This window comes from Castor canadensis, chromosome 3 (genome assembly GCF_047511655.1).
Source record: "Castor canadensis chromosome 3, mCasCan1.hap1v2, whole genome shotgun sequence".
NCBI classification, from domain to species: domain Eukaryota; kingdom Metazoa; phylum Chordata; class Mammalia; order Rodentia; family Castoridae; genus Castor; species Castor canadensis.
This window is the reverse complement of record NC_133388.1, coordinates 53,278,482-53,400,377: the sequence shown is the minus strand read 5'-3', so window position 1 is coordinate 53,400,377 and position 121,896 is coordinate 53,278,482. Positions and strand designations below refer to the sequence as shown.

Genomic DNA, 121,896 nt, shown 5'->3' with positions numbered 1-121,896 from the left:
ATTTTATGACATTTAGATACACACATAAGGCACTGGAAGTTTTAGAACCATTTAAGGAGTTTTACTTAGTTTAAACTTAGTTTCTTTAGTGTTATTGGAAAAATACGTTAGGTTTTTGTGACTGGCATGAGACTAATTTAAACAGGACATAAAGAATAGTAAATAATCCTTAATGGTCTATGAAGAGAACTAGTCACCTTATTTTAGTTAGCAGGATCCAAGCATCTCCCAACACTTAAGGATACAGCCAAATGAATATGTTGGCTTTCCCTATGCTGGCTGGTACAAAGATGGAGAGGGAAAGAGGAGGTAGATAGTTGCCCTTTTGGGGACAGAAATACGAGAACTTTCTAGATTCTCAAAGCATCCTTCTTGAATCTTCTGAAAGCCTCAACACAGGCCCTTTAACCTGTTTTAGTCACAGGTCTGTGGAGAAAGCGAGTGGCAGGGTACCCCGGCTTCCGAGTCAACTGTTCCCTTAAGGACCAGTCTCATCCACCCCAGTAAGAGGGATTTTTTTGATGGGATGTTGATCCTGAATGTGACCCAACTATTAAAACATCAGAGCTAGTATGACCAGTACAGAATCTAAATTGTACTGGTACAAACCCATCGCTTGTGGCTAGTTTTCATATCAGGCCATGGGGTTGTAGTCAGCTTGCAAACTGAGAAAAATGGGAGAACATGTATAATTTTTAATAATAAACCAATTGAGATTAATATCTTAAATAATTAGATACAGAAACACAGATAAGGGGTTAAGCATATTACTACGCCTGGAGGGTAAGCTTTTGTTTGGTTTTGGTAAAATTTTGTATGAGTCTACAGTACCAAAAGATCTTGACAGTTATTTGATAAAACAGGAACCCATTTTTAAGTACATATTGGTAACTTAAATTTTAACCTTAGAAAACTTTTAGAGAAATTTTAAATTATGAACTTATAAGTTTTAAGACCTTAATTTGTATATTGAAATAACCTTTGTAAAAACCTGAATTTAGATAACACTGTTTTAAATAAGGCTCTTAGTAACCTTATAAAAGACTTAGGAAAAAATTAAATTAAACAATCCTTTAATAATAGCATTCTATGAGGACACATGGGTCAATAAGCCCAATTATAAATTACACTCATGATAGAATAAAACAGGCTGAGTTTATTGTTTGTAAAATTTTCTTTAGTCCTAAGGTACAGGATAATTAGGCTTGATTGGGATTAGAATTTTAGATAACCTTTGAGACAGTTGTGCATATTAACTTTATAAAAGTAGCTTAAGAACCATCCTAAAGACATCTAAACACATACGGACACAAAGATGTTATGACCTAGACACGCCAAAGATTATAAGCGTGCATAATGAGCTCAAAAAAAGTAAAAATTAAGTGGCCACCATTGGTAGAAGATAAAGATACACAGAAAACACACAGTGACACAAAACAATCACATTAATTTAGAGTGCACTCTTAAACCATTTCTTTGTCATTATTTTTGGATTAGTCAGCTCGATTCCTAAGTAGTTTATAACAGATCTTTAACATAAATACTCTTTTTGGCCCAGTCCTTAACAGATCAATGCAGTAAATTGCATAGAAATTATATTAACCTAGAGAATTTTAGCCACAAGTTAGTTATAATTTTCTTTCAGATGTCTTTAAAACCTCTACTACCCTGGGGAAGGCAGGCCCAGGAGGTTCCCACCCATTGATGAAGGAGTGGAGAGGGACACGGGCGGTTCCCAGCCAGGTGAGGGTGGTCTGCCCATCCCCAGGCAACCTACATGAGCCCCAAACTTTCCTACTTCTAGCCTGCCTCAGTACCAGGCATAAAACCTGGACAGATTTACCCTGGCACTGTGCTGCAATGTTGCTAGACCTGTGGGAAAAAGCATGGTGTACATGGGCTTAGTATTATCCAAAGTTTCAGAAATCCACTGGGGAGATCTTAGAACATATCCCCCATAGACGGTGGGGCGGGGTGGCTTCTGAGGCAGATGGAACTGACAGATTGGAAAGTTTAAAAGCAGTCCTTTATCACAAATAATTCAAAAACACCAAGGTTTAGGTAATGTCAAATCTCTTGATCTATACAGTGTCAAGTATGAAGCAGAAAAGTAACAAGTGAGCTTGAAATGGTAGATTAGACACACTGTAGGGGGCTGGGCTTTTGGTTTTTTTAATGTGATGTAAGTCTACTATGAGCTCAGAGAAATTGAGGAGACAGGAAAGGATGGGAGGAATCTGGAATATAAAATCTTCTGAGTTATGAATGTAAATTCTAGTTTTTTTTTTTTACTTATTAGCACAGATCAAACAAAACACATCCATGTGCAGATGGGTTCATTTGCTATCTTTGAGGCAGGTAGATGGGGCTGAGCTGCTCAGTTTCACTGGCCACACAGTGGCAGAGGATCAATGTTTCCTGGGTCTCAGAAGCCACAGAAATGAACTTCATGTCCCATGGATGGTGCAGGAACAGTGCCATGTTCCCATGTGACTGAGGACAATGTGAGGGATATAGTTACAACCCCGCAACTGAGGACTGCTCAAAATCGAGAACATCCCAGGGATGCCAGTGGGGGACAATGAGGACACTAAACTGATCCCCTCCCTGCCTCCCTGTGACATTTTGGAAGTCTCCCCCTCCCACATTTAAGCGTAACCAACTGGAAAAAGGGATCATGATTGACAGATCATAAAGCAATGATGACTTAACTTCTACCTTTGGCCAGGTCATATGTGGAAAGGAGGTTCAAAGCAGAAATTAGGTTCCCAGTTGTGCACTGTTTTGTATCATGTTCTCCTGCAATGGTTTGAGTGACAGGCAGGGGCCCACTTTATTTCCCATGGATGCCACAAAGAGGGTCTGCTACTGGAAGATCTGTATAGCACTGTTTTGAAAACCAAATTCCACATATTTCTCCACTGTGAGGAAAGAGTGTGAAAATGGCAGGAGGCTTTTACAAACACACACGCCATTGACCTCTGAAATCTAAAGCTGCCAGAAAGTTGGGCTCATTGGGGAAATAAGTCGAAGCCTCATTAGCAATCTAAATTATTTATTCCTACAGTCATTAGTGCAACCAATGAGGTCAGGTCTCAGGTTCCACCGAAGCCGTCAGGGAAGCTTTGCGTGATTACAGCTGGAAAGGAAGGATGAGAGAGATTGCTTTTCAGTCCGTATTTGCTAATTCTTGGGCCCAGCATCAACTATCAGGTATGTATGGAGCACTGAATTCTCAGTTCTTACTTGCTAAGGCTGCAGAAGGAATGATCCAGCAAACATGAAAAATAAAGAACAACAAAGTGTTCGGGTGGTAATGAATATAATAGGCAACATTTTATTCTTTATTGTTAAATCCTGATATAATAGCAAATTTTTATTTCCAGGGAGACTTTTAGAAGAAAAGGCGCATAGAGAAACTGCCATGATTTTTCTGAGAGAAGCTGGGCCAGCATCTCATTGGAAAATCTGTTTGAAATAAGAGTTATGATGAAGGAACTGGGAAGTCTGTCCTGACTGACAGCAATTGTACTGCTCCCTTTCTCTCTAACGTGCTCTTTCATCCTTAGAATTTATTTTTCTGTCATTGAAAAATGACCCACATAGCTGTCCAAGTCCTCTGGGAATGCTGAGCCGTAGTGAGAGGTGTGCAAGTATACAGTTCACATGGATGTCTCCCAGTCACCCACAATATTGGCTGAAAAGCGGGGAAGGGGCTGTCTGTAACAGAGAGTCCCCATACACTATGCTGTTCTAGACAATGCATGTTGCTCCTGACATTTCCCGCTGCTGCACCCCTAGCCACCACAACAGCCTCCTAAACTGGCCTTCTAGCCTCTTGCTCTCCATCGCCTACATCCTGTTGTCCACACAGCAGCCAGAAGGATCTTACAACCCCAGTCAGTATGTCACCTCTGCCTAAAACCTTCAGTGACTTTCTGTTGCACATAGAATAAAGCCCACAGCCTGCAAGGCCCCGCTATCTGACCTTCCACTACAGGTTGGACATCCCTAATCCCTGCCCCCCCAGCTCCTGCTCCCCCAAAAGTCTGAAATGCTCAAAAATCCAAAACTTTTTGAGCACTGATAAGTGGAAAATTCCACACCTGAATTCATGTGACAGGTTGCAACCAAAGTTCAGGTGCCTTAAATACACAGTATAAAATTATCTGCAGGCTATTTACGTAAGGTATGTATGAAACATGAATGAATTTCATGTTTGGACTTGGATCCCTAGATACCTCCTGATATTTATGTAAATATTCAAAATATTCTAAAATCTGGGGCTGGAGGCATGGCTCAAGTGGTACTGCTCAGCAAGTGTGAGACCCTGAGTTCAAACCCCAGTACCACACACAAGAAAATCACTGAAAATATTCTAAAATCTGATACTTCTGGTCCTCATACCTTCACTCTCTCCTCACTTAACACCAGTACTCCTTCGTCTTGCTCACTGCTCCCCCATGGACTTCCTTGACTTCCACAGCATCAGCCCATTGCTGACAAAGGGCTTTCGCTTCTCTGCCTCATTTGGGAACACAGTAGCTGCTCACACTTTATAACTCACCTTAAATGGCACCTCCTCCATGAGGCCTGCTCTGATCACATCATCTAAAGTAGCTCCTTTCCTGTTAAGCTCTGACTTTGCTCTGTGTTGTTTCCTGTCTCCCTGTTGGGTTGCAAACTCCATGAAGGTGGGGCTCATGCCTGTCCTCATCATTCTATCTCAAGTGTCTAGCTTATTACATAACAAATGCTTAATAAACATATGTTGAATGAAAGCATGGATGGGAGTTCTCTACTTTCACCCTTGATGCTGGTCTGACCTCTTCCTTCACTGATCCATTGTGAATGATCCAGGGCTTTACATGTCAAAAGCAAAGAACTTTGAAGAAAAACGTAAAGTATCTTATGTTTTCCATCAAAATAGAATTTTACTTAAAACATCTGCAGGTGTTAAGGCCAGGGTAGAATCAGGGCAAATCTGGAGGCATTCACTATCCCTTGCCTTCTACAGCTTGTAGATGAGCTCAATGGTGTGGTTTCACAGGGAGGAACCCTGGGAAGCCTGGTCCCAAAGTAAAGCCTGCATTTGGAACCCAGCTGTCAGGACAACGCCTTCTACAAGCTGGTCAAAGGTCTTCTGAGGGAGCAGACTTCCCAGCATGACAAGTATTCTTGTAATAGCCGACTCTACCTAACTCCTAGCAGCTTAGAGAAAGACCAGTTCTTGGAAATGGCCAAGACATCACAGGCTTGCACAGTTAGGGAACCTATCTAAGGGGTTCACTGGGGAGCTAGGGAACCTGCTTGAGGGGCTTAGTAGGGGAGAGGGGGAGACAGGAACATGCACAAGACATGTATAAAGCAGTTGACCTAAGGCTGACTGATGCTGGTCAATGTTATACGCCATTCATTACCTGTTTTCACATATTCAGAGGTGACTTTCTTATAAGATTTAGGAGAAGGCTTCATTTAGGGACACTACATATTTCTTGTTCTCTTTGTCTTGCCAGTCATGCCCACACTTTTCCTCCAAGTCCCACTTGAATATGAATACTGATTTCCTCTAAGAAACAGTCCTCAGCCCCTTTTCTTTCCTTGTTGTCTCAGGGAACTCATCCCAAAGGCTCCAACTCTGGCATTCTACTGATGGCTCCTTAATGGACATCTCTGAAACCCTTGTCTAGTCTCATCCACTTACTCACATTTCTTCCTGACATTTAAGCAGTGACCATAGACTATCATCAATGCAAGCTCAGCAGGTCTCATACTTGGTTTTTCAGCTTCTCCAGACTGCTTCCCTTTTACCAGCACTCCTATTTCCATATAGACATTCTCTGATAGAGTCGCTGATTCATGAACTTTCAGAGTTCACCTATAAGCCATCCATTTCTTTCTCATACTATGTTGAGTCCCACTAATTCTGTGGATTGTTTCTTTTAATCTCTCTGGACTATTTCAGTTGTGACAAATCCCTAGCCCAACCTCACTCAGTCACAAAAAGGAGTTTATTGTCTTGCATATCTGAAAAGGTGGACCAAGTTCATCATAAGATATTTTCAGGAATTGCCTGTCTCCATCTGACTGTTTTCTTCTGTATTTTCCGAGTCATGCAAGCTTTCCTCTGCAGTATCAAAGGTACATGATGAATGCTTTATGCTCCTTATATGACTAAACAAATTCCTATTCATTCCTTCTCCATTTTTTATCAATAAAATTCAGTTCTACTGGCCTCCTTTTAATGCTAAATTATGACATTCCAGAGCCCAACTTAAAACAAACAAACAAAAAAAACCCTAAATCTTCACATTTAACAAAAAAAAGAGTCTACGAGATGGGAATGTTCTCTGTCCAGTAAGCTCCTTCAAGGAGAGGGACCTTTCTGCAATACACAACTTGTTCAAAAACTCTGAGTCCATGAGATATTAAGCTGATAACATTCATCAGACTAGAAAGCTTGTTTTACTGGAAAGTACAGAAACTTTTGTGGATTTCCCAAAGTGTTATCAACTTGTTCTGTTCAGTTTTTGGAAGAATAATTTAAACAAAGAGGTTTAGTAAAACTACCGACTTAAAAAATGTGACAAGTTGTGAAAACAATCTTAAAGGTTACTTCCACATCTGGTTGCTTATCTTACTTGTATATTATCCTGTTAATGTTGAAAACGTTAACCTCTGAGTTGTCCAAATCCCTATACATCCTTATAAATATTTTAGATTTGTGTGAACCATAAGGTTTGTCTTACATCTATTCAATTCTGTCGTTGAAGCACCAAATCAGCCAGTAAGCAAATGGGTATGGCTGTGTTACAAAGCAAATTTATTTATGGACATTGAAATTTGAATTACATATAGATTCCATGTGTCATAAAATATTCTTTTCTGAGTTTTCAAGCATTTTAAAGCATAAAAACCTTTCTTATCTTCCATCTGCATTGAGTACTCTATCTAGAACTGTAGTTCCCCAGATATTCATATGACTAACTCCCTGATGGCCTTCAAGTCGTTCTTTACATTTCACCTTCTTGAGAGCTTGTTGGGAGGCTCTAGCAAGGAACTGCAGCTACTTGTATATTCTTGACCTAACAATGGTCCTCCTGTATCAAGGAAGGTAGTCTTCAACTGATTGCACCGCTTCAAGAGGGATCCACATGGTGCAGTGAGGTAGGAAGGGAGTCATTGCCTACCCAGCCAGATCAGCCGGATTAACTCTGGTGATCACCAGGGTGACAATGTTGCAGCCAGATGGCCTTCACATCCACATCCACCTTCTTAATGAGGCCTAGCCTGAGCATCCTGTCTAAAACTGCAACTCACATCATAATTCACCCTCTTACTGTCCCCACCCCACTTGTCACCTTTCTTACCTCATTATGATTTCTGAATAGTACTTCTAAAATAGTAAATAATTTGCATGTTTATTATATTATTTAGCTCCCTGTGTCAGATGGTGTGAGGGCAGAGATTGTTGTATGTAAGTTCACAGACACCTTCAAAATGCCTAGAAGTCTGCCTGACACACAGCTGACACTTGAAAACTTTGTTAAGTAATTCAATAGATGGATTACTGGTTTATCAACACCTGATTAACCGTTGAATTGGGGCTCAGATCATTTGATAATAAAAGTTGGCTTCCCCCTCTTGAAGTGCTGAGAAAACTTGGTCTTCAGAAATGGGATTGTCTAAGATTCACTTCCTGTTGTATGCTTGTTGAGGTTTGGCCAAAGGATTCCTTCAAATGCAGAAGAAAATAAAGATGAATAATATATTTAATATAAAACACTAGATATTTATAATCTGCTACACTTCTTTTCCAGAATTAATTTTATTCCTTGCTCCAGTCTGGTGGGCCCCCCTCAGTATTTTGTGTCTGATTCTTCCTTCAACCTCCTCACCCCTGTGGGTAGCCAGGACTGTAGACTAGGGACAGTCTTAAGCAGCTGAAAACTTGGGAATTTGAAACAGAAATATTAAACTAGGAGTAAACAATTTAGTTTTTTGCACTAAAGGGTCAATTTCAGAGAACAAATGGTAAGAACTTCTCTCTCCTACTTTTAAGAAGTGCATTATCTGCAATTGCACGCAGCCACCCCTCTACTATTTCACCTTCCTAACAAGTTCATTTTTGTTCTTCAATTTTGGCTAACATTCATTATATAGCTGCATCTTTGTCAAATTTTGTTGGAAGCAAAGCATTCTTGAACTGGTTTTCTTGATGCATTCTGTAAGCAACTTAATTGGAAAATATAGATTGTCTTTCAGTGTGCCTTTTAACTGTATTTTGACCTAGCAGCATACGTTGTTCTTCTCTCAATTCACTTATTACTTTATAACTCTATTTTTTTTCTTAGTGGTACTGGAGTTTGAACTCAGGGTCTCACTTTTGCTAGGTACGTGCGCTATCACTTGAACCATTCCACCAGTCCTGTAACTCTAAATTATGAGTATTTATTTACACATCTGCTTTTGTAGTTATACTTAAATTTCCTGAAAATAGAGACTACAGTTTACTCATTTGTATGTGTGCTTCACAGATGCTAACACAGTGTGTAATTACCCTCTGCTGAAGTAAAATGAATCATATATAGTTGCTTACTCCCAATATCTCTCCTCAGCTTTCTGTGAAAGGCCTTTTTTTCCCCCTGCTGGCACTAGAATTTGAAAGGTCCTTTCTTCATCAGCACCTGCATTTGTCAGTCATCTCACCAGCAGTCATTCTCTCCCTGTCCTCCAGCCCCATAAATTCTAGCCCCTTTGAGCCATGTTGTTGCTCATTTCTTGCCATTGTACATCTTCCCTCGCAATAAGGTATCATTTTGACTGCACAGTGAATTCCTCGCCATCTTCAAGCCATAGTTCATACATTTTTTTTCATGTTTCCCATTTTGGCCTTTTAAACTCCATGAAGTAAACTCCACGTCTTGCTCATTGAGGCTCTTCAGTATCTGAAAAGTAGTTAGGGACTGGATCAGAAAGGAGCTTAAATATAAACAGTCTTGATTATCTCTAGAAGGCAACGAATGACTACTAAAAGATACCAAGCAGAAAGTTATAGACAGGCTTTTGTTTTTAGAAAATCAGGTTCCTTGTAGTGTGGGGGACTGGATTAGATAAGGCAAGACTGACGCTAAGAAACCAATTACAAAAGAGTCAGCAAAAGTGATGAGCCTGAGTTGAGGTGCTATCAGTGGGGTCAGAAAGAGATTTGAGAGACTGAGACAGAATGGTAGGAGTTGGTGACCAAGTAGATGATGTGACTGAGGGTTTGGAAAAAAGAATGTTTCCCAGTTTCTGACTTCACTCAGTGGTTGGTGATATCTGAAGCTGTTACATAGTATTATCCTTGTATGTTGTCTGCGGATCACTCCCAACTAGTCTGAAAGTATCTCACTGCAGGGACCTTGCTTTTCAGTGTCTGTGTTAGCAGCCTTAGAAAGCACTTATTATATAGGAAGAACAATAAATAAACGAATACATACAAAATACAAAGCAGTGATTCTATGATCTAACGAGGGGTATAGTCGGTAGCAGAAAGCCTGCAGATTCTTTGCTTGCAGTATCAAGAAGCGAAGGACAGGAGGAAACTCTTTTCACACTTGCTTTCTGCCTATTGTACAACCAGGAAGCTGACAATAAAGTTTATTTGAGCGTCGACGTGCGCCGACGTAGCCCCGCCTTCCCAGTGGGAGTCGTGATTGGTGAGCATTTACCGGCGGCCAGCGTCCTTAAGTCATGATTGGTGCGGATCGCTGTCCTTCCGCAGCGTCCGGGCGTCGGCCCGCCCCCTCGCCGCGTCGCCGGTGCCTGCGCCTCCTGCTCCACCTCGCTTCTCCTCTCCCGGCCGAGGCCCGGGGGACCCCAGCGAGAAGCGGGAATCATGTTCCGACGCAAGCTGACGGCTCTAGACTACCACAACCCTGCCGGCTTCAACTGCAAAGGTGAGTCGGCGGCCGGGAGCCGGCCGCTGGCCCGACGCCGGCGGCGGCCAGTTCCTTAGCGCCCCTACCCCGCCTCCCCACCGGGCCCCTGGGCGGCCTTTCTCCTGGGACTCCGGGCGGCTCTCTCCCGGCCGTCGCTGCTCCCCGGTCCCGAAACCCCTCACCCACTCCTGTTTCGGCCTCGCCACTTTGTGCACTTGGCGAACTCCAGACATCCCCGCCCCCGAACACACAAAGGGGAAAGCCTTAGCCTTATCTCCCTCGGCTCCGCGGTTCCCGGGTAGTTCATTGCGCGAGACCTTGAGCACCTGCAGTGCTGGCTTCCGAGGAAGGTGCTCGCGAACTTGAAGAGTTCGGTGCCTGCTAGGAACTGGGGGGCAGGGCGGGAGACAAGTCCGAAAGCAGTTTGCCATCCGGGCACCCAGAATGAAGGGTAACGTGTAGGAATGGGCTAGGGATGCGGTTCGTGCAAAAGTTAGTAGCAGATGAGCCGGGAGGGTGCATTGTAAATGCAAAGGTGTTTGGGGTTTTACAGCATTAATTAGTGACGCTGCTGCTCACCCTTACTCAACTGTGCCCATCGCTCCCCGCTTGGCCTGGGGGTGGAAAGGGATCATCAAGCACATACAACTTGCCAGAGTACTCAGCCCATTGTGTAAGACTCTAAATAGAAAATATTCCTAAGCAGGATTGTTTTTTTGATCGTTTGTAGAAACATTCAAATGATAGTATCTTGCTTTTGTACTTTGCCTTTTAAAAAACAGATCAGGGACAATAGAGCTTAGATTTGGATTTTTTGGTTTTTTTGCAGTACTGGGATTTGAACTCAGGGCCTATACCTTGAGCCACTGTATCAGCCCCGTTTTTGTAATGGATATTTTCGAGATAGGATCTCATGAACTATTTGCTGAGGCTGGCTTTGAATCGCAACCTTGGTCTCTGCCTCCTGATAGCTAGGATTATAGGTGTGAGCCACCGGGCCCATTTGAGTTGCTGAGGCCCAATGTTCTGATCCGAAAAGTAAGAATATTACCTACTTCAAAGGGTTTGAGAAGGATTAAGAGAAACAAATATGTTAAATATTCAGCAGTCGTCACAGTGTCTCCTATCTTTCTTAGATTTCTTACTTTCCTATAAGTTTCCCCGTGCCCAGTCTCCCCCTTCTCTCTTAATATCCACTTACATAGCAAGTTTCATTTAATATTCTAAACAACTCTATGAGGTAAGCCCTGTTTTTATCCCCACTGTGTAGCTGAAGCATCTGAGATACAGAAAATGTAGGTGATTAGTTCATATTCAAACAACCAATAAGTGTCTGTACTTAGATCTTGAATTCAGGTCAGGATTTGAATAGACTATTAATGTGTGGCTCCAGAGACTGTACCTTCAATTCCTGCTTCTTTTGGCTCACTTAACTTAGTATTTTTGGGTTAAGAAAATTGCACAAAATCATTTGTGGAGAAGGAAGTATTTCATCTAGTGCTTCTGGTAATTTATGGGTTTTTTTGTTGCAGATGAAACAGAATTTAGAAACTTTATTGTTTGGCTTGAAGACCAGAAAATCAGACACTACAAAATTGAAGACAGAGGTAACTTAAGAAACATCCACAGCAGTGACTGGCCCAAGTTCTTTGAAAAGGTAAACAAAAGTACGCAGAGCTTCTCTACAAGCTATATGAAAATGAGTTTAAAATTCCTTTGTTCGTTTAAGATATATTAATATTACCACCACTGTTAGTAGAGCTGATTTGGGATTTAGCTTTTCTCTTAACTTTTTGATTTTTTTTTTTAATTTTTAGAGCACATATTATCTCTTCCTATCAAGCTTTCAGTATTTAAAAGTAGTTTCCTTCAGAAACATTGTGAAGTTTCTTAAATAGTGGTATATAGTCTCTAAATGGAAAATTGTTTATATTCATTTAGTGGCCAATGTCAGAATTTTTACATTAGACAGAAAAATGCAGCAATAAAAACATGTTTACCACTATTTTTATATTAAGACATTATTGACATGCTTGAAAACTAAGACCATGTCATGTTTATGCTTATATTGAATGTACACAGGTGTCCCTGTGTATGATAGAATTATTTCTAAAATGTGAAATATTTCCATCATGCTTTGTTAAGGTGGTACACTTAAGTGTTTCCTTTTTGAGCGTTACATAATTGCATCAAAAATTTAATAATATAAATGGCACAAGAAATTCTTAGTGATCCAAGCTCAGGTTTCTTTCAGCTCTACTATTCTTTTAGTTTTGTGATTTTATGATAATACAGTGAAACACTTTTGTTCTTTTCCCTTGACAGTATCTCAGAGATGTGAACTGTCCTTTCAAGATTCAGGATCGACAAGAAGCGATTGACTGGCTTCTTGGTTTAGCGGTTAGACTTGAATATGGAGATAATGGTACGTTTTGTGGGGAATGTCTGTTATTTTGACAAGAGAGAAGATGGGAAAGAGGGAGTGTGGAAATGTAGGAAACTTGCCAGTTTATTTCTTTTACATTGTTTGCTTTTGGTTCATTTTTATCAGGATGTTAAAAGCTGTTCTATTGTCTTTCATTTTCTTGGATTAGAAATGATGGTTTTTGGAGAAGGCTAACTGACTGTCTTCTCAGCAAAGTAACATTACTTTGGTACATTTGCCATCTTTCGGTTAAATTGTTGCTAGTGTCCCAGAATTGATGGGATTTTGGAATGTTAGTTGTAGCATTTATATCAGAGAGACTGAAAAACATGTCTAAGGCCAGTACGCATTGGTACACTGTAGGCCGAGATGTATGTTTCATGTTGAATGTTGTCTTTTCACACATTATTCTGTTAATGGAAGCTTCTGAATTGTCATCTATAGTAAAAGCAATTTTTGGTGGTACTGGAGTTTAAACTCAGAGCCTCAGACTTGTTAGGCAGGTACTCTACCACTTGAGTCACTCTGCTAGTCTTTTTTGTATTGGGTATTTTCGAGATAGGCTCTTGTGGAACCATTTGCCTGAGCTGGCTTTGAACCATGATCCTCCTGGTCTCTGCCTCGTGAGTAGCTAGGATTACAGGTTTGAGTCATGGCAACCATTTCAGTTTTGAAAGGTCCGCCATCTAAATGCAGGATCTGATTTTTCACTTTTATGGTGCTGTCATTTCCAGTCTTTTAATCATTTGCTTCTGAAACCTCGTTGATATGTTTGACTTCTCTTTCTCTCCCCTCCCAGTGATACTCATGGTCTTTTTCCATGTCTGTTGTATTTAGTCTTCTCTGTAACCACTGCTGTCATCCTATTTCAGCCTCTTGTCCCTTTCTGCTGAGATAATTAGTGTCTTTTGAGTAGTCTCCTGTTAGTATCACTCTCTGTTCTCACCTGCATGGTCCACCAACTGACTTTCTGAAATGTGAATCTGTTTTACATGAGATCAGGTGTATTCAGGGTGGTATAGCTGCAGACACATCTGTTTGAGAATACTACTTACTGTTTTCAAAGAACAGCTCCAGTTACATATTTTAAAACATCACGGATTCTCCATTTTCTACAAAGGAAATTTCAAGCTCCTTAGCCTGGGATTTCTAAACATCTAAATTCTATACATCTAAATCCTACCCAACTTTTTAAGATCCAGCTCAAACGCACCTTAGTAGCAGTAATACTTTTCTCTGACTTTTCATAGTTTTTAACTGGGTGCTTTCTAAGCCATTTGCACTTTCATTTTGCTCTGTCTCTTATTTCCCCAGTAAATTGTAAGCTTCCTGTCCTTAAGAAAGCATGGTATCTCTTAAGATTCATTTTGCTGTTGTAACAAATTAGCACAAACTCAGTTACTTAAAACACACTTTGTATATTTTTGGAATCAGAAGTCCAATATCAGTCTCACTGGACTGAAGTTGTCATTTGAGCTGGTTCCTTTTGGAGACTGTATGGGAAAATCTGTTCCTCTGCCTTTTTCACCTTCTAGAGGCTGCCTGTCTTCCTTGACTCTGACCCCTTTCTCATCTTCAAATCTAGCAGCATAGCATCTTCCAGTCTCTCTCTGCCTTCCTTTCTATTGTTACATCATTTTTTCTTTTGTTTCTCTCCTATAAGGACACTTATAGTGGACCCATCTGGATAATCCAGGTTAATATTCCCATCTCAGGAGCTTCCATTTGATCACATGTGTAAATCCCTTTTGCTATATAAGGTAACAGAAGCATATTCCAGACATTGGACATAAAACATGTCAGGGGAAGGTGGAGGCAGACATTGTTCTGTCTGCCACAGTACCCGACATGGTTTCTTGCACTTAATAGGTCCTTAGCTTCAAAAATTGCTTCCCAAAGGTAGTATCTATGAATTTTTATAACCACTTGTTTATGCCAGCAACCAGTTGCTCTTTGCTGGTGTCTAAGATTTAAATTTCAGTAGCATTACAGCAAAAATTCTAAGAAAAGCTCAATTTAAGATGCTTTATTTTCAGTTTTAGTTTAGAAACTACCTACCTATGCTTTTGTTCCTTTAGAAAATAAGTATATGCCTTGTAGCCTTGGTAGTGTTAATTAATGTGTATGATCTTTAATGTCTTACCTATCCTGCTCCAGACTGATAGGAATTGTATGTGAGCTAGTTTGCAATAAAATATTCTACCTTATCAAAAGTTTTTTTCTGTTCCAAAATAAATTCAGTCACATGTCGATTTGTCTTATCCTTGTTTATTACATTTGTTTCATTTTCATAATTCTCAATCTTCAGTGGTTGATGCCGTCCAGTCATATATCCCAACAGTTGTCTATAAGTACATACATTTATTTCTTAGTAACAGCATGATCTTTTTTAAAGAATAAAAGATGCTTGTGTGTAAAAGTATAGTAAATCTTTTGTATTGGAAAGAGAAATCAACATATAGCAAAAGGTAAGTGGTAGCAAAAGTGCATTTAAAATCTGAACTAGCGAACAAATTTTGTTTAATCTTAATCAGAAGTACAAAACTTGAAAATTGGTTAAAAAATAGTAATGCTATCCCTTTATCAGCAGGAGGCGCTGATGTTCTTTTGAGGTTTTACATTGATTACTGCCTTCTTGACTTAAATAATTTTAAGTTAGTAGAAATCATTGTGAATTTTTATTTTTGTGTGTATCTGTGTCTTATTAAAGTCTGTCACTAGCTTGTCAATTTAAGAGATTAAAATCTGACTTATTTCTTTGTTTTTTTGGTTTATAGAAAAACAAAGAATTTTCATATACCTGCATTCTGAAAATTTAACATTTTACTTCATTTCCTTTTTCTTTCTCTCTGTACATATATACACATAGATCATTTTTTCCTAAACTGTTTGGTAGTAAATTATAAGTCTTTATATTTTACTCTTAAATACTTTAACTTGGTTTTCCTAAAATATACACTAATGAAGATCAGAAAATTAACTTTGATACAATATTATTATCTATAGATGATATTCACACTTTACCAACTGTCCTAGTAATGTTCTTTATAAATCCCACCCCCCCACACACACAAAAAAGTCAACACAATCTTGGATGATGCCTTGCATTCAGTTTTATATCTCTCAGTCTTTCTAATCTGGAACAGTTCCTCAGTCTTTACTCATGACACTGACATTTATTTCATAAAATGTCCCTGTGTTTGGGTTAATGTGATACTGCCTCATGAGTAGATTATATTTGAGTTAGAAATAACACAGAAGTGGTATGTTCTTTAAGGTGCATTATGTCAGGAGGTATGTGTTGGTGATGTGTCCCGTTACTAGTCATGTTAACTTTTGATCACTTGGTTAAGGTTTATTCACAGTTTAGTTACTAGTTTCTCCTCTGTAGTAAATGAGTTACCTTTGGGGAGATAACTTGGAGACTATTTGAATATGCTTTTGCTCCTCAAACTTCCCTCACTTTAGTTCTTGTTTGAGTCAGTTCAGATAGCTGCCAAAAGTTGTTCTCATACCATCATTCCTTCTACATTTATTTATTGGCTTTATATTATGAGAACTTTTCCCTTCCCTTCAACTCATTTATTTAAATATCAGTGTAGATAAGTGGCTTCTTTTATGCAGTGGGTCATGATGCTTTTTTGTCATCATGTATCTTATCTTGATTTTCTGCTGTTCCAGATTTGGCCACTGGGAGCCTCTGTAGGCTAACTCCTGACTCACTTAAATTTTAAATCTGTTTTTTCCTCTTATTTCATTAGCAAATCATATAAGTACTACAGCTTAAGATACATCTTTGACATTAACTTTATTTATGAATTGTTTTTAGGAATTACTATGTATTTTTCAAATGAAAGTAAAAATATACCTTCTGAGTATTGAGTTTCCATGGAATAAATTTGATTTGTATACTATAATACCTTTAGAATTGTTAATGAAAATGTATTTTGGAAAGTATTCCAGTAAGCTTAATGAAAACCCTACAGTCTATCTACTGTTAGATCTTTCTATAGCAAAAAGTAATTTTGACTGTATGAGATGTCTTGTCTTATGCTTGTAATTAATTTGGCTCAGTTAAATTCAATGAATAAGCACTATTTTAAGTTACAGTTCTATAAATTGTATTTTACCTATTTTTATAGCTGAAAAATACAAGGACTTAGTACCTGATAATGCAAAAAGTACTGACAATTCAACTAAAAATGCAGAACCATTGATCAATTTGGATGGTGAGTACATAAATCCATAAAACTGATTGCTTTTGGTTTCTTAAATTTTTACTTTGTAAAATGAAGTCTAGGTTTAACTTGGCTATAATTAAGAATGTTTCATGTAGAGAGTAAACGTGTTGACATTTTATTCTCTGTAATTTTTTTTTATTGTCAGTGCTGTCATCCCTCCCTTCCAGTTTTAATATTTGAATATCATAATTCTGCTCTTTGATTTGTTCCAAGTAATTTGGAAAATTCCTTGGTGTGTAAATTTTCTCTTTAGTCCAGTGACAGTATGAAACATGTTAAAATTTTTCATTATAAAAAAATTTTTTTTCATTATTTTAAGTCCCACATGTCTTTCAGTAATTCTATGCCTATAGGGTATATGAAGATTCTAATTACCTAGATAATGATGTGTTAAATATGCTTTTCACTGGCTGATTCATTGGGACCTATAATTTATAAATTATCCTTATGAATGAATAAGCTTCTTAAACACTCCAGAGCCACTGCTTTAGAGAAAAGGTTTGGGGAAAACCGTCCATTAAAGGGATCTGTGTATTAAAATTAATAGCATTGGGAAGAAATATTAATTAAAAGTGCCACATAAATGGGCCTTGCAGACAGTTGCAGGACAAAGCTAACATGAGTTAAATTAGTCATTCATTAGGTTACTCAGTTCGGCTGATGAAATGTATTAACAGGGAAACCATCTGTCTCATGCATTTACCTAATTGTTGATAAACTACACTATATTTTTTCTGGTCTGCAGCAAGAAAAATTGAAGTGTTATTTCTGGAAAATTAAAAATGACTTTGGAAGGTTATATATTCACAAATATGTAATTACATATTTGTAAAGCTACAAGTTTTTTTTTTTGTTCATTTTTAATCTTTTATAGTAAATAATCCTGATTTTAAGGCTGGTGTAATGGCTTTGGCTAACCTTCTTCAGATTCAGCGTCATGATGATTACCTGGTAATGCTAAAGGTAAGCTTCATATTTTTGATTCTTGACAGAAACTATATATAGAAAAAAACTATTGCTATTAATATTTGTGGCTGAGTGACTATGGGACCTAAAGCAGATTGCATATTTCATCTGTTTTAGATTGTCCGGTAATAACTAATGTCAAAGTATTAACTATTCCTACCACTGTGCAAGGCGCCCTCCCAGTAAGTATAGAGGCAGATAATAATGTTCTTTACCAAAAACAAAAACATATGAAGAAACTGATACTTAAAAGGAGATAGATAAATAATGCCTAAGCAGACCGAAAATGATAGAGCCAGCAACTAAATCCAGTAGCACTGACCCTGTATTCCATTCTTTTTCTTACCTTATCCTAACTAATTAGTCCTTTTATGGATTCATGATCTGTATTCATGAAGATAGTGGAAAATACAAAATTATTCATAGTGAATTCAGCAAAAACAAAAATCCACCAAAATCTCTTTGGGAAGTGCATCTTCTGAGTACCCCATTTAGGGAGTACAGAAACCCGAAAGAACTGTTTTATTTCTGAGAGAAAAAATATACTTCATAAGATTTATAACTAGTAATTATAAAAGGTACAGTGAAGGAGGGGAGGGGTACTTTAGATACCAAACTCAGAAATTATTTTAAAAATAATGGTTGATTTTGCAAGAGATTAAAGAGCTTTTGGCTAGACCTTGTGTACAAAAATTACTTTAACTATCTTGCAATAAATTTCACTCTATCCAGAAGAGATTAAGCCATAATTTATTCTACATTTTAGAATTATATGTGTTAAAATGACAGTTTTAATAAGGGAAATACTATTCTGTTCTTAGCTTATAATTCTTTTTACTGAATCCGAATGTTAACTTGGATTTTCTCAGCCCAGATTGGATGTCAAAAGACAAAAAACTGTTCTTAGTGAAATTTAGCTGTTAAAGAAGTTGGTTCTTTATTCAGATAAGTATGTAATTTCCTTGGAATAGTTCTACAGTGGTCCTGTCAGTGTTAGTGATAATAAACCAAATGAAAGAAGAAATAGACAACATTTACATAGCCTATTTGGGGTGCTTTTGTAACACTTCTAATACCCAACAGGAAAAAGTGTAAATCAGCTACAAGAAAAAGCCTTACAAAATTCTAGTCCTTCATATATGTTTATCCCCTTTGGGTTATTTTAAGAGGGATACAAATAATATATGGTCATATGCAAAGTATTTTGGTAGGTTTGCTAGCTTTAAAAAAAAATAATATATTAAGGGTTGAGGGTATAGCTTAGTGGTAGAGGGCTTGCCTGGCATGCACAACACCCTGGTTTCAATCCCCAATACTGCAAAAAACCCATGTATTAACTGACAAAACAACAAACAGAATTTTTGGGTTTCTTAGGCAATTCGCATTTTGGTTCAGGAGCGCCTAACACAGGATGCAGTTGCTAAAGCAAATCAAACAAAAGAGGTACGTGTGTTTTCACAAATTCTATATCAGTTATTAACGAAAATTTCTCCTGGTATTGCCATGAATTTAAACTTCTGTTTAAGGTATCCATTCTGTTAGAATAGCCCAAGAAAGGATAACTTACTTGACTGTGATTGAATCTGGTTCTTAAGCTAATTGAATATATCCAATCTCTGGGGTCATTTGTATGAAAAATGAACTTCAAACTTTTCTCATGTCGTAGCTTACAGAAGCTATCAATAGCTCCTTTAGTCCACAGACTAAGGTACATGCCCAGTTGAGGTTTATTTGAAATGATTAACTCTTGTAGTATTTATTGCATTATTTTGACTTGTGGTGAAAAACAAATGGCATACTTTCTTTGTTATCAGTTCTCTTTTTTGATCTAAATCCTATCCTTGCTCTTTAGATTCTTCAGAGTAAGCCATCTCATTTTGTTCAATACACCATGACCACCTTTGCGTTAAATAAAGACTACTGGGATATTTTTAGATTTAACTGTATCAGAAACTCAGGTATCCCTAAGGCCCTGTTGACTTTGTGAGAGTGTAGAAAATGTCCTCTGGACTAGCAGTTAGCAGCTGCTAACTGCTACCTATCCTTTTCTGGATAGGTATTGCAGTGGGTGCTTTGGGCACAACCACTATTCTAGACTGTGGTTCCTCTTTGTTCCCATCCCCATAGTCTTCCATTGTCTTTTGTCCTCTGACTCCTTTAGCCAGGCCCAGCAGTGTTAAAAGTTTGCTAATGCCAGGGCAGTGTAGTGCCCTCTGACAGTCACCCAATTTTCTTCTAAAGGTTCTTACTGGTCTTTTAATTATGTATGAATCCGTCCCTGGAAATTGAATTAAAGATTAGCTTATTTCACCCACACTATAGAACAGACAGTAAATTGTTCTGGTATATTATAATGCTTCATTTATTCAGCAGAGCTATGTCTTTAGTTTGGAAGGCAGTACAAATAGGGGCATAGCCAAGTCTCTTTTGCTCTTGTTTGCAGTTGCTTTCAATGCTTGAAATCTTACTTTCAGTGTCATCTTAAAAGGTATCAGCTTCTAATAACGTTATGGAGACATTCTTAGAGTTTAGTGTTCTTTGTAACCATTCGTAACTAGTATTTGAGGCATGTGGCAATTTTCAGGGGTAGCTGTTCTTTGGTGGTCAAGGTAGACAAAAGGAAAATCCCAGCCTCTGCTACCAGATGTCATATGGAGCCGTTCAGTACAAGTCTTCTCTGTTTTGCTCACTGTATCTTCATGCCCATTGGTTTCTTAGGGTCTCAGTAGAGTCAAATAAATAGATTAGGTAAAAATTGAGCAGTGACTAAAGCATTTGGGTAGTGACAACTTGAACCATTGAAAGCAGTATAGGTTGAATTTTGATTTTTGATGTAAAGACAAATATGCTCAGAAGTAAACATACTTGAGGAAATACTAAAAGTAGTCCTATTCCATTTGCACCGTGCACTGCTGCTTACTGTTGCTAAAGTGGGACACTAGCAGCCATGCTCAGCCTCCTTCCACAGCAGTAGTGACAAAATACTGCTGTAGGAAGGATTTATTATTTCATTGCCTGGCCTAAAGAACTGGATGGATTATGAAGCTTCCGGTACATTGAAAGGCTGCTCTGTCCTAGCTTCTTGTAATAGGGAAAAAAACCATCACAGGCAGATTAAAACGAAAAATTCTTAGGCCCCTAACAGTTAACAGAAAAGCTAGCTGCTTTTTACAGTTTCAGATGAGAAAAAACTATTCTCAACTACAAATAGTCTCTTTTTGTCCTTCTTTTTCCTTTTTTTTTTTAAAAGGGCTTGCCTGTTGCTTTAGACAAGCATATTCTTGGTTTTGACACAGGAGGTAAGTGATTTGATTTTAATTTAAACTATTTTGAGACACTTGGGAAGTTCTTGGGAGATGAGTGAGTAAATGGTTTTAAATACAAAAATTAGGTATTAATGCTCTTTTCATATAAAACAGATGCAGTTCTTAATGAAGCTGCCCAAATTCTGCGATTGCTGCATATAGAAGAGCTTAGAGAGCTACAGACAAAAATTAATGAAGCCATAGTAGCTGTTCAGGCCATTATTGCTGATCCAAAGACAGACCACAGACTAGGGAAAGTTGGAAGATGAGTGCTGCAGGATGTCAACTTCTTACCTACTTAGTGTAAACAGGAACCATGTACCCTTCAGGCATGTGTTTGGAAATCAAATGTCACATTTTCAAGGGAGGAATCCCAGGAAATTGACTGTGTTCTAGAGATTTAACCACAACTGCTGTTTTCTTTTAATAAAGTTTGGGAAAGTGGAATTTTCTTTTCACTGTGTTTGTTGTATATTTGTGTGATTAATGTGCTGTTGCTTTTATGGTTAAGGTACACAATAACCCCCAATTTTGTCCTGAGACAGTATAGATCCATACATTACAAGAAAACTTAAAACATTTTATTGGAGTAATCTAGAAAACTTGAGAACTGTTACATCTTTGGTATTTATAAGTAATACTTTCAATGGGTACATCTATAGAGGCACTTATGGGATCAGAAAATATAAATTGAATCATTATAGCACCTTTTAATATAAATAGAAATACAGTGATGCAGAGGTAAAAAAAAGTCTTAGAACTTTTGTTGGGAATTTATAAATAAGTTGGTTCTTTCCCATTAGTTCTGCATAATATAGTACATCAGTGTTGATTTTTAGGATTGTATTTTTATAACTGATCACATGTGCTTTTAATTTTTTGATCAGAAAGAATCCATAGCAAAAATCAGATTTAGAGTCTTAAACTTATTGGTTCTTAGTTGAATGAGTTTTACCTTTTAAATATTGATATGAATGCTAAAAGGATGCTTTAATAAGCAACCATTAAAATTCTGTTACTTTTTTAAACTTGTCACAACCTTTGATTTTAAAAATACAGTAGTAAAGATTGAGGTATAAACTTTCACAATATATTTAGTCTTGTTGCACTAAAAATGTTCATCTTGTATGTTCAGGAACTTCTAATGGCCAGTTCCTCCATTCACTTTCTTTGCCTTTGCAGTAAGTTCTTAGGGTCAATATTCTGATTGTAAACTTCATGTCCTCCTTTACATTTCATGTTCATTTTCTTCCTGTGAGGGAAGAGGGCAGTGGTGAGTATTTTGTGACCAAGTTGCAATAACAGGTTTTCTTCATTTTGTGTGTAGGTAAGCTAGGTGGACTCAAGGTTGGAAAAACAGCAGTGATGACAGTGTTAGTGGAAGCAGGGTAATGAGGTCCCATAGGTAGCCCTCTCTCCTTTGCTAATCCAAACCTGACACGTGTCATTTACCTGTTGGGCAGTAGGGGTAAACTGCCGTTATCCCATAGAGGTGAGACCGCTGCTCCGGGAGATACTCGTCAGTCAGCTGGCCACTGTCTTTATTCACTGATATAACACCATCCCTGGAGCAGAAAGGAAGTGAACCCAGAGTTGATTACAAAATGAAAACGTTATAGTAGAGAAGAACCTCTGCCAGCCTTCTACAGTACATTTTTAGTTCATTCAACCAAATGAGTTTTGACTTGGGAAGATTTGTCTCACACCAGTTGTTGTCAAAGCAGTCCACAGACAGAAGAATCACATGGGAACTTGTAGGAAATTTAAATTACATGGCTACCCTCAGACAAACTGAGTCAAAAACTTGGGGATGGAACCCAGCAGTTTATTTTTTTTCCTGGGAGATTGGTACTAGGGTTGGAACTTGGCCTCTGCCTTGCTAGGCAGGCTTGAGCCATACTCCACCCCATTTTGCTTTTAGTTTAGAACAGGATCTTATATTTATACCCAAGATGGTCTGGATTACATTCCTCCTGCTTATGCTTCCCCCTTACTTGGGATGACAGGCGGCTACCACCACATCCAATTTACTGGTTGAGATGGGGTCTCACTAACTTTTTACCCAAGCTGGCCTCCATCTACAGTCCTTCCACCCTCACCTGCTGAATAGCTAGGATTCTAGGCACAAGCCACCATGCAAGATACGCAAAGTCCACTGGGTGATTTTGATGTCACAGGGAAGTTTGACACCACTGGTTTAAATTCATTGTTCTCAGTCCTAACTGCACTTACAGTCATACGAGGAACTATTATATGGGCCTCATGGCAGACCAATTAAATCAAAATTGTAGGGAATGGGGTAGGACTTAGTTCTTTTCTGTTTTTAAAACCCATAGATCCTCATTTAAGAGTTAAGTAGTATCTTTTAGTCTCTTAAATATAAAAAGCCCACAGTGTCATTTAAGAAAAAAAACAAAATCCTAACCACATTACACTGAAAGGTAAATCTGATGAACAGATTTAGATCAATGTGTGTTCTTTTTTAGATAGTTTATTACCAACAGCTTTGCCATGTTTAAGCTACTTGTGAATAATAACTGAACTTGGTGAGGTAAAAGGACGATTTCAAAAGCAGTAACCCTTGAAGAATGTTGTCTATTATTGAGAAGATGAGAAACAAAAACCTCAGCAGAGAGCTCAGTTATCAGTCACTTATTGACTTTGGTAAAACAAGTAGGGTACTCTCCAAAGCTGCCTTCTGGTCCAGAGTGTTGGTCTCACCTTCTCCAGTCTGTGTGGTAGAAGTGGTCTGCGTAACTGACAATGCTGAAGGGGTAGTTGAGGTTATTTTGGATGACACGCCGTCCAGTTCCATCAGGTAGTGTACACTCCAGTTTCTTGGTTCCTTAACACCAAGGGGGGGAAAAGACCTTTTCATGCCATGGAGAAAAATAAAACTGTTCTGCCAAAAAATGATGGTAGCAGATAGATTCCTTCTCAAGGGAAAAAAGGCAGGATAGGCATAGGACATCTTTATTCTAGTCTCCAGTTTGTTCACTTTTAATTTTTTAATGGAAATTCAAAAGTTTTGAGAAAAAAAGGATTTCATCTGCTGAAATCTGGCAAGTTTCAGAAATAAGCATTCTTATGATTTCAAATCTTGTTTTATAAATTGTAAATAAAACATCTGGGTAAGTGATTGCCCTTTAGAAAGCAATGTATAATAACAAAATCCTTAAATATTTTAATATTTTCTAGTTAAAACTAAAATGTAAAGAAGCAGTCTTGAAAATTTTGAAATAGCTAAAGAATTCAAGAATTTCCAATTTCACATTTCTCATGGAGAAATTTAAAGTACTTAAAAAAATGTAATGTTTTGGACAGTGGGGTTGTAAAAACTACCCATCTGCATTATAGTTCCTTTTATTAGATTATAAAGAACAGTTTCATATATCACATCTCAGTTCTAATGATGAAAAGCACACAACAAATAGACAAACCTGTGTTAGTAACCCAAATGCATTGCTGAAGGAAGCCATCCTGCCACATCGCTTAAAGAATGGCCTCCGCATCAATAAGTCTACATAAATTATAATGCTGGCCCAAAAGATAGAACAACCTCTCTATTCGTTTGTCTAGGTTTGTCAGTTTAACTGTGGTTAACATTTCTTCGTTTTTTTTGTTTGAGGCATGGTCTCAATTGATAATCTAGGCTGGCTCCAAACTCGACAGTGCTTCTGCCTTTCTAATCCTGGGATGAAGGCATGCACCACCCACTTGCTAATTTTCTTTTAACTTAAATTTGCTCATGTTGGGCTCAGGCAAGCAGTATAAACTTACTACCTAATTCAGTCCCCTCTGAATTTCCCCTGCCCTCCAGTCCTAGAAAATTCACTGTTAAGAATCACAAAATGTTCTTTAAAAGTTTGGAGACAAAACAAATAGGTTATGTACTGTACTATTATAAATTTGAACCAAAAGATGAAACACATGAGATTTGGTTTGTAGTGAAATCCGTCATAGTGCTCACACTGGCTGTAATGAAGGGCTGTCTTTTCCCGAATTACCTGCATCTGCCCAGCAGAGCAGTTTGGAGAATGGGTCAAAGGTTAATCCATTTGGTAAACCAATGTCTTTATTGACCAGAATTCTTCTGTTTTCTCCCTCTAAAGATGATGTTTCGATTTTAGGAGCTTCTCTGTTCCAGTCTGTCCAGTACAAGTTGCTGTAGATAAATTTTTTAAAAGATTGTAAAAGAATAGCTGTGTAGGGGCTGGGAGTATAGCTTAATGGTAGAGCTCCTGCCTAGCATATATAAAGCCCCTAGATCCGATTCCCCAGCACCACAAACAACTCTGCAGCTGTAGGCAGCACCTAAGATGGCCACCATTAACTCCCACCACCTGGTATTCACAGCCGAAGCAATTCCTTGAATTTGGACTATATTAAGTGTCTTATTCTAGGGAACAGAGTATGGCTGAAGTGACAGGTACCACTTCTAATATTAGATTTCAAGATACTGGGTTCTGTCTTGGAGCCCTTTCGTGTACTCAGAGGGTACTCTGAGGGAGCTAGATGCTGTGCTGCAAGCTGTCCTATACAAAGACCCAGCTGCCCAATGGCCAGCAAAGCTATAAGGTCTGCTAACAGCCCACATGACTGCTTAGAAGTGGACCCAGCTACCCTTAAGATCATTGCAGCTTGACCAATACCTGGGTCGTATTGCAGCCTATGAGAGACTCTGCCAGAGACAGTTAAGTCTTATCCATATTCCTGACTCTTAGACATTGTGACATAATGCTTGTGGTCTTAAGCTGCCACGGTTCTGGGACAATTTGTTACACAGCAATAAATAACTAATACACAGCCATATTCTGCTTTTGCCTTCATCACAAGTTTTTCTAACAATTGCAATTGTGTGGTGAAAGGTCATTATTGCCTAAGATTCTATCAAAAATCTTTACCTCTGAGATACCCTGACTCAACTGTTCAGAAACCCTTTATAATTTACTGAAATCTTGAATTGTATTGTGGGCCTAAAACTCAAAGAAGTACAGTTGTTAGGAAGCATTAAGCAATAGGAACTCTGGAACTTATAGGGGTCTGGGCCAGGGATTTGAGGGAAACCTTCAGGGAAAATACTGCATGGTACTTGTGAAGGGAAGTCTCTGTTGCTTCCACAGAGATGGAAACACTTTAGATGAGGTCTTGTACCTTTTAATTGCCTTGTTAAATATGCAAAATATTTAATGGATGATACCTAGAAAACACCTTGTTAATTAGAAATAGGTTGCACTTAAGGAAATAGAGAAATTAATGATGAAAGCTCTTTATAAATACTGTTTCATGAAAGCTACAGATGCTCTGAGTTGCTGATAGAGAACTTGAATGAAAAGAGGGGATCATGAGTTCTTCCCTACTGTGAACTTCATCCCTGATGCCTAGCACATGAGGACTTGAGAGCAAAAGCTAGAAAGCAGTCACTCTGCTATGTACAGGCAGCCAGAAGATACAGCACAAATGTCATTGCTTCATTTATGACCTGTCTCTGTCCCCAAAATGAAGTTCCTGAAAATAGCAATTCCAGAACAAGGTCATCAGAAACATTTGGGGTAAATTACTCATGGGTTTGCTGAAGGAAGAAACTGAACAGGTGAAAATCTATAGAAAGTGAGAAATACCCAGGAAGGTTCAACAACTTAGACTTGGAGCAGTTATGGCAGATTTAGTTACACGTGTTCTTTTTTAAGCTTGGGCCAAGGTGTATGTTTTCATTAAAAATTATTTTTTAAAGGTCCGTTAGCATTATTTACTGTCTTGATAAGAAAGAAAGTTCTTTCATCTTTAAACTCATGGCTGTGTGGTCTAGATTTCAGCTTAAAAATATGCCTTTTCCCCAGACATGAGTAAGGGATCTGCTCACCAGCTGGCAGCTTCCCCCCATTTCTGGTCATACACCAACAAAGACTAATGGAGCCTCAAAAGGCAAGTCTCTAAGGGGGTTATTCTAGGAGGTAGAACTCAGGAGTGAACTCAGGGCCTAACGCTTACTAGACAGTCATTCTACCACTTGAGCCACTCCTCCAGCACTTTTTCTGCTGGTTATTTTTGAGAGTCTCACTTTATGCCCAGGCTGGCCTGGATTGTAATTCTCCTACTTGTGCTTCCCTCTGTAGCTGGAATGACAGGCACGCACCACTACACCTAGCCATTCAATGAGATGAGGGTCTCATTAACTTTTTGCTCAGGTTAGGCTAGCCTCGAACCACAATCCTCCTGACCTCCACTTCCAGAGTAGCTAGGATTACAGGCTTGAGGCCCCACACCCAGCCTAAGAGGGTTGTTAAATCTTGTGGCTGAGTCAACTGGAATAGAGCAAGATAACACCTTCCCCATGTGTAGATCTCAAAGTTCAGAACCAACTTTGAGGCTTTGTACTTAGTATTTCTGAGTCAAAAAACACTTTGCTAAAAATTAAAGATGAAGGTTTTTCTTTACTGATCTGAAGTGCTTCTGTGGAATTTTGTAGACGCTCCACTTCAATATGGAAAGAGCTTCTCAAGTATAAAAATCCTCCCTGGTTCCACTAAGTCATACATGTCCCTATTGATGGCCTTAGAAATTGTCGCAGAAAGGGAACATTATTATCTTGACTTTTGCTAGAGTGAAAATAAAGCTGGAGAAATAAAATGCCCAGTGTGTGAGCTTGGCTTACCCTCACCATCAAAGGGAGGCTCTAACACTCTTGTTCCCAAGTTGGTGCCTGACAGCTAGGAACTCCTTAGTAAATACTTGTTAAGTTAGTGCATTTGAGCTTTTACTCCCTGGTTCTGATCCTTCCTGGACCGTATTTAAAATCCAGGAGCTTCAAGTCAGGATCTACAAGTAACATGAGCATTAGGGAAGCCCAGCTGACCCTCGGATTGGATCCACAGCGATGGCACGTGGATTCACCAGGTCGGTGTGAAAGAGGACCTTGCGCTTGGACCCATCCAGCTGGGCTCTCTCTATCTTATCCAGGCCACTGTCTGTCCAGTACATTGTTCTCCGGAAGTGGTCGATGGCAAGTCCTTCGGGGCTTATCAAACCTACAAATAAAGCAAAGACAGGTTGGAGCATTTGTACAAAGGGTAAACTGAAGGAGAGACAGACCTGCTATAATTGAAGAGTTTATAAAACTAAAGCATGAGAGTCCTTAAGTCCCCAAACCTGGCAACCACAGTACTGGGGCCAGGCAGCACCACAGACCAAATTCTTAACTGTGAGCCATTTCTTTTGAGAAGGGATCATCTCATCCTAAGAATCACCTTTTGTCACCTTTTTTATTCCTTACTTGTGAACAGATTTGTTTTGTTTACAGAGAAGCCAATCTTGTACAACAAAATAAAGTGACTTTCACAGAACTTAACCTTCCCTGCTAGAAGAAAACAGTGGGGAGACCAGCATAAAACAGACAAGTGGCTTACTACCATGAAATGAAATGCCCAGTGTCTGCTGAGTGAAGCACTGACCTGAGTTGATGACAGTCTCAGGCTCTGCTCCTGGTTCCAAGCTGGCACGGCTGATCGTCCGTCCAGCAACATCTGTCCAGTACATCATCCTCTCCCGGCAGTCGTAGTCAATTCCCACAACTATGGAGCCCTTTGTGGACCAGATCATACAATTAGAATCAGGATCCTTGAATTTCACCCCTCATCCAAGTTCATGCATGGTTGCAGTGAGCAACCTTGTCCTGAAACCTTGCAGGGAGCAGTGCAGAGTGGTTAGACCTATGGGCAGTGGAGACCTCCCTGGGGTCACAGCCAGGCTCAGCCACTTACTGTATGACTCTACTTAACCTCTTGCCTTCATTTCCTTAAGCAGCACCTACTTCATGTGGCTGTAATAAAAATTAATATCCCAGATGCTTATAAGGTGTCCTTGTCAGTAATTATAGTAAGTTCCTCAAGTGCTGTTAGCATCGGCAATACAAACAGTAATTTCAAGAAAAAAATCAGTCTCACCAGTGGTTATAGGACGGTCTCAGCAAAGTCCTTAGTATTGAATGGGGCAAAAACTTTTCAAATGTTACCAGCACTTTTTGAAAGTCTTTCTAAAATTTGCCAACATAAGCCAATAAAATCTACTCTCCCTTTCCTTGTGAGTAGGCCGAGATCCCTTCCCCACCTGAAGTGCGGTCACCCTTAGCTCTCAATATAAAGCAAGTCTTCAGCTGGACTTCATAAAAGAACATCTAATTTGATGGGCTGTGATCACCCAACCTTTGGCTTATGAGGTTCCCCTCCTCCCCCGTCCTTACTGCTAAATGACAGTAATGCCTGTAATACTCCTGGTTTTGTGATACTCTTTTCTTCAGCTCCACACAGGACTTGCTTCATGAAGGTTTCAACACAGATTCCTATTCTGAGAAGCCTAGCAGATGTAAAAGCCAACATCTAAAGGCCATCTGGTCATCACTGAGGTCACACCAGGTCCTGGCTTGCCTAACAAAGCTTCTTGAAGCTTGGTTTGACTTACATCTTTGAGACAGCACAAGAGACTGTACAAACAAAATTTGGCTCTTGCAGCAAAGCTGGTAGTTTACATAGGGTACCTAACATCAGTACTTTAACTTGGAAATTAAAAAGTCATCTGGGTCAGGTGTAGTGGCTCACGCAAAAGGAGGAGATGGATCAAGGCTCAAGGCCAGCCCAGGCAAAAAAGTAGCTAGACCCTATTTCAAAATCTAGCTGGTGTGGTGGTTCACACCAGTAGTCCCAGTTACTCGGATGCATTCTGAGGCTGGTCTCAGAAGTGTGAGACCCTACATGAAAAGTAAAGTAAAGCAAAGAGGGCTGTGGTTCAAGTGGTAGAGCGCCTATATAGAAGTCTGAGGCCCAGGCAATGTGCCCTAGAGAAGAATACACATTCATAAGGGCCTCCATGAACCAGGATTCTTGGAGGAAAAGTCCCAATTTAAGTAAATTTCCCTAAATTGTGCTTATTACCAGGCCTTATTTCTCTTTCAGTTCCACCATGGCCATCACCAGCCTGCCAGTTAGGGATGTGCTAAAAAATGTAATGTAGTCATCTGGTGTGGCTAGAATAAGTGATGGTTAGCTCAAATGACTAGCAACTTCTTAAGATTCCACCTCTTCTAGAGAAACTTTTATCAAACAGCATGCTAGAGTTTGCTAGGGAAAAAAAACCCCCAAAACCTTGAATCTTAAAAAGGAAGAAAAAAAAGCTACATCTTTTTCTGAACACTGGTTGCTTTAAGGCTTTTTGGAACCAAATAAGTACTTCATTAACAGAAGTAAATGTGAACATGAACACTGGTACTTATTCCCTCTTGAAAGAGCAAGTATCCTGAGTGTGAGGTTTAGAAACAGTCAGACATTTCCATTGCATGTGTCAATGCCTTTTGGGATCCCCCTTCTTTTTTTCCCACTGTAGAGAAGAAATCCTTCCAAATTGGGGTGCCTTGGCAATAGGGAGGCTGCAGGCTCAAGAAACAGCAGATATCCTAGGGAAGGTTCCATCCACTCCCAGCAGAGCACTCTTCCAAAATCTCCACAATGAAGGAGTCGGAAGTTAGGAAAGAGGTGAGTCACGGTGACATGACCAAACTGGGGCTGGGGGAGGGGACCTGCAACAGTGAGGCAGTCACAGCTGATTTCTCAACTGACCATAGAAGTCAAACACTATAGCCATCACTGCCTACCCTTCTCACTTCTAGGATGAATGGAACCTGAGAAGAACCCCAGGAACTTGGGTTAAGAGCCTGTCTATTTTCCCTAGGACCATCATACAGTCCCACATCCTGCCAACTCTGAAATTCCATTTCCACATATCTGAAATGCCACAAACCCACAGGAGACAGCAGCTGGGGTCAGACAGACATGACTCCAGCAACAGAAAGCCCCACTTCTGTAGTGGCGGCACCAGGCCTGTTGAAGATGGATTGCAGCTCCTAAGTGCCCCAGGATTTTCTATACTTGTAGTCCCCTGCCCCTAGCACCACCTGCACAGGGCCGGCAGGAAGTCATGCAGCCCCGCCCTTCAGGGAACTCTACTTTACATGCAGTGACAGCAAGGTCCTGGCCATGTCCTTCTGAAGTCTGGAGCCATTGAGGGGCAAATGGCCGATCTGCTGGCCCTGGGCATAGAGCAGGAAGGTTCCCACAGATGGAGGGGTCACATCAGGCCGGGGTGTGGGCCGAACTGTGGGTGGAGCAACCGTGGGTATACCTGCCATGGGAAAGGAGAGGAATGGAAATAAGGGCAATTGAGAGGAGAAGAAAAGAAAAGTTATTTTCTCACATACCAGGGCCTCCAAAAATACTAAAAGTTCTTCCCTCTAGACAGATGTCCCGCAGACATGCTTCAAAAGAAATTCTGAGTTCTAGAATTAGTTATGTAAATCACTACCAATTACTAGAGAGGAAGACAACAAGACACTTCCCTGAGAACAAAGCAAAGACTTTGTTGTTGTTTCTGAGGGGATGAAACCTCTTTGAGGCCCCAGGGTGACACTGTTCCCTTTCGTCAGGGCTGGGGAGGGGGAGTAATTGCGTGTTAAACTCAGTTCCAGCTATTCTAATTACAGAAACTGCTAGTGCCAAAACCAAAGTTAAATTCACATTGAATCTTGTGGGGACCAGATTATAAATCAACACAGCATATTGATGAGGTGAGTTCTTTCATTAGACCTGGTGACCCCTTTCCTCCCCACCATCGCCTACAGTGAGCAGGCATCCCTACAAAAACACATTAGTGCCACTGAGGGGAGTTTGGCCTGGACCCATGCTTACATGCAGGGGTGATGCCTGGCTGCGAGCGTGTGCCCTGGACCTCTCTGCCATCTTTGTCCACACACCAACAGAAGTCGCTTTTCCCGTGGCACTGCAGGGGGACGAAGTGGCCTAGGTCATCGCACTGGGGCACATACTGGTCATCCCTGGGTGTGCCACCATAGTGCTCCAGCAGGTTTTCCTTCCAGCGCTCACAGACGGTCCGAGGCCTCTGGGTGGGCTCTAAGCAGATGTGGAAACAAAGTTGTTGGTTGCCAGCCAAGAACAGAAGACAGCATGAAGCTTATGATCCCCACACCTGGCCTCCTGGCCTTCTCCCTCCTACTGTCCAAGAAAGATCTCTGCCAAGCTCCTGGACGCTGGGCCAAGGAAGCAGCAAGTGTGTTCTAAGGAGTTCTTGTGAAATCCAGAGATCATCTTGATGCCCCTGTCTCCCCAGGCCAGGAGGAAATGCCATTGAGGCCCAGCCATATTAGGAAAGAACAAGAGGAGGTGCAATCCACAGCCTGGAGCTCCCTCAGCCTGCAGAGGCCCATGTGGACACCTGGCCTGTGCCCAGGGCACCCCTGCTGATATAGCACTTGTGCAACTCTCTGGAGACCCAGTGGCCTATGTGATACTTTAAGACAATTGTTACTCTTTCCCCTTTGCTTCAAACTTTAGGACTTGTTGCTGAGGACATCTTGAGCCTGGCTATTGTGCAGTAGAAAGTACCATTAAAAGCCAGGCTATGCCGTGTGGCCCTCAGTATCTACCGATTGGAAAACTACATGGAGTAAAAGTTAATGTAACTAATATGCAGAGCATAGCAGAGGTGGTGGCAAGAAACTTAAAACTAACTTGTAGACAACGCAGTTTCTAGAAATCTTCAGCATATTCCCGGGACTGCCTCAACACTGAACCTTTCTCTGCAGGTTCTAGCTTCCTGCCACCTTGCTGTCCCTTCTCTTTTCTTCCTTCCTGTCCCCTCCCTCACAGTTCGCACCATGCTTAAAGTCTTGCTGACTTCTGTGGCAGAGCAGTTCCCTCTCCACTCCTGCCTCAGTGCCACTGAGGCTGTGTCCCAAACGTGTGTGGCTCTGTCTGAAAAGACTCTGCTGCCAGTTGTTGAGATAACGTATTCATTTATGATTGGCTTACCTAAAAGACTACAAGAGGAGACACTTCTGTTTTCTCTTTAATCCCTGCAGCTCAAAGCCTATGGTCTGCAGAATCACATAGTCAAGTATGTACTTGGATGCAAAACAGAAATCTCAGAGTAAAACTAACCAAAGCTGGACCCCAGCTTTCCCGATCACACCTGCTCCTCTTCTAGTCTTTTCCCTATCAGTAAATAGCACCTCCCTTTTTCCATTGCTCAGACACGATCATCCTCAACTCCTCTTTCTCTCACTCCCTACACCAAAAAATCATATCTTTACTTCTCACCACTTCCAACCATCATCTTGTGCTGGGGTCACTGCTGACAGCCTTCTCATTGGTCTTCCTGCTCCTATTCTCCCTCCCCTGAAACCCAGAAGCCAGAACGTTCCATTTAAAACTCAACCAGAAGCCAGAACGCTCCATTTAAAACTCAAAGGTATTTCCCATACCCTTTCACTCAAAACCCTCCAGCGACTTCAAAGAACAGAGCTGGAAGCTCTGGACTACAGAAGGACAGTTCCTCTGGGAAGGGAGGAAGATGGTGAATCAGGTTCTCTGAGTTCAAACCCAGCTAGCCCCACTGCAAGACTTCCCAGGCTTGGGGAAGCAGATGCTCTGCAATTTGCACTACAGTTCATGCCCCATGGAAAGCAAAGGTCTCTGAGACCTCATGGAGAAAGCAGGGCTCTGACTTTCTCTCCCAAGAGGAAGGACTGAGAGAAGGGGGATTGCTACTTCCTTAAACACTTGCCAGCAACCTCAAGATGGGATTCTCTGAGAAGGCTCCCAACACAGCTCCTGCTCTACATTTTGAACTCCAAGTTCCATTTTGGTTCAAGGGGCAACCCAACAAGGCACATCTCTTGGTGTGGAATGCAGACACACAGCACAGTCAGCTTCTGGGAACTGGGTCTCGAATCATTCATTCATGGGTGTCCCGCTCATTCCTTTCAATCTGAAGCTATTTCTCCATCCAACCATGGATTTCTCTTCTGCTTTTGATTGGCAGGGGCTTAAATATTCTAACATCTTAGACACAGAATGTCCTCATTCCCCTCCAGCTGACCCCATTATGCAGATGAGACTAGTCAGAAATGGCTGCCAAAGCCAAGCCAGCACCAAAGGGAGAAGTCTGGGTCATGAGAAAGTCTGCACAAGAGAATGTGTCCCTGTTTTACTCATTAGCTTCTCAGCCTGAATCATTTGCCCTTAACATGTTTGTTTTAATAAATTTAATAGAATTCAGAATCACCCCCTGAAGCACCTCACAATCATCTGATTTTTCCAATTCTCAGCTGGAGGAGAACCCAGACTTTTTGGGAAGGTTTTTTTTTTTTTTTTTTTTGATGGTGCTAAAGTTTGAACTCAGGACCTTGTGCTTGCTAGGCAGGCACTCTACCACTTGAGCCATGCCTCTAACCAAGAACCCAGACTTTTTAAAGAGAAGCCATGAGTGAAACAGGGTTTCTCCCTATTTTTTTTTGGACCTACAGAATCTATGCCTAAACCAGAGACAAAGGGACTAGGATCTAGCCATTACCAATTTCTACCTAGCTATAATAATCAAGATTGCTAAAGAAGGCTGGTGGTGTGGTTCAAGTAGTAAGAATTCCTTTCGAGCAAACGCCAGTGCCACCAAAAAAGATTATTAAAGAATTAACAATCTTTTGGTAATCCTTCAGCTCTGTTCACTCTCACCTGAGAAATACCAAGACTAGTATTTTTGGAATACTTCTCAATAGTGAAAATGGATTTTTACATAGCAAGCTCCCAGATACAGGAATGGTTTTGGCTAAAACAGCATTAAACCAGTTTTATGTTCTTCATAATAGAGTTCTTCCATAATAAACAGAAAAGAAGAAGAAAGTTCTACCCATCTCTGAGTAATTCAACAAGGAACAGAAAGCTGCATCAACTATAAGTATTGGCTAACCATGCCCCATCCTGACAATGCAGAAGATAACTGATGTGTTCTTCATGAGCATCTCAGACTGGGTGAACAAATTTTTGTGCCTCTTATGAAAGCAGCTGAGGCAAGAAGGATTCCCTATCACCATGCTGGCTAGGCTATAGAGGGTGGGGTTATTTGATTAAAACTAACTGGATCTGACACAAGTTTCATATTTATTTTTCCTATTAACATTAACACAGCCTTCAGACTGCTTCCTGCCACTCAGAAGTCAGAGTTAAATGAGATGCTTACATAAGAAGGCACTTTTCCTTCTGGACAAAATGTCCAAGCTCTCTCAGACCTCTCACAGTGGCCTCAACTACTGACCTAGATACTCAATCTCAGCTTCCAGCCTGTCACCCAAGATGGATCTAAGCAGCTCAAGTCCAGGGTATAACAGAGATCCCACATGTCAATTGTGTGTATCTACTGGTACCTATATCATAACCATGCACCTATCATCCAAGTGTTCTTCGGAGGAAAGAGGCTATCAAACATGGCGACCAGCCAGCCCCGTTCCCACCATCATCATCATTTTGCTTCTTGACCCCAGGCCCAAGCTGGTACAAGGTTTCTTTCTTTGTGTTCACCTGGTGCTGGTCCACAGTGAGGTGGGGTAGAGCCAGGTGGAGTCTGGGTGCCAGGGACTTCATGGCCATTAGGGTCTACACACCAGCAGAAGCCAGTGCTGCCATGGCACTGCAGTGGCAAGAAGTTGCCCTGGTCATCGCACTGGGGGATGTGGAGCCGGGACCCAGGGTAGGCATGCTGTGCCTGGGCATAGCGCTGCTGGTGTTCACAGGGCTTCAATCCTGAGGCGGAGTCTTCAGAACCAGGAAAGAGGGAGATACAAAGGGAAAGGAAACATAATTGCAGTCATCTTCTTTATCAACTAACCACCATCAAAGTCTCCTGTACTGAGGGATTTTTTGCTACAACTGGAAAACACAATGACATAGGGAAAGCAGCAAGGTACTACTTTAGACTCCTGGATTCTTATTTTAGCTTTGTCACCATCTACCTAGTTTGTCCCCAAATTCTCTCAATTCACCCTGTAAGTCCTTAGATGAATGTAGGTAGAAGTCACCCAGCTCCTTCTGCAGCTCTCAGGGGTCTACTGCTATCTAGGGAAGATGAAGAGCAACCCATGGCATCTGACCCACTCCATTCTTTAGAGAGAATGAGTCAAATCCCATCCATCATCCAGTTTAAATCTGAGAAGCTCAGGTCAATGGCAAATGGCAGTCGTGTTGCTCTGGGTTGGTAAGCATCACAGTAGGTGTTTACAGCTGGCTCACTAATGTGTCCAGCTTTTATTAAGAGGCCTTTTCTCAATGTTTCATCTAAATGGCATTCATCAAGGCAAAACAGGTCACTAGGATAGTGAACCAGAGCTGCTCCTAGGTAGGAGAAGTGATGGCTTCTACTCCAGGCGTCCAAGAATGTTAGTCGCCAGTCAACTAGAGTAGAGTCAGCAGCAGGAAGTAACTGAAGGGAAAATCCAAAGCCTCAATAATCCACACACCAGGGCCCAGACCAGGCTAACTGGAGAGCTGGCTGAGAGAAAAAGACTACTGAATGAGCTCGGAGATTCACCCACCTAATCTAATCTGACCCTTGAAACCTTACCAGGTATGCACTGAAATCCATCCCCATGATATCCAGGATGGCAACGGCAGGAGAAGGACCCGGGGGTATTATAGCAGGTAGCTGCCGGGTGACATCTGTTTTCCGCACATTCATCAACATCTGCACAGGTCAGCAATCGGCAGAGAGAGAGGAAAGGAAGGAAGAGCATGACTTCACTGTACACAACCTGTGTAACTGCACAGTCTTGATACACATGGTCCAACAAATGGTCAACTTCAGAAGATCTTTGGGCATGAGCAGAAAAATGCTAAAACCTAAAGATAAGCTTAACAGGAAAAACAAGACAAGGAGCATGTAAGTTACCATATAAGACTAAGAATGTTTGGGGTAGGAGTCAAGTGGGTGGGTAATCAGATAAAAATATCCTGGAGAGTATTTCTAGAGCACCTTTCATCTGCAGTGAATTCCAGGAAGTTATTACCTTTGAGCTAACCTTTAAACTATAAATCATTAATTTCCTTTTGGTCATATTACAATAAAGATAAATATAGGTCACAATAGGTTTTTTTTCTCCTGTAGTGTTGGCACCATCTCCCTATAACACTCACATAGAGATGTAAAGGAGCCAGATAAGGCTTATCCTTGCCTGCTGAGTACTTTGGTTTAGAACCTCCAGTTAACCAGAAATTTGCTTTACCTTCCACTTTTAGAAGACAAAAAGGAAAAATGTTGCTGGCGTTTTCGAAATAAGAAAAGGACTAAATATGTTTGGAATATCAATATAAACAGTTCAGACCCCCACACTCTCCACATGGTAATCCACCCTGAGGATTTTCATAATCACTCAAATCTGTGAAATCTGAACACTTTGAACAAAAGCCAATTCATATCCTTTATTTTATTTACTAAAATCAGCCCAGGGTAAAAACAGCAAGTCACCCATCTTGCCCCCTCCTCTTTAAAAAAAAAAAAAAGAAAGAAACTCTGGGAATAGAATTCATCAAATTAATGTCAAGTTGATGAAATAAGCTCTCTTAAGAGGACAGGAAATCTTCCAGAGTAAAAACAAACAAAGCAACAAAAAAAAGTTAATGGTGCAAGTCTGATCTGATCTAGGTTTTACAGAACAAAACAAAGCATTAATCACGACCACAGTAACAACTAACACATAGAAAAAAGTGTGATGGGAGGATGGATGTAAAGCTGGGAAAAATGTGAAAGATCCACTTGGCACAGCACATGGCAGGGATGCACGGACTGGGCAGCTGGAAGCTAGCAGATGATGTGAATGGGATGGTAGGAACAGGAGTGGCTCCTCATCCAGCTCAGCCTCCCGTGATCCATGTGAAGTCCCTTGTAGGATTATCCCTTCCCTCCCTCCCCCCTGCTCTGGCCACAATCCCACAGAGCCACCTTCCAATAACCAAGGTGCTTTCTCGGGTACCCAAGCAGACACGCTGCGCATTACCCAGGCATTCTGTCACAGAGAGGATTCTCGTATTGTAATTAGCAAATTAGCATTCTGCTTATCCTATGCTTCTGGGCATTTAGTCAACAGATATCAGTTCCTTTGAGTCCAGAAAAACCCAGAATACTTAGCACAATGGAGTCTAATTCCACGCCAGAGGCTCTTCCTGAGTGAGCCACTGGCCTCCCTGGTTACCGTCATTTCACCTACTAAGACTTCACCTGCAAGGTTAGAAAATAAGCAAAGTTTTCTGGTTAGTCAATATCATCATCTTTAATTATTCTTGTGGTTGGCTCTTTGTCTCTTCAAAAGGACAACTCCAATGTCCATGTGGGCAAAGCTGGTGACCATCCAGTTCCTTGGGCCCAGAGAATGCTATAAAACTGGTTGTACAACCAAAGCTGTAAAAGTTAACATCAAGCAGAATGTAGGAAATTAAAGGTATTGACAGTACATATGCTAAAAGTACTTCTAATGGTAACAGGAACCCCAAGCAATGACAGGAAGCAGGAATTCCTGACACAGGGCCTATTTCTGGAGGCAAGGAGCAAATTCTTTTGATTACTTTAAACTAAGGGAGAGGGGATTCCCCACAACCACTAAGCCACAGATGTTATTAAAACTCACAGCCTAACTATTCACAATAGCCAAGTTATGGAAACAGCCAAGATGCCCCACCACTGACGAATGGATTAAGAAAATGTGGTATCTATACACAATGGAATTTTATGCAGCCATGAAGAACAAAATGTTATCATTCGCTGGTAAATGGATGGAATTGGAGATCATCATTCTGAGTGAGGTTAGCCTGGCCCAAAAGACCAAAAATCGTATGTTCTCCCTCATATGTGGACATTAGATCAAGGGCAAACACAAGGGGATTGGACTTTGAGCACATGATAAAAGCGAGAGCACACAAGGGAGGGGTGAGGATAGGTAAGACACCTAAAAAATTAGCTAGCATTTGTTGCCCTCAACGCAGAGAAACTAAAGCAGATACCTTAAAAGCAACTGAGGCCAATAGGAGAAGGGGACCAGGAACTAGAGAAAAGGTGAGATCAAAAAGAATTAACCTAGAAGGTAACACCCACGCACAGGAAATCAATGTGAGTCAACTCCCTGTATAGCTATCCTTATCTCAACCAGCAAAAACCCTTGGTCCTTCCTATTATTGCTTATACTCTCTCTTCAACAAAATTAGAAATAAGGGCAAAATAGTTCCTGCCGGGTATTGAGGGTGTGGGGGGGAGAGGGAGGGGGCGGAGTGGGTGGTAAGGGAGGGGGTGGGGGGGGGAGGGGGGGGCGGGGGGGTGCACGGAGAAATGACCCAAGCCTTGTATGCACATATGAATAATAAAACAATAAAACAAAAAACAGCCTAGGAACTCTGACCAACTCTGAAAGACTGGCCATCCTCCTGCCAATGGCTGTTGCCATATTGTGACACATGGTCACAGTAGACAGCGACTGTTAAGACTGGCCAGTAAGGAGGAGAACAACCCTGAAGAGATTAATACATCACACCTGAAAAATCCTGATCCCTAAGGTTAAATAACATTAAGGCTTCCTGAATCACAGTTCCTAACTTCTTGGAGGGCCTCAGGTCATGATAGAAAACGAGTCCTGGCATCCACTCCAGAGCCTAAGCTCAGTGCCAGCGATGGCCTCTCTTGGGGACATAAACACTGAGGGGTTTGCAGGGAGCCAGAACTTCTGCATGAAGAAGGAGAATGCGTACCCATTTCACAGGATGTCATGTCAAGAGAGGAAATGTGGAATGACTTTTCCCGTCCCTTGGCAAGGCAGGGGCTTTCCTTACTGTGTACCTGGGAGGAGGGAGTGACACTTGGGCAGCGGCAGGAAGGTTCATGGACTGATGGAAAACTGAGGTCAAGACAAGAGCAGAGGAATAACACAGCCTCTTTCCCATGCAGGTAAGGAAAGGTTGCTCCTTTCTGGTACGATTTGTTCTTTCATACTCTAGTAAGCTCCTAAAGAACCTGTTTGGAAAAGTGTGTTACAAACCCTCCATTTGGAGCTCATGCTTTGGTGCTTTGATGTATTTTTCTGCTCTAGTTCTGCACAGAACCCGATGGAACTCCTTGGAAACAAACTCAGTCACTAAACACCCCCACCACCCATTCACCTTCCAGCCCAATGTAATTCCCTGGGGTCAATTAATCTTGATCACCCAGGACCCCAGAAAAAGCTCTGGCTCCAGATCCTTGCTCTCTCTCTCTCTCTCTCTCTCTCTGTTCAGTCACGCATCCTGCTGGCTACATCATGAGGCATGTGGTGATCCCCTTCAGGACCTGTGAGTATAACAGACGTCCTTCTAAGCCTAATTCTTGTTTCCTCCTGTGTCCACACTGGCTTCACCATTCCTTATCTCAGCACAGAAAATCTATAGAAAATAATGTCAGTGCCTCCACTCATATTCCCCTCCTGAGCGATGACAGCCCTGGGTAACAGGCCGTCTGTTCCCTGGCTTCCTTGACTCACACTTTGCTCCTCCCTGGGAGGGCTCCAACTCATACAGTCTGTTCTTGCGCCAGTCACGAAGATCCATAGGACAAATGTGTCTGAGAACTATCCAGCTCACACCATACAGGGTAGAAATCACTCCAGATGGAGGGAAGCTGGAGAAGATGTAACTCCATTTGGATAAAAGCCTCCTGCTAGTGACTCAGACCAGACTGAAAACCCAAATCCAAGAGTAGCTTCTCCAGGGAGCCTGGTTTTCAATAAATTATGGCTGGAGAAAAACCCACACATCCTCTTATGGTTAGTTTGATGGAGTAAAAATGTGTGTGCCTCAAAATGCACACTTCCCACAAAACAGAGCCTCCTTCAAAGATCCTTTGCTGAGACACGTCCACTGTGCAATGCCTTTAAATATAAACACAAACTATGGGATCATATTTATACGTTTATTCTGCAACATACTTTCATGATTAGCCTGATTTGTGCAGGATCTTCAGGAAAACAGCTATTCATTCTCAAGTACCACAGGATCTGAAAGCCTGGAAGACTACCACACAGTACTGGCTGTGGTATGAGTCTCCAAGATGGTCCTCAGTGATCCCTACCTCATGGTGTATATGCATGGTCTCACAATCCTCTCCCCTTGGTAACTTGTTTGTAACCAACACAATAAAGCAACACTGAGAAGGTGCCATCTTTGAGATGACTGTCATCTTGCTAGTAGACTGTGTCTCATTGACTTTAATAAAGCAAGCTGTCATGTTGGAGAAAGCCATGTGGCAAGAAATGGAAGGCTGGCAACAGCCAGCAAGGAACTGCAGCTCTCAATCCAGCAGTATTGATGCTGGTCCATGTTCAGGGAAGGTGTCTTCCCCAGAAGAGCCTTCATGGAGGTCTGTCTGCCAGACACTGGCCTGCGGCCTCGCTAGGCACCCTAAGTAGAGTGTGCGCTATGCCGTACCAAGGTCCCTAACAAATGGGTGACAGATGTGTCTTAGTTTAAGCTCTACATTCTGGGGTCATTTGTTGTGCAGCAATTGATAGTTAATACACTGAAGAAGGAAATGATGGGTCTGGCATATTTTTAAGTCTGTGGGCTCCAGAGTGAATCCTAAAAGTCGAGAACCAGAGATAAAATAGGGAGCACTGCAAGTGACAGAAAGAAGAGGGAAATAATAACCAATAATTGCAGCAATACTAAAACTCCAAACATGTAAAAAGTAGCCAATGTTGGGGGCTTCATATGACTCCAGAAGGTAATGACTTGCAGAGCAAATGGAAACCACAAAAGAAGGGAGAGAAAATAATTCTAGAGGAGATTAAAGAAGCGTCTACCTAAATTAACATTCTGCTTATTAATACCCATTACACATAGGCCCCAACTACTTTCGGGTATGTGGTTTAAACTGAAGCAGCATCTCTGCTGACCAAGCAGATTAACTATGAAATTCTACAGACGAGATCATTGTTCTCCAGGCATTCTCATTTCCTACAGCTGGAAGTGGGTTAAATCAATCTGAAGAAGTCTCACAAAGGTGTAAAAAATATTTTTTACCCTGTTGGGCTTGTGTGCCTCCCCCTGATCTCTGTACCCATAAAGGGTATCTTCTATCTGTAAAGAATATATCCCTTACAGCTAGGGTGGAGGAGTGACGACAAGGAGGAATGCTACAGATATAAAATGCTTGTAGTACATGCTTGTTCCTCAAAGCTCTTCTCTCAGAAATCTATCTTTAAAGACTTCATAGTGTTTTTTTAAAACCACTAAACTAGAATTCAGGGTTAATCATTCAAATAGAAATTTTTAGGAAATAACATGAGGTTGTTGTTTAAAGACTAGACATAACCCTTTCAGTACAAACATTCATAAAACTAGATTAGCAGTACTTTAATATGGAAGTCATTGGGTAAAGCTACAAGAACTACCGAAAGCTTTCTAAACCTACCCGTGATGTGGCATCAGACTGAAACTCAGTTTCATGTTGTAACACGCAGTTATGGTAAAATGAGACACAGGGGGTGAGAAAATGGTGGGAAAAGCACTTGGAATGGGAAAGAGGTAGAACCCTAGAGAGCAGGACTTCCCCTTGGTTTGACTTGCTGTTTGCATCTACCACCACATGCCTGGGCCCCTGAACTGACATGCTAACAGCCGTGCAACTCCTGGGTGCTTCACAGGAGATCTGAACAGCATGGCTCCCCTCACCAGATGTCTGATGGGGGTGGGTAAGAAAGAATTGTACATTGTATGCGTGAATCCCTCCAGCCTACACCAGCTCCAAGAAACGGAAGGCTCCAAGCTGGTGCGGCTCACCAACACTCCAGGGATGGCTTCTCCAGGAACAAGCACCTGTGCTGGCCAGTCCAGTCCTGGAGAAATCACTCTTGGCCTCCCTTTCTGACTCTAAGGAAACTTTTTCTCTTTGGGCAATTCCAAGGCTGGAATTTGAGTTAAAGGAGGGAGAAGGTACTGCCTATGTGGGGATGTGCATCAAGGTCCAGATCCTGGAGGCTGGCCCACAGGTACTCACCAGAACAATGGTGCCCAGTGCCGGCATAACCTGGCAAGCAGGCACAGCTGAAAGAGCTCCCTCCGTGGTGAATGCAACGGGCCTGTCCAGCGGGAGCGCAGGTGTGACTGCCATCCTCGCAGGGGTTGGCAGGTGGGGCAATCACTGAAAAGAGAAGGCAAAGCTGTCCAGGAGTCCAGACCTGTGGAGGCTGAGCCTCACTCCTCACAGCTCCACCCACAGACCAACAGCATCGACACACCTCAGACCCCACCAGAGTCAGAATCTCAGTTTTAGCAAGATTCCTACGTGGTTCACATGCATATTCACACCTGAGAAGTGCTGGTATCAACTTGTGTTTAATCTATTAAGCAAGAAAATCAAGCTTATAACTCCTTACAGCAATTCCAACACACACACACAGATACACATGCATGCACACTCACACAAAGATACACACACTCACACACAGATGCATGCACACACTCATCCAGATACACATACACACTCACAGAGATATACACAGTACACAAAGACACACATACTCAGAGATACACACACACACACACACACACTCATCCAGATACACGCACAAACACATTCACCCAGATACATGCACACACTCACACAGAAATACACACTCACACACAGATACACACAGACACACATGCACACACTCGCACACAGAGATACACACACGTACATGCTCAGTCTCTATTATCATTGCTACTTTGTTATCCCACTGGATTAAAGTATGCATTTTCTCTATTTCATCTACCTCTATCAGTGGGATGAATTTGGAATTCTGGTTCTTTTGGTCAGAAGTGTGTTTTGGAACACTCGAGAGCACGTTGTTGTTGTGGGGCTCTCCGTCTCCTTGTATGGGACAAGCACTTTTTTTTTTTTTTGAGACAAATTCTCAACTATCTCAGCCTATGTACCTCAGGCTGGCCTCAAACTTGTAATCCTCCTGCCTTAGCCTCCCAAATGCTGGGATAACAGGTGTGCACGACCAGGCAAGTCTGGGACAAGCACCTTTGAATTACAAGTCTACCTCATTCTAAGTTAGAGACTACTATTCTCCAGAGCTAAGGTGTTACTTGGGAGGGTCACAGTCTTGTCACACAATGGGACCAAAAATCCCAACTAAAGAGAACAGCCTTCCTTAACAACATCAAAAATACCTAGCTGGGGGAAAACCAAGACGATAAACAAACAGGTCTGAATGGAACTACAGTTTGGTTATTTCAATGTACACTGTCTTTTCGGAAAAAAAAAAAAACAACATAGCAAATATTCTGGACAGCACGAGTGGAAACATTACTGAATTAAGATCAGAGTTGAGCACTGTTCTCATGGAAGAGAGAAGTACTTCAGTACTCACAGATGCAAGTGTGCTGATCACTAGAAAGCTCGTAGCCGTGGTGGCACTCGCACCTGTAGCTTCCCAGCAAGTTGCTACACACAGAGTTGGGGCCACAGCGATGGATGCCACTTGCACATTCATTGACATCTAAGAAGAAATGAGACCAGAAGAATGCTGCTGAAATCAGGGGTCCTAGAAGTGGAAGGTCTGAAAACTCCATTCTCACCAAATGGGACTAGTGGTTAGTGGACAAAACACAGGATTTCTAAACATGATATACGAAGGTGAGTTGTAGATCACCAGAACTAATAAAAATTTATATCAAGTCTTTCCAGTGTCACAAGAAGATGGTTTTTAGATAACTAGCCTGAGAATTCTTTAAATGTTTAAAAATTTGATATTTAGAAGAAAAATACACTAACAATTTTTTAAATATGAAGACCTTTCTGCTGCTGCTTTTTTGGGGGAACTTAGTAGGTGAAAGAAACACAATAGGTGAAACTTGAGGCAAACCAGAAGACCTGCTTTTTAGAAAATCTTTAGTAAACCTCAGAGCTACTTAATATAGGCTCAAAATTAACAAAAACTTAAAATATCTAAGAATTATAAAAGATGGCTTCTTTTTTGAAGTCCCAATCCCAAATACCAACCTCCAAACTATCTTTTCAAACCTAACCAGACAAGGCTTTAGTTTTTGAATAAGTGCACCCTGATTAACAGCTGCTAAAATCATTGATCCATGGAGATAGCAAAGACCAGAGACACTTGTCCACAAACATAATCCTGGAGACAGCAAAGTGAAAACAAGGGCTACATGATAGGAACAGAGAATGTGTCTCTTACCCACACAACTCCGTCCGTCTCCCTGGTACCCGGGCGCACACTCACAGGTGTAGTGGACACCTGTCCCTGGATGGCACCGTGCTGTTGTGTCACACATGTGGCTCCCATCATAGCAAGGATTCACTGGAGCAGGGTCTGAATTTGCTGCATGGGTAGAGAGGGAAGAAAGGCAGAGTGTGGCTAGTGTAGAGACAATGGCAGGGAAGGAAGGAGAAAAGCCTTTGGAATTGACTATACAGTCAGCTGTGTTTCATGGCACATGTGGAGTATTAACGAATACTAAAATAATTAACTAAAGTATTAATATCAAACCTGCATCTCAGGTTTAAATTCCACAAAGGTCTTGTTTTGCCTACCTGTAACAAGTTTTCTTACTTTCAATAGGTTTGCATCAAGGGAATTAAAAATACCCACCATATCCTTTTATTTAAAAGCGCTTTTGCGCTAGCATTCTCACAATAAATCTGTGTGCTGGCTGTTGTTCCCATTGTGGGTATTCCACAGATAAGTGAGTGCCAGACATGGGAAAAATTACCCAAATCCGCAAAGTCAGGAAGTGGTTCAGCAAGAACTCAACCTCCAATTTTTCTGATTCTAAATTTGGTGTCCTCTCACTAACATTTACTGTTTGCATGGGTAAAATCCAATTAATCAGAAAAATCTTGTTTTTTCAAACGTTCTTAACACCAAATAAAAATGACTTTGCTGGTATATCCTCTTCAGGATTAATCTTGCCCTGAATCCACCCATCCACTAGGTAGTGGTGACTGTTGACGTGAGAAATCTTTCCTGAAGAAGTTTATTTCCAGATAGAATATACTAGTTAATGCTCACTCAGCATTTGTGTGCCAGGCACTGTTCTATGCCCCCACCTCTCTAAATCCTCAGAACTATGTGGCTGGAAGGTGTTATCACAGCTTCATTTGTACTAGAATACAGAGAGGCCAAGTAACCTGTCCAGGGTTATGGTCAAAAGAGGCAGATGGATCTGGGATGAAGCAAAAACCCAAGGAGTCTCATGCCATGCGTTCCACTACTTTGCTTAAACCATTGCCAGAGGAACTTTGGAAAGTGTATAGTCTAAACCAGTGTCACAGGGATAGTGGTGTGGGACGGAGCTGTGGATGTCCTTGTAGATAATGAATGGACAAACTTTGGGTACTTGTTTACTTCTGATTTCTCAGGTGTAAGCTAAAAATAAAAATCTTTATATCTGCTAGAATAGCTAAAAAAAGAAAAAGAAAAAAAAGTCCAACACAATGTGCTTGGAAGGTGATTCCCCCAGTGGTAGCATCCAGTGACTACATTCCTTCCTCCTCAGTGGGGCCACTGTTTATCCTCCTTTGAGGTTTTAGCTTTGTCTCAGTCCCTAGAATTCCAACCTTAGACTCAAAGGAGCCCCCACCCAGTCCAGGTTATATTGACTTGGGCTCCTACCTTGTACTTCTGCACCCGGGACTCTGACATGATAGGCAGCTTTGCGTGCTCTAAATCCTAGCCCCTCTCAACAGTTCTCCCACTACCCCAGAAGCCAGCACTATGGCATCAGTCCACACACTTTGGCAGTGCCACCTGCCATAACTTCCTAGCATAACTTCTAGATCTTCCATTTATAGCTCCCCACCCACCTTACCTTGTGTGAGTGAGACTTGCCCAAAGTAGCTCCCAGTCTATACCCCAAGGGCTGGTTGGCTTAGCCTGCCTCATAAACTGGGCTTCCTCCCAGTCCTTCAGGACATCTGGCTTCTCCCCAACGCTCATATACCCTACTGCCCAAGCTAAAAGCTTCCAGTTTTCTCTATTAGCTGTCATCAACTGAGATGGCCTGGCTGAGACACCCTCACTTTCTGGTAAACTTCTACCATCCACTTCATAAGAAATACCACAGGGTGTTCCTAAATCTGAATACGCCCATATTATCAATTCCCACAGCATTGCTGAAAATAAGGATGGCTATAGGTTTATCCTCAGTTCACATCAACAGCACTGGCTGGAGTAACAGAACCTTTGCCAAAACTAGAGACCAACAAGTGGCCCTTTTCAAACCTGATGAACTTTAGTCAGCATTAGCCTAGCTCCTCAAATCACATAGACATCCCTGGGAGTCCCTCCCTCTGACTTCTTGGCAGACAAGAAGCCAGCCCAGCTCTGGGGTTGTGGCTGCTGAGTTAATCTGAAAGTGTAGACCAAGTTTCTGAGTCGGTCACCAGCCTGTGTTTGAACTGAGAATGACAGGGTCATGTCCTTGTTAAAGGCCCCAAGGAAGACAAGAAACCTGACTCTCCTTCAGGGTTACTTCTCCATTTTAGGAGAAGTTTCTGTATAAAATGCCTGGCATACCTTGCCAAAGGGAGAAGTAACCTTCAACATGCTTTAATTTATAAATACTAATGCTTAGCCTTCTTATACAGTACTTTCCAGCACCACAATTTCACCACGGTACATTCCAGAAAAGATTAGTGAGTTCACAAGGATGTCTTACCACCGTGAGAGGCATTAAAAGAAAAAAAAAAAAATTAAAGGCATTCCAAAGGTGACTCACAAATTTGGACAGGATGCAGTATTGTACTTGAGGCTGAGGAGAAAATGTCCATAATTACATGATACTAATTTAAAATGTAATTAACTCACTGAGAGTCCAGGACAAAATGAAAACGCAGAGCCCCTTGTTAGAAAAGAACGAATTTTAAAAAATTAATAATTTCAGTGATAGCAGAGCATTAAACCAAGCATGGAGCCTTTCTGAGCCTCGGGCCCTATTTGCTGAACGTGGCTTCTAATAATATTTTAATAATACAGTCCTGAAACCATTCCACTACTCATTCTTCATAACTTGAGAGCTCTTCTGTCACAGTAGGTAATGAACAGCAGTACCCTTCCCCAGTCATTTCATATTTCACCCTCGCTGTCTTAAAATGCCTGACTCTGTGACAGGGGATCTGGAACTAATTTACTCATTTAATCAAGAGGGGAAGATCAGTTTCCTTAAAGGACCAATCCATTCAGTCCTCGGCATGGCCTTCTGTCTAAAGTCTCCTAGACTCTGCAGAGGAAAGACAGGAAGCATTCCTGGATCCCGCTCTATGACACCACAAACGAAAGGCAACCCACACTTAAAGCTCAAACAATTGGGACCAAGTGGTGGTGGGGAGGACAGCAAGGGCTACAGGCCTTGCTTACTTACAGGGAAGGACACGCTGACTCGGCATCTAAACCCTAAGAGACCATGTGGTCCCCACACCAGGTGCAGCAGCTGTGCTGTTTACATGCATTCCAGTCAAATGATGGCTCCCTCTGGAAAAAGCAAAAGACTTAAGATACTGCTATGCACCCAGAGGGGTAAAAAGAGGGCTTATATTTGGTGCTTCTCTTTCTTGTTCTACTTTTCCTAGGCAAGTAGAATGAATGAATAGATGAAACATGGTTCAAATGCAAAGGGTTTAAAAACACACATTGCCTCTTTTCAAACTGTGTCTAAATTATGTGACTGCAGTAAAGCCAATAGAGTCCATGTGGAGCAGTGGGGTGTGTGGAGTAAGTGGGGGCCTGCACTGTAGGCCTGGGGGGAGTCCCAGCTCACTGTTACCAGCTGGCACTTGCAATTACTTCACCTCTGCATCATTTCATCATCTGTAGAATAGAAAATGGCAATATCCCCCTATTGGGTAGGATTGTTGTGAGGATATTCCACCTTTGCCATTTATGAATTATTCTTATTATTTGACTTGGGTGGAAGGGACAGTCATTAAACTCTAAAGACAAATTAGCAACTTGGTAACTGACAGTTTCTGGCTTTCTCTGACCCTTTGTTATTACCATCTGGTCTATCTCTAGGAAAGAGAGACCCAGAGATATATCTATCCCCTAAATAATTCCAGAATCTCAGTTGACTCCATGGCCTGGGAGGTCCTTCCACTAATGGTTGTTTTCAAGGACCTAATGGCTACACCAGAGAAGGGTAGAACTGGACATCTAAAGAAGGACTTTATTTTATTTATTTTTTTTTATGGTACTAAGGTTTGAACTCAGAGCCTCTACCTTGAGCCACTTCACCAGCCCATTTTTGTGCTGGTTTGTTTTTAGATAGGGTCTTGTGAACTATTTGCCTAGGTTGGCTTGAAACCATGATCCTCCTGATCTCTGCCTCCTGAGTAACTAGGATTACGGGTGTGAGCCACCAGCACCCTGCTTAAAGGAAAATTTTTTTCCCAGTAGTTTTTGTTTAATTCTTTCCTTAAGAAATCTGCAACAGCAATCTTTTCCTTCTCAAGTTACACGTTCCTTGAAAATCAACTGAGATTTTCACGCATTAATTCACCACCTTGGAATTCTGTCTCTGGGTGCCCAATGCCTATGCTCCAATCTACTTTCCTGTAACCAAAGCAACCAACTAAACTAACACCTTCAGGATTCTCTTCTCCAGTCACTTCTGCATCCTAGAGAAGAGTCTAGTCCTCACACCTCATGAATTTTCAGCAAATTCACAGAGTTGTAAACCATCACTACAATCAATTATTAGAATATCTCATTGTCCCAAAAGAAACCCTGAACTTTTCCTGTTCCACTGTTATAACCCTACTCCAGGAAATGATTAATCTACTTTCTTTTTGCCTGTTCTGTACATTCTATATAAATGGAATCATGCACTATGCTGTCCTTTGTGACTGACTTCTTTCACTTAGCATGATGTTTTCAAGGTTTACCCATGTTTAGCATGTATCAATACTTCATTCCTTTTGTGGCTGAGTAATATTCCACTGTATAAGCATAACACTTTGTTTTGCATATATTCATCAGCTAACAGACATTTAGGTAGCTTCCTCCTTTTGGCTATCATGAATAATGCTACTAAGTTAGGGTTTTTTTTTTGTTATTGTGTCAAAACACCTGACATAAACAACTTCAGGTAAGATGTATCCATTCTGGTTCATGGTCTCAGAGGTTTCAGTACATAATCTTTGACTCAATTGATTCTGGGTCTGTGGTGAGGCAGAACACTGTGATAGCAGGGCATGTGGCAGAGGTTACTTATGTCATAGCAGACAGGAAGTATAGAGCGAGAAGGGTCCTGGAAAAGATGCAGTCCCAAAGACACACCCCCAGTGACCGACTTCCTTTAGCTAGGTTCTACTTCCCAAAGTTTCCAGCATCCCCCAGAATAGCATCACAAGCTAGGGACCAAGGAACCAAGTCTTTCACACATGAACCTGGTGGGGGGTGGGGGGGTGACATTTCATGTTTAAACCCTAATGGCTGCTATGGATATTTGTGCCGGAGTTTTTGTGAAGCCGTAAGTGTTCATTTCTCCTGAGTATACAGCAGGATACAGCAGTATACTGCTCTGCCAAATGGCACCTTTAACTTGTTGAGAGAGTGCTACTGCTTTTCACAGCAGTTGCACCATTTTACACTCACACAGGTAGTGTGGGTCTCCACACGCTCACCAACACTCATTCATTTAACCATCCATGTGAGGCAAGGAGGATCTCATTGTGGTTTTCTATTTCCCCAGTGGCTAATGAACTTGGACACCTTTTCATGTGCTCATGGGATAGTTATGTAGTTTTTAGAGATTTTTTACCCACCTTTTCATTATATTTGTCTTTTTTATTATTGAGTGGTAACAAGACTGCATATATTCTTCAAAGTATTATTTTATTTTTTTCTGGTTTTGGTTCTTTTCGGATTTTTTGATTTTTAAAATTAGGATATATTCATTGTACAGCGGAGATTCATTGTGACAATTCCAAATAGGCTTATATTGTACATTGGTTAGATCGCCCCCACCATCTCTCCCCCTGGGCCTCCTCTCTGCCCCACTTCAACTGCAAGTGTTTTCATTGTTCTATTTCATACAAGTATATGAAGTCCATCAACCATATTCCCTCACCTTAGTCTCCTTTGTTCACCCTCCCCTCCCACAAGTACTCTTCCACACACACTGTACCTATCTTACAGGCCTGTCTTTCGTTATTAATATCTAAGTCAACGTTCAAGGGGTTTCTCAACGTGTCCCCACAGTGAGCACACTTCACTTTGGTCTGTGCAGCCCCTTCCACTGCTTTCCTTACCCCTCCCTCCCACCCTCCATTTTCAACAGCTTTCAATACACATCCTTAGCGCCTACCTGCACACATGTTACGTATTGTGATATTGTGAACACGCTATCATTCCCTTTTTCCCTTCCCTCCTCCCCTGAGTTCCACAGCGTAGTTCCACTATTACAAACATGTTCTGCATATGTGTGTACATTTCCATGTTTGTTTTTGTGTATAGATTTACCTTTTGGATCTATCTTCCACATATGAGAGAAAACATACAGCCTTAATCTTCCTGAAGCTGACTTACTTCGCTTAACATGATGTCCTCCAACTGCATCCATTTACCTTCAAGCCACATGGAGTCATTCTTCCTTATGGCTGAGTAAAACTCCATATATATCTATATATCTGTGTGTATATATATATATATATATATATATATATACACACAGATATATAGATATATAAATCTCACACTTTTCATTTTTACAAGGTATTATTTTAAATACAATCAAAATATTTTCTCTCATTCCATGGGTTATATTTTCACTTTGTTGTATTTTCCTTTGAAGCACAAGCTTTTTAAAAAAAAAATTCATGACACTCATTTTGTTTGTTGCTTATGCATCTGGACATTTGTCAGAGCACCACTTGTTAAGAAGACTCATTTCCCCACTGAATTCTTTTGACATCCTTGTCAAAAAGCAACAGACCATAAGCATTCATAAGTATTTCTGGGTTCTCACCGATATTCCACTAATCTGCTAGCTTATCCATGTGCCAGGACCACACTGTCTTGATCACTCTAAGTTTCAAAATTCAGAAGCTTGACTCATCCAACTTCATACTTCTTTCACAAGATCATTTTGGCTACTCTGGGTTCCTTGAGTTTCCATTAGAACTTTAGAATCAGCTTGTCAATTTCTGCAAAGAAGGCAGCTGAGATTCTGATAGGGATTTGGTTGGATCACTAGATTAATTTGGGAAGTATTGCCATATTAACAATATTATAGCTTCCAATTGAAAACCCTGGAACATATTCCCACTTATTTGGATCTTCGCTAATATTTTTTCAAAAAAAATATGTTTCAAAGGACAAGTATTACACTTCTTTTAATAATTTTATTCTTAAGTATTTTATTCCTTTTGAAATGAGATTTCTTAACTCGTTTTTTATTTTCTCATTGTTATTATAAAGATAATTTTGTAAACTGACCCTGTACACTGCAACATTGCTGAATACATTTATTGGTCCTAATAGTTTCTAAGTAAAGTTCTTAGATTTTCTATATAAAAGGCCATGTCACCTGCAGATGGATAATTTTCCTTCTTCCCTTCCAATTTAGGTTTCATGATTGTGCCTAATTGCTTTGACTGGTCCTTACAGTACTGTGTTGACTAGAAGTGGCAGGATCACGACCCTTGTCTTGTTCCTTACTTAAGGGAAAAATATCCAGTCTCTCCCTATGAAGTATATTGTCAAAGTAGGGTTTTCATATGTGAAGATCATTTTATTTTTCCAGCCCTTAACTCTTTGCCCCACCTTGGTTTGGTGAAATTCTTCTCATTCTTTAAGCCTTAGCTAAAATGTCACTTACTGGGGGGGACATCTTCCCTGTACCTCCAAACGAGTCTATGTCTCCCTGCGCTTCTAACAATTGTAACAAATGCTTGTCAGCATCTCTCCCCGCCTTAACTTGCCCCACCTTGCTCACAGGTGTACCCCTTATTGGTATATATAATTAGCTGTTGCTACAAACCAGCCTCAAGTGCTGTGCTCTATCCCCTGACCTCTGCAGGGACACTGTTGAGGAAGTTCCATTTCTGCTTCTCACCACCTTCAGGATAGACACCTTGCTTTATTCATCCTTACATCACCCGGCAGAGCCTGGCACTCACTCACCCTCACTAACCTCTGTATTATTCCCCCCACAAAAGAAAAGACACCTTACCTTCAACAGGGCCAATATGATTGGTCACAGCAAATCTAAGCACTCCTTCATCTTCACTGTATAAGGCAAAGACGCGGTCTACAGTCAGCTGCTGGGTGGTGGGGACAGCCCGGTGTCTGGGGGCGTGACTGCACTTCTGGTAAGTCACATTTTGATGGACGCGGTAAGACTTTGTTTGGTTGACTGTACCAAAGGTGAGCGAGTAGTCTCTGGAACTTGTGGAGGTCACAGCTGCAATATTTTATAGGCAAATTAGTAAAATTTTAAAACTATTAAATACAATGATGGAGGGGTGAATTCAAATATGATATATTATAAGAACTTTTGTAAATGTCACAATGTACTCCCAGTATAACAATAAGAAAATTAAATACAGAGCTTTTCATGTGGGGTGGGTTTTTCTAGTTTTTCTTCTATTTCCTAGAACACATTCCCTTGGGAACTCCCTGAGTTTATATGGGAAACTTGCAAGAAAGGCCTAAAAACCTGAGTGGATGCAAAGCCACAGTACTCAGAGGGAAGAGGTATTACAATTGCCACTGTCATTATATGTAAGGAATAAAGGCTACCATGTGCCATGATGAAAGCTGTTATCCAGCCTGCCTCATTTATTACTCACACAGCCCAGTAAGGTGGGCACTATAATATGTGAGCAGAAACCTAGAGGGGTCCAGTGAGTAGCGTAAGGTGCAGGGCTGAGATGTGCTAGAGCCTGGATGAACATTCCAGTGGGTCTGACTCAAGACTTGAACCAGCCCAACCCATCACCGAACAGAAGTGACGGCTCCCAACGCCTGTACTTTAAGCGTGGAGCTCCTGGGAAGGCAAAGGGTCATTTCTCTCTGTGGCTGGGCACTGAGCCTGCTGGCCCTGGATTGCTCTGAACACAGTCCAGGTTTCCACATCCCATTCTCTCCCCTCCATCTCTGGTCAGGCTGCCAGTTCTTGCACCATAGGAGAAGCTGGGGCCAGAGGACAGGCGCAACTCCAGTCACACTGCCAAACTGCAGAATAGCAATTGTGCCTGTGGTAATATCTTGCATGCAGCTGGCGTTTCACAGAATACATCACACCTTATACAACTACCAAGCACGTAAGGCAGACAGAAGAGACACTCGTACTCTAATGATGAGAAAACAGACTTTCAGATGTTAAGGGATCCTTCCCACAGATTTTAAATGGCTAGTCCTGGGTGTGAATTCGTATTTTCAAACTCCAAATCTAGTTAGTTTTTTTGACACTACACTTTTAACAACTCAGTTTTATAACACTGCATTTTTAAAGCAGGTTGAAATGATCATCTAAAACAAGGTTATAGAACAAATTCCAATAATCAATATTCCACACTCCAGAGGGTAGCATGGTTAAAAACTGTATAAGATTATACCACTCCTGCCCTACCCCCACAATGCTAGGATATTATTTCTACCTGAAAGCACTGTGTAAGACTAAGGACATGCTTGGCTACAGCAGCCAGCACGCCGCTCACTTGAACTAGGTATTTCATAGCACCATACTGTGCTCTCGGACAGGCCATAGGTAGACAGTCCATGTAGGTGGGCAGTCCATGTAGTTACTCATATAACTCTTGTAACTCTCTTTGTGAGATGATTCCATCCCCGTTTTACAGACGTGGAAACTGGTTACACATACCTGAGTCCGAGTAATGGTAAAGCTCTTGGTAAGGAGCAACGTGGACTGTGAAATTTGCTGGGACGTGGGGTACCTGGCCTTGAATCATGGTCTTAATGCTCAGGTAATTCTCTGAGTCGAGCCCCTCAGCACTTTGAGTGATACGAACCCTCTCCTCTCCTGGGTAGAAAGTAACTTCAATGTCTTGGGTAAAGGTAGCACCTGGAGAGGACGAAAATTCAGCACAGGGGTGAAAAGAGGCCCCGATGAAATCATCACCAGGACTGGCTGGGGTGTGGGGTTAGAGCGCACTTGTCTAGCATATGTGAGGGCATGAGTTCAATCCCTAGCACTGCAAAATAAATTACTTCCATTATATACTTCCTCCTCCCAGCTTCTATTGCTCTTGGAGATGGTGCCAAGGGGATGATCTGCATCCTTCAGCTGTTGATCCCCTCAGTTCTCCACATTTTCAAGTATAGTCTTCCTTCATCCTGCCTTACCTTGCATTGTTCCTCTTTACAGGAGCTATATTCTGTGAGAAATAAACTCTTGGGAACATCCTGGACTCACATCTTTCTAAGGTTGCCAGAATTAGCAAAAATAAACAAGCAAGTAAAAACAAAACACAAAAATCCCCATAAACCAGAATATCCAGTTAAATTTCAGATAAACAATGAATGTATTTTTCATAAATGTCCCATGGAATATTGAGGGCATGCTTATATTAAAAATATTTATTGTTTATCTGAAATTCAAACTTAACTTAGTGTACTTATTTTTTTGCTGGTGAAACTAGGGTTTGAACTCAGGATTTCAGGCTTATGAAGTAGGCACTACCATTTGAGCCACACCTCTAGTCTATTGTGCTCTGGTTATTTTGGAGATGAAGTCTCATGAACTATTTCCCCAGGCTGGCCTTGAACCTTGATATTCTCAACCTCAGCCTCCCAACTAACTAGGATAACAGGCATGAGCCACCAACACAGCTGGCATTTTCTCTACTTTTGACCGTGGTTTCACTCAAATCTTGATTAAAGGCAAGATCCTTTAAAAAGGTGTTAAGTTCTGCAGTGGAGGTGGGGAAAGAACTTTCTCACAGTACACACAATAAAGCAAACAAGCTTTTTCAGGCAGGTATGTGAGAAACCAGTGTCCCCCACACTGGCTGTTAAAGGAAGGCCCCTGATCAGCAGCCCTGACCTCTCCTGGGGGCTTGTTAGAAATGCACTCACAGTACCCACCTCACACCTATTGAATCTGAGCTTGCATCCCATAGGCTGTCCAGGTAATCTGTGCACAGATAAAGTCTGACAAGCACTAGCCTGTATTACTACAAGTAAGGGACATGCACTTACAAGAGGAAGAAAGATACCCACCCCCATGAAGTAAAATCCTCTCTCGATGCCTGATAGGTACACCATTTTTGCATCTCTATCTGCCAGATCTGTACACCAGAACTCAAAGCCTGACAAATATGCTTCAACAAATTGGAGTAAAAAACACAAATGCTCCAAATGGAATCATTTTTTTTATTTCTCAGAATGGCTGGGAGAATACTTACACGCAATCATTTTAAAAATATCAGTTGTGCAAGGCCAAACCATTCCCAATTAACCTTGGACAGATAGCCACACATCTGGGGCTCAAGGATAAGTAGATCCTCCTTCCCTGTATAAAAAAAAACCTCCAGTCATCACCTCAAGGAGCAATACTGCAAAAGCAGTGAAGACCACCCTCACCTGTGAGACTGAAGCCGTTCTCAGAGCCTGGTTTTTCCAATGCAAAGAGCCAGCCAAACAGGCCTCCGATTGGAGTGAGGGGAAGAAGCGCCTGGGCTGCAGGCCTTGGAATGTGGCTGATAGCTGTGTAGGCTCTGCCATCATTACCCACGATGTAAGCATGCAGGTCCACATTGGTGAAATGCACGTACGTGTGGCCCACATGGAGGTGGCCACTCACTTTCCCGTTGACTCGATGAGGTGCACCTGAAAGACAGAAAATCCAATCAGCCTGGACCATGGACCAGGATGCGGATTGGTACACACAGACAAAATAACTCCACTCACAACTCCCAAACTCACTCTTCAAGTCATCTAATGATTCCCTAGCCAATTATCCAAACATGAAACAGGCCCAGAGCCATCTGCAATCTCTTCTCCCCTCTTCCTCTCTCCCTTCCCTTTTGGCTCTATGAAGCTAAGAGGCAGGAAAAAAGGAAACCTCTCTGAACCTATCTGTTCATTTACTGAGCACCTGCAAAGTGGCTAGCACTTTGATTCAAGCAGTGGAGATATAAGGCCACAAGCTGAGCTTGCAGGGGTAGCTGGAAAAAGGCAGGCCTCGGGAAGACAAATGGAGCACCCCTGCCCATCAGTCACCTTCTGGCAGACATTGCTTCCCATTTCCATAAAACCTGGACTGGCAGTGGCAGCAGAAGCCGGTGGCGTAGTCTGTGCAGAAGGCATGCCGGGAGCACTGGTCATGGTTGTGCTCACAGGTTTCCTTCCTGGCAGCATTATACGTGAAGACTGAAAAATAAAACAAATCTGCATTAGGCATAGGGTTCCAGCATCCTTGCGGCCAAGCTTCATCAGGGACACCGCCTCTGCTCCATTAAATCAGTTTGGATTGTAATAAACAAAGATTTCTGATGTTTAAGAGGCAGGACTAACATCCAACCCAAGGGAATTAACTAGCTTTGTCTTCTTGGCAAGAACTGCAGTTTCTGTGGCCATGTGGATTTTACTGCAATACTAGGGAGCTAAGGCTGCCAGTGCGTAGGTGCACATTAGGGTGAACTTCATGGAATCGCTGCTTTGGGGGTCAAAAATGACCAAATATCACCCAGGCTGTATGGTATACACTAAGAGTAATGAGCAGGTGAGCTAACAATTGGAGTCTATGCCTAACCATTCTCTTCTTTTAGGTAACCCTGGATTTTAAAAACGTAATAGGCTATAGCTGCTCTCATTACCCAGACTTTTATTTTTGAGAAAGAAGTACCTTGAAGAATGTACACACACCTATCTTAAAGGAGGAGGGGTGAGCTGGGTGCTGGTGGCTCACACCTATAATCCTAGCTACTTGGGAGGCTGAGATCAAGGATCGAGGTTTAAGGGCAAATAGTTCAGGGGACCCCCATCTCCAAAATAACAAAAGCAAAATGGGCTGGAGGTGTGGCTCAAGCAGTAGAGCTCCTACTTCACCAGTGCAAGAGTCCTGAGTTCAAACTCCAGTCTCACCCACCCCAATGCTCCCAAAAAAGGAGGAAGGGTGGAAGAGGGAGAAAGAACAGAGAATCAAGCTGTTAAAATGCTCTTCCCCCTTGCAGGGTTTGCTGGGATGGGCCCAGCAAGACATGATCTCCATGCAATGGTAGAGGGCTACAGTTATAGGCCTTCTAGAAACCACAGTGGACCAGGGCAAACCTGATGCTCCAGCCACTATTATTCACACCTCCCACTTACTCTGCCCATTAAATAAAGGAGGGGCAAGTGAGCCACTTACGCTACAGAAAAAACCCAGGGGAATTAGAGCAAATGCCATTGTCTATAGAGCAAATGGCCAAAGTGATGGAGTTATGTCAGGGGTCACAGATGGGCACAAGGGTTGCCAGGACACTAGGGAATATGCCAATCCCAAGCATGGCCACCAGGAGGCAAAATGGCTCCCTGGAGACTTTAGGATGACACAGATAAAGCTGGGATGGCACAGAATTCTAGTGCGAGCCACTATGTTCCTATGCAGTGCCATCTCCCAAGGACACCCTCCTTGTAGGAAAAATACTAGGTCATAGTTGTATTCCTGGTCCAGATCTAAAAAGGAGGAAAGAGAAGGGGAAGGAAGAAATCAAAAGATCAATATTTACCCAGCATTCCTGGAGAGAACAGAAAACAAACTAACCAGAGAAGATGTAACACCATATCCTTCACAATATGGCAGCATAAAGACTTGTATCAGTAAGTAAAAATATAACAAAGTTAACATTTAAATAGTGCTGACTAGACACTAGTCTTTCACCAGCTTTACATTTAACTCTTTTGACTCACACAAGAACCTTTAATCTCTGCTGTTCTCAGATACAGAAACCAAGGCAAAAAGAATTAAAGTGACTCACCTGAAGCCCTGGACAAAGGTGGACCTGAACCCAGGGAGTCTGGCCTCTAAATCTTAAGCGCTACTCTTCCCTGCCCCCCTGTGGGACCCAAATACATACAACAGGAGCACAAGATTAAGGATGTGATCAGGTGGTGGGATTAGCCAGCACGGGCTCTAGGAAGTAAGGTGGGAGTCAGACTTTACAAGTCAGGCTTCATGGTAGGAGAGAGATTACCCAGGTGACCATTACAGCATGTTTTCAACAAGCCCAGGTAAGAAGTAGTGAGTGTAACAGTAGCGTTAATTAATTTTTGGACAGTTATATAAGTGCTATTTACATATCCTTGAAAAAGCCAGCTGAGAGATTGGCAAGTCAAACAGATAACCTTGATTCAAGTGGAAAAATCTGAAAAGGAACCTAGTGAGAATGGAGTTAGTGACTCAAGATTTGGTATAGGGCCCTGATGACTTGGCTGAGAAACTCCACTGACTTAAAATAGAAAATCATGCATAAATTCACTTTTTAAAAAACAGAAAAGTGACAGGCATAGCTCAACTTGTTTTTAAACAGGAAAATGATGAAACTCAACACAGAGTAAAAAAAGAATGAATCATGATAAAAAAAAATTACAATGGCTTCTATCACTGTATTGTTGTGGGGTTTGGTTTGGTTTGTTGCTGGGGATGTAGGAGCTCACACATGCTATGCATGTACTTTGCCACTGAGTTATATAAACCCCCAGCTCTCAAAAAAAACATTTTGAGCAAAAAGAAATGAATGTAACAGGTGTGTCACAATTTGAGGTTCCTCCAGCTCAGAAAGTCACAACTAAGTGTAAAGTTGCAGCTCCTCTAGGGACAGTCGAGTGTCCTCACGCTCACCAGTGTCCTCATGAGACCAAAATGGGAGGAGGGGCTGTGGAAGGTCCCATGCTCCCAGACCCCAGTTCTGCCCCCTTCAGTGGCTCTGTGAAACCTGAACACACCCTGTGTCAGCTCCTCAGCTCTGAAGTCAGGGTGCCCTGACCCCCTTTTCTCACACCTGTCTTGGCAGAAATCAGTTTTCCTTACTTCCTGGCATCCTGAGCACAAGGCAGTCTGCTGCAGGTCTAAAGGGTTCTGATTTTCAGGAAATTCAGATAAAAGCAAAACTCAATGTGACACACTGTGAAATGTGCATTCCCTCTATTTCTGTTCTTTTGTGAAGACTTGTTCTCTGGCCAGTCCTTACTCTGACACTGGATTATGAATCAGGGAGAGGTGGATGGAAGAGACACCGAGGCAGAGAGGCAGGTTAACGTAAAACTACCAAACTAGGGGTGGTCATAGCTTTTAGACAAGGTAAAAGGTGACAGGCACAGCCACACAGCCAACCACTTATACAGGCTACCATGTAAAGGGCTCTAAGGAAACCAGGTATGGGTTTTGTTACAAAAATAAATAAATAAATAAAAGCTTAGGCTTGCATGAAAGCCTATTGTAAGACTCAAACTATAATTATGACGGTTAACTAGTTATTGGTAAGCTAACCTGAGGATTGTTTCTAACAGTTTTTTATGGAAAACTGTACTTTTAGGATGGAACTTACTGAGCCAAGCACACACTCACCCCTTCCAGCTCATTAGTGTGGTTAGTGAGTTTAACCTGGCCACTTAAATAGCCACTGTGGCAGACAGAATATCAGACAACGCTCTTGTACTAATTCTGGCCATCTTCCTAAAAAGTGGTGCTCCGTACTTTCAGCCCAGTTGAGCCTCAACCTATAGGAATGCAACAGGAGGATCCTCAGCACAGCAGCCAAATCCCTCCCTGATGAAGAGGGAACCCTGTGGCAACACACGTCCCACACATGCCTATCCATCCAGGGCAAGAAAAGCCAGACTTCGGGCCAACATGACATCTCAAATTCCTGTGGGAAATTTTTGTTCAATTCATTGAAGGCTTGGAGTCAAGGTCTGGGTCCCAGGGCATGAGATGTGCAATGAGCAGATGCAAACACAAAATGGCACTTTCTTTTCAGTGCAATTTGTATGCACTTTACATCATTGTTTGTATCCATTTCCACACCTTCTTCCTACTCTGGTGAGGACATATTCCATCCATTTTACAGATGTGAAAACTGAGGCCCACAAAGATTAGACAATCTTCTGGTTCAAAATCCTGCCCTCTTCCCATCACACCAGCAGTCCACAAGTCCAGTGGGCATTAGAATCGCCCAGGACCCGGTTTTAAAATGCAGATTCTGTTTCAGAAGATGGAGGAGGAAGAGGAAATCAGTGTTTTCAACCAGGGGCCAGGTGAGGTACAGGAGGTAGAGAAGAGATCACACTTTGAGAAACCTGGTTTTTGCTCCATGGCCTCCTCTCTTGACCTTTCCCACAAAGCAGGCTGTGGCCAGACCCTCTGGGCCCCACACTCTGCCAGGGAAGGAGCTGCTGTCACCAAGACTCCGAGTGATACAGAGCAGTCTGCTGGCATCTTGGGCACAGTGCAGGGCTGTTGCTGCCAGGTTTAAATGAGCCCAATTTGCTACAGAATTGTCAGCAAGGTTTGATTGTTGCTAAAGGAATCTCAACATGAGGACTTTTAAAATCCCATTTCTTCTGAATAATTCATTGCTTAATGAACAATGGGTCATGGATGAAATAAAAGAGGAAATTAAAAAGTTCCTGGAACTCAATGAAAATGAAAACACAACCTACCGGAACCTATGGGACACAGAAAAGGGAGTCCTGAGAGGAAAGTTTATAGCCATGAGTGCATATATTAAAAAGACTGAAAGATCCCAAATCAATGACCTAATGATACATCTCAAACTCCTAGAAAAACAAGAACAAGCAAATCCCAAAACAAATAGAAGGAGAGAAATAATAAAAACAAAAACTGAAATCAATGAAATAGAAACCAAAAAAACCATACAAAGAATTAATGAAACAAAAAGTTGGTTCTTTGAAAAAATAAACAAGATCGAGAGACCCCTGGCAAACCTGACTAAAATGAGGAGGGAAAAAAACCCAAATTAGTAGAATCAGGAATGCAAAAGGGAAGATAACAACAAACACCATGGAAGTCCAGGAAATCATCAGAGACTACTTTGAGAACCTATATTCAAATAAATTTGAAAATCTTAAAGAAATGGACAGATTTCTAGATACATATCATCCAAAACTGAACCAAGAGGAAATTAATCACCTGAATAGACCTATAACACAAAATGAAATTGAAGCAGCAATCAAGAGTCTCCCCAAAAAGAAAAGTCCAGGACCTGATGGATTCTCTGTTGAATTCTATCAGACCTTTAAAGAAGAACTGATACCAACCCTCCTTAAACTGTTCCACGAAATAGAAAGGGAAGGAAAACTGCCAAACACATTTTATGAAGCCAGTATTACACTTATCCTAAAACCAGGCAAAGACACCTCCAAAAAGGAGAACTATAGGCCAATCTCCTTAACGAACATTGACGCAAAAATCCTCAACAAAATAATGGCAAACCGAATTCAACAACACATCAAAAAGATTATTCACCACGACCAAGTAGGCTTCATCCCAGGGATGCAGGGGTGGTTCAACATACGAAAATCAATAAACATAATAAACCACATTAACAGAAGCAAAGACAAAAACCACTTGATCATCTCAATAGATGCAGAAAAAGCCTTTGATAAGATCCAACACCATTTCATGATAAAAGCTCTAAGAAAACTAGGAATAGAAGGAAAGTTCCTCAACATTATAAAAGCTATATATGACAAACCTACAGCCAGCATTATACTTAACGGAGAAAACTGAAACCATTCCCTCTAAAATCAGGAACCAGACAAGGATGCCCACTATCTCCACTCCTATTCAACATAGTACTGGAATTCCTAGCCAGAGCAATTAGGCAAGAAGAAGGAATAAAAGGAATACAAATAGATAACGAAATTGTCAAAATATCCCTATTTGCAGACGACATAATCCTATACCTTAAAGACCCAAAAAACTCTACTCAGAAGCTTCTAGACATCATCAATAGCTATAGCAAGGTAGGATATAAAATCAACATAGAAAAATCATTAGCATTTCTATACACTAACAATGAACAAACTGAGAAAGAATATATGAAAACAATTCCATTTACAATAGCCTCAAAAAAAAATCAAATACCCTAGGTGTAAACCTAACAAAAGATGTGAAAGACCTCTACAAGGAAAACTATACACTTCTGAAGAAAGAGATTGAGGAAGACTATAGAAAGTGGAGAGATCTCCCATGCTCATGGATTGGTAGAATCAACATAGTAAAAATGTCTATACTCCCAAAAGTAATCTACATGTTTAATGCAATTCCCATCAAAATCCCAATGACATTCATTAAAGAGATTGAAAAATCTACTGTTAAATTTATATGGAAACACAGATGCCACGAATAGGCAAGGCAATACTCAGTCAAAAGAACAATGCAGGAGGTATCACAATACCTGACTTCAAACTATATTACAAAGCAATAATGATAAAAACAGCATGGTACTGGCACAAAAACAGACATGAAGACCAGTGGAACAGAATAGAGGACCTGGATATGAAGCCACACAACTATAACCAACTTGTCTTCAACAAAGGCGCTAAAAATATATGATGGAGAAAAGACAGCCTCTTCAACAAAAACTGCTGGGAAAACTGGTTAGCAGTCTGCAAAAAACTGAAATTAGATCCATGTTTATCACCATATAACAATAGTAATTCAAAATGGATCAAGGATCTTAATATTAGACCACAAACTCTAAAGTTGGTACAGGAAAGAGTAGGAACTACTCTGGAATTAGTAGGTATAGGCAAGAACATTCTCAATGGAACCCCAGCAGCTCAGCAACTAAGAGATAGCATAGATAAATGGGACTTCATAAAACTAAAAAGCTTCTGTTCATCAAAAGAAATGGTCTCTAAACTGAAGAGAACACCCACAGAGTGGGAGAAAATATTTGCCAGCTACACATCAGACAAAGGTTTGATAACCAGAATATATAGGGAACTCAAAAAACTAAATTCTCCCAAAATTAATGAACCAATAAAGAAATGGGCAAGTGAACTAAACAGAACTTTCTCAAAAGAAGAAATTCAAATGACCAAAAAACACATGAAAAAATGCTCACCATCTCTAGCAATAAAGGAAATGCAAATGAAAACCACACTAAGATTCCACCTCACCCCTGTTAGAATAGCCATCATTAGCAACACCACCACCAACAGGTGTTGGCGAGGATGCGGGGGGAAAAAGGAACCCTCTTACACTATTGGTGGGAATGTAAACTAGTACAACCACTCTGGAAAAAAATTGGAGGCTACTTAAAAAGCTAGACATTGATCTACCATTTGATCCAGCAATACCACTCTTGGGGATATACCCAAAAGACTGTGACACAGGTTACTCCAGAGGCACCTGCACACCCATGTCTATTGCAGCACTATTCACAATAGCCAAGTTATGGAAACAGCCAAGATGCCCCACCACTGATGAATGGATTAAGAAAATGTGGTATCTATACACAATGGAATTTTATGCAGCCATGAAGAAGAACGAAATGTTATCATTCGCTGGTAAATGGATGGAACTGGAGAACATCATTCTGAGTGAGGTTAGCCTGGCCCAAAAAACCAAAAATCGTATGTTCTCCCTCATATGTGGACATTAGATCAAGGGCAAACACAACAAGGGGATTGGACTCTGAGCACATGATAAAAGCGAGAGCACACAAGGGAGGGGTGAGGATAGGTAAGACACCTAAAAACTAGATAGCATTTGTTGCCCTCAACGCAGAGAAACTAAAGCAGATACTTTAAAGCAACTGAGGCCAATAGGAAAAGGGGACCAGGAACTAGAGAAAAGGTTAGTTCAAGAAGAATTAACTTAGAAGGTAACACACATGTACAGGAAAGGGGGAGAAATGACCCAAACACTATATGCACATATGAATTAAAAAAAAAAAAAGATGGTGCCACAATAACTTAGGGACAAGGTGACGAAGGACTAGATTGGGAACAGTGTCCTTATGATCAAAAGTAATGGTGGACTGAAATGATAGAGCTGGCGACAAAATACAATGGAGCAGGTAGAATGATGGGCCAAGGAAGAATGAAGAGGCCAGGTGATTACCAAAGGTCTCTGAAGGATCCAGCCTAGACTTCAGGAAGGCAGTATGGGATACTGAACATACAGCATTTGCATTTCTATTGCTTCATGTTGTTAAATAGAGTAAATAAAATTTGACTGGTTTGTCAAAAAAAAAAAAAGAAAAAAATTTCAGCAAGGTTTTAGGATATAAAGTCAATATTAAAAAATTGTATTTCTGCATACTAAAAAATGAAATCTAAATGAAATTAAGAAAACAATCCCATTCATAATAGTATAGAAAAATATTAAATACTTAGAAACAAATATAACAAGAATGTGTAAGTTGTGCTCTGAAAACTATTAAACATTGTGGAAATAAAGCAAACCTAAAAAAAATAAATAAAATAAAATCTCATTTCTTTTTTCCATTTAATGCTTTTTTTGTACTTTTCTCCCATCTTTTAATAGAAAGAAAAACTGGGTGGGGACACATGAAAGAAAAAAAAGACGCAGCCAAAGTACTTGAGACTTGTCCTAATTGGGAGTTTTTAACAAAAATGGAAAAATCTTCCTCTGCACTTGTTCTGACCCATCTGTCAATCTTCATTTTTCCAGAAACACTTAGTACATGTCTTCAGCCCTTGCCCAAAAGACTGCCCTCCTCACTGAGAGGACACAGCCACAGGAGGTGAACAGGCTCCACAGTGTGGACCAAGCTTATTTTTTTTTCTTTTATTATTCATATGTGCATACAAGGCTTGGGTCATTTCTCCCCCCTGCCCCCACCCCCTCCCTTACCACCCACTCCACACCCTCCCTCTTCCCCCCACCCCCTCAATACCCAGCAGAAACTATTTTGCCCTTATTTCTAATTTTGTTGTAGAGAGAGTATAAGCAATAATAGGAAGGAACAAGGGTTTTTGCTGGTTGAGATAAGGATAGCTATACAGGGCATTGACTCACATTGATTTCCTGTGCGTGGGTGTTACCTTCTAGGTTAATTCTTTTTGATCTAACCTTTTCTCTAGTACTTGTTCCCCTTTTCCTATTGGCCTCAGTTGTTTTTAAGGTATCTGCTTTAGTTTCTCTGCGTTGAGGGCAACAAATGCTAGCTAATTTTTTAGGTGTCTTACCTATCCTCACCCCTCCCTTGTGTGCTCTCGCTTTTATCATGTGCTCATAGTCCAATCCCATTGTTGTGTTTGCCCTTGGGACCAAGCTTATGACAGATGAGCAAGAAAAAACAATATGTGCTTTATCATAAAAGAGCAGTGGTGGCCAGGCATGGTGTTACAAGCCTGTAATCCCAGCTACCGCAGATACCAAGATAAAAGGATTGCAGTTGGAGGCCTTGGGGGTGTGTGTGGGGGGGAAGCAGGAGTCTCTATCTGAAAAACAAACTAAAAGCAAAAGTGTTGTGGGCGTGGCTCAAGTGGTAGAGCACTTGCTCCAAGTTCAGTCTCCAATACAGCTTGTCCTCCCTACCCCCCACATTAAAAACAACAACAACAAAAAGCAGTGGCATCCTTTTTTTCCTCCAGTTTCCATGCTAATGGCAAACAGTGACCAGGACCCTGGGATGGCTGTGTGTATCAGCAATCCTGTTACAAACAGACTCTGTCCCCATTTCTGGAGAAGGACCTGGGCCCTATCACAGAACCTCTCCATGCAGGTGTCTCTAGCATTTACAGACTCTCAGCAATCTGAAGGTGCTCAGGAGAGGGAGGCTTTCATCTGGAGGGCTGGGTTGGGTGCAGAGCCTGCTGGAGCTCCTCCCAGGTGTGTGGCCAGTGAGCAGAGCCCCCCTCCAACCCCTCCCAAGGCCAGAAGTAGCTCAAGGTCCCAGGAATCCCTGCTCACTCACTGCCTTCTCCCAGACTGTCTTCCATGTAGAAAGAAGAGAATCCTCAGTGGGGCATGAACAGAGGAAGTTTCTGTGAGCCAGGTGCCTCCCCTCCTCCAATTCATCTTGCTGAAATTAAATTAACCTTCTTACAGCAGTGCCCCAGCAGGCTTCAGAATCTGTAAGACCGCTGTAAGTCTACCCCATCCCATTACTCCCAACACAGGCAGCCCCTGGTCCCAGACAGCTGATGTTTCTAGCAACTCCCTCTCACCTGCACCTCTCCGTTCTCTCTCTCTCTCCCCCTCCCCCTTTCGACCTCTGTACCTCCACTTCTGTCCCTCCTCTGTCCAGAATGTTTTCACACATTTCCCCCATCTTTGTCAGACTCCATCCCAAGAACTGGTGCAGCCACCCCTATACCCACCCTGCTCTTTCCCCAAGGCTTCCAGATGGCAGCCACACACACAGATGCTGCCTGTCACTGGGAACCTGACAGCTTCCCTCTGTCTGGACCTTGGTGCAGTCTTTCTCCCTCTTACAAGGCAAGTTGCTGTATATTCTCATAGGAAGGAGAGCAGCATCTAGCTCACAGGCAATCCTGAGGACTAACCAAGAAAATGTAACCAAAAGCTGAGTTCCTGCTTACAGAACCAGCAGGCTCTCAATAAATCCCAAGGTGACTCCCACTACTGCCTCGGAAGCAAAGTCCATGGTGGGTGTTTGGCTAATGTTTTGACTTGACAAAAAGTACTGGAGCTCCCTGGAAAATCAAGACACCTCAGAGAGAGAGGATGCTTTGACTTCCACAGCACTGCTGGTGATGTGTGCTAGCAAAACAGAACAAAGCAAGTAATACACCTGGGGCCAGAGCCTGAGTGTGACTGGACATTTTCACCTGGTATACACATAATCTGAAAAGAACATGGAGTTCTGATTTTTTTTTTTACTTTTTTTTCTCCTTTTATCATTTTTACATTTACTTACATGTGTATACATCGTTTGTGCCACCTCTTCCCCCCACAATGGATTTCTGATTTAAAAAAAAAAATCAGTAAAAAGAGTCCCTAAGGAGAAAAACAAAATAAGAAAAAAGAGAGACATTTTCTAAGCCTTTAAATCTTAATTTCTTGGCTAGCAAGATAACTACCATGAGCTTAAACTGTACTGGTGTGAGGTTTCCAATGCCAGGTTTTAATTCTCCTAACTACATAATAAGGTCTTTTATCTACATTTTATAGCTGAAGAAAACAAGTCAGAGTAAATGTCTTGCCCCAAACCACACAGCAGAGCTGGTGTGAGGTTAGGTCCACCTGGCGCCAAAGCCATGCACTTTCTGCTCCATCTGTAGCAAAGGCCAGCAGGTGCTGCAAAGGTGGTACTTAGCAGCTAATGTTCTTCCCAGGGTGAGCACACATTTATCAGAGGCATGTCTGGTGCTCTAGTGTTTTATTAGAAAGAAAGAAGAAGATTCACTGCTCTCTCTCACACCCCACAAAACATCAACAATTGCAGTCTTCTAGCCTGCTGGGGTTTTCCCTCCAGGACTTAGAAACTTCTAGTTAGACTTTCCCTCCTTCCCGTCTCAGTGCATTAATCAGCATTCTCATATGCATTTCCCCTTTTTCAAGATGTCAGTAGTAGCCTACATTCAGTTATGGCTACTGTCTTCACTGCTCAAACCTTGCACACTCTTACTCTAGCAACCTCAGCCTCACGAAGCTCAGAGCAGGGCGAACAGCCCCTTCTTAACTGTTTAACAGATGGCTCCGTGGATATCATGTTTAATATTCCCAAGTTCTTCCAGGGCAGGAAATCACAACCCACAAATGAAAGGCTATTTAGGAATGCATTTTTATTTCAAAATCCCTTTGCGCAAATCTTTGACATGTGGCTTTAGAATCTCTTTCGCTATAGAGAGCTTGTACTGAACAATCTACAGAAGGATCTGAAGGTTCCAAAGCCTTCCAATAAAACCCACATCTCCAGCTTTACAGAAAGAAAGGTGGACCCTTACACACAAATTAAGGCAAAACTCTTGAATAAGCACTTTCATCGTTCTCCACCCATTTTCCTCCTATTCCCAGCGTTTAAAATTTAAATTAGCAACAGAGGCCACAATTTTTAGAGTCAACTAATGCAGACATGAAGCACTTTGCATATATTATCTCATTTAATCCTGCCAATAAGTTTATGAGAAATGAGAGGCTTGGTGAGGGTGTTACAAAATTTGCTTGGAGGTAGCCAGGATTCAAAGTTAACTCTGACACCAATGCTTTGCCTCTAATTATTACACAATACCCCATTAGTCATGAAATATTTTCTTCCCTCCTAAAATTACTTCTTCAAGCAAAATCCTGCAGCTCAATGTCACAGCAGAATCCAAAAGGCCCTCTTTGCTAGGTCAGTATGCTTGTCACAACAGGGATAGAACACCAAAAAAGGTGGGAAAAAATGGAGATTCAGAAGAAAATTTTCTCTTCTGACCTTCTCCCTCCTGAGAGAGGTCAGATGAGCAGGCCCTGGAACAAATGGATGACCCTCTGGTCAGACTCCCATTCTGTGTTGATGAAATGCTGTCCCCTCCCAGTATTTCCCCCTCTGCCTCAGGCTCTAGTCCGTGAGTCATGAAACAAGGACAAGACTCCCGGGAAGTAGATGCCACAGCTGTACAGCCATGAAGCAGAAATGACAACAGACACAGGTGTGTATTATTTTCACTCCCCCTGTGCTCTCCTGACCCATGCAAGTGGATCTCTCACCGGGGGGAGCACGGGGATCGTCCATACACCAGTTCAAACCTGGCATGCTCATCTGAGCCCGCACAACTCACCGGTGACTCATAATCAAAACCTTAAGCCTTCATACGTTTCACCTTCGTGAACTTTCAAACTGAAATACTTCATTGCACTTGGGAGTACAGCAGGCACAGGCAACTCAGGTCTTCCCCACTCTCTTCATGAGGCCTGTTTTTTAAAATACATTATTAACGGTCAAGAGTTCCAACCAGAACTCTCCTGCCAAGATTTTATTTGGCAGAAGAAATTTATCTCCTAAAACTCAGGGAGTAAACACGAGTTCCAATCTTCTTGCTAAACTTTTCTCGCTTGAGGGAGAGATCACAAGTCTACTCAAACTCAGCATTTTAAAAATGAAATCTCAGTGCCCTTTTCTGATGCACTTACCCTCAGCGTTGGAACTGACGTCATCCTCCGCTCCTACCACATACCTCTCTCGACTCAAGGGTGGAGTGGGGCCCCGCCCCGGGGAACTGGGAAGATGGGCTTCTTCTCCAGGGTCTGTAGGAGGATCTGGTTCTGAAGGTACCGCCTCTCCATCATAAGGCTGGGGGCTCCTGTTTCTAGGGTAGGGTGGGGGGCCTTCCAGGGTCAGAGATGGGGAACTTCCGCCCGCCTCTGATGGAGCTGAGCTTCCAGTCCCTGTTTGGTCCAAAGGCTCCACGTGGCCTCTTAAATCCGGGGCCTCTACCTTCCCCACAGATGCCCCATCTTTGGTCTGAGGGTCCAAGGTGGCTAATTCTGTTTCGGAGTAGGATGGCCATTCACTAGGTGCTGGATGTGGCAAAGGGGACGCCCGATCAGAACCTGGAGGAGACATCCCACCTCCCAAATGGTCCGCATCAGCTCTCGAGTGGAAGGTCACATCCACCCTGCTGCGGCCATTCAGTGGCCCCTCTCGCTCCCCTGGGGGATGTTCTACTTCCTCCTCATTCTCGTCGTAATAATCCAAATTATCCTCAGTATAGTCACTTTCCAGGGTGGCAGCATGGCTGAGGGAATGTTTTAGGGGAGCCGAAGAGTGGGCTGTGAAAAGATCTCCTCCAGTGGTGGCTGGCCTGACATTGTCCAGGGGCGATGTGCTGCCGATGTGAAAAGCCCACACTCCAGGAATCCCCAGGTTGCTGAGTCTAAAGAGCAAGGACACAGTTGATTGTAACAAAAATATCCATTCACCTTTCCTTCCCCCAAAAGCAAGCCATTTATTTTAAAACCCTAAAGACTATTAAGATCAGATTTGGGGTTTTCTCTGGTATATAACACCAGAGGAAAGTGAGAACTGAAAGGATTACACTGGAATTTTGATGTCAGCTATCTTTTATTTAACATGATTCAAATGCCAGACCATCTACTTATAAATCTATTCTATACTCCAAATCCAAGTGTTTTAGCTAAAATCTGGCTATTGGAAAAAAACACGAAATGTGGGCATATTTTCCCTTCCTCAACTTTGTCTGAAAACTTGTCACACACTCACGAAAACTTATACTTAAAATTCTTCATCAAACACTTAAAACAGCAATGACCACTCTATGCTTTGGTCACCAGCCAGTCCCTGTGCCCAGTGCTTGACATTCTTCACTGTACTCTGCAAGGTAGAAATGGTGGTCAAGTTCAATTTTACTGAGGACAAAACAGGTTTTGAGAGGTTAATGAATTTTCTTAAGATGAATAATTGGCAGCGCTAAGACCTGAATTCAGTGCTGATGACACGTCCTAAACATTTAAATTACAAAATGTCAGAAAGTCAATAAATTATAGTCAATCAGCATCTGAATTAACATTCTACTGACTGATGAATCAATATACAAAACTCAAAAATGTATAAATGTCCAAGACTAAAAAAAAAATTGAGCAAATGTAGCACAAAGTTAAAGGGAAAATTAATCAAAATGGGTCATAGGTGAGAAAAGTCTTTCCAGAAATATCTGGAAACCAGATCACTCATTTTCTCCACTTGAGAAGAACGTGGATTCCAGTCGGTCTTCAAAATATTCTAATGATCATTATACATAAGATTCCTTTTGTTTTGTTTTTGTTTTATAGGCAGTACTAGGGTTTGAACTTGGGGCTTCATGATTGCTAGGCAGGCGCTCTACCTCTACAGCTATGTCTCCAGTCCTTTTTGCTCTGTTTATATTGGAGAACCTGGATCCACCTATTTTAGGCTTTTCTATCATAGTTGGGATAACAGACAGCAGGCACCATCACACCCTGCTTTTTCCTGTTGAAATGGGTCCTCACAAACTTTTTGCCCAGGTTGACCTTGAACCATGATCCTCCTAATCTCAGATTCCCAAGTAGCTAGGATTACAGACATGAGCCACAGGTGCCCAGCTACACATAAAAATAACAGAAAAGTTGAGCTAACAAGGATCTGACTAGCTTGAATATACCAGTTTGTATATATTCTTCTGATGTTTATACAAAATACCATGCTCAAATTCTCCCACGCTATGGAATTTCCTCAAAAGTCCGCAATCAGAAAGAGTGAATGACTAATAAGATAAATTTTAAACGTCATTGAATTGTATAAGAATGGGAGTCTTTTTTGCTCTTTGGGGTAGGTATTCATCATGTTCATTTGGATTTCAATATCAATATTTTCAATTTGAAATATTCTCCCTCCCGTGTGTGTGTGTGTGTGTGTGTGTGTGTGTGTGTGTGTGTGTGCCCGCGTGAGCGCACATACATTTGTGACTGGTTATATACACTCCTGCTGCTCCTGCTATAGTTAACTCAGGGAAAGAGAAGCAGAGCTAGCATCCTTTGTGCAATATGCGGCATACATTTGATACATTCATAAGAATGAATGATGTGCTTTTCAGCAAGCAAATAAGAAAAGCTAAAGAATTTAAGAGAAAATCCTAGAGGTCTGAGGAGATCGAGCACTTTATCACAGTAGAGGTGTGGCAGCTGTGAAATTTCTTCTTGCACTGAGAACAGAAAACTATAAAAGCTTCAAAATGTAGGAAAATAGAAATTACAGCAGGTGAAAGCTACATAAAATAGTCTTTAATGAACTATAAATCACTATCCTGGCTTTTCTCATCTTACATGATGGGAAAGTTTATTCTAAACTCCAAGGTCATCTGGAAAGCTTAGTGATGGAAAGTACTTCATTTATTTCCTAGAAAGGAAAACTGTGCTACAAAATGGAGTGGTAATGCCTTCCTGCTTGAGTTCTTAGGAAGATTAAGTGAAGAAACACCACAAAAAAATGTGGCACAAGCTACATGCATAAGACCTACTTAGCAACTACTGACTTTCCTTCTCAAGTTAGAATAGTGTAATTCCCCCAAATGCAAATGCACATATTCATTTTTAAATATGCAGAAGAGTATGACAAACATTATGAATTATTTAATGTATGACCTTTGGCTTTACATGGGATGAATTTGAGAAAAAGAAAGATTCCATTGACTAGAAAAATAACTTTTCTCTTTAGTGATGCATACTGAAGCATTTAGGGGTAAACCCGGATGGTGTTCGTGCTTACTTTAGTTTAGAAACATGTTAAATGTTCATCAGTAAGTTGGCTTTGTAATGCAGAACACACACGATGTTCTGGAGAGGGTCAATGGAGGGCTGTGTCTGTGTGTGCATGTGTACTGAGTGTATGTGTAGGCATTAGATCTCAGCAACCCAGGTGGCTGTGGTAGGGGGACACACAGCTTTTCCTCACAGGCGTCTTGGTCCCCGTTGCCTCCTGTCCCCTGTGTAGATATCAACACTGGCTCCAGTGCTCTGTGATTGTTTATCTACCTTACTGGAGTTTGTGCAGGGTCTGGACCTTAAAACTCTTGGCGTTTCAAGTGCTCAGCCCCAAACTCCTTCAGCCCTCTATACTATCTGAGGAGCAGAGAATCTGTGAGCTCCTGAGAAGGAGAGGAAAGTGAAGAGGAGAGAGGAAAGGAAAGAGGAGAGAGAGAGGCAATGAGCTAAGTTGTTCCAGGGTCTAGACCAAGTAGCATGCTACACAGGGAACTAACGATGCCTGACATGGCCACAGAATGGGAAAGGAGACAAGGACTCAGCAGAAAATAGAGTAGGTGGTTCTGCACTCCAGACCTGAGCTTGCTTGAACTGTGGCTTAGCCAATGAACTCTAAGATCATAGGCATCTAACTTAACTTGGCTACACATATTTGTAAAATTGAGTAACAGTAGTACTTGCCTCCTACAATTCTGGTGAGTTTTAATTAAGATAACATCTACAAAGTGTTTATCACAATGCTTAGCAAATAATATGCTCTTAATGCCAGTTCTAAATAACTGTCTCTGACTGTAGTGTCTACTCTTTGGTAGCCAAGCAGAGTAAATGGCATATAAAAGTGGCAGATGTTCCTGTATCTAGGAGTGGCTCGATGAAACTGAGAAGCAGTTAAGGGAGGCCAGAAAGTAACCAGTGTGTTGGGGGCCACTATTCGGGAAAGGCTTAAATGCACAAGCAAACAAAATAAAATCCATCTGGGGTTCATAAGGCTCATACTAGCACTAATGAGGCTGACAAAAATGTAAAAGGGCTTATTAACACACTAGCATAAGCCACTGGTGAGACTAAGGAATGGGTTCAATTGCGCTCACCCCGTGGAAAATCTACCAGTATGATTTCAGGTTCTGAAAACATAAAGAAATGCTAAAAATCTCCTATCCGTTTTATTTTTTTCCCAAATTATATTACTCTTAATTTTTAACAGTATCTGTCTGAAAGACTAAATCACAACATCTCCTCCTGTGAAGTGACTAACCTGGAAAACCTCCATTAAGGCAGTTAGATTACTAGATACTTTTATGTGGTTCCAAGAGCAATGTTCTTCATAGCAAGCCATGGTGGCTCTACGCTCCATGTTACTTACTGGTAGAGGTTTTTCACAGACTGTTCAGTGCTAGTCAAGCTGAAGTATGGTCCTTCTCTCTTTAGGTCCTCAGCCTCCCCTCGGCAGAAGCCCACCCGGGCTGGAAGCTGGAGCTGGACATTGTAAGACTCTTTGGGACGGGTTCCAAAGAACTGAAGGCCATTGGCAGGATAAAGGAAGAGGGCGTACGTGTCAGACCCATCAGATGCCAAAACTGCTTGGAAAGTGTTCAACTGTGAAAAAAAAAAGTTATTGGAAACATCCCTAAAAAACAAACAAACAAAGGAGACAAAATTCAGAAAGCAAACAAGGTCCCAGAGTGCAAAGGATTTTTGCCCTTTTCAGAATTTCCTCAAATTTGTTTTAAACATAATTTCCTTTAGAATTTCCTCTTCAAATTACAAATGTAACTTGAGAAGTGATGTTATTTCTTACCATGAGCATCTTCTATCAGTTTGGATCAATAGTTGAAATACACACAGGTAAAACATAGGTTTTTTTTTTTTTTTTTTTTTTTAATTTAAGGTGAGAAATTTCTCTCATCCAAAACCCTTTCAGAGCTAAAAGGAATAAAATGAACTTGTGATTCCCTCCAGTCACTGCCCTCGTTTATAACCTAGGGCTTACATCTCTCTTCTGGACCATCCATTCATCTATCTATTTATTAAGTGCCTACTATTATGGGTGGGTGCTGTGTCAGGCGCTGGCTCATCTGAAGGCCTCTTTGCTGCTCTCACAGCCTCAGTCTCTTTTCACCAGAGTTGTCCTCAAGTCACAGATGAGGGAAGAGAGACCCAGGGTCTAGCAGATATGCTTCAAGTCAGGTAGCTCCTTACTAATGCTTAGCACGAAGTTCAAAGAATTTGTAACCTGGCCCTGTCTCCCCTCCCAGGCTCGGTTCCACTGCATCTTCACCAGACTATCTGGCAGTCCCCATATGAACTATGTACACTAAAATACTTTGTCATTCTTCTTTGTACCTAGAAACCCTTCTGATCTTCCAATGCTGCCCCTTAAGGATACACTGTGACTCCCTGTAGAACCATTTCTGCTCTATTACCCTCATAACACATTGGTAGGCGTTTCTAGTTAGTAGTCACCTCACGTCACTTGGTTAACTGTCTGTACATTAACTTGAACAGCTGAGAGAGCCTGCTAAGCAAAGGAGCAAGGACAGAGACAGTGCCTGGGGCCATCCCAGAGTTTATCAGGGGAAACAGCCGCAATTGGAATTGTAGGAGAATTACTGGGGAAGGTGGATGAGGCCACAGAGGAGGGTGTGTGCCAAGACCTCAGGGTGGGGACAGGGAGGCCCCCTAGAAGTAGCCTGCTTATCCTGCTGATAAACACTGCAGGAGCCAAAGCAGACCAGAGAGAAACCGGGAGCTGAGCTAACCAGACTCAACCAACACCCACGTGACTACAGAATTGCTCTCTGCTCGTCAGTTTGCTCACAGTTTTAACAAAACATTTCTTGCCTTTACCTTCACTCAGCTGTTTGCCCCTTATTCTTTAAAAGATCTGTTAATGATACTTGATTATCTTAAAAAGATGCTGTATTCAGGACTGTAAGTCTGCCTCACACTCATTTCACAACTCAGTAGGGAAGTGGGGAGGGATTTAAACAATATTGCTTTATAAATAACATATCTTTTAGAAACATCATTCAGTAGCATCATTACCTTCCCCTTTTGCTCAGGAGACAAAATTAGGCACACAGCAGAACATCACTTTTAACTAAGTAAAACAACAAGGAAGGAATGCGTTCTTGCTCTTGGTCTGTCCTGGGTTCTTTGCCAAGTTGTTCTGACTCTTTTTGAATGTTAATCTTTCCTTTCAATGTTTAATTTCAAAGTATAGTTTTGAGATTTTGCTGATAGGATGAAGAAATGCAAGTGTCAGACACACTTTTCTAGAAAAAAAAAACTATGTAAACTTTAAGTTCTGTATCAGAAAGTCTTGTTTGCTGTGTAAAAAAAAATTTCATTCATTCATTGTTCAGATCACAAAGTAGTAGACAGGGGACCTCCCACATGTGTTATTGTTGTAATTGTTGATTCTTTCATCAGCAAAGCTTGACTTTGCCACAAACAAAAGGCAAAGCGTGTTTTCTAGAATCCTTCACAGTTAGGAAGCCTTAACTTCTCACAAATGTAAACAAAGCCTGTTCCGCCTCATGGCTCCACAGAACACATACTTCACCGTCAATTATCATGGGTCCAACCACTTTGGAGTCTCATTTCAGTATGAATAAAGTTCAACCAGGGGAAGAGAAAGAATCCCATCTCAAAAAGCTAAGCTTTAAAGGCTCCTGCCATAGACTATTGCCCACAATCAACACCAGATATGAGGAATCCTGGTTCTAAATTTAGAGGAATTCTGTCAGATAAGGCACTGTATAGACTGTGAGGAGTTGAACGGGGTGGGGGAGAAGGGTGGGAAGAAGTAAACAGAGCAGTAAGGGGAGGGTCTGACTTTTTCCTGTGGGTCTGGGTATTTAGTACATTATTTTATTCATTCTTTCAGTCAGCCAGCCAGATATATTTCAATTAAAATGTATTTGATGTCTTTTACATCAAATACATATAAGCACTCATTACAGGTGACAAGTGTTTCCTGGAACAGGCAAATATCACATGAAGAAAACAACTTCTTTTTAATAGAATTTATGATCCTGAAGTGCACTCCAAAAGAGTTTGGCTGTTTCAAAGCCACCCACACAGCAAAAGATCACTGGTAAAGTTCTCTGTCAGGTCGACAAATTCTACATCTAATTGTGAAAGTGGCCACTTGTTGTAGTCCTCAAGGGTCCTCTTCCCAGGCACTGCCTCACTGACTTCCAAACCGGAAAGGTCTTCACATTCTTCCATACAGCCTTTGCGAGGGCCCCACTGGCTCACTTGTGCTCTGAAGGGAAGTCCTCAGATGGGCTGCCAAACCCTACACAAGGGTCACTGGTTCCTGACTTCCCCAGATCCCAGAGAGGAGAGAGGGGCCTCCTCAGGGAAAGGAGCAGTACAGAGAATAGCTGGCCAGTGCTGCAAGCTTGAGGAGTCTGCCATCCTGTTATCAAGGAGAAAAGCCAGAACCCTCAGCAGAAACCAGGCAGAAAGCTGTCCCCCCACCTCCAGGTTCAGGACATCACTGCCCAGTGTTGATGTGACACATAGCAGAGCTAGGCTGATGCTCCCTAAGGGTTTCTAACTTTTGCAATTTGTTTAATTACTAACAGTCATCTGGCAAAAAATCCAAATAGTGCCAGCCCTTTCCCAAAGGGACTGCCTACACAGGCTTTAAAAAAGAAAACGAAAACTGAAAAGTAAGGCGACTCCTTCAGGGTCACAGAGTTCTCCTCCCTCAGGACACATGCCCACTCGAGCTGAAGGACCACTGCCTTCTGGACTCCGATGTTTGGTGTGAACACCACCCTTCATCCCTTGGTGTAATTCTTCATTCCCCACTGCCTATAGGACACTGTCATGTGCATGCTTTTCCCTCACTGGTCTTTCTGCCCTAGATCTTATGGCTTCTGCCAGAAATTCTAAAATAAATGCTCAATACCATCACATACCCAATATAAATATCCTTCCTGACACTTACTCTTCAGCAAAGCTTCTGCATTTTTTAAACCAATTTCCATATGTGTCTTTACTCTCTCTGTCTTCACAGCTATATCCAGACTCAGGGTAAACTCTCAAGTAAACTGCAGACCTCCCTCTTCTGGTCTCCAGCTCCAGAAATCAAAAAGCTTAGGCTGAGCATGGTGGTGCACGCCTGCAATCCCAGCTACTCAGAGACAGAGGCAGGAAGTTTATGAGTTTAAGGCTAGTCCAAGGAAACCCCAAAATCACTCTCAAAAACAAAAGGGCTTAGGGTGTGGCTCAAGTGGTAGAGCATTTGCCTACCATGTGTGAGATCTTGGGTTTAATCCCCAGTACTGCCAAAAAAAAAAAAAAAAAGGCAGGAAAGCTACAGCAAAATTCCAGCTTGGTCTGACTCTCATTCATCCTTTACACCAAGTCAACATGCCTGGTCCCCACATTAAGACCTCCACCTCCACTGGGCAACCTTATATATAACCCATCCCTAAAATGATAACACAATACTCCTCCCCTGAAAACAAACAAAAACACACAGAGAACAACAAACATAGCTAAAGTACACACTTATTCTTGTGTCTTCCATCAATAACTTCTTTGAAGATCAACACCATGACTTCTTTGGTGTTGTGAATGTCTGTGAGCTGCCCATGACAGATTAATGGAACTGATAAACACTATTTGCTGGATGCAGTTACTACCTTGACATTCCTGCCATTTCAGGTACAGAATCCCATCACACCCAATGTGAATGAATGTCCATGGAGAGAGAGAAAGGGCACCAATGAAAAGTGTTTTAAATGGCAAAGATGCCATTCCTCTGATTTCTTCAAGTTTCCCAAACTTTGCAATACAAGGTTAGTATAGCAAGATTTAAGAAAGCCATACAGAGCTCATACAATCCTTCAAGCAAAGGAGATTAGTGTTTGCCAAAATCTATCTCCAGTAAACCATAAAAGCAAGCACTCAAGTCCCAGGACTCTTAAAATATTCAGAAGAACCTTCAATGTGGGTAATTGAAAAACATCCTCATGCAAACTAACTCTCCATCTCCTTTCTAAATGAAACAAATTCTGAAGCCAATTAAGCATATGGCAATGTCTGAAGAAAGATGTTATCAGAAAAGTTAAAGAGAGAATCTACAAATCTTTCCCCACCCTAACTCCCATCCAAAAAAGAAAAAAAGGACTAGAAAAGGTTGTAATTCAGAAAACCCTCTATTTTAAAGAATCCTTCCACAAAGGACTTGTCTCACAGAATCCTTACAAGATTGAGAAACAAAAGAACTAGAATCTGGTCTTCTCAAGTCAATGTAGGGGAACACAGGCTGGCTGAGCACCCACACACACTAGGTCTAAGGAATCAAAGCAGCTACTTGACAATGTCCCTTGATTAATTCTCACAACAATCCTGTAAGGAAACTAAGACTGTGCATGAGTCAGTACTTCCAAAATCACTGGGTAGCCTTTCAAAAAATATTTTTATTGCAATGTTTTATCTTGTTATTGACTTCACGACCAACCTGAAAGTTTGACAAGGAAGTATTATTGAGGCTAGGGTGTGGTTCAGTGGTAGAGCATTTGCCTAGCATTCATGAGGACCTGGGGATAATTCCCAGCAATGAGAATGAAAATGAGAAAGAGAAGAGAGAAACAGAGAGAGAGACAGACAGACAGACAGAGAATATGAATATATCCATGCTGAGAAAAGTAATTAATAGTCATCTCATCAGTGTTGTAACTTTGATTTCAGATAAGCCCTGATAAAATTGGGATCCCAAAGCTCTAGCATGGTCTCATGATCTCAGAGCCTCTGTGAAAATGTTCTTCTCTCTGATTCTTCTCACTCAACTTTGTCTTTCTTTTTTTCTGTTGACAAAGTAGGACATACAGCTGAATTCTCTTCAGAGTATTGGAAGGCTAATTTTGATATTAGATCAAAAGTGTCCTTCACAGCAAATTTCATTCCAAGTTCATGCTTCCTTTGAATGAAACATAGCTCTAAAAACTCTCCTGGTACTAATATCACATTAAGATAATTAAACTCAAACCCTATTTATTAGAAATCTTTGAAAAAAGCACAACAATAATTGTTCTATCTACCTATATACATCACTCACACCAAGGAAATGGGTCTTGCATGAAAAGTCTGGGTATAATTTTTTTAGAAAACCTAAAACCCAAGAAATCTGTATTCTAAGTCTGCCTTTGTCTCACTAAGAGCAGAATTCTGGAAATCCCTTTACCATAGATATTTGCCATTATCTATGAAATGGAAACAGTAATTCTTGTGTTTATCTTGTAAGATGGTGATAGGCAAACAGTATGATACAATGTTCTGACAAGAATTTATCAAGATAGCTTGAATAGACAACACATTTACTATTTTTTAAATAGTCTGTTTTTGTGGGCTCTTACCTTCTCAGTACCATCAAAAAGAGCTCTCTTTCAAAAAAACCAAACGAAAAACACATGGATCCCCTGCTTAAAATCTTTCAAAGGCTGCCCACCACCAAGAGATGGAATCCACACACTCCACAGAGCATGACCTGCCACTACCCCATGGCCTTTCCAGCATCCTATCTCACTACCCTTCCTCTTCAGTAATATGTACCACCTGCCATGCCCGCCCCATACTCCATAGCATGTGTTATCTTTTCTATCTCAAATGTTCTACTCAACTCAAAGTGCCTTCACTAAAATTTTCTCAGATGGAGTCCCCTAAAAAGGAAAGATTAGGGCCAACCTCCTTAAGTCGGAAAGCTACTACACTTACTATAATGAAAAATAATCAATGTTTTTAGCAAGCACGAGGTTCTTCACAGTCAGATTATGTCCTCTCGCAGTGTCTATTCCAGTACTGGCATGCACTAAAATGGCTTGTTGGATGAATAAATCTCAAGCATATTTGAATATAAATTATTTGTATATGCACACGAAAAAGTCACATATGTAAGTTTCTTTTATAAAGACTGCAAGCAAATATAATGAAGTATGAGCATTGGTGACCTCCAGCTAGTGGAATTAGAAATGTTTATTTTCTTGTTTTCCAAAGTTTCCATTGGAATGTGACACTTGATTTTAAATATTTTTAATTATAAACAAAATGAAGAAATGAAACAAAATAGTAGGGCCTTGCTGTATCTGTCTTTGTAGCCTCTCTAACTCTCTCTCTCTGGCCCAGTGACATGCACAAAGGCATGCAATTTGTTTGACTATAATTGATGTCAAATTCATACATTTAAAAAGTTATCCAATAAACAAAAGTAAGTGTTGCTTGGCCAAAAACCTGAATAGTAAGAAACCATGAAGTCAAATGATTTTTATTTCTAGATCTTCTTTACTTAGTACAGGTTTCAGGAAATGGTCCGCTTACTCTAAGACACAGAACAAGAACTGCACCATCTTGAAGGAGTCATTGGCAGTGGGCTGGCTTCTTCACCTCTAAGTGATGACAAGTGCTATCTTTCCATAGCCAAGAAACACTTTGGTACATTAAAATAAATAGGGCTTTGCCCTTGGACTATGACATTGTATATGCAGGTCTACTTTCATAGAAGGAAGACTCCCTCCTCCAGAAATGAGGCAATTTACCATTTACCAAACTACCCTGGCCCCACCCCATGTCCATTTGGAGTTCTTCAAATGTGACTGCCAAGACCAAAGACTTGAGCCCTGGTTGTTTTGCTTCCTCCATGAAGACCATAAAATACACCACAGACAGCCTCCTGAAAACTAAGGAGCATGTAAATTGGTACCTGGAGAGCAATTTGGCAAAAGCTATAATGAACCTTACTAAAAAGTATATCCTCTCTGGCCTATCAGTTGCACTTCCTGGGATGTCAACTAAGGACATGTGCAAAGATTTAACTCTTTAAAAAGGGTTTTGTGGTATTATTTATAATAATGAAAACATGGGAAAATAACCTTAATGACTACTGGGAACGCGGGTTGAGTGAACTGCAAAAAATGCACTGGATGGAATACTACATGGTCATTATAAGTGATGTTATAGAAATATATTTGCTATTTGAATATATTCAGATATTCTGAATATATTATTATTCAGCGAAAAGGGAAAGTTATATAACAGTATGTGCAATGTCAACCCATAATCCCTGATAACAATAATAAAATGCAGAAGAAAGAAATTATGGAAAATGGATACACAAAAATATTTAACAGCTGTAGGAAAATGATTAGTTTGTCTTTTTGAAATTTCCTGTGTTTTCTGATTGTACTTGTGTATTACAGGTGATTCTAAAAACAGTTAACTGTCTTATGTTCCTCCGGTCTTTGGCACTCCGGTCTTCATTTCCCTAAGAACTTCTCCTTGCTAAAGTAACCACCTGTGGAAGCTTTAGAATTACCCTAGCGACAAGGGCCTCCTTCACTTCCAAGCCACTTCAGCTATGGTGCCAGCAAAAAAATAAAATTAAGAACAAAAAAAATCGGGTTCAGCACATTATAGAAAAGAAGAAATCCCTAGCCAGTCCCAAAATTCAAGCCCATCGGTCATTCCCCCCCTCCCCACCCCTACTTACCTCTCCTGAGGGCGTAGCCCCACGCCTGACCTCCTCATAGGCGCCCACTTGCTCCCAGGTGGCCAGGAAGGCGTGGGTGGGGACGAAGCTGGCCGCCGAGCGCGCGAAGCCTGTGCGCACATAGCGGGCGGCCAGGCTCAGCACTGCCGGGGAGGTGTCCTCGCGGTACAGGACCCGGCCCCTGCCACGGCTCGTGTCGATGTCAGCCAGAAAGGGGGCGATGGCCGGAAAGTCTGTAGGGAAATCATCGTCCACATATTGGGTCTCCCTGGGAAAGTCCTGGGTGGAGATGATGCCATTGGTGCCCACCTGGGAGAAGAGAAGAACAAAAAGGTGAAGGTCACTCAGGCCCTAGGGCGGCCAGCTCCAGTGGGGCGTCTCCCCTCCCCGCCCCCGCCCCCAGTTCCGTAGGGAGGGAAGGGACTGCTCGAGGCAAAAAGCCTCTGCTCTTCCTCACTTGGCTGGGAGTTCAGGTTCAGGGCCACCAGAGCAACTTTAATGACCGTCCAGCCCTACCCTCCAGCGTGGTGCAGGCAGTAAGTGTAGACGCCTTAGAACTCATCCACCCACCCATCTTCTCGCTCCTCGCACAACCCTGGAGCTCCAGATCCCTGGGGAGAAAGCCCCTGGATGGCGAAGGGCACAGCCAGCTCTTGCAGCTGTGCACAGCCTTCTCACGGCCCTCTCTGCAAACCCCACCTTCTCTTCTGCCTGGGATGCCTATGCAGCTGAGAACAATTCTTAACTATTCCCCTCGGGGGTCATTCTTACTCCTCCACAGCTGCAAAGTCACATTTCCCGGGGGGGGGGGGTGGAGGAGGGGATTATTTCCTCCCTTCCCTAGGCAGGGGACAGACAGACACTACACTGACCCCTGGAAAGAAGCTGCGAGAAATGCAAAGAGTAGCACACCGGGCGGGGAGGGCTGAACTTACGTAGAGGTGGCTGAACTGGGCATCGTAGAAGCGCAGGGGAACTGCCAGCTTCACGGCAGCGGAGCTTTCGTCGTCGCCTTCCTGCAGGAGCTGGTCTCCCCGCGACTCCCCATAGGGGAAGAGCTCGCCTGGGTGCAGCGCCGCGGCCCAGGGCAGCAGCAACAGCCACAGCAGCAGCAGCGGTGGCGGTGGCAGCGACGGCCGCCCTGCCGCCCGGTCCCCCCGCATGCTTGCTCGGCCCGTGGGCTGGGCTGTCCCGCCGTAGAGAGAGCCAGCCGCGGTCCCGCCCGCCAGCCCGCTAGCCTCCGCTGGCTTCCAACCCAGATCCCTGGGAGCGCCCGGGCCAGGCGGGACTGCGGGCCCGCCCAGCGCGCTGATTGGTTGCAGCCCTCGGCCAGGGACCAATCACGGGCTCTGAGAAAGTTGGCCAGCCGCAGCCACATCTGGTTCTTGTTAAATTTGCTGTAGGCAGCGGTCGCGCGAGCGCCGGGGCTGGCGAGGTAAAAATTCCCTGGCCCGGGCTGTTGGGGGCTGCTCCCTCTCCTCCTCCTCCGCTCCCCGAGAGCCCCCGGAGTCTTCCCCTACCTTCCCGGAGGGTCCTGTTGCCCCTGGGACCAAATGGCCAGCGAGGACGGAGGGCCCCGACGCAGCAGGAGATGACCTCAGGGCCAAAGGGACCCCCGCGGCGAGTGCAGCTGCTGGTGGGGCGGCGGGTCTGCGCCAGGCGGGTGGTGGGCTTCACTGTGGGGCTTGTGTCCTGTCCTGAGGACCCGGGCGCTCCTGGCCCTTGAGGCCAGGACCTGGGCAAGAGAATCAAAGGCGCATTGTCGCAGCTCCCACCCAGAGAAGGCCTGCAGAGAAGCGCCCCTTTGTACCGAGCCCTGGGGCTGATTCCTGGGTTCCATCCCCCTCCGCAGGGCGCGCCGCTGGGGAAAGACTGCCACCCCCTGAAATGCCCGTCGGTCCTCACCAGGCCGTGCTGTTTACCTTCCCAGGAGAAAACCGCGCCTGGGAAGACCATGAATCCGACTGTGTGATCCACCCCATTTGGGACGTGGGGTGAGGCATCCCGTTTATGAACCAAGCTGAAATGGGCCAGGCGCCGGGGTGGAGGGACCTGATCTTTTGCCCGCTGCCTGCGGCCCTAGAAGCTGCTCTCGCAGGCAGCCCCAGGAGTCAGTAACCTGAGCTGCTCTGCAGGACTGGAAACCACACAACCTGGAGCAGCTGCGGGGGTGTGGGGGAACCCCGAGCACCATAAACATCCCCTTTGCAAAGCCTCAGGAGCCGGACGAGATTTTATTACCATTTCATTATCAGGAGCTTGAAATTTCCCATAGTCTGTTTTCTGTCTTACTTTCCCCGCCCCCCCCCACTGGATCCTTAAGACTCTAAAAACTTTAAAGACATCAGAGTGTGAAACTCACAGAGTCAACACAAAGTGGAAAATTGGCCCAAAGCAGTTTGCTTCCTCAGAGAGTTATATATTTGCTCTTACAACAACATATTTATGCTTGCACATATTTTTCTCATCCCCCCCCCACCTCCCCTTGGGGTTAGGTATTCTTCTTTTTACTGAGGATGAAATGAAGGCTCAAAGACAGGAGGTGACTCCACTTGTCCAAGGTCACCTTAAAGTGTTCTCTAATATTAATGCCTCCGTGGGCTCCCTGTAGCTTTGCCTAATCTCTCAATTTAGCATAGTAATAACTAAGGTAGATTGGCAGTACTAAGCTATAAATTAGTGGGGCAGGCTGACTCAAGATGGCCTGACTCAGGATGACACCAGACATCCTGATTTCCTGGTGTTCATTCCTTTGTGTAAACACTGCCCCAGGAGTGTGGGCTGACCAGTGATGTCTACCCAATAAAATGTGGCAACAGTGACCAGAACTCACTTCAATGAGGAGGCCACATAACATTGTGCCCTCCCTCTGTCTTGCTATGAGACTCTCCCGCTGACATTGATGAAGCCAGCTCTTGTATTGGAAAGGCCACATTGCAATGAACTGTGGGTAGCCTCAGGCCAACAGCCAGCAAGGAACTGAGTTCTCTAGCAACAGCCAGTAAGTAGATTGGCAGCAGAGCCTTGAGTCTTGAGATGACACTGTGGCTGACTCTTTGATCAAGCCTTGTGAGAGTCTCTGAAGATGAGGAGCCAGCTCAGCCAGGCCCAGTTTCCTGACCCACAGAGGCTGTGAGAATTAAAAATGCATGCCATTTTAAGCCATTACACTGGAGAATTATTTGTTACGCAGCAACAGATAAATGAAACAGTCCAACATTGCATTAAGGAAACTAAGACTTGGAGAACTTTAAAAAAACTTAGTTACTGTCACATGGCTGGTATATACCAGAGCTGAGATTTGAACTCAGTTCCTTAAATCTCTAAACTTCTACCCTTGACTACTAAATTACATTGCTGCAAGACTACTTTACTTTGCAAAGTAGCTCTAGCCTAACCTGTCTAGCTTCATCTCTTGCCATGGCCACCCTTTATGTGATACTTTAGCTCTCAAATGCTACATCCTATTTCATGATATAGAATATCTTCACATAAGAGTCCCTTTACCTGCAATTAGACTCCCCAGTCAATCTTTAAACAACACTCTCTCTTCCCTCAAGATTTGAATCCAAAGTCGCTCCTTCAGGAAGCTTTCCTGGAAAACACAGTCTAATATAGAAGCCCCACCTTGCTTCCATGTGTCCTGTGCTTACCGTGATCAAATCTCCTGCCTCACACATCTATAATCCCTGCTCTCCACATGTCTTCTTTACAACCACCAGCACACTTTGATGGCAGAGACTTTGTTTTTTGTTTTTTCTTTTTTTGCAGTACTGGGTTTGAATTCATGGCCTACACCTTGAGCCACTCCATGAGCCCTTTTTTTGATGGGTTTTTTTCAAGATAGGGTCTTATGAACTATTTGCCTGGGCTGGCTTTGAACCGATATCCTCCTGATCTCTGCCTCTTGAGTAGCTAGGATTACAGGCATAAACCACCAGCACCCAGCGAGACTTTGTCTTATTCGGTGCCTTCCATAATGTCTACCCAGCTCATTCCAAGTTCTAGAAATGTTTGTTGGCTGAGTGAAGGCAAACAAGACAGCCTGGGACTAGGACTCATGTCTGCTGGCTCAAAACACAACATTCTTTTCCCTCTATCACTTTTCCTGTTAATCTGACCTGACTCTTGTAATCCTCTTTACCAGGATGCCTAGCAAAACACCTACCACTCCTGTCCAGTTTTCATCATTCTTTCATTCATTCATCCACTCAACAACTGTTTCCCGCAAGTTTATCAGGACAAGCACTACTCTGCAAGAAATAAAAGGAGGGCAAGACCTGGCCCTTGACCTTAAAGAGTTCATGATCTGATTGGGAGAACAAAACATAAACATGAAAAAAGAAGCAAGGTTACAATGTAGCATGTATTTAACAGCCAAACAGGCAAAGGGGGCCTTTGAGCCTAAAAGATGTCACTAGTTTTGAATCTGATACTAAGTACAAAGATGTGGATCCAATAAAGAAGAGGCTGAAATGAGCAGTCTTGTTTCCATCTGCAGAAAGTGTCTGAATTCTTGAAATAGGAGGCTTTGGACAGCTGGGCTTAAGCAGACATTCCTTTAAGTTTTTATTCTAATATTATTTTTAAATGACTCCATGGCACCAAAACAGTGGTTTCTCCTTTAAAATGTCACTTTGTGTCTTGGGGAAAAGAAAAAAATCTGTCATAGCTCTTTCACTGGTCAAAGTAAATATTGAAAAAATACTTCTCTTGTATCCTCAGCTCCCTTTGCAAGAGTAGAATTTCCATGACTTGCCAGACTGGCTGAAGAGGCAGAGGCCCCTTTGAGGCTGAGGTTATAGAGGACTTCTGTAGGCTTTTGGGTTGGGTCCTCAAGTAGTCTGAACATAGCTTGAGAAGCAAGATTATTTTGATGCAGGACTTTCCATCCCAAGGCATGGATGGTACCGATGCCTTGCTAATAGATCCAAAAGGGTCTCCACAGTTCTATTTTTTTTTGTGTGTGTGTGTGTGTGTGTGTGTGTGTGTGTGTGTGGTTATATTCCTGTTGTAAATACCAAGACTTCAAGAATGATGACACTTCCTGTTATTTTAATCAAGAGAATGAAAGCACATTTGCTCAACAGTGTGGCAAATAGATGTAGGTATTCCAGAGAAAGTTCTATGTATAGCACTGACTGGTGTGAACATGTTTGTGTTGGAGGTGGGCTTAGCAGAAAATATCCTTGTTCTTGTTGCACATGGGGATTCTTTGCATAATTTTACTATCCATTAAATTCCAGGGTGGGTGTGCTAGCATGTGGAAAAAATTGAGTTGGACAAGTAGCATGTCTTCATACACTCAGGCTTAAATGATACTATGGTAGGACTGAGAAACACCACGCAGTGAAAAATATTTGAACTAAAATGTACAATGTGGGCAGACTCCAAGCCGTCCAATCTTTGGATATGAATCACTGCAGATGCAATTTTGCCATGATATTTTTAAGTATGGAGAGGCCTGGTGTGGCAGACACCATTGGATGATTTCCCCTGAGTTTTGGAAACCCCACAGTGTTCAGGTAAAGAGTGCAATAAGCCCAGGAATAGTGGGCTTCTCCCTCAGTCCTGGCAGATGAACTAAGATTGTTCAAAACTGATCATGATTACTGTAGCCCTCCTTATTTTCAGGATATGTTCCTCATATGCCTGAAACTGTGGGCCACATGCAACCCTATGTAGACTGTGATTTTTCCATATGCATGCCTGCTATAACATTTAAAAGTTAAACATAGAGATTAACAATAATAAAAAAATTATAACAATATGCCTTAATCAAAGTTATTTAAAACTTATGAATTATTTATTTTCTGGAATTTTTTGGACTGCAGTTGCCTATAGAGAGCGAAAACTACAGAATGCAAAACCATGAATGGGGGCAGAGGAACTGTGTATGCCTTTCCCCTTTCCAGTATGATTGATAGCCTCCTGTATCTTCAACCTTTACCTCTCTGTTGACCATTTTCCCTCTGCCTCTAAGTACACCCCAGGCATAACAAAATACATCCCACCCATAACAAAACAAAAACAAATGTCCCTGGTGCCTCATGGCCCTAATTTATTTCTCTTGCTTTCAAGAATCTCCACTGAAAAGGACTTCATGTTTGTCACCTGTCTTCCTTACTCCTCCACAAAGAGAATCTTTCAACTTCAGGCCAAGACCCACAGTGAAACCATATGAACAAACCCTGTAGGCACTTTTCAGTCTTTTATCTTGTTGGACCTTTTTGGTATTTCTGACCCTAATGAACACTCAGTTCTAGAAATTCTCTATTCTCTGGACCTTTCTGGCCATTTCTTTGTAGACTCTCCCATAAGTTTTCCATTCTCTGCCTCCACTTTCTAAAACCATGGCATTACCATGACCTACTGCTCTTCCCTCTCCATGCATCTTTCTCATGGTCTCACCCCCCACCTACAGCCTATTGTCCCTGAAATATCTCCCCAGCTCTGAGCCTTACCTTGAGTTTTGAACTTATATCCAACCCCTCGCAGAGTATCCCCCTGAGATTACATCTTCTCCACATCTACGGAAGCTAGATATGCTACTCAGAATATCCGAGGTTTTAAGGTCTGATGTGGCAACAATAGCCACTCTGACTTTGTTGCCACTAGCCTGTCACAGGTCTCCATCGTGTCTCCCTTGCTTGCATTTGTGGCAGAAATATAGCTTTAGCTTACCCACTACTTACTCCCAACCTCCTCCTTTGCCTATGCCTATTGTAGAAGTGAGATTATTGCTTTTTGAGCTTCTCTTGCAACTAGAAGTGGTCACAAGTATCATCCTGATCTAAATTCCAAAACTGCTTAACTATTTATTTTGGTGATAAAGGGAAACCTTGGATCTTTCCCCATTCTTGAGGCCTTAAACATGGATGCAATGTCTTGAGATCAGCCAGCCATCTTCTGACTGTGAACATTCGCTTTGAGGACAAAAGAGTGGCAAAAGCAAAAATGCAGAAAGCAGACGAATATCTGACCCAGGCAGTGACTGTCTGTCACCAACCTCCTTGTTGTGTGAGAAAACAAACCCCTGTTTGCTTAAGCCACTCTTGCAGGCAGCAGTTCCAAACTCTAATCAAATACACTCTTCCCCTAAAGTCTTTCTCTACATGTATCCAAAAATGTCTGACCATCACACATCCCTGCCTTAAGTTTTGTGGTGGATTCCCCTCACCGTTAGAGTAAGCTATTGCTCTCCTCAGGCCCTCTGTGGCTTGGCTTCTGTCTACCATCTCCTGTTCTTTGCAGACTTACATCTTTAGGATGCTACACTGTTTCTAGTTCCCCATCCATACAAGTAACTGTGGATGCTGTTCCTTACCTGGTACACTCTTCCCATCCTTGGATGATCTCTCATTCTCTCCAGTATTCAGTTCAGATAACAGATCACACAGGCTGCCTCCCTCTGCTCCAGCTTCTGCAGAGCACCTCCCCTCTCATCATACCTAGTACCTGGGCATGTCCTGCTTCTCACCTAAAATGCCGAAATGGCCTACTTATGTCTGTCACTTCCACTGGTTACAGGGCCTCCAGGGTAGTTTTCAGGTGATGGCACAGCTTTGTCTTTTTGCTTATGCCCTCTTACCTATTCAGCATCTCCATTTCAGACTGTTTATTACTACAAGGACAGGAAAAGAGAAAGGCTTTAGGAGTGCATTGCTCGATGGTCCCATATGCCATACAATATGAACGAACCCTTGAGGACAGATTGTATCTTCCTATTCTATATCCTGTAGGCCTTGCACAGTACCTGCTGCAGAGGGCTGTTCAGTAAGCCCTTGTTGATTTGAATTGAAAAAGAGTACTGTAAATCAACCTTTTATTACTCCCACGCTTTTTCCTAAATAGTCCACTCCCTGATTCTCTGCATATTTGTTACATTCTGGATTGTTGCTGGAAAAATTGGAATGAAAAGGTTTGGCTTTTATGTTAACATATGAGATACTTTCACTGCTAATTATAGTTAAAGATGCTATTGCATTATTTTCCAAAAAGAATAGTGCAGAAAGGCCACTTTTGCTCTCTTCCCCTCTTGCAACTCCTACTAAAACAAAACAGGCTGAACCACACAAGTTAGCACTTAAATGTTTAACATCATCTTCTTCCCAAAGACCTCTCCCCACCCAGACTGCAAGTTCCTCAAAGTACTTTTCATTTCCTTTAAGACTTGTACAGCTACCTAACACAATGTTGAGTAAATAAGGGCTGGTCAACTTCTAATGAGTTGGGTGACTGGTGGAGAGTGACATCAGTGTGTACAGTTTCCATTGGGTAGTGAGGGCGGCCATGCTTTCAGACTCTGTTGTCCTTGGCTTCATCTGTGCTTCTTTCTTAGAAGCTTACCAAATCAAATCACCTCATTTCTGTTGCCTATGACCTGCTGACCCCTGTGACTTCCTCTAGAAGTTGGTGCCTGAGTCAGAACAATGCTCATGGAGCCAAAAAAAATAACAGCAAGCCTTAATTGAACCTTTACAATGTACTGGGCTCTGGGTAAAGACTGTATTCATTATTTTATTCATCCACTGAACATGCCCAGTTTTCAGATAAAGAAACTGAGTGGAGAGGGATTAAGTAACTTGATCAAGAACGCAGCCAATAAGGGTGGAAATCACAGGGCAAGCCAGGTGATCTGGCTTTTGAATCCAAGCTTTTCACCACGTAAGACTAGAGCTGGTTCTCTGGTGGATTGATCACCTTGCTCAGTAATATAGTCATAGAGTGCACTTAATTCTGGCAACCTAATGAAAGAATTTGTGCTGATATTCCCAATTGTTTATAAAGTTGGAATTGTGTCTTTATTGACACAATCTCATGAATACTTACAGAATTATAAATATCTAAACCTTATTTCCTCTACAGGAAACACTTTCAAAAGTTTGCAACCTAGATTTGATGCTAATAGCTCTAGTTTATTGGTATTTATTATTTAGTAGACTTGCAATGTATCTGCAATCCTCATTGCAACCTATAGGACAAGGATAATGAGATTCTGAGAACTTAAGTGAATGCTGAGGGTACAACAGCCAGTAGTAGCTGAATTAGGATCCAAATGATGCCAAGGAGCCACATCACACATAAACATATTCATACTTCATTAATCTGGTGGTAGGAATCTAGATTACCAGCCATCTAAGATGACAGTGAAGTCCAAAATAAATTATAAATTATTCAAGAATGAACATCAGACATTACAACAAAAGCAACAACAAAAAGAAATGATCAAAGGAGAAATGTGAGGACTACAAAAACTCTCCAGTCTTTGATTGCATTGATACAGACGGACCCTCCAGCAGTGGTACATCCCTGGCTGACAGGTTTCTTCCTACTGAAATACCATTGCCAAGATTAGCCTGGGAGGGAGCAAGCTCTTACACTCTAAACGTTGGAAAGGAGGTTTGTCCCAAGGCTGCTTTTCTTCTTCCTTACATGGATATGCAACCTGATAAAGATACCATGAGTTGTAGAGGATACTTTTCTCACTGCCAAACAGCAGTGGAAAAGGGCCTCTTTTCATGCTAGTGGGATGGCTTTATCACCAAGATGCTGGTCAAACCTCAGAAACAGCTGTGTTTACAACCATCGATATGCATTTGAGATCACTTGGGAATATTTTTAAACTCCCAAAGCCCAGACCACACCCTAAACCAATTAAATCAGGGTCCCTGGCTTCAGACTCCAACATCAATAGATTTTAAAGTTCCCTAGATGTGTAGCCAAAGCTGACAACCACTGTTCGATCGACACCTAATAAATTTTCCCTGGTCAAAGAACCGTTGGTTGAACCAACTGTTTTTTCAAGATAAAATGGTCTCTTGTATAGCTTCTGGTACAAAGTGGTAAGATTTAAATAAATTCTTTGCGTCAGAGCAGATTCAATATATGTTTGTGGGAGAAAACATGATCTCTGAGGTTCACTTTTGTGACGAAGTAGAATGACTCCTATTCTAGACCTACTTCTGGGTATGTAGAAGAAAAAAAAAGGCTCCTAAATTTCTCCTATGACATGTAAGCTCTGCTAAGTGTCCATCTGTAGTTCATGGAGCTGTTTATGACAAACCCACAGAAAACGCTACTGTATCAGGTACCAGACAGAGAATTTGGTCATAAATTAACCAAAACCCAGTTTGTGGCCTTAGTTTCTTTGAGACACAGTATAAGGGATGTGTCACTTCTCTATATTCCACCCCTGTATCAGGTTAGATCATCAGATATTGTTATTTTACCACCACCCCCAAAATACCTTGGCTGAGTTAAGATTTAATTTTGTGCTTTAAATTTTTATGGTAGTTCTTTTTTTTTTTTTAATGTTATTTTGGTTTTGGTGGGATTGGGGTTTGAACTCAGGGCTTCACACTTGCAAAGCAGACACTCTACCATGGGAGCCACATCTCCAGCCCTTTATGGTAGTTCTTCATGAGAAAAACAAACTTGTTATTCATTTCAGTGTCTTTTTTTGTAAAGCTGTAGTCAAAGAGATTGTCTTCCATTTTAATGAATTTTTGCAGATAGAGTTTACATGAAAAATGTCTCTTAATGTTTAAGATCAGGACTAAATGAGTATCCAATCAAACTGGTACCTCTTTAATTAGACTTTGAGGAACTGTATAGCTACACATAAATCTCTTGGTACCAGTCACAAAACCCAAGAGTTTCAGCCAGAGCTCATTTCATTTAGAAAAGTACTTCAATTAGATTTCAATTTTTCAAACTCATTGCACTGAACACGTCACTTTTGAGTCAACCTAGACCTTCTCTTACCTTCCAGTGCTGTCCCTTGCATCATCATGTCCACAAACTCCCAGGTTAGAAATGGCTATTTGACCTTCCACTCTCCCTCTCATTGACACAGATCATGGAGATCATGGAGATCAAGATTTTGTCTATTTTACTCACTGAGGTATTCCCATTCCATAGCATGATACCTGACACACAATAAATGTTCAATAAATATATTGAATGAATAAAGTAAATCTTTACCTCCTGCAAAGACTCTTGTCTCCTTTCCATTCTCACTGCCATTATACAGGTATGAGTATTTACCACCTCTTCTGTCATGATAACACTCACTGTTCACCTCATTCCAACACATCTCTTCAGTTCACAAGTCCCAGTTGTAACCAGTGCTGGTGGCTCACACCTATAATCCTAGCAACTCAGGAGGCAGAGATCAGGAGGATCACGGTTTGAAGCCAGCCTCCGCAAATAGTTCGCAAAATCCTCTCTTGAAAAAACCCATCACAAAAAAAGGACTGGTGGAGTGACTCAAGGTGTAGGCCCTGAATTCAATCCCTAGTACTGCAAAAAAAGAAAGAAGTCCCAGTCTTTCAGAGTTAAACATTCTGCAGTTCCTGACTATGCCCTTTCTTGCTGAAGTGCCCCTTGAGCTACCATTCAAGATGAATGTTTATTATCACTCTTACCTGGGCTTCCAGTAATAACTGCTCAGCATGAGAGAAGAGAAGAGGAATCAGAGGCCAGACAATGGCAGCTCTGAAGGAGGAACAAAGGACAGGGTCAGCCTGGGGACAAATGGCCTATACACCTTGCAGGTTGTGGGATTAAAAGGAGGTTGTAAGTACAAGAAAGCTGCTTAAAATGGCAAAGCACCACAGATGTGGAAATTTTATTTGTCAGTAATAAATTTTCATGAAGATAACCCTGGGACTTTTTTTTTTCTTTTTTTAAGAAAAGGCAAAGTATTTCTGCATGTCAGAGAGACAGCTGTTTCATTTTATAAAGACTATTTCGGGTTTTGGTTCATAATGCTCCTTACATTTGTCAAGGAGTTTGTGGCTTACAAAGCATGGTTTCACATGAGTTATCTCGTGTAACTCATTCCAACATTCTTCAGCGATAAGCGTTAGTATCCTCGTGGAAAGCTTCCATGACATGCTCAAAGTCACCCAGTGCAAATTGATGCAATTTGCACTGTGGAATTTTGTTTGTTTGTTTGTGGGCACATTCTGTACCTGTGTTATCTTGAACTAAACCCTGGATTTGATGCCAAGTGTGGTGCCTTAGTCTCTCCACCATGGCAGTCCCTTCTCTCCACCACCATCTAGTGTCATGTACAGTTCTGGCGTGATCAGTGTGTGCTATCTGCACTAGTAGTAATAGTCATAGCAACATATAACACTTACCTAGTGTTTTATGATCCAGGCATGCATGTAAGATGTCACTCAATCCTCCTAGCAACACTTTGGGGAGAATATTATTAATCCCTTTTATATCTGTGAACTGAGACTCAGAGAGGAAACTTGTTTGGATTAGGCCAAGTGATAAATAGTGAGGTTGGGGTTTGAACCTGGGTAGGCCGACTCAAAACATCATTATGCCACATGTCCTAGAACACAGGAACATCTCTGTGTTCTTGAGCTCCCGCATGGAGTTGATCTAATTGCAATTCAGACATTTATTTCCCCCTTTCTCATAGACTCACAGCCTTTTAGAACTAGAAGAGACTGAGAAATCCTGTGATCTAACTCTGACTCTGAGAGATATAGTCATTTATTTGAGCATCACAGCCATGCTGTAATACTACTGTCAAGATGCCTCTGGTCAGGGAGCCACACTTGCAGCTGTTCCTGCTCTGCTGTAAGCTAGAGGGAGAGGAGAGGGAGAGAGGGAGAGGAAAGAAGAGGAGAAGAGAGAAAGAAGAGCTGCCTGGTGTTAACAGAGTTGAGAGGAGAGGAGCCTGTACCCTCAGGTCAGTGCAGAGCACTAATGACACCCTCTTTCTGAGCTCTCTGGCTGTGATCTTTTCAAAGACAAAGTATAAAGGAAGGGCTTCGAACACCCTAACACACATGAGCATTAACCTGATATCCGGGAACGAAAAGACCTCCTTTTAGCTACTTGAAGCATCTGGCAGCCAGAGTAAACAATAACAGTAACAGAATTAAAAGAAGCAGAAAATAAGCTTCCAGCTTATTTATTTATTTATTTAATTTCCCCTCTCTGAAGGCAGGGAAAAGGAGGTCAAGAAGGGGGTTAAAACTATAGGAAGGCACTCAGGAGAAGGCATTTCCTTTAGCTTCCATCCTTAGATGTGCTGTTGGCTGCTGGTGGTCACTGAATTAGGAACATCTGGTGAACCACCTTATTTAGGTGATGCCATTTTAAAGACACATTTACACAGGGCAGTCTGTTTCTGCTGCTGTGTCTGTTTACAAACCCAAATTTGTCAGGCCGGAATCACGGACAAGCCACATGAATAACAAAAGCCTCTGTTTTTAGGCTGATCTGGAAAATGGATGTGACAAAGGAAAGTTCAGCCTTCCAGCCTCAGTCTCTGCAGATTCTGGTGTGTGTGTATTTTTCTCTTCTTTCCCTTTTGTTTTTATTGCCTCGCTCTAGCCTTGAAGTACCTTTTTATCCATAGTTTTGATAGAAGGAAGGAGATTAAAGAATTTAAAACAAACACGATTAAGCAATTTGATTAGTGCCTGACTGATGGTGGGTAGGACAAGTAATCCTCAGTGTGAAAGGGGGGGTGGCCTGGTGGCAAGGCTAGGATGGACACTAGGCACAATTTGTAGGGTGCACTCATGAATAACTAAATGTTGACCTCCACTCCATCTAGTTTACACCTTCCAAACTACAGCTCTGAACTCGCAATCTTCCCTCAAGTAGCCACTTGGCAACCAAGTGTAATTTTGACAAAACAACTTTGTCAATCTAAAACATGCTTCTCTTAACTTTATCCAGAAAGTCTATAGGATGAATCGAGACTTGTGGAGTGATGTTTTTAAAAATACACTAATTAGATGTTTTTCAATAGCATGTTTCTTCTTTAAAATTATTTTTAAAGTCTGAATTTTTGGTGTACAATTTTCTGAGTTTTGACAAGTGCTTAGAGATGTTCTAGCAGCACCATAATCAACACAGAGAAGGGCTCCATCTCCATAAAACATTCTCTAGTGCTTCTACTTTTTCTCAGCCCACTCCTAATCCCTAGCTGCCCTGACTCTGTTCTTGTCCCCACAGTGGTACCTTTCCCAGAATATCACACAGATGAGAACATGCAGCCTTCTGAGTCTAGTTTCTTTCACAATGCATTTGACATTCACCCATGGTGCTGCACATTACAAATGGTGTTTATTCCTTTTTATTATGCGGTAGTTCTGCTTTGCATTGGCATACCACAGTTTATCTGTTCAGCAGTTGAAGGACATTAAGCTCTCCAGATGTTGATGGTTGGAAATAAATCAGCTACAAGCATCCATGTACAGATTTTTGTGTGAAAATGAGCTTTTCTTTCCCTTTTCCTAGGAGTGGAATTACTGGGTCATATACTAAGTATATATCTAACTTATTAAAAACTGCCAAATGCTTATTTTTTAATCTCACCTTTTTAATGAGCACATATTAATGGCACAAAACAAAGGGTTTCATCATGACATTTTTATACATATATGTAATGTATTTTGATCATCTTCAACCCTCCCCCCTCCCCCACACAGCCTTCTCTTATTCCTCCTCTCCCTTCCTGCTGGTCCTCTTCCCAAATACCATCCCTTCTACTTTCTTATCTTTTAAAATCTAGATTCTTCATATGAGAGAAAACATATGGTATTTCTTTCCATGTCTGGCTTATTTTGCTTAACCTGATGATCTCCAGTTCCTTCTATTTTCCTGTAATAACATAATTTCATTCTTCTTTACAGATAAATAAAACCCTGTAGCATATTTATACAGGATCACATGGTAGCTCTGTTTTTAGTTTCTTTAGGCTCTTCCATACTGGTTTCCACAGTGGCCGCACTAATTTACATTCCCACCATCAGTGTATAAACACCCCCACTATCCTCACCAGCATTTACGGTTGTTTGTTTTCTTGATGGTGGCTATTCTACTGGGGTGAGATGGAATCTCAAAGTCCTTTTGATTTACATTTCCCTGATGGCTAAGGGTGCTGAACATTTCTTCGTGTATTTATGACTCATTTGTACTTTTTCTTCTGAGAACTGTTTAACTTGTTTATCCATTTATTGATTGGACAATTTGTTCTTTTGGTGTTTAATTTTTTGGATTCTTTAGTTATTCTGGGTAAAAATCTGTTACATGAATACCTGGCAAAGATTTTCCCTCATTCTGTAGGTAAGTCTCTTTACTCTGGTAATTATCTCCTTTGCTCTGCAGAAACTTTTTAATTTGACATAATTCCATTTGTCAGTTCTTGCTTATGTTCTGAGCTGTTGGAGTGCCATTCAGAATGTCATTACCTATGCCTGTATCTTGAAGTGTTTTTCCTATGGTATTTTCAGAGTTTCAGGTCTTGCATTGGGTCTTTGATCCATTTTGAATTGATTTTTGTACAGGGTAAGAGATAGGGATCTAGTTTTAGTTCTCTACATGTGGATATCCAGTTTTCCCAGCACGACTTATAGAAGAGGCTGTCTTTTCTTCATTGTATGTTTTTGGCTCCTTTGTCAAAAGTCAGACAGTTGTAGTGGTGTGGGTTTATTTCTGGGTCTTTTATTCTATTCCATTGGTTTATATGTCTGTTTTTGTGCCAGTACCATGATGTTTTTGTTACAATGGCTCTGTAGTATAATTTAAAACCAGGTATTGTGATACCTTCAACATGTTCTTTTTGCTCAGGATTTCTTTGGCTAGTCAGGGTCTTTTGTGTTCCCATATGAATTTTAGGATTTTTTTTTTCAATTTCCATGAAAAATGTCATTGGGATTTTGATGGGAATTACATTGAATCTATAGATTGCTATTGGTAGTATAGCCATTTCACAATATTAATTCTGCCTATCCATGAACATGGGAGGCTTTTCCATCTTTTAGCATCATCTTCAGTTTCTTTCTTCAGTACCTTATAGTTCTCATTATAGTGGTATTTCACCTCCTTGCTTAAGTTTATTTATTCCTAGGTTTTGTACTATTGTGACTGTGATTGTTTTCCTGATTTATTTATTTATTTATTTATTTTTGGCGGTACTGGGGCTTGAACTCAGGGTCTCATGCTTGCTAGGCAGGCACTTTAACACTTGAGCCACTCCTCCAGCCTTATTTTGTGTTGGATATTTTTGATGTAGGATCTCGCAAATTATTTGCCTGGATCTGACTTCGAACCCTGATCCTCCTTACCTCCACCTTCTGAGTAGGTAGGATTACAAGCATAAACCGCTGGAGCGTACTGTAATTTCTTTCTGAGCATGCTTGCCAAACCGTTTTATGAGTGGCTGAACCACTTTACATTCCCACCACCAGTGTATAAACGACCTGGTTTCTCTGTATTGTCTCCAGTATTTGATGTTGATCACTATGGGTTTTTTTTTTTAACAAATGTTTAAAGTAGACTTTATTTTAAACAAGATACATGCTTGTTACTAAAAAATAATATACTATACAAATGTGTTATACAGAACACAAATTTCCCACAATAATTTTAGTATCTAGTTATAGCTACTGTTAACAGGTTGGCATGTAGTCCCCCATGTTTTTATTAGCTAATACATATTGTTTAATAAAAGTATGGGTTTTTTTTTTAACAAATGTTTAAAGTAGACTTTATTTTAAACAAGATACATGCTTGTTACTAAAAAATAATATACTATACAAATGTGTTATACAGAACACAAATTTCCCACAATAATTTTAGTATCTAGTTATAGCTACTGTTAACAGGTTGGCATGTAGTCCCCCATGTTTTTATTAGCTAATACATATTGTTTAATAAAAGTATGGGTTTTTTTTTTTTTTTTAGTAAAAATGGTAGTATTTTATTCAACCCTGCTCCCCAGGGTTTTCCATACTAAACAAACCGATCCTGGTATGTACTTCCAATTATTTTGCTTAAAGTCAAATCCGTTCTGCATCAATCACTCTTATTAACCCTCATGATATTCTCATGGGAGGCAAGCCCTATCAGTGTCCTCTTTCCGATTTATCTGATTTATGTCTAGTGACTTAACCTTACACCCCCGTGTTTGCTTAACTTTAGAGAGATAAAGGGAAAAAACAGTATGCACTCTTAAGAAGATTCTTTTTGGTTGTTTTAGCCACAGATAGGCATATACAATCCTAGAAGGCCATACAGAAGTAGGAAAGAAAAGGAAAATATCAGAGGCCATAGTAGGTATTTCCTCTGTCTCTCCTAAGAGTGTTTAATCTTTTGGTTCTCTAAGCAAATCTCTCACAGCTGCTTAGTTCTCTGTTGGTGCCAAGAACCCTTTGTTTATACTAACTGCACCCAAAGAATTCTTACACAAGTTGTACTACTTAAGCTCTTTTGCAAGTCTCAGACTTTATCACATCCATGGGGCAACAGAACCATACTTTTCCTTCTCAACATTCCTTTTGGTCAAAGGAGAATGTACAGGATTTTATTCCTTAGACATTAAGTCTTATCCTAATAGGACTTGTGATTTCCATATATCTGTGTATGAGAAAACTTCCTAAGCCTGTGGCTGGGTGTGCCTACCATATCTGTGCAAAGTGAATTGGGACAACCCTAAGAAGGAACCTGGGGAAATATTTAGTCCATCTGGAGTCAAATTGCCTATTATAATCTAAACACGAGCAAGAACCCAAAAGTCTAAGAAACAGAATGAAACAACTCTGACAAGTTGTCCTGAGCAAGACTGGTGCCAGGTACTAAACCACATTTTCACAACTTCTCAGTTCCACAGAAAACAATTATTTGGGGAATATTTTTAAAGCCTTTGAAGATTTTATTAAAATGTTAGCTATCATCTTCTGAAACCATCAAACCCAAATTACACAGTCAATTGAGTATCAGAGATGAAATAGAGGTGGGAGGTGTCACATGACACATCCAAGGTCATGTCATTTATCCAGGGATTGAGGGTGACTCGAATCCAGATTTTTTGTCCTCCATCTTCTTTCCCCTGTACCATACATGCTTCCCCAAGATTTGAAAGCTTTTTAACACAGCTAATAGTTCTGACATTTGCTGTCACTCAGACACAGGTAACTGATGCATTTCTTTAGCATCATACAGATAAAACTTCATCGTGTCCAGTACTGCTTGACTAAAATGACTTCTCTCTACCCCTCATAAAAAGCTCATCATCTAGAGGCTTTAGAGTGTGGTCCTAGTCTAGTCATACCTCTATTGGCTCATTTGTGAAATAAGGGAAATATTAGCTGTTTCTGGAAATGGCTGTGGGAAAAAATCCAATGAGAAACCTGCACACTAAACCTTTCAGGTGGGGCCTGGCTGGATTAAGTTCTTCGTAGCAGCATGCGGGGCACACAGCAGGATAAGTGTATGGGGGTACAGAGTATAAGGACTGTGGACCTTGCCACCAAACTGTGGGGGCAACAGGTTTGTTCCTGTCTCCAAAAAGGTATGTGATGACTGTGTAAAATACAAGGTAACTTGTAGTGCACTGGAGGCAGCTGATATCAGTCAGAGTCGATTTTGGGCATTTCTTCCCAACTCTGTCCAAGGAAGTAAAGTGAGTAGCTGGAGATCAACCATGGTGGGAATGTTTACACCCCAAGGGCCCAGGAACAGTACAGGCCCCTCTCCCTTGCCTGAGACCTGAATGTTAAATATTCACCAGAGCACCATTGAGAGAGACCAGGCTTGAAGTCAAACAAATCTTTTGCCCTCAGCTCTGATACTTACCAGTAGACCTTAGTCAAGCCTGACAGTTGGCTGAGTCTCCAGCTGCTCACCTGTACAATGGGGTTACTTAAATGTATGTTAAAGGACTATTAAAAGCTGGGGGTGGTAGTGCACTGCTATAATCTCAGCACTCAGGTGACTGAAGCAGGAGGATCATGAGTTCAAGGCCAACCTGGGCTACATACTCAAAAAACCCCCCAAAATTGTTAAAAAGATTTCCATTGTTGTCAAAAGCTGGGAGGATGCAAATCTCAGAGGGAGCCTATATATTTCACTTCTTCTGAGTAACACTTAATAAAGATAATATATGATATTAGAGTGAATTTGTCAGTGAGTTTGGGGAAGGATTTGCTTCATGAGGGAGAAATTCTATTTGAGTTCTTTTATTTATTTGAGAAAATATTTAAACAAATTTGACCATCTAAACAGAAAGTTTTAAAGCTAAAACCCCAAGTACTTTGAGTCTCCTCTGAGCATTTTTCAACAATGTTGGGCCTGGAGCCAGAACTTTTTACAAACCTTCTGAACCCACCCCACCCTGTCTCAACAGCTGTCCTTCCCCTCCACCCCCCCCAGTAAAGGATTTGATAGAATGCCAACAAGAGGATCTTCCTCCTGAGAGTATTGGTAGGCTTTCATCCTGTATGTTTAAAAATAAAAGTAGCTGAAACCTTGCAATAGGCCTCAAAATATCCAAGTGTACTATATCCAGAGAAAGGAATACTCAAAACACGAAAATCTGTATTCAGAGGGATGTAGAAAGGCCTAGGCCTAAGCCGGTCCCAAGGTTCCCCTTGGGTTCCCTCATCATTGAAGGAGTAACTGGTCACCCTCCAAGCCCCCTGCAGAACCTCTAGGCAGTCTGATTGGACAGTTTCCCAATCCGATTTGGGAAAGGGCCACAGTTTTTTCTCACCCTGTTGCCAGGTCATGCGGAGGGTGTGGCAGGATAGTGAGCGGGAAGACATGATTGAAAGGCACTGGTGGAGCCCTGGACACTACACCCCATGGGCCAGGGAAGGAAAGATGTGAAAAGGAAGCTGAGGAAGCCCTCCAGTGCTGGGGAAGTTCTACCACACCCAATGCACCCACCCCAGACCAGGGAAAAATTCCAGACTCTCTGGAAGCTGTTTCTTGATTCTTATATAGAATGAGCTATACCACCGCTGCCCCGTTGCTGTGAAAGCTAAAAGACAAATGGGACCATAGAATTTCACTTTGTTCCACTGACAGCTCCAAGAGGCAAAAATCCCTAGAGCTCAGATTTTTTAAAAACTTCCTTTCAAGTGCAACATTTTCCCAGTGCACACAGAGACTGAAACTTTTTACCTTCATGCTCTTAAACTTCAAGTCTTCTCCGATTTTACTTTGTGAACTCTGCATCTTCATTTAGGTTAAACTTGAACCACATTCTCCCACAGCAATGCCCCTCACCTGCTGTTTTCCATCAAACCAACCTTGACTATTAATATTGGAAACACTCTTGCCAGGTGCTGATGGTTCACGCCATAATCCTAGCTACTTAGGAGGCAGCAATCAGGAGGATCGCAGCTGAAAGCCAGCCAAAGCCAGCCCAAGCAAATAGTTTGCAAGACCCTACCTCAAAAATACCCAGTATAAAACAGAGCTGGCAGACTGGCTCAAAAGGTAGAGTACCTGCCTAGCAAATGTGAGGCCCTGAGTTCAAATCCTAAAAAAGAATTGAAACAGTCTCTATGCAAAGAATATGATTTTCCTCTGATATGCTAGGAGTGGTCTCTATAAATTATGAGTCCTACTAATAAATTTTCATTAAAAAAGATAGTTTAAAGATGAATCTTAGTGAAAATTATTGTCTTTGGGATTTTTAACATTTTGATAAGATTATATCTGTAATCCTGTGTGACAGATGTGCTTATCCTCCCATTTTTTTCTTTATTTGAAAAATCCTCATTTTGTTTCTGAAACTACCTCTCTCTCTCAGGCAGCTCAATATTAGATCCTCATGGATCTAAGTCTGTCCTGGTGGTCCCACTCCTCTTACTAGTACTTTATTTGAGCGTGGACATATTACATCATTCTGGTCAATGAGAGATGAAGGAGAGAGATCTGGGGGGCTTTGGGGTGAGATTATACCTGATCTTAAAATGTTAAATAAGAATGAGGGATGATTTTATTGCCACTGGATGTTGTTGATGAGTGCTAATCGATGTTTGGAGCTTTTATAATCATCTTGTGACTAGGAGGAGAGCCAGCCTGAAAATGAGGCTGATACCCTAAAAAGGCATGGTAGAAAACTAGACAGACTGTGGATTCTTGAGTAGGTCCTTTAGTCACCAAACCTACCAGCCCTACAGATTCCTGAGCTTTACACTTGCTATTGCAGATAATAAATTCTTCATTGTTTGGGCCAGTTGAGTCAGGGTCTCTGTTACTCACAGTCCAAAGCAACCTTATATCACAGGTAAAATTAAGTGCCTTACTTTGGGATATAATTTATAATGTATTTATTATATCTGGAGAGACTACCCAAAAACTATACTGCTTAATATCAAAAGTTCTATAGGAATTTTATTCAGGTTTTTCTATAACGTTAGTAGGAAATTTATATTATATTCTGTAACCATTCCAACCTAAAATGATCTGTTCTGTACTACAGAACTTCAAAGTCATGGGGTGGATTGCTTACTTGTCTAAGAGTTGAAGTAGACCCAGAAATGTTTCCTGAGAATGGTTTTGGTTCAGCCACGCAGAAGTGCCATTCATGCAGACAAACTATCTTGGTGAGTACGGATATCCTGGTCTACATTCTCCATTGATTTGATTGTCAAAATATTTGAATCTGGCTTTAATCAGCAACCCAGACAGCTATACTCCAAGTTTTTGCTAAATCTTACAGCTTGCAGCTCTCTACAGTACACAACTTATCCAAAGCTCAGCTGTAAGGATGGAACTGATCAAAGTCATCCAATCCATCATTCGCCTGAGATCAGACTACCCTTGGCTCCAGTGAACTTTCTGGCAACCATGGCTGTAATGCTACGTCTTCTCCCTCCCAAGCTACCCGTCAACCATTAAACTACCATTTGAGGTTGTATTTCCAATTGAAGAACACTAAAGAAATATCCATCTAAATCCTGTATTGTAAGGCGGTCCTAGTTAAAGTCATGATCAAAATCTAAGGAGAGTCTTGGCGAAAGTAATATTGTCCAGGAGCCATAAAGTCATTTCAAAATAATGCAGACTCTTAACTTATGCTTCTTAAATACAGTGATGATACACTGTACAGCAATGTTTCTTTCTTTTTCTCTTTTTTTTTCTTTTTGGAGAGATCTCTGGGGCTTGAACCTCTGCAAAGCACGTCCTCTACTACTGAGTTACATCTGCAGCACTCCAGCAATATACCTTAAAGTCTCATCTGTAAGTTCATTATGATGTTGATTGCTGTGGCAGTTTGATGGCTGCTTACATATACCAAAACTTATCCAAAAGTACACTTTAAATAGGTGTAGTTTATTGTATGTCAATTATTTATTGTTTCTCAATAAAGTTGTAAAAAGTAATAAATGAAATCACCAGGAAAAAAAATGCCACATGTTCAATCTCCAAACCCCATAGCTACTACAGAGTCACTCAGCGTCTAACGCTCTAATTCCTGATTTATCCAAGCCTGTCTACCCATTTGCCACCTATGTTGGCAGCACTGTCCAGAGAAACAGGAACAATAGAACATAAGATATGTATATCACCATCATATCAATATCTATATTTCCATCAATTCTGCATCACTGTGAGAACTGGATCACGTGATTATGGAGGCTGAGAAGGTTCATATCTGCTATTTATAAGCAGGAAAGCCAGTGATGGTATTCAGTTCAAGTCCAAAAGTCTGAGAAACAGGAGAGCTGATGTCCGAGGGCAGGAGAAGACCAGTGTTCAGCTCAAACAGAGGGAGAAAATTCATCCCACCTCTGTCTATCTGTTCTATTCAAGTTCTCAATGAATTGAATGATGTCTGCCCACACTAATGAAAGCACCTTTACTACTCTATGGTTCAAGTACTAATGTCTTCTGGAAATACTCTCACAGACCTGCCACCTGGGCATTGCGTAGCCCAGTCAGGTGGACATATGGAAATAGCCACACTATCTCACCCATTTTTTACCAACTCTTCATCATGAGACCTCAGAAGAACTAGTCTACCAGTTGCAAGACCCTGCTCAGAATACAAGGGGGAGGAAAACTAAACAGAAAGTTATTTAGATATATTATTAAGGAAACTGTATCAGTCAGCTCTCTGTCACTATTGTGCAATACCCAAGGCAATTAATTTAGAAAAGGTTTATTTGGGCTCATGATTATAAGGGTTATAGATCATGATCACATGATCGAGTGGCAGAGCACATTGTGACTCAATCCATTCACCTCATCAGCCAGGAAACAGAACCAAAAAAAAAGGAAGGGGAGGAGCCAGGGTCCCACAATCACCTCCAAAGTCATGCCCCCAATGACCTAAGGACTCCCACAAGGCTCCATCTCTGAAAGAACCACAGTACCTCCCAATAATGTCTCCCTGGCGACTATACATTCGTACAGATGGACTTTTGGAGGATAGTCAACATTCACACTAAAGCAGAAACCAATGTCAAGTTAACCATTTCTTGAGAGTTCTTTTTCTCTTTCTTTCGTTTCTAGTTTAAATTACTTCATTGTAGTGAAGACACACCAGTGCCTTATCCCTTAGCTTGAAATTCCAAGTGGAGGAAATATTAAGGAGGTTGGATTCTGTTCCAAAGTTTCAGGACCACTTACTTGTGAAGCTGTGCTCTCTGCTCGGATCTGCAGTGGTGACTAAAGTCCAGCATGCAGCTAGAATGTGACATTAGGGGTTCACTATCGCACCTAGCAACCCCCTCACAAGTCTGTCACCAAACCATAACCAGCATCCTCCAGGGTCAGAGTGGTGTTCACATCCAAAGGAAAAACCCCAACCACCAGTGAAGATTTCAAAGTAAAACAATTCCTGGCTAATTTTCCTCAAATACTACAAAAGAGATATAACCAACAGCAATGTTTCTTAAACCCGTTTTTTTTTTTTCCTTTGTACTTCTTTCATGTGTCATGGCTTTTCAAAGTCAACTTCTCCAAAAACCCACTAAAAGCTCCTTCTTCCAACCTTTGCTCACACATATCTTGGCTTCTCATCCTTCTCCCTTTCCTCCCAATTAGTCATCAGCAAAATCAAGAAAAGGGGTGAAAAAAAAGTTTGCAAAGGCAGACATGGCTTTAAATGGTGGAGGAAGAGAAGAAATTGAGGGAGCAAAGCCAAAATGTCTTAAGGAATGGAAGGGAGAGAAAGGCTGCCATCCACCCATTGACAAATTTGCTTCATCACAAATCCCTGCAGATGAGACAGTAGGGTGTGTCATCTGTTACATCCTGGGTTCTCCTCCTGAGAACACAAGAAAATATACAAGTCCCAGTTTCATCAAAACTGGGCTCTTACCAGGTGGCAGGTTCATTTTTTGGGGTCTTGGGAAACATCCAGTGCAGACACAGCTCTGACCAAGGAGTCCAGAGCCAAATTCATACCACAACTCTAGTAAGGTGCAATACAGAATCTAAAGTATGTGGTAATACATGCATCACCACATTGGGATTTGGTATTTCCTGTGCTTAGCTTTCTTCTCTACCAATTCTCTCATCCATTTAAAGCTTGTGTAGTTTTATAAATGGTTTCAGAATGAGGTGGGTACATTGAATGAATGAATAGAAGCACTGTTATATCTTTCTGTTTTTTACTTTGTAAGATTATACATGCCTTCTCCCCTTGATCTTGTTTGTTTGGTGGTACTAGGGTTTGAACTCATGACTTCATGCTTGCTAGGCAGGTGCTCTACCACTTGAGTCACCCCACTAGCCCTTTTTTGTGTTGGGTATTTTCAAGATAGGATCTCCAAACTATTTGCCCAGTCTGGCTTGGAACTGCCATCTTCCTGATCTCTGCCTCCTGAGTAGCTAGGATTACAGGTGTGAGCCACCAGTGCCTGGTGCTTGCCTTGATTTTTCTTTTTCAGCTCCTCTATACTATATCCTTATGCCTGTCTCAGGTTCCCCTCTTTTCTCCCAGTGGACTGTGACTGACAGCCAGAGGTCATCTTTGGCTTCTCCTGTTCCTTCTCTCTGAGACCATCACTAAGTCCTGCCAGCTCTCGCTTCGTTCACTGCAGTGCGGTGACACTTCCTTTCCATCTCAACTCCAGCCTCTTGCTCAACGCTCATGACCTCATGCCTCACCTGTTGCAGTATTTTCCTAGATAATTTCCTTGGCTTTGGACCATCTCCTTTCCAAATTATCATACAGATGTTGCATTATTTATGAGGCACCGCTTTGTACATAGAAAATCTTTTCTTGCCTTTTCTAAATGTAAGCCCCAAATACACCAGCTTTTAAAATTAAGATTCTTTTACTACCTTTGAGCCTTTCCACCTGGTTTCTGGATAACCAAAATATTGATTTCTTCACCTAATAAAAGGAGAGATACTAAAATAATATGATGTGTTTCATATTCTTTGCATTTTAAGTAGCTCCATCAATTACAGAAATGACTGAAATAAGTCTGACAATGCCTACTTTGGGGATTCAGATCTCAATTGAACTTTTCTCATTTCTTAAAAATGAGTGGCTTTCTCCATGAGACATTTCTAACTCTACTAAACTTTCATGATTTGTACATGAAAGACAAAGTCATTTTAAAGGTGCTTATTAAAACTAGGACTTTTTTTATATACCCACTGCCACCTAACCCAAGGCTTATCCACATTGTTTATCTGCGATGGCTTCCAACAGGAACTCCTGGGCCATATGTTTGTCCCCTATACATTTCCTGTGTTCTCTGCTTCCTACACTCAGGCTAAGAGCTGCTCTGGTCTAATCCCAGTCGCCCTACCTTCTTTTTCTGATACTGACAGTTGTCCTGACATCCAGCAAATGCCCTGAGCATTCCTGGTTCTGAGCTGACTGATGTGGACCCTGATGACAACTGCAACATGCTATTGGTGGTTACTCACATGTAAAGAATAATCAAGGTATATTTTGTATTATAACAGTAGATACTAAATATTTTGTTACCAATGGCTTAATTTTTCTCTGATAGCTCTGATGCAAGTATGCCACAGTGAAGACAGATCTAAGTTAATATTGTTTATAATTTTGACATAAAAACCACTTTGGGCACCCTAAGCAATACATTTTGAAAAGAAATGAATGTACCTTTTGAAGACAATCAAACATCTAAAGACAGTCTCCATGATTAAGGCAGAGGCTTGTTTTTATACAAAAATACACTTGGCCAAGTATTATATGAAATGAACAGGACTTGCTGGTGTGATTACCATTCAAAGAAAATTGCTCAATCTAATTTCATAATAAAATAGACAAACTTAAATATAATGATTTACCCCACTAGAAAGAAAATATATTGACCATTCAAAAGTCTTCTCCCAGCCCTTGATGTCTTTCCAAGCCATATCTCTATACCTTTATACCTGTAGACCAAAAAATAACTCAAGTGACAGGTCAGGTCCAAGTTAGTGCAGATTTTACAAAATTGTGAGTGGGTAAAAAAAACTTACCCAACAAATTCAATAGGTGGCCAAATATTGTCTTTTCTATAATAGTCATAATCTAGAAAAAATGGATGATTTTTTAAAAGAAATCTCATCTTACAGTTAAACTATGTCATTCACATATCATTCTTGAAGCTCTAAGCATATAAAATGAGCTAACAGTATTTTATCAAAGTTGTTCTACTTTTCCATTTTAATGAGATCTGTTAAAACGTCCTACAAATTCTCACTGTGAGACTATTACTCTGCCAGATCCTGTTGGAACATTCTGGGATATGACTGGTAGCTATGTGGTTATATGTTCAACAGATGTGAGCTGCAATTCCAAAAGGTACATGGATGGATCCACCATAATATAGACTCAGGAGATCAAATACATTCAAACAGAACCTGGTGAAAGTCAGCCTTAAAACTATATTGAAAAGGGTCATTTCTGGCACTTTTTTTTTTTTTTTTTGGAGAAAAGATCTTATTATGTAGCCCAGGGTGACCTGCAACTCTCCTCCTGCCTCAGCCTCCTGAGTGCTGGGATTATAGGCATGCACCACCATGCCCAGCTCTTGTTTCTTGTATTCTTAGCCACAGATACTATTCTTAAGTTCTAAGTCATGCAGCACAGGTACATGCTTCACAGTAAACATACTTGGGATCCTCAGTCTGGATCCTACCCTCTACACCACTGTACACCTGACCCAAATGTGCAATAAAAAGCTTCCAGAAGCAGACAAGTTCTGGAAGTCTTGTACTTCCTGACAGTCCTGTATGGATGACCAAGAACATCGGGTGTTAGTTACTCTTTAATTCCCTTGGGTTAACATCTATGATTTGATCAAAAGGCTTATTGAACTTAATTATCATTTGTCTCTCTTTCACTTTGTACTCATCCTTTTTGCTTATTTCTTAACTACTTCCTTTCCTCTAAAATTTACTGAACTAAATTTGTCTTTTTCAAAGAATTGCAGGAACTACCAGTCCTTGTATGTATTAAATTGATTTGTAGCCTCAAAAAATCACTAACATAGATATTTAACATTGACACATCTATTTAGTTTAATGGGATCACTGGTCCCCACCATTTAGCTGCTGTTACTGGCATTTCTCAGAGTCTCAAAGGAATCCAGGGACATCAGAACATAAGGCAATAGGCAACTAATTATGCAAATTATCATCCAATTATTTTCCCACAAAGCTGTGCAGGAATCATTGCATAATTCTCCTCAACACTCCCAGGGATTTTGTCCTCCAAAGTTAGACCAAGTAAGGTCAGATTGTTGTAAGTCCCTATTCCCATTAAGTGACACTTCTGTGAATAACCCTGGGTCTATTCATCTTAAACAAAAATGCAGGTTTCTTGCCCTTACTGAACAAAAATGTGACTTGGTCTTTGGTCATGGTAACCTAGTTTTTCCAAGTATTCAAAGCTATTTCACTTGTTCATGTTTCATTGACAGCTTGAGTTGCAATTTGCCCACAATGATCCAATATAGTGGTTTTTATTGGTTTAGACAAGGATTACTAAATTAGAATGTATGCTGCATAATTAATCTCTGACAATAGTCCTAATATTAAAAAAAAAAACCTGAACTTGAGTTTCTCAAGAAGCTAGTATAAATTTGGTGACCAAAATAGTTCTAAATAATAAAATTGCTCTGTACTATGTACTGCTCAACCACAATAGAGTCTTAGAATGTTTAATGTATTTTATTGTACCTGAGTATAAATATAATAAAAACAATCAATTAACCAATAAAGACAAAGAGACTTAGTTGAAACTGATCAAACCAATCCTCGAGATTTTGTCTTCTGATTAGGCTCCAGCTAACAAAAAATCCAACCCAAAACAGGTTCCAAAGTTCTTTTGAGAATTATAATTACCCTCATGTATATTTCCTTTTCTCTACGTTTTATTTGTTGAAGAAGTAGGCTTCCCCTTGCCTGCACACAGAGGACAATGTAGAAACAGCCTCTCTGGCCTCTTGGTGGTGACCACATGTGTGGCAGTGAGCAGAGATACCTTCTTGGGGTTGTCAACACCAGGAACTCAAGAGTCCTAGGTTCCCACTCAGTGTGTGCACCTTCATGAGAACAAATGAGGAAAGAATACTTCCTCTGCATGTCTGTTCTGGCAAGCACACCAACCTTAGCATGAGTAAAAGGGTGAGGCCAAGAATTAATCCTCCTGATGAGTTCAGCCTGAGCCAGAGCAGTCTGACGGAGACTGTGCAGCTCACACACCCTAGTACTCTACAAGGTGATTCCTCAGTACTCCAGGTAAGCTCTGTCACAGCCTGGCTTTCCAGCAGTAAGCATCCCACATCTGCCTGATGCTTTAGCATTCACAAAGCTCTTTCAATATTATCTCACTGAGTTCCTTCAAGAATCACATAAGGAAATATGACCTGTGTCATACATCAGGAGGCTTAGCGAGATGAAAGTCCATGGCTGCTAAGTGAGAAGACCCGGCATTGGAAACCAAGGCTCCTGTGTCATATCCTTTCCATGTTCTGCAGCATCAAACTGCTCCTTCTGCATTTTCCAATTTACATACACCAGCTCACTGGGACACATTCCATGCACCTGGTTCTCCCGATTTACCATCATCATGGTAACCAAATGATTTGCCATCATTTGGAGAACAGAGCTCCAAAATCCAGACACCATCCTATAGACCAACTGACCAGTTGGCAAGAACTGTAAAGTGCCACCTTGATCTTCAGTGAAGTCTTGCTCTCAGGTTGATAGGAGTGTCCCTGCTACAAAATCTGGCTGTGTGTGCTTCTTTGAGGATGTGGCATTACTGTTTAACTCACAACTGGACAACAATCATCAAAATGCTAATGCCAGAGTACTCGTACTCTCACAGGCTTTGCTCATGTTGTACCTGGAACATTTTATTCTAGATCCTAGATGTCCACTTCATCTTATCATTTCTATATTCATTTTTACTTCCTGTCTAACACCTTGTTAACAACTCCTTCCTCACCCTGACTCAACAGCAGCTGTCAATTTAACCCACATCAGTTCAATACTTGATTTGAAATCCTGCGGATATCTCTTTTTCACATCCTTCACTCTTGACAGAAACCCTGGTAAGGTGTTAATTATGTAAGGGGATTTCTCTAAATGCAGTAGAACAGGGGTCAGGAAACTTTTAAGGATTGGAGAATAAATATTTTTAGGTTTTGTGGGATAGATGGTCTGTATTGCAGCTACTCGGCTCTTCCATTGTAGCATAGAAGCATCCAGGCAAGCCTGGGCTGCAGTACAGCCTGATCACAGACACAATGATTTGAATTTCATATAATTTTCATGGCATGAAATATTATTTTGCTTGTGATATTTTACAATGTTTGAAACGTCTAACAGCCATTTTTAGCTCACAGACTGTACAAATACAGGCTAGGACATGGCTGGGTTTGCTAATATTGATTCAGCGATCAACACTATGTATATTTGTGCACCAAAGACAGTGATAGCTTTCAGCCTTATTCTCAGTTTCCTAGATAGTAAAACCACTAGTTTCAGATCCAAAAGCCCAGAGGTGGAAACTAGTAAAGATGCCTTGAATGAGAGAGATTTCATATTGAATCTACAAACAACTGCTCCCTCCAAGTTTGATTACAGATGGCTGTAATAAGATTTTACAGACTTTTGTATTTCTCTTTTCCTTTCAAACTTTGGCTTCACAGCAAAAAAAAAAAAAGAAAGTGAAAAAGATTTTCTTCTCCATGTTAATAGTAAATAGCTCTGGGCAGCGAGCACTGCCCTCCCTCTGTTGCTCTTGGCTCTGGAATCCACTTGCCATGTTGACTTCTCCTTCCTGCCTTGGGTGATTTTCATTCAGCCCACGGTTCAGGTCTGTGATTCTTAGTGTCTAGGTTGGTTCCATGCTTCTGTGAGGTGAATAAATGATTAAGAGATTCAGGAAGAGCAATTTTAAGCTGATGGAATGAATTGGGGAGAAAACTGATAGCGATACAGAGAAATTACCTGCGGCAGAGAATTTAAACTGGCCTTTCCAACTCCAGGCCTCATTCATACTTTGGAGCTGAAAACATTACTTACTAGAAGATGAGAAAGTCTGAATCCCATGGATTTAACTGTTTGGGGGTGTTTGCTGTGAAGTCTGGATCATAGACTGTTCTCTGAACCTTTCTGGCTTCACAGGGCTGGCTCTGCAGCCTCTACTCCTTTGCCTCATCCTCTCCTCATGTGTCTCTAGTGCCTTCTCATGTGGCTCCTAGTGCCTTCCCCAGTTCTGCCTAAGGTGAGGACTTCTGAGTTTTGCCTCCACATCTGCCTCTACCTCCATTATTGTAGCTGTCTTGTTGAAATGGCGATTCTCTTTCCTAGATGCTCTGGTCATTTCAGAGGGCAAAATCAGGTTCTTGGAGACGAGATAAATACAAATTAAAGCCAGAAGTTACTGTGGTTCTGTATCAAATTAGAAATGAACATGTATTCATTATATATGGTTATGACTAAATATAGTTAATTTTGTTAAGTGTCATGAAACATATTCTCAAGAAATGAGGATTAACATGTGTATCAGAAAACTGAATAGCCCTCTAAGGATAAAATCTGACAACATATGTTACAAGCCTTAAAACTGTTTGTATCCAGCCTGGGTGTGGATTATACCTATAATCCTAGCTAGTTGGGAGGAAGAGATAGGAGAATCACAGTGTGAGGCTGCCCAGGCAAAAGCATGAGACCCTAACTTAAAAACAAACTAAAAGCAAAAGGACTGGAGGCATGGCTCAAGGGATGGGGTGAGGCATTGAGTTCACGCCTCACTTGTACCCTTTAATTGCATAACCCCTTTCTAGGCATATATCTTAGGAAACGGATGCTTAATATAGAAAAAAAAACCCACATAATTATGATAAAGAAAGGATAACTAAATATCCAGCCATGGGGAAAAGACTAAGCTATGGTGTGTTTACTTGATGAGTAGCACATTCATAAGGTGAAAAGGCTGGATATATCCAGGTTATTTGCATTAAAAAATTTGGGAAAAATATCTTAAATAAGTTATTTTATTCCAAATAAGTTATTTTCCTGTTGTTACTTTTATGCCCTTGATATGTATTACTTTATGCACAGTGGTGTAACAGAGAAGAACATATGGAAAGGTTGATAATATAGTGCTTAGAAAAAGCAGCAGTGTGTAGAAATACATATGTAAAATAAGTTCAACGATTTTAAAACCTTAAAACTCTACATCAGGAATTTCAGGTTTAAATACTTACAGGAGCCAAACAGGCACTATAAATAAAGAAAAGAAATGTCACTGGGACAGTGGGGAATCGGCCAGCGTGAGCCACCTCTCCTGAATCCTGCTATTTGGGAATTCAGGCTCCATTTTTCAAGAAAAACCCTAAATATAGATTTAATGTAACATCTCTTAGTGTTTGTATGTTAATAATCAATTTGAATAAAAATACATTCCATGAGCCAAATAAAACATGCTAGACTTCCCCCTCCCCCAAAGGCTGCTGGTTTGTGCTCTCTGCTCTGTCCTTGGATGGAGACTGCACACACACACGCATGTGCACACACACACACACAGTCATTAGAGAGAATCAGATCAAAATGGTAACAGCTGCTGTGGCTGCATACTGGGATTCTGATGATTCTTATTATCTTACGCGTCCATGATCTAAATATTCTTTAATATGCATGGATGTTTGTAATAATGGAAACATTAAAGCAATACTTTTCCACTAAAGTGCAGATACAGCTTGTCTTTTTCTAAAGATTTCTCAGAATCCAAAGCATCATCGTATTTCTCTTTCCATAAAACAGCTATTAAATTAAACATCCAATTGTTCTTAAGGACACCTACAGTACACAGAGAGATACAACACCAAAGACGCAGCATAAAACAGTACAGCTGTGTGATGTGGACAGTGAAACAGGTCATTCCCTTGTCCATTATCACAGCTGCCTGCTTTCTCTCTCTGTCTCTCTGTCTCTCTCTCTCCTCCCTGCCCCTTGCCCCCTGCCTTTTTCCTACCAAAACTCGGAGAAAGGAATCGCGCCTGCTAGCCTGCTTTATCATGGGCGTGCAGTGGAGGAAAGGAGGGAATTAGGCAAGAGTATGGAATTTATGATAAATGCAGGAAGAGTTGATGTCTTGGAAAAAGTGAACGATTTTTATATTCTACCAGGAATTGGTTTAACAATTCTACTCTGAAAGCTGAGCTGTGTCTCCAGACATTAAAAAATGTAACAAAAGACCATCTGCAATTCTACTCAAGTCAGAGAAAAAGAATATGGGAAGTTCACCTTGCTGTTTTGCAAGTTCTAGTACCACTAAGGGCACTTTTCATTTCTCTCTAGTTTCCCTGTGAGTTCGAAGGGACAGTTCATTGTGCAGAGAGGTGGTGTGGACAATACATGGAGAGAGTCATATTTTCACTTATTTTTTTGCTTCACTTTGTGAATGTACCATTTGCAGCCCTGAGTCAGAGCCACTGGGGAGCTTCCTGCTTGGACATAACAAACCAGCATTTGGCGAGGTGGCCTTGCCAGAGACCTGGGCACTGTAGTAGGCAGGCGATAGGGAGGTGAAGTGTTGGTGTGAAGGGATTTTTGAGTTTCTGCTAGGATGGTTTGATAGTTCTTGGATTTTTCCATGAAAGTTTGTGTAATTTATCTTGGGACTAGTAAAGTTTATCTAAGGAAAAGAGCTTTGATTTATAGCATTTGTTGATTTTTGTAGTGTAAATATAGTCGGTTCTTGGTGTCTGTAGGGTTCTGCTTCCTTGCATTCACCAATCACAGCTGGAAAATATTCAGAAAAAATTGTGTATATGCTGAACATGTACAGGTTTTTTCTTGACATTATTCCCTAAACAGTTCAGGATAACAAGTATTTACACAGCATTTACACTGTGTTAGCTATTATAAGTAATCTAGAGGTGACTTAAAGTGCACAGAAGACTGTGCACGGATTATAAGCAAATACTATGCCATTTTATACGAAGAACTCAAGCATTGGTAGATTTTGATTTTTTTTTTTTTGGCGGGGGAAGGGGTGGCCCAGAACCATCAATACTGAAGGACGGTCTGTTGTACTTTCATCCTAGCTGATTTCAAACTTTCAACCTGAAGTCGCTAAATGCAGAGCTGGAATGGGTGAGGACAATTGGCTTTCCCAGCACACTCTGTAGATGGTCCCTGATGGGTTGGCTTACAGTTGTTTGACTTTACAATGGTGTGACAGTGATACCATCCAAGAGAAACTAAACTTCAAGTTTTGATCTTTTCCTGGGCTAGTGATGGGCAGTGCAATCCTCTCCCATGATGTTTGGGCCACCGCACTCAGTGAGCCACATGGACGAGGGAGACAAACGAGGCACTGTGCTATAAGCTGTGAGGTTCTGTGGGGAGATACAGTGAAGCATCTTCAGTGGATGTTATCTTCAGCTTCCCATGTGTCTATTGGGGCAGAGCCCTGTCCTATGTCCGGAGCATCTGTGCTTGATCTGCTTCCTAATGGTCCAGTCAATGGGTCTGATGGGTTCCAGTAGTACAGCTCAGCCCTGAAAGGAGTTCTTGCTATGGAGAGGTTCAGCTCTGTTCTTGGCCTCTGCTTTAATCTCCTCTGTTTAGACAAGGGGCACAGCCTTACTCTGGGATCTTTTTTTAATATTTCAGATTGTTTAACCATTTGATCTTAAAATATTTCATTAGTATTATAACTCTTTCCCTATATTTTATCTTTCATTTTGTTGATTTTTATCTCTTTACTATTGCTTATTTCAGATGGGGAACACTGGATTTGAAATCATCTCTTCCCTAAAAAGACAGGCAGCCCAAACTGTTGTCTATAATAAGAAGTTCTCTTTATTCATCCAAAAACATACTAAGGGTCAAAAGTAACAACATAATTTAATTTTTGTTGCAAAAATTAAACATGCTTTTTGTGGCATATTCAGAATTATTATTTAGAAAGAAAAAGATAAACAAAATGAAATAAAAATTATCCATCGTTCTAACAACCAGATATAGCTACTATAATTAATTGGCATGTAATCTTCTAGAAATGTACTGTATGTACATTTTGGCTGCTCACAAAATGAATTCATGCCATGCATTCTGTTTGGTAAACCTCACCTTTCCATGTCAGTAAATACATTTTTACTGTATCACTTTTAATGTTATAGTGTGGGTATTTCATTATATCAATATACCTTAATTTAATGAATCCCCTAGAGATGGACATTTAGTTTTTTCCCTACATTTCGTATATGCACTTTTTCATCGTGACAGTACTGGGGTTTGAACTCAGGGCAGGAGTTCTACCATTTGAGCTGCTATATATACATACTTTTATATATTTGTGTGACTATCCCTTTAGACTAAATTACTGAAGGTCTAACTGCTTGATCAACAAGCCCCCACAGTTCTTCTGTGGGGATCTCAGTGTTCAAAACAACAAATGTTCATTTGTTACTGATACTCTTCAGGTCAGCAGCAGCAGCTCCTTTTCATGTTGAATATTGGATTCAAGATATAGGTCTTTCAGGTGAATGTGGTGGGACACACTTGTAATCCCAGCTACTCAGGAGGAAAAGGCAGGAGGATCACAGTTTGAGATCAGCCTGAGGGGAAAGTAAATGAGATCCTATCTCTAAAAGATCTGGGGTCAGGGCTAAAGTCTAGAGTGGTCGCCTAGTACTCTGGGTTCAATCACCTGTAACGGAGAGAAAAAATAAAAAACTATAGGTCTGTGCTGCCATCTTCTTCTAGGAGACATGAACCAGAATGTAAGGACCACCAGATACTGTAGGGCAGATGTGGCAAAGACCCTGAGGCCAGTGCTCAAAACTATCACTGTTATCATTTCAGTCAGCATTTCATTACCTGAAGCAAGTAACTTGGTCAAGCCCAGCACGGAAGGAGACTGCATCAAATGTATAGAGAGCGGCAAGGTTTGCTAAATGATACTCACTGCGTCAGCCATTCCGCAAGGTATTGCACATTTCATGAAGGGGTTGCAAGAGCTGGTTCCTTCTGAAAATGCTCCCAAACTGGGAAAGGAAAGAGTAGATTGTAAGAGTGTGGAAAAGACAAAGAGGGGAGCTTGCTAGGAAGAAATCCTGCACACAATTTCTGACCACCTTTAATAGCACCAGAAGAAAAGTGGGTTAGAAGTATTGTCCAAGAGCAGGTGTATCTGGATTTCAGGGGCTTGCAAACTTTAGGGACTTTCTTTAAAAAAATGCAAGATTTCATATTTAAATTAGATTAAAAAGTGTTTATTTAGAATGAGAAGATCAATCATAAATGATACATTTTTATAGCAAAATCCAGAAAAGTAAAATATCTTACTTAGCTATCTGACACCTGCATAGTCTGCTTTTTTACATAGACATACATACATAGTATCTACTTGACAACAACTTTGTTATAATACCATTTTCTTTCCTTTCCTTTTTTATTTTGAGACATAGCTGCACTATGTGGCCCAGGCAGGCCTGGAACTCGTGATCCTCCTGCCTGGGATTATAGATATGCACCATCACACCCAGCTGTAATATTGTTTTCTAGTAGATAACGGAGAAAGTTAGTAGCTTCTGACTCTATATTCCAAACTTGTTTCTCCTTCACAAGAAGAAGAAACAGTCCCATACCTGCAGGAATGCCACTCTCCCTACTGTGGTCTAAATTTTGTCGTGACTTGGCTTCCTTCTCAAGCTTTTCTCATCTGGATTGGACTCAGGTGCCCCCCTTTTTTTTTTTTTTTTAATATTTTTCCATCTGACATTTTATTTAGAAAAAAATTTCAAAAGCACGGGACGTTTGAAAGGATTTTGTAATACACACTCATATAACCATTCAGGGTGACACTGGAGCACAAACATGTATTTTTAAAATGCTGGGCAGAAATTCATGAGTAGAGAAACGTGTCAACTTTTAGCTAGTACTCTTGGGAGATAATCACGGCAATTTAGAGTATGCAATAACAATCTTTATATATTATACATTTCAGCATTTTTCAAAATATCTTCAGATCCATTTTCTTGCTTGATCCTCATCTTCAAGCTATAACCACATCAGATATTACCAAATATTATTTGTTGGTGATTTAACACATAATCAGAGCAGGAAGGGGGCCTGTGTAAGATCATACTAAGAGAGGTGGTGTTGTCAGTAATAGTGCTCAGATTTTGGCCAAGCCATCCTTCTGTAGAAATGCTTCCCTTCTCCTTTCCTCTTAACATATTCCATTGTCAGGTTGTGTTCTACAACCTGAACACACTTCCTTGAATCTCAATTTATTACAGGTTTTTTATTGCCCTTTCAGCTGCTCCCTGATTCTGTGCTTGCGACATTGCACCTTTTTAGACTGTGAGAACAAATGCATGCCAAAGTGAGAATTGAAGACCAGCTACAGAGCAAGGTATAGCTCAGTGGTACAGTGTGTACTTCATGTGTGTGTGAGGTCCTGTGTTTCTTCCCTAGCATACACACAAAAATGGCTATTTACAAAAGGGTGTGCAAAGCTCCAGCCACATCCAAACACTTTATTAAAGGCGCAATTTCTCTTTGTCTGAAAAAACATCAGGCGCCCTTAAATTCTTCAACAGCCTGTAACCAAGCTGGAATAGCAGCCCGGCCAAATCTAGGAGCTGGAGCCCGCCATTTGGGTATCGCACAATTCCAGACTCCAAAAGGCAACTAGGGATACTTTGCTGACATTGCATGTGGTTTATTGGCCCAATTCCCAATAGCCAAAAGCTGTTCTTTCAGATGTGAGGTTCTAACTTCTCAATCAGGTATTTATAAGAAATCAGCTTTAAGAAAGTTAATTATTCCTTCTTTCTAATCAAACTTTCACACCCTCTTCTTACTTGCTTACGACAAAGATGGTGAATAAACACTGATCCCAAGAGCCATCAGAAGACTGATTCTGAGATCCTTTGGTAATCCAGCCAGAACTAATACTTTTGTTTCAAAATGATAGACCAAGTAGGGTTGTCCCTTGGTATCTGCAGGGGATTTGTTCTAGGACCTCCTAGAGTACCAAAAGTCATGGATACTCAAGTGCCTTATATAAAATGGGACAGGCTTTGATAGAACTATACATGTCCTCCTGTGTACTATAAATCATCTCTATGCTTACTTAGAATCCTAGTTCAATATAAATACCATATAAATGGTTACAGATTCTGGGGATGTGGCTGAATGGTACTGTGCTTGCCTGGCCGGTATAAGGCTGTGAGTTTGGTCCCCAGGACTATAAAACACCCAACCAAATAAAATAGTTGTTATACTCTATTGTTTAGAGAATAATGATGAAAAGACTCTATGAATGTTCACAATTCCCTCCTCCCCAAAGTTTTAATCTGCAGTTGGCTAAATCTCAGTTGTGGAGTCTACAAATACAGAGAGCTAACAGGACAAGCTGTAATTTCCCTGAAATGTCTAGCAATAACTTTGCTTAAAACTAAAACAATAAAAAAGAAAAAAAAAAACTACATTGAGAATCTGGTAGGAATCAAGAGCAGATGTTGAGGAGGTTGGCTTGGAGAGGAAACCGATAGCATGAAGCTGCTGGAAAGGTGGGAGCAGATTTGGGTGGTTTTGCCCCTGAATGCTGGATAAGCCCTGAGCAGGAAGAGGCTTGGGCCAACAGGCAGGGAGCAAAGGTCATAGTCCCACTGTCCTGGCCAAATTAGAGCAGAGACAGGGCAACAGGTGGCTGATGACCTTAGGAAGGAATGGTGAATATCAGCACCCAATAGACAATCATTACAGTTCCCTGTCTGGTGACATGGCTTGCCCTTCCTGCTCCTGACAGCAGGCAGGAATGCAGGTCACAGCACAACTCTCGCTTCTTTCCAACAGACGGCGTGGAGTTTGACAGGACGCCTCACCCACAAAGCTGAGCTTTCAGTCAAGAATCATGAAGTCTTCCCAAAAATCAGTGGAAACAATGGGCTAAAGAGTGGAAGAACTTACATATAAGAAGACAGAGTTAGTGAGGCTATCAGAACAGCACTTTGAGATTACAATCTGGGGCTGGCAGAGTGGCTCAAATGGTAAAAGCACCTGTCTAGCAAGCGTGAGGCCCTGAGTTCAAACTCCAGTACCACCAAAAAAAAGGATTGGAACCTGGTCCCCTCATTCTCAGGACACCTTTCTTCTTTCTTTCCCTGTCTCCACATTTCCCCCCAAATAAGGCTACCTTGCATTAGAGCGAGGTTCACACCAATAGATCCCTATTTTATTACTGCAGTCCCTCATTCCCTGATTTAAAGAAGGGCCCTTGCCATTCACCCTGAAATTTAAACATCCCACTCTACTCATAGGTCAAGCCAGCACCACCCCTCCCTGAACTGATTACAACAGATTTCTAACTCTTCTTGCTGCCTCCAGGCTCCATTCTTCCTGTTCTCCGAGACATTCTCAGCCCTCTAGCCAGAGTGATCTTTCTAAGATGCTACTCTAAAACTTTCAATGTCTTTCTATTGCATTTGGCTTCAAACTCACAATCCTCCTGCCTCAGCCTCCCTGGTTTTGGGATTACAGGTGTGCATGACCATAACTGCTCCTGCTGCTCCTTTTTTCTTTTGTGGTACTGGGATTTGAAGTCAGGACCTTTACCTTGAGCCACTCCACCAGCCCTATTTTGTGAAGGGTTTCTTCAAGATAAGGTGTTGTGAACTATTCGCCTGGGCTGGCTTTGAACCGTGATGATCTCTGCCTCCTGAGTAGCTAGGATTATAGGTGTGAGCCACCAGTGTCTGGCTGCTGTTGCTCTTTAGGGTACACGTCCCTTAAAAGGATCTACAAGACTGAGCAGGATCTGGCTCCTGCCTTTTTGTCTAGTATTATGTTTTGAGCCTTCACAACCACCTCCGCCCCATCTTGTTCCATGACCCACCCAGAGCAACTTCTTTCATTTGTTCTTCTCTTCTCCAGACTCTTTTCTAGAAGTTTTCCATTCCCTCTTATGAAGTCAACCCCCATTTAACCTTCAGGTCTCAGCTCTGGGAAGCCTCCTTGGCTTCTAGAGTCCATACAGTGTCCTCTGTACTCCCATGACACTAAGCACCTTGCTTTGTATTGATCTCTGGACCATGGTGTCCCTGTCTCTACCTCCTCTACTGTAGAAGCACCAGAGGTCAGAGATGTCTCTGTTCTGTGCTGGCCACACATGAAACATGAGAAGCACCCAATGAGTCCTTGAACCATCCAATGTCTTTATTGGAAATTTTGAGGTTCACTGTGAGAAAATTTAGAGC

General features: G+C 41.5%; 2 protein-coding genes and 3 long non-coding RNA genes across 7 annotated transcripts; 3 read left to right on the top strand and 2 right to left on the bottom strand.

Annotated features, from left to right (window-relative positions):
• Positions 1 to 6,806: 6,806 nt before the first annotated feature.
• Positions 6,807 to 9,624, bottom strand: LOC141421574 (uncharacterized). The gene is made up of 3 exons (XR_012446166.1): positions 9,483 to 9,624; positions 8,600 to 8,948; positions 6,807 to 7,735 (listed from the first exon to the last, which is right to left on the bottom strand). It is a non-coding gene; the product is annotated as an uncharacterized lncRNA (long non-coding RNA).
• A 132-nt stretch (positions 9,625 to 9,756) lies between these two features.
• Rtraf (RNA transcription, translation and transport factor) lies at positions 9,757 to 21,318 on the top strand. The gene is made up of 8 exons (XM_020179507.2): positions 9,757 to 9,941; positions 11,456 to 11,580; positions 12,249 to 12,348; positions 16,491 to 16,577; positions 17,464 to 17,552; positions 18,930 to 18,998; positions 20,806 to 20,854; positions 20,975 to 21,318. The coding sequence occupies exons 1-8, from the start codon at positions 9,881 to 9,883 to the stop codon at positions 21,127 to 21,129; spliced, it is 735 nt and encodes a 244-aa protein (XP_020035096.1). The 5' UTR covers positions 9,757 to 9,880; the 3' UTR covers positions 21,130 to 21,318.
• Positions 21,319 to 21,419: 101 nt separating this feature from the next.
• Nid2 (nidogen 2) lies at positions 21,420 to 84,439 on the bottom strand. Of its 2 annotated transcripts, XM_074067978.1 has the most exons (22): positions 84,314 to 84,439; positions 83,344 to 84,143; positions 82,409 to 82,717; positions 74,267 to 74,499; positions 69,796 to 70,538; positions 56,955 to 57,104; positions 56,316 to 56,561; positions 54,595 to 54,795; positions 52,942 to 53,172; positions 44,949 to 45,092; positions 44,124 to 44,252; positions 42,761 to 42,904; positions 36,317 to 36,436; positions 35,278 to 35,511; positions 31,594 to 31,815; positions 30,861 to 31,030; positions 28,312 to 28,441; positions 27,717 to 27,888; positions 24,868 to 25,025; positions 23,582 to 23,705; positions 22,313 to 22,425; positions 21,420 to 22,112 (listed from the first exon to the last, which is right to left on the bottom strand). In XM_074067978.1, exons 2-22 carry the CDS (start codon positions 83,569 to 83,571, stop codon positions 22,102 to 22,104), a joined length of 4,212 nt encoding a protein of 1,403 aa, XP_073924079.1. In that variant the 5' UTR covers positions 83,572 to 84,143; positions 84,314 to 84,439; the 3' UTR covers positions 21,420 to 22,101. The 2 variants fall into 2 exon arrangements, with proteins under 2 accessions (XP_073924079.1, XP_020035097.2); XM_020179508.2 differs by lacking the exon at positions 21,420 to 22,112 and having other exon boundaries at positions 22,305 to 22,425.
• LOC141421575 (uncharacterized) lies at positions 83,711 to 84,620 on the top strand. 2 transcript variants are annotated; one of them, XR_012446168.1, is made up of 2 exons: positions 83,711 to 83,843; positions 84,339 to 84,620. It is a non-coding gene; the product is annotated as an uncharacterized lncRNA (long non-coding RNA). The 2 variants fall into 2 exon arrangements; XR_012446167.1 differs by having other exon boundaries at positions 83,811 to 83,843; positions 84,261 to 84,620.
• A 12,798-nt stretch (positions 84,621 to 97,418) lies between these two features.
• Positions 97,419 to 104,232, top strand: LOC141421287 (uncharacterized). Its single transcript, XR_012445896.1, has 3 exons — positions 97,419 to 97,516; positions 103,665 to 103,788; positions 103,905 to 104,232. It is a non-coding gene; the product is annotated as an uncharacterized lncRNA (long non-coding RNA).
• Positions 104,233 to 121,896: the final 17,664 nt, after the last annotated feature.

What these genes read in the sequence shown, in the direction of transcription:
- Rtraf (XM_020179507.2), top strand. Translation starts at nt 9,881, where the DNA reads ATGTTCCGACGCAAGCTGACGGCTCTAGACTACCACAACCCTGCCGGC. An exon ending in ACTTGAATATGGAGATAATG is followed by an intron (nt 12,349 to 16,490) that starts GTACGTTTTGTG and finishes CTATTTTTATAG; the next exon opens with CTGAAAAATACAAGGACTTA. An exon ending in ACCATTGATCAATTTGGATG is followed by an intron (nt 16,578 to 17,463) that starts GTGAGTACATAA and finishes AATCTTTTATAG; the next exon opens with TAAATAATCCTGATTTTAAG.
- Nid2 (XM_074067978.1), bottom strand. Translation starts at nt 83,571, where the DNA reads ATGCGGGGGGACCGGGCGGCAGGGCGGCCGTCGCTGCCACCGCCACCG. An exon ending in TCACTGTGGACCAGCACCAG is followed by an intron (nt 31,816 to 35,277) that starts GTGAACACAAAG and finishes ACATCTGCTTAG; the next exon opens with AGCCCACCCAGAGGCCTCGG. An exon ending in GCCAGGCATCACCCCTGCAT is followed by an intron (nt 31,031 to 31,593) that starts GTAAGCATGGGT and finishes TTCCCATGGCAG; the next exon opens with GTATACCCACGGTTGCTCCA.